A 125885-nucleotide genomic window follows, 5' to 3' on the forward strand; every position below is an offset into this window, starting at 1 on the left:
TCAGCTGATGATTAATGGTGTACCGTACCCACTTACTTGTCACTGCCAGTTCAGCTGGAAAACATATTGAGTCTGAGGTGGACTGTCCTCACCTTTTGTGTCAGAGCACCTTACCATTAGCACGCATTGTCAACAGTGCACTGAGGAAACTAAAAGCAGTCATGGTCAAATGCTAGGCACCGGCACACAAGCGACATTTCCTGAAGCATCTTTGTGTGCCGATAATAGCAAGTTCCGAGGAAGTTATGGGTGATCATCTTGCCACAATGCTTTTAGAAAACAGACCCTGTATATGTATTTTGTGCTCTATAATCAGTGTAAAAAGTTGGAAATAAAGAATGACATGCTGGTTTATTGCCTAGCTGGTAGCTTTAAGAATCAACCTTGTAAAAGAGAATCCATGCACCAATAACCAATAAATCTGCAGAGGATGTAACGATTAGTGATAGCTTTACAGTTATGCCAAGTTCAGCAGTCCAAGCAAATATTACATACAGATTAATAACTGAATACAAAAATTGTAATATCATGTGAGGGAGGTCTGGGCATCCCTGCTTAGAGTGCCGTCCCCATGACCCGATCACACTGAAGCGGCAGAAAAAGGATAGATGGATGGATGGATGGATGGATGGATGGATGGATGGATGGATGGATGGATGGATGGATGGCGGTATTTTACAAAATCATAATGTTCCAAATTCTGCTGACTTTTTTGTATCATATTGCTTTTGTGTCATATTCTTGATTTAATATATGCAATACTACAGTATATATATATATATATACACACTGTATAGTAAATTTATGTAATTATTTTTTTTCCTAGCATAATTTTATCTAAACAGCTGCGACAATGTGACCATTATTTCTGTTGGTGAGGTAGCCTGAAATACTAATGGTTAAACATTTTCCTTTTTCGTTTCTGTATTGTCTGGTTACCTCTGGGGATACAATTTAAACAGTCAGAGGGTAATTTAAAGTAGCCATTCCACCTGAACTGTATTTGGAATATAGGGGAAGCCAGATTACCCAGTGGCAGCCATGAAGGTGTAAAGCGACAGAGCTGAATGCTGCCGTGCCTCATTAGCTAATCATCAGCTGCAGCTCATGCGAGGCCGGGAGACTTGTGGAGAAAGGGCCACTGGCAGTGGTGACAGGGAACTGGAGCTGAGACAAGGTGCTTGAGATCATACATACACTATATGGACAAAAGTATCGGGACACGTCTCTTAATCATTGAATTGAGGTGTTTCATACAGACCCATTGCCACAGGTGTATAAAACCAGGCACCTAGGCATGCAGTCAGGCTTTTGACATTTGTGAAAGAATGAAGAGCTTGGAGAATTCAAACGTGGTACTGTCATACTGTAGGATGCCACCTTTGCAGTATGTCAGTTTGTGAAATTTCTTCTTCTCTAGACAGATACTTGATATAACACGGTCAACTGTAAGTGGTATTACTGCATAGTGGAAGCATTTACTGCTGAAACAACAGTCAGCCACAAAGTGGCAGAGCACGTAAAAAACAGGACAGGGTTGGCAAGTGTTAAGGCACATAGTCAGTAAAAGTCGCCAACATTTTGTTGACTCAAGAACTGCAGAGTTCCAAACTTCCTCTGGCATTAACCTCAGCACAAAATCTGTCTGCCTGGAACTGCATGGAATGGGCTTCCATGGCCGAGCAGCTGCACCAAGCCTCACCAAGCGTCATTGCAATGTGAAGCGTTGGATGAAGTGATGTAAAGCACACAGCCACTGGACTCTGGAACAGCGGAAACATGTTCTGTGGAGGGACAAATCACACTTCTCTGTCTGACAGTCTGATGGATGAACCTGGGTTCGGTTGATGCCAGGAGAACGGTACCTGCCTGGCTGCATTGTGCCGACTGTAAAGTTTGGTGGAGGAGGGATAATAGAATGGGGGTGTTTTTCAGGGGCTGGGCTTGGCCCCTTATTTCCAGTGAAGGAAACTCTTAATGCCAAGATATTTTGGACAATTCTATGATTCCAACTTTGTGGGAACAGTTTAGGGAAGTGCACAAAGCAAGGTCCATAAAGACAGGGTTGGGTGAGTTTGGCATGGAAGAATTTTACTGGCCTGCACAGAGTCCTGATGTCAACCCCATCAAACACCTTTAAGATGAATTGGAATGCAGATTGTGAACGTCCAACATCACTAGACAAATGGCTAAACATCTAAAGATATACTTAATCAAAATCTTTTAAATGAACCAAATAAACATCCATCCATCCACTTTCCAGCTACTTATCCGGGTCAGAGTTGCAGAGGCACCTGGGTCCTACCCCAGTGGGTACAGGGCAGGGATACTCCTTGTAAGGGATACCAATCGATAACGGGTTATATACCCCAGTGGGTACAGGGCAGGGATACTCCTTGTAAGGGATACCAATCGATAACGGGTTATATACCCCAGTGGGTACAGGGCAGGGGTACTCCTTGTAAGGGATACCAATCGATAACGGGTTATATACCCCTGTGGGTACAGGGCAGGGATAGTCCCTGTAAGGATACCAATCGATCACGGGTTATATTCATACACATGTTCACATTTTAGAGGTGATTTAGAGATGCCAGACACTATAGCATAAATGCAGATCTCTGGACTATGACAGGAAACCCATGCAACACATGAAGAACATGCAAACTATGCATATGTACACAGACACTCACACACACACACAGACACTCACACACACACACAGCAGAAGCACCATTCAATCCCCCATTACTAGTGGTGCGAGGCAACAGTAATTCCTACTCAGCCGCTATGCTACCGAATATAAATATATTCGTTTAAATACTTCCACCCCGCAAATGCAAATAAACTATTATCATTATGCAGTCATAAGTGATCGATAACAAGTCTACGGTATTGATTTTGCTACAAAGTTCAATCTAAATTCAAGCTACACTTCTTGAATTCAAACTGCAAATACGTGCTAAAAAGCTTATTAGTTTTCATTTCTTATGTCTCATAATCGATCGCTGTTATGGTAAGCCAGAAGAAATAGATGCTTTGTGGAACCTGATTTTTTGCCACCAAATGGAAATCATCTTGAGTCAGTAAAAGAGGCAGCAGCTGAAATGGAAAAAGAAAGGCATATATATATATATATATATATATATATATATATATATTTACATACACATATATATATATATACGATTTAGTTTGAGCTGAGATTCCTTGTGTTTAAATGTTTGCATTAATGGAATTTAAAGCTTTTAATACACAATAGATAAGAAGAGCAGCACTTAATTAAATTGAACTGATTAGGAAAGATTATCTTTAAATCTTCCACCAAAGAGGCTCCTCTTTGTTAGACTCTGACTTGAACATGCCAGGTTTGATACATTTATTTCAGGTAATTGTGTGTTATCTGTACTTTAACAGTGCTGCTTTGTCAAGTGAAACCCCCAGTGAGGTATTTATTTGAATGTAGCTTTTCAGTTTGGGTCATTTCTTATTTCACACCATTTAAAGCTTTATCCTTTAACACTATGGTGTTCCATTATATACAGTCAGTATTCCTGCTTTAATAGCTCATTTTTGGATAAACTTAGGACCTCTCGATATTCCTAATTTAGATATAGCCTTTGAGATTAGCAGAAGTTCACATATATGAAGAGCTTCTATGTAAGTACAGCTGGCCTGTCACTCTCAAGATAAACACAATTGATTCAGCAAGACAGACTTCTATAAGCTTAACTTTGCATAGCAGAATCCTCCCAGAAATAGATGTTCCGCATCATATTTATTTTTGCTTCCTATTTCCTGCTCATCCGTCTATATCCTTCCGAGCAGTGCTACTCAAACTGGTCCTTGGCCACCACAAGACAGTCCACGTTTTTGCTCCCTCCCCTGGGGGGGGAGGGGGGGCAATAACACTGTTTTAGTGAAATCCATGCCATTTGCTGAAGTTTCATTTGTGATGCATCATACAAGAATGTCTTGTTATACTATTGCAGTCCAAATGATCAGATCCTGCATCTGCAGATTACCGTTTTACGTTCTAACTTTGTAACTTAAGTACTCAATAAAAGAGGCGATATTTTGGATTTATCCTCTCTGGGCATTACACAGAAGGTATTTCGCCACAAATGGGTTTTATAATTCTGGTCCTGCTAAGTCAGTGGGCATATGAAAACAAGTCTACACAGTATCATAAATCTTGTTTATGACATGAATTGTTGCTGTCTTATCTCCAGTATGAAAATTGATTTTTTTTGGATGATATTGTAATGTTCCATTTTTACATTCGGTTCTTTCCACTGGCGGATTTAGCTATGAGCATCATGCTGGGGGTGGGGCACCCGCACAAAAAAATACCGTTTGACATTTTCACGATCAGTTTTCTATCGCTCATTTGCATGTCACATCAATGATATCATGTCACCCTGCCGGTCAGTTAACCTTGTCGGAGTGAGAGCCGCGATTCTCGTTTCTGACCCAGACAAGCTACTACTCCGGAGGTATGAGATGGGGAGGGGAGGGGAGGGGGTGGGGCTGAGGTGAGCTCAGGTTGCCCCACTGGTTGCCCGAGGTCGGGGAAAGCAGGGAAATCTGTGAAATAGTGCACGTCTAACTTAGTTCAGTGCTAGTGCAATTAGTCAGCGTTGTTATTTATATGTATTGTTATGTGCATTGTTTTAATAAAAATGATTTAGTGCCAAATGGTGCTATTTATTGATGGCAGGAGGGGTGTTAGATAGACACAAGTTGTGTTGGGGGTGCACTGAAGGGGAGGGGGTCATTCAGGATGCCATAAAAGCTGTGACCACCCATACAAAGGGTGTTTACCTGTACGCATGCTTGATCTCTGCTTTGACTCTGTGTGTTTTCTGAACATATCACATTTTGCACCTACTTTGTACATGAAAAAGGGGGTTGCTTTGAGGATAAAGTCTGGTAGGTATAGTCGCTTCACCTGTGTTTTATTGACAGTCCTATAAGCTGCGTTTCGTTTTCTATTTTGGACCCAGCAAACCCGCCCAGTACCAGACGCCCAAGCTGACACCTAATTACATTCTTCCATGAGCTTCCATTTTGTTTTCTTCGCTCGTTCTCCTTTACTGACACCAAAACGGCTGTCTGCTGGCTGTTTCCCCCCGACAATATCGTCAAATGGATGTCATTCAGTAAATACTATACGTATTCGATTTCTCCTCCTACACTTCTGATGGTGAACCTTGGAATACCCAGCTTACCCTGCAAACTTTTACAAAGGAGAAACTTGCCCGCATGTCTCTAGCAAGTTACACTGGCATCAGTCATTCCGCCTGCGATTGTCAAATTATCAGATAACCAGCATTTTCGAGGAGCCTGCAGGTGTTAGTCGTGTCAGAGGAGTCTGCAGAGAGGGATTCTTTTCAAATGTTTCTTCTCATCCAGGACTGCCTTCAGAAGTCGCGAAGGAAATCCAAGCAAAAGAAGCGGTGTCACTTTCTAAATGTTTTGCAGCAGATAGGCATGGAGCATATCAGCCAGAAAGCATAAACTGAATTAGAACAAAAACTGAATCGTAAAAATGCATTTCGTATTCAACTTCATGGAACTGGCATGTGGGGCGGCATGGTGGTGCAGTGGTTAGCACTGTTGCCTCATACTAGGACCCGGGTTCGAGTCTCCGCCTGGGTCACATGTGTGTGGAGTTTGCATGTTCTCCCCATGTCGTCGTGGGGTTTCCTCCGGGTACTCCGGTTTCCCCCCACAGTCCAAAGACATGCCGAGGTTGATTGGACTTGCTAAATTGCCCATGGGTGTGCGTGTGTGAGTGAATGGTGTGTCAGTGTGCCCTGCGATGGGCTGGCCCCCCATCCTGGGTTGTTCCCTGCCTCGTGCCCATTGCTTCCGGGATAGGCTCCGGACCCCCCGCGACCCAGTAGGATAAGCGGTTTGGAAGATGGATGGAACTGGCATGTAACTGCAGGCTCAACATACATATTCAAAATAACATAAACATCTAACAATTTATTAATATCCTGAAAGGAGTTTCAAAGACCCTTTACATTCTGGACAGCTTCATTCCATCCTGAAATGCTGTCCTGAATTGCGTGCAGTGGAATGTTTATGGTTAGTGACTAGGAAGGATAAGGAAGGCAGTTGACTAGTGCAGGTTATGAGTTATTAGTTGATGATTGTGCTAACACCGTTCATGAAAGCACTCAAATTTGTATGGAAATGTGTGTTGGGACAACATCATCATTGGGAATATGGGACCATCGAGGGGGAACATTGTTTGCACCACTGGGTTTGCCTGGTCCTGTTAAATAACCTCATATTTCTTGCCTGTTTTACAACCACACAGAGCAATCATTAGATAACATCTCTCATGAGATGACTGCCAGTACTAAGGGTATGAACTATATCTTTCTCCAAAGGTCTCAGATTTTGTATTCTTTACACCAAATTATGCATCTTTCAAGAAATTTCAAGATACAAGTTTGCCAACAGCAGCCTTGTCATAAATCGCAGGTTTGTCATACTCAGGATGTAGGACTGGATCACAGCTGCTGATTCAGTGAAGTGGCTGTTTTTGAAGCTGTACTTATGTGGTGTTTAGCAGTTATCCTTGTAGATGTCCATCAGTTCCTCTCAGTGAGCTTGCAGCCACTGCTCCTCTCTGCCATTCATGGCATATACCATAGCGATTTGTAGGACATTATTCCAAGACACATTAAATATTTCTGCTGTTTTGGTGACTGATGAACCAGCGATTCAGGCACGAAGCATTTAACCTCTTCAGAACTCGTTAGTTCTTAGTTGCCTCATGTTCATGCTAACTGATGTCTCTGTTGCCCATACAGTGTTTACATATATATCCCTCAATGGATTGGCATCCTATCTCTGGTGTACCCTGGCCTTGTGCTTTGTACCCTGGAATTGTGCCTTGTACCCTGGCTTTGTGCCTTGTATTGCCTGGCGTAGACCCCTGACTCTCCCGTGACCCTGTCCAGGACAGGAAATTGTAATGTGGATGGATGATGATTTTCCAGATGTTATTAGTAGTGGACAAACTGAACAACCACTTTTCAAAGTAAAATAATTTTGAAATGGTTGTCAGGCCAAATTTGTAACCTTGGAAACATTTATCGCAGAAGATTCAGATTTTATTTTAGAGAAATTTAAGAATATGGAATCCTCTGCTTAAGCTTTGGCAGGCACTATTATGTTATTCTGAAGGTTTAACAGCCACTTAGTGATTAACTTGATTATGGACGTTGAATGCTGTAAAAGTTTTAGTGCATTGTTTCTGGAATGAATAAAATAACACTTTATTTACCATTGGTCCAAATACAAGCTCAGGTACACTGCAATGCTTTCGTTTTCACATATCCCATCATGCTCTCCTTCTTTTTCCTTCTAGGTACGCTCACTCATATACAAGTGACAGCAAAGCTTGGGGTCAGAGCACAGAGTCAGTCCTTATTTCTTCAGGGGGTTTAGGGTATATGAACGGCAGCCATCGTCTGCGGTCACGCAAACACGATAACTAAAATTGGTTTTAACAGTTAACAAATGTGAATAAATAAGTAAATAAATAAGAAACAATGCAGATCACAAAAGAAAATGCAGTTATCAAAAGTCAACTAAAGTGTTTTAAATAAATGCCCATTTAGTTGTAGAACGTGATCCATACAGCAAAAACTGTATTTTAATTGCTAGTATGATTATCAATTATCATATATACAACTGATATGCACATTTTTAATTCTGGTCAAGGCTTCTTCCCTTCTGCTCTTTTTGTTCTAGCTACAAAGCTCTTAATTAAAGCAGAAAAGAGGCGAGAGCGAGCCTTTTGATGTCTCACGGAAGTCGTCACTTGATGTGTGCCTTTCATTTTTTTCCTTCCCTGACAGCTCTCTCTGATCTCTGCCATAGAAGCTGAATCATCATTCATCTTCACCTCCTCAGAGCATGCTCCCAGTGGTCCTCGGTGCAGATGAAACCGTACAGGGGAGCAAAAACTGACATGCTCGCTTCACGACAGCAGCGCTTCACTGCAGCATGCTTGGCTTGGTAGAACTGCGTACAAGATACGCGGGCTGCAGTGAGGGATAATAAAACGCGGTCGTTCTCAGCTTGCTTTTTAGGATTAACGAGAATCAGCAGAATCATCATCTTGTAATTCAAAACCAAAATGACATCCAGAAGTTTTCCGCGGCATATTTCCATGTAAATGAACGTCATTTTCTGTAGATGCTGCGCTAGATGGGCTATTACTACTTACAGTTATTAAGATCTTTTATGAATATTTTGCCGTCTAAATCAGAGGGCTCGTTATGCTTGCTGCGATAAATGGCATTTTAATGTTTGCACGACGATATATCTAAACTTTAATCAAAGAATTAAAAAGACAATCATTTTACTCTGTAGGGCAATCAGAGGCCACGCTAATCAGACAGGAAACAACACACACATTGCTTTCATATCACAGTGATACCAAAAATCGAACCCACCTAGCTTGTCAGCGCACTACTTGGAAATCAAGTAAGTTAATGTATTGTGATATAAGACTAAAGAATTCGGTGTTTGTTTATTTGATCCATGCGCACAGTTATCAGTGCAGACACGGTCCAAAGCATGTTCAGACAAAATACACAACAGTACGTTTAAAATAGCTCAGTTTGCACTGTTTATTTGGGCTCCCTCTCTATGCATAATTATTTAATGCATCATCCAGCAATTGAAGTGTATAACAACAGTAATGAATGAAATGCATTATTCTTTGAGAGGGTTTCTCCAAGGACATTGCCTAAAATCATCCAGTCATTAGAAAAACGAGCTAATTTCCATGTAAGAAATATCATTTTCAAACATCTAAATTCAAGCACGCAATCATATTGCCTTTTTTTTTTCTTCCTTTTGTCATCTTTCATTAGTGATAATCTTTTCTTTCACGGTCCTTTGTGGGGAAAGAACAACCCTAAAGATGCACGGCCTTTGTGCTCACCCGCGTCATTAAAATTCCTGCCATGAGTGATGAAACAGACAGTGTTGAGCGTGAGCGCTAAGCAGAATACTTCTGGGAGATTGCTGGAGGACCGGGGGCCAGAGCACCATCCATAAAGAATAAATGAATCATCTCTGGCTGTACCTCCTAAACTGCAGGCATAAACCGAATCAAGGCACATTATAAGATGAATATAAAAAGACACATCAAATATTTTACATGTCAGACTGTACACAATCGCTTTTAATGGGAATTTAATATGTTTAGATGTACCCATGGGGAAAAGGGGGTGTCTGGTTCATGGATTTTTTTTTATGTTTTCTGTAAGTACAAGGATACTTACTCTGACAAGTTACTCGGTGATTCAGATCAAAAGTAGCAGCATTAGAAGTACATTTAAAACTGACACGCTTATACCTTAAAAGCTAATGTAGACCTACCAGAGCAAAAAGTGACCAATCTTGAACAGCCTTTACTGCCAACATTCGTTGTGATTGGTTCCGACTATTGGCCCAATAACCCACTGTGTGATGGAGGCAGTCGACTCAAAGAATGTAGCAAAGCAGGTCCAGATGCAGGTTCCATAACTGCTTGGAAAACTTCATCAAACAAAGAAATCCAGGGGATGCAACCAAAAAAAGTAGCGACATAATCCGTTTACACAGGTGCTTCCTGACTACAATGCAATGAGGGGAAGTTTCATGTAAACAGAAAAAAATAGCAAAACTAAAAATTAGCACTAGAGAATGCATTAAAAAGTGAGAACAATAAATGTATCTACGCCCTTATTCAATGGGTAGCGGAATGGATTTGTGAAAAAATCTGAATAAACATGCAAATATATTCCAATTACGGCAATTAAAGGCTTTTACCTTATTTATCCCATTTAAAAGCTCGCAATTACATGCTAAAGATGGCACTCACAGGGGGCAGATGTGCTCTGCATGTTGCGTTTGCTGGTGCTGTTAAATAATACCCAATTTCGTTGGGAACCATTAGCAAAACAAACTGTAGGTGTTTGTGGCTAGACTCCAAAAATATATGTAATATACATTTATTTGGATTTTATAATAATTATTTGTGACTCAATTCTCGAATTACATCACTAGTTTATTCTCTAGGGGTTCTGGTACTACCCAAGTAGTTAGCTTGTTACTAGCTACTGTGCCATAATGTTAACATTTTCTGTCTGCAAATAAATATTGTTGACGTACTGTCACGCTGAGAAAGTATTTTTTTAAGAGCCACATTAGACGTAAGTTATCTTATGGTTTGAGACTTTTCAAGCACTGTACTGCACAAGATACTGACTGTAATTACACAATAACAGTAATGATTTTTTAAAAATGTTATTTATTGTACTGCCCATGTCAGTCTGGAAATGTTTGACATGATTGCTGTTTATTCATAAAATTTATGTTTATCTTTAAATGTAACTGGTTCCATAATATCAGTTTTACATTATGAGAAAGTTGAAATATGTGAAAGCTTATGAAGGCATCTAGGTTTACAGCAGCGGACTGCTAATCTGTATTGCATAGTTTTAATTTTAGGTTAAAGTAAATAACCCTACTATATACAAACATTAAGTTATGAAAAATACAAAGTACTTACTGTAATGTTAAAATGATTTAGCCTTGACTTTAAAACTTTTGACTTCCGTAAGAGTTGTATTTTAGATATTTCTGTGCTTGATGTTCAGCGGACTAAATGTGGGAGCTAAGAATTGGAAAGCTTTTTGGGAAGGACACTTCCTCCTCTGTACAAATAACATGATATATCAAGGATAGCAACACTGCCTCTTCATTCACCACTGCTCATCTTAAGCTTTAGAACTTTGGCATCCTAATGTGGTTGAAGGTAGAGTACAGCGAAAACGTCCTATCTGGGCTCCACCTAACTTGTTATATGCGTTTTTAAGACCTTACAGATGTTGCAGGAAGTATTGGAATACATTGCTCTGTGCCTCCCACAGATGTTTAACAGATTCATAGAAAAGGATTTGATACTTTTGGGTGACCAGTGCACAAAATAATGAAAATAACAAATGACAAAAGATTTTAATGTTAAAGTAAATAAATAATAATCGCAAAAAATTAAACACAGCTACAAAGGTTAGTGATACTAATGGAAAGACAATTGGCAGCATTTTTCAGTTATAAAAGAAGATTGACAATCAGCTTTTCGATCTCAAAGCAGAATGAGCCAACTAACAACCCCTACACTGCAGGTGCATCGGTTACAAAATACATTTTTAATGTGTCAAGGGGGACATTCTAAAAGATTTTGATGGCAAATGCCAAAGGCAGTCAAACACAAACTGCTCTGGCAAATAGAGACTGTCAAAGTCAAAGCTCATGGACAGTGATAGATGAAAAGCTTAATGACTTTCACCATCCTCGGATGTTTGTCAAAGTGCAACGCCGAGCGTTGGCAGGATTGCCGTGAAACTCACAGCCGTTACACTCAAGAGTAGTGCAAACACATTCGCTGTACAGTACTGGTGAATTGAGGTTATTCATCTTGGACAAGTTTGGCTTTACAAATGCCATGGGGAATGAGAGCAGTGGAGAACAAATAATCATCTGATGCTGTTTTTCATAGTTTGGGACAGGGTCCCTGGTTCCAGTGAAAGTGAACCTTAATGCCACAGCCTACGATGACATCCTTTCTAATTTATGGCATCGGTTTGGGGAAAACCCTTTCCTGTTTTACCAGGATGATACCCCAATGCACAAAGCAGGGTTTTTACAGGAATGTTTTTCTAAGATGACAGTGGAAGCCCTTTTCTGCACATTGCCCTGACCTCAACCCAAATGAACACCAGTGGGATGAATTGGCATGCTGACTGGAAGGCTAATCGGCCAAGTGCAGTGCATGATCTCTCTACTGCTCTCGTGGCTGAATGGCAGCAAATACTACTAACAATGTTCGAACAGTCTGAGAAACCCTTTCCCTAAACAGTAAAGGATGTTTTAACGGCAAATGAAGAAACCAAATCTCCAGATTTTTTACTCAGTTAAAGCCACATATTATTTTATAACTTATGTATTGTTACAGACAACCCATCCACCGTCTACCTTTTTTTATCTAGTACCTGGTTATGAAGGGGGGCAGAGGATGGTGATACAGGAGAGGGTACCAGGCAGGGGGACACCAGCAGTCCATGTGAGGGACAAGGCGAGAATAAGGTTTCGGCCCCCAACACTAGAAACATGATGCAATATTGACACCTAACTGAGCCTCAGTAACACTTTTATTGCAAGCCGTCTAAAACTATTGTGTCAGTTATGGGAAAGGGCGTAGACAGGAATGTTTAACAGGGTGGAAGAGCATCACTACCAAGGTCTTTTATATAGCTTCATCTGTCGGGTAAGAAAGACCAGACATCAATGCTTGGGTTAAAACAAAAAAAATCATATTACATGTGAATGCCTATCTCATGTCTCTGGGCTGCAGAGGTGAATCCGCAGTCATCGTTGTTGATGGATACCGGAAAAATACAAAGAGCTTTGCAGTTAATGAAGATTCTAGAATGGATCCCAGCACAGACAGCTGCAGAAGCTTCACAATACCCCCTGTTAACTAACCATAATGAAACCGTAATAGTTTTGCAAGGCAAACATAAGAGTGCTAAAGAGGGCAAAAGCCCTCCCACGGGGTATGGTTCCATTTGAACAAATTCACGCTGATCCAAAGGGCAGAAGATCCTTCCTCAGAAAATAAAGGGGGCAGTTCTGACTGCAGCTAAGCATGAGTTCTTGAGGCCCTGTTGTGAATACAAATGTGTCTCCTCTGATATTGTATCCACGCCAAAACATAAGTTGCATCTTTTGCAGTCGGGTTTTACAGCCTTGCTCGATGGAACACATTATTTCTGTCCAGTAGAAGCTGCAGTTACAATGGTTTGTCTCCACAGATGGCAAGGACTACTGACAATCTGGACCCTCTATAACAGATAGAGGCAAAACTGGCATATGCTGAAAATAAAGCCGTCACAGTTTATAACGGCAAAAGGTGTAACCGTTCCCAGCGAATCGCAACAGTGTTTCACTACATCAAACCCTTACAGAGAACAGTTTTTGACAATTGTCAGGGCCCTGCTGTTTATTTTTCCTGCTGACATTATTAAAAAGAGAATGTGCTTTGTTACTTTCTGTGAAAATAGATCTTACGATCATTAAATCATTATTCATCTAACACATTTTTTACAAATATTTAAATATGTACCTATGGATAAAGAGGTTCGCTGAATCAAATATGACAAGCAAACCTGGATACAGTCTTAAACAGATATTTCATTTATTTAAGTATGTGGCTTATATCTGATTCATTTTGACAGTACAGATCCAGGCACATTTTGATGATAAATTCAGCATCCAGAACAAGTTTTGAATTACAACAATTTACCAATTACCTGATTTCAGCATGATTTCCGTGCTGGTCAATGCTGGTGAGTGTTGGTTTGGTGCTGGTGTAGCCGATGCACCAAAACACCACATATGCTGGTATAACCAAGATGCATTATACTGCTTATGCTGGTAACCAGCTATGCTGCTCTACGCTGGTTTTTCCATCAGGGACAGACGGTAGAATATTCCGAGGGGCTCTTGTAGGGGGATCTACAAACATTTTAAAATGACGCGTAGCATTGCAGTCTCCACCACATCTGAGTCTATGCTGAAATTATAATGTACATTCATAGTCAGATCACGAACCCCAGTGTCTGACCACTGTCAATCTGTCCTTTGCTTGAAAAGGTCAAACAGTCAACCCACAAATCACTGTCCTATGTGGAAGTGGGTCCCACTGAAATCAATTCCATGGACTGATAAAACAGAATTACAAAGCAGGCATGAAAATTGTTTACAAAACATATATTTACTGAGCAATTTAATGTATTATTTAAGAAATGAAACATAGTACATATAGAAGCTCTGCAACAGCAGAGGTAGATAGTTCAGCTCCACAAAGTAAAAATCCAGACCAAGATTTTGTTTCAACCCAGTATATAGTATATAGAGTTGTGGTCACAGAGGACTCAACTGGTTGGTTGAAACAAAATCTTGGTCTGGCATTTTTACTTTCTGGACATGAACTTCCCACCTCTACACAACAGCGAAATGTCAGTGACTGGTGTAGTGGAAAGTCTAAGTCTGTAAACAAAGTGAGAGAAAACCTCATAGGGATGTCTATGCAATTAAAACAGTAATTAACATACTAATAAAAATCTGGCTCAAAATTTAATATTCAATTATAGTGCCTGTGCTCATTTGTGCAGTAGAATATGTAATCCTTTAACCACACTGGGAATTCCCAAATTAGAATTCTGTAAAAGACAATGTAAAACATGGTGTAACATTGGCTGTAGATAAATTCCTCTCCATAGCTTAACTGTAACATAATTAGAAGAGGGGATCAAGCCCCGGTGGAAGCTCAGGTGAGACCCTAGTGAAGCTTCACCGCCCGGACTGCACTGACTGGCAGTTCTCTAAGTGGGCGTCCCCTAAGAAGATGGTGCACTAGGCAGCTGCTTATGTCACCTATTAAGCTGATAAGCATCAGTATAGCACAATCCAGGCAAGTAAGACAATTATCAAAGATGTGAGACCAAACAGAATAAGAAAAGCCAAGAGCCTAGACCATCAATCAGGTGGGCAACCGTAGGAATGAGGAGCAGCACGATCCTGATAAAAGCAGAAGATCAGGTGAACGTCGTGGAAGAAGGAAAGTTACACGAAAATAACGCTCATTTAAAAACACAAATGTCATCGAATAAATGATTGAAAACAAGACCCTAAAATACCTCACAAGCAAACATGTTCCAGAGCGCCAGGTGCAGTAATGACCCTGAGGAGGAGCATCCTGGCCGCAATGGTTGTGACTGGATGCAGGTGTGACAGCCGCACAACCTTTGCTCCCCTTTGGCTGTCATCAGTCAAGTGGGCAAGTGCGGGAAGGAGGAGTAGAATGAGCTGGAGAAGAGTGGAGAAAGTCTCCAATGAGCAAAGGATCCACAATGTCATGGGAGGGCTGAACAGCTGTTATTCATCACTACAACCTCCCCAGTTATTATTATTATTGCAGTCGTCCCCCATGGCACCAGGAGTCCATCAGGGGAGAGACTGAGTACTGAAATTCACCACCAATATCCAGAGTAGGAGGTTTAACCAAGGTGGGAGTTGGGTTTATGGGTTGTAGTACACTGGCTTGAACAGGGTAACTTGGAAAGTAGAGGAGATCCAACACTGGACTGAGTTTCGTAGGGTGGAGACAGAGTTTGACGTCCAAAATGGAGAGCGAGACCTATCTGGGACAGAACAAACAAGTGGGGTCTGGGGTGGTGGGGGGTGGTGGGGGTTGTAGATTAGGATGCAGGTCTGATCTCACATACAGTCAGTTTGACTGAACCAGCTGTCAAATGCTGGGATATCACTGACCTCTGTCTCTCATGGAAACAATAACCTAGGAGGGTCTGAAAAGGAGTTACCTAATAATGTATGAATGAGTTTTGTGCATTCTCGGCCAAAGAGAGTTACCAGCCCCAGTTGGTCACTGGAGTAATACTGTCTGAAGCAGCATCCAAATTCCTGGTTCAGCCATTCAGTCCAACCTTCAGTTTGTGCCTGATATCCATAGGCACGTCTTCAAGAATCCATCCACAGCATCCATGATAGTCCAAGACACATTTGATGGGGGGGGAGATCAGTAATGAAATCCATTGTGTTACGTGACTGTGGTCTCTGAGGAATGAGTAGGGGTTTGAGTCTTCCTGCTGGTAACTATTGTGGAGTCCTAGACTGAGTAGAGATGGGACAGAAAAGTCCTCAGTAATGGATGACCACGTGAACCAAAAGTTCTAATGTGAAAACAAAATTGATGGGTTTAGGACCGAGGAGATGGAGGGGGTGTTATGGGATAAATGCCAATGTCTTAGGCCTTAGGCATGAAGAGGGTGTACTGTACAACTGTGTATGTGTGTGTGTGTGTGCTTCTGTTCCTCAGCACGCACTCTGGGGTTCAGCTGCAGGCCATTGGGTTTCATCGAGGTAGGTGGCCTAGCAAAATAGACAGTAAGAAACCTTGTGGTTGAGCCTGGAATCTGTTGAGTTGCTTGAGGTGGCAGAGAAGGCGCAGAACTTCTGAGAAGGTGGTCCAGAGTATGAAGAACTGCTCGTTATTTGCAAAGGCAGTATGATATGTTATTGCATTTTTAATATTATAAGCTGTGCAACTGCAAAAGACTTAGTATGCCTAAGGCATATATTTGCTTATGATGAGTTTGTAGTATTAAACAAGGGAGCTATGAGTTGAAAAGAAGAATGCTTTGCGATGCACTTGCTAGAGAATGTAAGGGACTAGCATGCACGAGCAACACAGACACGTGGTATGTGTCAGCAGAAGGTCGGGGTGATGATAGTTATAGGATGGAGTATCTAAGGGGTTAACCAAGGCAATTGTGTAATTGATGCAAACATGTACAGGAAGAATGTGCCTCTTGAGGTAGCGATTAAATATAATTAATGCACCCTTCGAAGTATTAACCAATCATTGTTAAGAAGCTTTTTGATAGGAGAAATGTGTTTCAGCGAAATAACCAATCATGCTACCAGCAGTCCTCTTGAGGAAGCTTAGAAAAGGTGTATAAACCTCTGTTTTAATTTGCTTGACGTGATGCCAGGTCTTCAATTGAGTCATCTTAGTGAACTTTGACTACATTTTCAGTTTATTAGTAATTGTGCAGTAATAGACAGACTTTGACTAGTTTTTTAACTTCCACGCTAAGTTTATAGCAGGTGGCCCAGCACTCAGTGAAGTCCACACCCACGTAAGCTGGGGATGAAGCTATGGGCCTGTGCTAGCAGCAATGTAGATGTTGTTGGAAAGAGTTCCTAAGAGATTAGGGACTGGGCCAGTGCAGGGAGATTCTTGGAGAGCATCCATCATCTGATTGGGGCCACAACATGACTAGGTAATACGGTGCCTGTAGCAGCACAACTATGAGGTGGTTCAAACTAACTTGGTGCTTTTTCACTTAGGCTATATATAATAGTAAGATTTAACCTATGAAGAAGGGGGGCCACCCTGTCAGCATAGGGTTCAGTTTCTTGACTTCACAGGCATATTACAGGTTCCAGTGATCCATCAGAAGAATGGATGGGTCACCCCTTCTGCTCTAATATGTCTACTCTTCCAGAACTAATTTTAAGTTCCCTGTTTCCTACAGAAATAATTTTGTTCGGCTGGGGAAGCTTGTAGGAATAAATTGCACAGGGAAATAGCTTTGAAGCTGTAACTTGACATTGATACAGCTCCCACACCTACCTCTGAAGCATCTACTGCAACATTACCTTTTTTTGCACTGGGCAATCTATTTTACTCTATCTGAGTCTAAAATATCTGAAAGTATTTGAAGCTTCCCAGAGCCTCTGTGCTGAAGATAAATAGCAGCACGGTATGATTTTGCCACCACCAAGCTTAACAGCACATTTAACATGGCACTGGGGAATTCTCGAATTTCAGTGGTCAAAACAGAATTGATTAATTTTCTATAACCACACATGTAGTGCCAGCCAGGTGAATCACAGTAGTGTTATAATATAATACAGTGAGCAATTTTGAACTAACAACTGGCTTACGGTCTCAGCAATGGACAATTATGGAATTAACAATGGTGGATGGTTTTATATATAAACAAAAAGTTTAATCATTGACCAGAGAAAGTAGCTTTACTAATAAATATGTTTTAATTGGCATTAAAGTCATTATTTAATTGGCATTAAAAATCAACAGATTAAAAAATTATGAAAATTATTATTGCAGGACTCGCAAAATCTCTGAATCTTTGAAAATTCCACACGCAAACATACCCTAAAGGCCATTCTCATGCTTCTAAGTTAGGCAAATCAGCCACTCTGTATGACAGGCAACATTAACTGGACACTAGTAGTGCACTTGCGACACAGAAGTCTGTCAGGTCTGCATCACACAAATCAAGAGTGGAAAGCAAAAAGAAACAACTGCGACAGTCCATCCAGTTAAATGAACACTGCACATCCCAGGATAAAATAAATCGATCAGCAAATTTCCTTTAGTCACTTTCATTTGCTTCAGTGATGTTTGAAAAACCGTATAATTAACGATATTCTCATGACAGACAGCAGGCGGCTCACAACTGTTTCGCGTTCAATGTATGTGGATCGCATCCAGTAATATCCATTCTCTTTTCATATCTTTATAATGTATTTTGCTTTTATATAAAGTTATTTCGCAGCACTGTGTGCCGTGTACTGAATATGACTGCACCAAGATGGCGGTCCAAGGCAACTGCGCAGTACTATTGCAGCCATCCTGGTGCGCTCCTAGTGGTGTTTGGGCGATGAATTTATTGCCCTTTAGGCATCTGATTCAAGGACAAGTCACTGTTCACTGATTGGCTACGCTGCTGCACGGAATGGGCGCTTTCTCTGGTACCTAAGAAGAGACGTTTGAATAAGGTTGAGTGAGAGGGAGACAAACCTGAAGCTTTTTTTACCCCAAACATAATAATTAAAATATATATATATATATTACATGTTATTATGCGGGGGCGGCATGGTGGTGCAGTGGTTAGCACTGTTGCCTCACACCTCTGGGACCTGGGTTCGAGTCTCCGCCTAGGTCACATGTGTGTGGAGTTTGCATGTTCTCCCCATGTCGTTAGCTGAGGCTATAGGACTTGCTAAATTGCCCTTAGGTGTGCATGTGTGAGTGTGCCCTGCGATGGGCTGGCCCCCCATCCTGGGTTGTTCCCTGCCTCATGCCCATTGCTTCCGGGATAGGCTCCGGACCCCCCCGTGACCCAGTAGGACAAGTGGTTTGGAAAATGGATGGATGTTATTATGCATTTACAATATACACACTTAAAATTGCATAATTGTTGTTTATTTAAAAATATATTTCTTAAAAATTAGGGAGGGTGGTGTTCTAGCGCCCTGTATTGACCAGCCTCCACTGCCTATAATGCATCCTTAATTCGTATACCAACCATTATAATGCATTATGAAGGTATTTATGGTGCATTATAAATGTGTATCTTCATTGGAGCTTATGAAGTATTGTAAATCAAGACTATAATGCCTTATGACCTTATCAATTCTAGTACTGACCATTATAATGCATTATGAAGGTATCTAAAATGCATAATTGGTGTCAGCTTCAAGTAAAGTATTACCGTCATTTTCCCTCAAATGCTTCAAGGAGGTTAAACTTGTCTCCTAGCATAAAACAAGAAGGGATATGCTTTAATGTTGTCACTCTGCCCTGCAGCTCAGAACCGTGGGGAATATTGAAATAGTTTTTTTTTTATACGAATGCAGTGGCCAATCATAAAGTCCTGCGTCGCTTCCTTGTGTGACCATCAATCTTAGAGGGACACCCTGATCTAGGCAAGGTCAGAATGGTGTCATATTTTCTCCCCTTCTTGATTACGGTTTTTGGTGTGTTCCATAGTGTTTTTCAGGCCGTTGAAAATTTCTATACTCTACAAGGTTTTTACCTTTGAAAAATGAGATTTTTTTGCTCGCTCGCGTTTTGCTCATGGCTACATATGTGAAAGTAACAAAGAAGCCTTTAAAGAAATCCTTAAAAAAAAACGCATTTTTATCTAAATATTTACATACATAATACTTATTTACAGGCCAATGAGCTTATTGCATTATTTGGCACATTATTGGTTAAATTTAGAAGACAATCACGCAATCTACCTATTGTAAAACCTATATAAACGATTCAGATTGTAGTTTTTATTATTATTATTGGTAGTAGTAGTAGCAGTTGTGTTTGTTGTTGCTATATTTTATTACTTAGTTTTAATGTTATGGAAAAACAGCCTTTGCTTTGTAAATTATGTTATAATTTCTTTGCTGTTATCTGCTTTGTGTGTGATGCTGCCAGGTTCCACCAGAGCCCAGCAGGATGCGTTCAGCATCACGCCAGCGGGCAGCGACTGCATCTCCCCAGCCGCAGAGCCGCCCCTGAGGAATGCAGACGAGACGCGGCTGGCGGCCGCTGATTACCGCCGACAGGGGGCGGGGCCTACTCCCCCAGAACTGCTCGAATATGTGTTGTGGGCAGGCAGAGTCGTGAGCAAACTGCTTGATGGCTCCGTGGGTGACAATGCAAACGGGACTGCCGCCGTCCGAGCCGAGCGCGCGGAACCACGGGAAGCGCGACGGGCTTCTGCACGGAGGAAACTCCTTGCCATCCCTTCGCTGCTCACACACCCTTCCTCTCGTGTCTCCTAGCTGGACAAGGGAGGAATCCCTATATCACTGAATAAATGCCCACAATCTCACGTTATCGCCTGCAGTCCTGCGCACCACACTGGCAAAAAAAAAAAAAAAAAAAAAAATCCTTAACAAGCACAGTATTCAAGCAGCACTAGGATTTCTGTAGTTAATTATATATGAAGCTAATGTTATTACTCCTGAGTGAAACCAAAAGTGATGAGTTTGCCGAGATGTATAAAACATTTAGGAGGACAGGTGTAAATCCATTAGTTTAGATAATGGTGTTTGAAGATACGGTGTCAGCTTGTTTAGCTGATCAAACACCTATAGCTTGCATTTAGCCTCTCGCTTACGCTCGTTTAAAGAAAGGTGGACTGAAAAGATCCTAAAGGCACGAAAACGTACTTGAACCTTTTTGTTATTCCGGAACGACAGAAGCAGCAGCATCCTCTACATCCTCTTCTTATTAGCTGCTCTCTTCAACTCAAAATGCTAAACGTATAAAAGTGCGCAGTATACAATCACTTTTCTTTACACAGGTGGGTTGCTTCATTTCAAAAATGATGGGGAACTTATTCATATTGTGTTCTATGAACATGGCAAGTTGTTTAAGTTGTTTAAGAAAAATAAAAAGGGAAAATGAAATGCTGCTACGTCGCAGGTTTAATACTCAAAATAACTGAAGTGAGATTTTACTTGCTTTTTTTTACCACAAGGCTTTACAGGATTTGTTGCGTTAAAGAGGAATGAAATGACAATGCCTGTTCAGTGATGCCAGGAATGGAAAACCAAAAGCACTACCAGATTATGTGTGTCTGCTCTGCTGGCATTGTTTATTAAGTGCTGAAATGGATAAGCACTGCTGCTTCTCCTCTAATGGCATCTTCTGTATTTGTGGCTGTGGGAACTATTTTTTTGTAAGCTACTCCAAAAGAGAGCACTGCACTTCAGTGCCGTTCAGTTTCGTTTGAATATGTTGAAATAAGGCCACACAATCAGGGTAAATTTAAGGAGTCGAAGTATGATTTTGTGAGCCCTGAGACAAAAAAAAATATTTCTTAAAAATATAGATGGATTCCTCATAAATTTAAATTAACAGACAAATGCATTTCCATTTTGAAATGGGAACAGGAATAATTTTTAAAATCACTTGTTCATGTATTTATTCATTTGTCTATTTCTGCACAGCTGCTTATCGAGTTCAGCGGCAGTGAGTCTGGCTCCCTTCCCAGGATGCACAGGGCAAGAGGCGGGGAACACCCGGGTATGCCAATGTATCAATACACCGCCAGAAAATCAAATCTTATAAAAGACGAAATTATTTGAAACATGACCTCTAATGAGAGAATGCTGATCCACAAATAAACTTGTTTATTGCTAGCTGCAATTACGCAGAACCAACCCTGGGTGCTACGGGATGGACAGAGTGCCCAAACACTGCCGGCACGCATGCGGTCAGAACGATCCGGTACTGGTTTCTAGAAGGAAGCTAGAATTACATAAAAATAAAATAAAATAAAAAACTTCCAAGCTCTGCTTTTCTTTGCTGATTTATCATTATGTGAACAAAATATTCTCTTTACACTCTAGTATTTGGAACAATAAATCATTGTTTGCTCAATGAAATCATGCATTTGATTATAGTAAACAAAAAGAGAGTGATATCTAAAAGAACATGAATCGTTATTTATTATTATAATAATTATTATTGTTGGTGCTGCTGCTAGTAACAGTAATGATGATGATGATGGTGATATACTCAGTGACAAAAAAGTTAAACACCCAGAAGCCATGGTCCGATTTGGATGTAATTTGCGATACAGTCACATGACCTTTCACCTCATGCAGATTCATTTCCACCTCTCCATCTGGGTGCTTTTTTGTCACTGAGTGTACATTTCTTTTTTAAAAACAAGGTTCTGTGTGGAAGGATGTAACAATTTCATGAATATATACTGAAATGAAAGTGCATTTTGAATTGCATGTATGTTGACTTGATGAAGCCTCCTCACTCTGCAGGGACACGCATCTGCAAATATAGTGTATTGGGCTGCGGTTCAGCTGCAGAATAGGGAGAAATGCTCGTCGGAAGGTACAATTTCCCCTTCAGATTCTGCTCCTCTTGCACTCTGACCTTAGTCTCATTAAGCATGTCCTCCTTCATTTCTGACCTTGTAGGAGGCCAGTTGGTGCCAGGATTGACTCCCTCATCAGCAGAATGTCACCCCTCTGCACATCCGCCCGCATTAGATTCCTCTCTTTTAGTCAACAGGATGTTTTCAGTCGAGATGCTCTTGATGATAAGCGAGAAGTGGTGTCATTAACATCATGCTATTTTTGACAGACCCTTTGAAAACATCCTGGCTAAAATGTAATATTGTGTACTGGGTATAGAGGCCCTAGGGGGCAGTAAAACAACCATTGAATCGGTAAACCAACAAACTTGTCAGCTACCTTTTTTTGATACATTGGATTGATGACTCGGCCCCTGCCTAAGCCCATTTCTGTACAGTGGGAGAAGCTATTGAAATGTCACTCAATGTCCGGAAGCCTCTACAGAAGGAAATCTTCACATGAGAGCGGCATCATTGGGACTTTGACCATCTGCTTTTTTACTACTCGGTAGTGAATTGAACACCGACTTCTGAAATATCTCAGATATTTGAGTGCCTTGAGAATGTGCCATCCAAGTAATTTTATAGGTCTACTTCATGTGTCATTAAGCTGCAATGTTTATTAGCTTGGTTGGCTTTGTAAGTAACCTTCATGAATGATTGACGTTGGGCGACTCAAATAAGCATCCAGCAAAGCCAGTGTTCCAGAATCATAAGCATTATATATAGCGCACAGAGTAAATAAAACGTTAAAGAATAACTAAATATTCATATGGAATATTATTTAAATGACACCTGTTGATGTCACCCTATACATAAATTGCATTTAAACTGAAGATCAGATTTTGACTATTAGTTGACGTTTGATGTTGATGCTTAATATTTCGGCATGACGGTTTTGTTGGCAGCTACTGTGGCAGCACAGGTGGTCCTGGGCCCACCCAAATAGACCTCAGGCCCATCTATTCAGCGTTCACAGATACGATAAAACGATTGTGCCTGAGAGGTACAGTATGTGTGTGCATAGTTAGATCTCTTTGCCCGGTTGGTCTTCATATTGCCACGGGTCACTTAAAAACTGATAAAAACATATCACTGAGTCTGTTGATTTTGTTGCCAAGTGAGACCTGCCTGGTTTTCTGCTGGCTCATCTACACGGTGATTTCTGGCTGCACTGTTGGTGGGTAGCCCTGCTACCTCACATCTCCTGGGTCAGGGGTTTGAATCCTACTTCTGCTGTGTCAGTTTTTCCTCCCTGTCGTGCAGGTTTCTTTACACAGTCCAAAGATACGCGAATTGGCGTGTCTAAGCTGCCTGTAGTGGGTATAATTATGTGCGTGTGTGTAGCCCTGCAGTCTAGTGTATAAAACTGCCTGGGAAATGTTCCATACTGACCAGGATAGTTGGAAGTTTCAAGGCAGAACGTACAAATAATCTGTCCGTACAGCAGTGAGAGTAAACTAACGGCATTCAATAATGGTTTTATTAGTATTACTGCATCATGGTATAACGTGTAGAAGTTACCTTAATATGCTATCAGATGTACATTTAACTTCATATTTAATAAAATTTTATTTATATGTGATATATAAGAAATTCCTGGGAATAAAAAAATGTTCCTTTTGTGTTTCCAAGAACGTGCACTGCCGGCTGCGGTGTCAGGTTTGATAAGAATGGTAATCTTGCCAAACTGTGCGCCGTTTCGGAGCATGACTTCAAGCGTGAACGGGATTTCTATTAAAATAAAGTAGGAATTAATAACTGTGAATTTGAATCTGATTTCAGGGTAATATCTATATTTGTGGTCATCTAGATTGTGGGTTTTATATGCAGATCTTCATAACGGGGAGGAAATTGTTACCAGACCGACATATTTTGCAAAGTAAAACCTGACCTAGTGCTATTACTCAGGATATTTTATTTCAGTTATGTCATTCATTCAGACAAATTAAAAATGTTGGTGAAGCTTAATTAATAAAAAATTAATCACAATATAAGACTCAATAATGGCTTCAATGATTTTAAATAATTATAGTGGTTCTAACTTTTTAGCCTTTGGCAAGAATATGTGGGAGTCTTTATTTTGCTGTTTGTCAGAAAGAATTTATTTTAAAGGAAATGTAAATACAGTAGGATGTGTACGTGCCTGCCATATTTACTGATTCAATGCATGTGTAAAAATAAATGTTGTTATGTGAACTTGATTCAAATTAAAAATACTTTCGAGTAACTAGCGTAGATGGTGTTCGATGAACTACAAATTTCCCATCAATCTGTTTTAACGAGATTCCACTAAAGTAAGTGAATAATTTTGGGGCTTAGAGATTGACCTCGTGTCACTTGTTTCAGTCGTTTGAAATTTCCCATCTCTGGTCTTTATTTCCCGGTATAACGCACTGTTCATTATTTATAATATGTATTATAGTTTCATTCAACAACTTTATTTTGTTTTCACTATTTTAATTAAGGTGGAATTGAACAAGTGACAAATAAAACTCTTGAATCCTTGAAGTGCACTGCTGGTCCAGGACAAGCCCCTATCTATCATCCATCCTACCATCTTCTAGCCTTCACCCTGGTTTCCCAAATCATAGGGTCGGCCGGATGGGCTCACTCAGAATCTCGGGATGAGCCATAGCCGAATTTCAGGAATTCTGTTATGCTATGGTAATACATACAGTAGACTAGTTGAAAACTATGTCAATATGAGAGTTAAGGAATTGCATACTGAAATACTTTGGTTTCTTAATTGATAGTGAAATGATAGCAAATATAGTCACTTTGTAGTCACTTTTTTTCACCAGTGGGAGGGGCAGCAATTGAAGCAGGGAGGCCCCCCCCCCCCCCCAAACGGATGACATCATTGCTCATTGGTACAAACATGCACGTATAATGATACACCCCAGGCAAAAACCAAATAGCCTGACTGCGTGTTGGACTGTGTGAGGACAGTGTACCTTGGGAGAAACTGTAGCTATGACACGCGGAGAACATACGCAACACACAGATCATGTAGAATGATTTTATTTTTTTAAATATGGACAAACAATGGAAAAGCATGGAATGTTTCTAATTCAACCATTCAATTATTTTATTTAATAAACATTCATATAGTAATTTCTATTATGTTACTATTCGTATTTGTTAATGTATGCATGTGAGTCGCAGATCAGTTTATATATTCTGAGGATCCCTGTAAGTGGAACAGGGTTTAACCGTTTTTCTCCGCTGTTGCTAACTTGCTAATGTGACTGTGATGCAATAAATCATAAATCGGCGTGAAAAGGCAGTGCTCAAACAGGGAAACGATTCAAGGACAGAAACACTCATTCACAGTCGCCGTGTAGCGGGAACAGCGCGTGATTCCTTATCTGCTTCTGTGCTGCGTGTATTTCAGCATGTAACATTTTTTATTTTGAGCGCGTGGTACTGCAACCCATGACAATCAGCAGTGCATATTTATTTTACATTTGACTAAGCACCATACTGACAGATGCCTGGAATATTTTCATTTGAGTGATTAATACGACATTTATTCTTAGCTGTGATTAAGGAATAGCATAAACAAAAATACTATTAAAATCTTTTTTTTTTAATCTTTTTTAAAACCTCCATTAGTGCCATGGATTCATAATCCCAAGGTTTTTAATTAGGTCTCAAGGTCTCTTCATATGAAATTTTCATGTTCTTCCTTTGTTTCCATGGATTTCATTCAGTACTCTGGCCCTGGTCCATTAATGTGCAGGTTTGACTCTCTTCAAATATAACAGGAACAATCAATGACAGAAATGTGAAATGTGAAATTTTCTATGTTTAATACTTTACTGTGAGCCTCACAGCCGAATTGTTTCCTAGGTCTTTAAGTAAAGCCCTTTCAAAGTGTTTTGTGATTTAATAGTATTTTATTGTAAATAAAGTCAGTTAATTCTAATGTTGCTGATAGCTGTTCATATTTCCCAAATATAAAAGTGCTTCATTTGCGCAGTTCATATTGTTGTAAATGACATTCAGAGCGGGGTGTCACTGCTACATATTTGCAGAGATTTCCTCTGTTTACTCTGCATAAGCAGCATTGGAATGAAATCACGCAAGAAATGAACGTTAGGGTTAATTTTTAATCTATCGATTTGTCTAGTTATTAATATATTATGTGAAATTCCCATGGTTCATATTCCAACTTAATGAATTCAGGAGAAATGCAAATACAAATTTATAATTTGGAGTATTTCTGACTACCTGTGTGTTCCACCCTCGGTTCAACATATTTGGCCGGAACAAACCCGTAAATTATCCAGAATGACCACAAGGAAAATATATCCTGGCAAATTATAAAACTCTTCAATATCGAACTTAACCTCTCTTTGGACTAACTCCTGTTATTGATTTATTTAAAACTCCACCCCCGAAATTTACTTACTCACATTCTGAAAGTCTGCATGGAATTTTGGTGACTGCAGCACCATCACTTCCCCAGTAAGTAGCATCGGTTTGTGAGAAGTAGGTGAGGAGGGCGGATTCTAAAAGTCTGAACACTTCATTATGTTTGGATAATTATTGCTTTTCGCTTATAAAGCCGTGCATGCCAGCCCCATTGTGTAATCAAGTTCCCCGCCTCCCAGCGGTGACAATGTGAGCAGAAGAACTTTTACAGTATAGCCTCTGACTCCGCCTGCATATGGCAGGCTTGTGTTTACATGGCAGTGGCTTTGGCTTCCTTAATTTTTTTCTCTGACAGATGAAGCACTAGGATGTTCACTAAGCTTTCAGCTGCATCTGCAGGCTTTGCGAAAGCTTATCTGCTTTTTATGACAACAATCACAATGCATTTTTCAAATATGATTGTTTAACTGCTCAATGCATTTACAGTGGAGGAATCTCTCAATTCCTACCCCATTAGTCAATGATTATGTTCTCACCTCCAGTCATTATCTGATTGTAAAGACGGGCAGATAATATACTGAACTCATTATAGTAAATTTTATTGCAAATTTAAATAGCAATGATTGTGGGTAATGGTTCGGTCAAGAGTCAGAGTTGCGCAAGATTCCTGAATAGACTGCAAATATACAAGTACACAAGACACAAAACTTACGAAATTCTCAATTTTATTTTATGCATTTCTCATTTGTAAATGCAAACAATACTCAATATGGAATGATAATCTTAAGGTTTAAAAAATCATTTAATTATTTTAGGGAGAAACTGTGACTGACATAGTATGTAAACATAAGAATTCCCCTGGGCGCTGATCTGGGTTAGCAGTTAGAAATCTGATGATTTTAATGAGAGCAATCATTACTTTTCAATATGTTCACGAATTCTAGTGGGCAAAAAGCTCTTTAACTGGCTGTAACCAAGATGAAAGGCATATATTCATTAAAGAAATGCCTGCAGGAAATAACATGCAATACATGACTGATTTGGCAAAATAAATAATAAATAAATCTTTGCATACCTGCATGTTTCATGTTGCTTTGTAGTTCAAGAATCCATTATCTCAAAACAATTCTCAGTGCAATCAAGGGATATTTATTTCTTTGATATGTAATGGGTGTCTGTTCATAGCAGGATGTACGTTTTCTGCAAATCAGCAGTATATTCCCAAAATCCACATCAACACCTGCCCTGTGAATTTCAGACTGTCTTCTGTCAACCAACTACTATTTTTTAATCAACCATCCTATTTATGTTCACCATTTCCTGGTCCTACATAAAGATCGGTCTTATGCCGAATTCTTACAAAAATCAAACAATCAGATTTGCAGATTCCAGTGAAACTGAACATGGGTTATGCCCTTTTACTTGGAATTATACTGGCAAACAATGTTCTTGCCAGTCTACGCGGCTGATTATTGTATTATTTATAGCTTCCTTGGTGAGAGGAGTTTGAATGCTATTTGCTATCTGTACCTCCTTTTCATTTATTCAGAAAATACAGTGGAAATACAGTGCGTATTTCAGCTAGCACAGGTGTTCCCTATTTTCTTTGGTTCCCAAAATACCTTTGTGCACTTTTGTTACCATTATAAACAGAACAACTATGGTTTCCATTTACAGTAAACAAAAACACACTCTAAAAAAATCACAGATAATGTTTAGCACCATTTAATTAGATTATGTTTCAACACATGAAAAGATATCTGTGATATTTGACTTTATATCTGAAATGTACTTTAGGGTTGACATTTAAGATGATTAACTATCTTGGTATTTGAAATACCAACCGATAGAAAGAGAGTTTATCAATCAATAATAAATATCAATCAATAAAATTATTGTAATTTGCTTAGCATGGGAAGCTACCCAAAGGCATACATCTGGCTTACTTTTGCATAGCTCACATTATATACATTCTTTGGATTTAGATTATTTGTAAATAAATAGCGTGTGAGGAATTCCAATGCACTTTAATCAACATGGAATGCGCATGGAATGTGGGGTGCAATGCTATGGATGATTTTCCACGGTAAGTGACTAAGCAAGGCAGCTGCTGTCCTTTATTGGCCCTCGACCTCCCTACAGAAAAAAAAAGAAAAGCAAGGGAGTTAGGAGAGGGAGTTAGGAGAGGGAGGGGAGGAGAGGGAGGGGAGGACAATGGGCTGCTGCCTCTGCTGTCTAAAACAAAGCATCCTGTCTTATTTCTGAGCACTACCTTCTGTTTTCTTCTCTTCTCCATGAAGCACTTCTCATCTAAGCATAAGCCCCCCCCCCCCCCCCCCCCACCAGGACCGATCTCTCATCCAGCCACATGGGGCTACTAGTACCCACAATAAAGACACATGCCACATACTGAGAATACAGGGAAGCTGTGAAAAACCTAGAACTGTTTTTGATGAAGAGGCCATATTTTTCTCGAACATTCTGTGGCATCGATTTCAAACAGGTACATAAAACTCTTCTTTTGAAGTCTAATAACACTGTCATGTCTCCAGCTATTTTGATGTCATTTAGATTATTCAGTTATATATAGTTATATTTATAGCTATTAACATAATGATTAACTCAAATAATACATATTTCCCTATCAAATTCTGTAAAACAGTTGTAAGATAGATATTCTCAAATGTAATTCATATAATTTCCCTGACTCCCAGCGTAAAATTAATTGGATTCGCATTCAAGAATCGCTCCATGAAAGGTTACAGCATTTGTAAACCATGCAAGTTCATGAAAATGGTTTGCTTATAACGAGACGGGCCGGCCAGCACGTTTCACCTATCCTGCGAGAGACATTCTACAGACACAATAGGTGTTTGTTAACAGTTTTTGAATGGACCCTGCCTAAAATACAACTAACAAGTTAAGAGTATCTACAAGGACAACTTCCTGATTCCAATAGTGAATTCTTTGGCTCATAATGGTCCACTGGACTTTCAGTCAGGCTGGGTTCTCGTGTGCCATTTTCTCGATGTAAGTATTCACCCCACAGAGTGTGTGTTCTCAATGGATGTTGTAAGGAGTGTTGGAACATAGTCAAACCATGTTCCACAGTCTTTTTCACCAGACCTATTTCCAGATCTTCATTACAACCTCATTCTTCTCTTAAAAAGTATAGTTCCTGTTCTGAATATCTCTTTATGTTAAAAGGCTAACGTAGAGCGTGAATTTGGAGCCAAACAGTCACTTTCTGATTGCCCTTTTTACTCTGACCGAGGTATCCGTGTACAGAGTGCAATTTCTGCACATGAGAAGGAAGTACAGTAGAGTCACTGAATGTAGATAATGGTGGACTTGACAACTCCACCCTCCTGACAGGTTTATGTGGGAAGATATAATGGTGAAACCAACAGGAAGCTAGAGAGCGAGAATCTTGTTTGTGATTGAGCTCTCTGTGTTATTTAGGACATACTACAGAGAAGACAAAGTCTATTCAATATATTTAAAACACAAAACACAGAAGGGGACTGGAGGAAACAAACAAGATAAAGCACAAAATTTGTGTGCATTAAAAGTTCATAATGTAAATTATCTTCACAGAAATAATAATGGTGAGCAGTAAAAATCTATCAGATGTGAATCTAAAAATCTGTTTGGATTATTTAATTAAAAAAATTGTATTTAATGCACAAATTCGTCTGAGAAGAACATTTTTATATATACAGACCTTCAAGACATATATGTAGCATTTGAATAAAGCCAGCAGATATTGCAGAGTATCTGTCTGCAGGTTTGCAGTGAGGCTACCCTGTTTACAGAAAATCACAAGTCATAAGAAGCTGGGAAACAAGACAATTAAAACTTTATGGTTGAGGGTTTTTACGCGGCTGAGATTAAGCAGAAATGTGAACATTCTGTGCGACATGAAATACACACTTATCTATGAAGCTCTGTGCAAAAATACAGACACCTTTGAACAAAAAAGCTAAATGAGACCTAAATAATTTATTTCATATAATTATATCATGAAATATAACTGCTTATAATAGGAAACAAAAGTACAGCAGTCAGCCGTAAAATTAAAACTACTTGCCTAATTTTGTGTAGCTCCACCTTGTGCTGCCAAAACAGCTCTGACCAGCTGAAGCATGGACTCCGGAAGACCTCTAAAGGTGTCCTATGGTGTCTGATAGCAACCCGTTAGCAGCAGATCCTTTAAGTCCTTTAAGTTGCGAGGTGGAGCCTCAATGGGTCTGGACTTGTTTGTCCAGCACATCCCACAGATGCTCAATCGGATAGAGATCTCGGGAATTTGGAGGCCAAATCAACACCTGAACTATTTTGCATGTTCCTCCAACCATTCTGAACAACTTTGGCACTGTGGCAGGATGCATTATCCTGCTGAAAGAGGTCACTGGCATCGGGGAATTCCCTTACCATGAAGGGGTGTACTTGCTCTGCAAAAATGTTTAAGTTGGTGGTACGTGTCAAAGTAACATTCACATGAATGCCAGGACCCCAGGTTTCCCTGGATAACATTGCTCATCCATATTATGTAACAGGAAACATGACTCATCAGACCAGGTCACCTTCTTCCAGTGCTCCATGGTCCAGTTCTGATGCTCACATGTCTATTGCAAGCACTTTCAGAGGTGGACAGGGCTCAGCATGGGCCCTCTGATTGGTCTGCTGCTACACAACCTCATACACTGCAAGCTGCGAGTTCTGACACCTTTACCAATTTTTCCTGCTTCCAACACGTCAACTTCAAGACATTACTGTTCACTTGCCTATTATATAATTATACCCTTAACACGTGCCATTGTAATGAGATAATCAATGTTATTCACTTCGCCTGTCAGTGGTTTTAATGTTATGGCTGATCGGTGTATATTAGGCTATATGCAGAAAACAATAAAGATAGTGAGAAAATGTATTATCTTAAAATTACAACTCAAAATATATTTAAATGATTTATTTAACTTGCGACTGCAAAAATTAATGGGCAGATAATTACTTTAAAGTAATATAATTTGCACCTGATATTACCAAAGTAATTATGGAAATTAAGTTTTCAATATTTCAGCAATTATTAAGAAACCGTTCCTTGTCACATTAGTTAATGTTTTTCGTAACAGAGCCTCCTTCACATCCTACTTTCAAAAGCATGATATAAAATCTTTGGCATGAATATTTATAGCTGAGCTGTGCTCTGTTTGCCATTAATGACTGTCGCTGTCGTCTGGCCTTTCTATGCTGCATTCTGGTTTCGCTAAATTTTCACAGTTAACATTTTCTTAATTTATTGCTGGAACTCTTTTTTCGATAACATATCCTAATAAAACACCGCACCAACCCCTACAGACAGAAATAGTGCAATAACTTGCCTTGGCACACCAGTGTAACATGTGAGAACTGACTAGATCTCTAATCCAGTTCTATTACAATCCGATATGGTGCAACTCCAGACAAGAGATACGATTAGCTCATTTCATAGAAGATAAGAATGCCCTGCACAGGGATACATTTAGACTTATCTTAAATCCAGAGGGTGACCATTGTCTGTAGTCAATTCACATGCTGACAATGAGCTATTGTATACCTGTAAAATTCCTCAATTCTTTTATATCTGGGGTAGATTTATGGCACAATTTACAACAACATTACAAGCACTGGAAAACCTACCAGTGACTGCACTGTATATTAATCTTAACACATGCTATATAACAGAAATCGGCCAGTAATAAACATGAATCTTCCAACGAAAAAAGCAATGACATAGTGGAAAGAATGATCATTGTGTTAAACATGTAATTTCTGTAATAAAAGGCTATTTAGTGCCAAATCCCTCATAATATTGAAATATTTTAGATTGTGAGAAAACAAAAGGAAACAAAATTGCAGCATTTTTCTGGAGGAATCCACTACTGGGTTTTGTAGTTTTTGCATGATTCAGAAACTATTGAATTATTGTATATGTGACTATAATAAGTAAGCTCACCATTGTGCATAATGCCTTGTAGTATTATTTCGTCTTCCGCGACTAAATGAAATAAGTGAAAATCTTTTGCACCTTTTTACCTTTGCGACCCTCCAACATTTTGTCCCTGAGTGAAACTAAAACATACAAGATTCTGTATGATTTGGGAAAATGACACTGTAGCAGTTGAGTGAAACTTCAAAAGAATCCCCTTACAATCAGTCTCGGAAAAATGCTACACTGTAGGTGGTGGAAATTATCTCCAGGTGGCGAAATATTCAGCTCTCGGACATTCCAGTGACAAGGCGTCTAGTGTGCTGCCTGATTTTTGGATGAGACGATTATTTTGAGGTTATATACAGATGATCCAACCATCCGTCATTTTTTTAATTTTATTTGTGGGGGACAATATATGCAGACTAATTATACAAAGCTGGAACAATCAGTGGAGAGAAACTAATAGCTCGGTTTCACATTTGTCGACCTCGCTGCATAATTATGTAAATTTAGATACATTGTGGAGAGTGAAGAGTCACTCGGTGCTTCAGAATCACTCAGCGACTGATAGTGAAATACAAATGTTGAGAGGTACACAAGTTACCACGGGCAAATAATACACTAGATATCAGTCTGTTTGTATTCCTGCTGTTGACTTTATCAAGTGCGTTCTAGGCATTGTGATTTCTTGAATTGCTTGTGTACTTCTATAATTCTTCAACATAATATTGTGAAAATGTACCAGGGCCCAAAATATAAAAGATATTTTTTGGGGGAAATTGTATAAATAAAAGCGTGTGAGATACATTGTAATGTGCAGCTTTATCTCACAATAAATAAGAAACATAATCAATAGCTGGAATATTTATAAAACAGCCCTGACTGAGCATCTTCCTGAATGGTAACAATCTGCAATTCAACCTCCTGAAGTCCGACCTTGTAACTTTTAACCTTGTAACAATGTTAATTTTATTATTGCTCCATTGTTCATCACAATAAAATACTGTACATTTATTCGGGAATTCCAAAGACCTTAATTAAAAAAAGGGCTTAATCCCATGTGTTCTTCAAGACTTATCAGAAACCAGCTATCCTGTACTGCCTAAAATGATTAAAAGCAAAAATGATGAGAAAAGTAATAACGTCAAAAGTATTAATGTTTGAATTTAGACCGAGCATCTCTTTACCATTTCGCACAATTTGAATTTGAATTAATTCAGAACAGAAACTCTATTTTGAGTGCCATCAGAATATCTCTCCTATCTGACCATACAGTAGTTAGCTGGCTAAGATCTTTGGTGTGTTGAGAAGTCTACCATTTCGCTCTTTAATAAAGATAAGTGGTAGTAAAAGTCAACAGTTAAGATAATTCCTCGCTATATATGAATGGTTCTAACAACCATTTTCATCTTCCTTATGCATTTACCGGATCAGTCATTGTTAGCTTTCTCTAAGGCATCTTTAAGTGCTGGGATTGTAATTTTTCACTTTTGGACAGGATTGAAACATTCTTTCATAGGGTGATTCATTGTAATTCATTTTTCTTATGAAGTATACATTGTATATGTACAGAACAAAAATAAGCCTTGATTCATGTATGTACAACATATAATTTTAAGATAATATGCTCTCCGTACGATATATGTGGACCCTGCAAAATATGTTTTATTTGCTCAGAAGATCAAATTAAAAGCTATTAAGTTGAAAAGCTAGTTGGGCAGTGAGGGCATCTTTACTAAATTAATTGTTTCAATGAGCATAACGTAATATTGATTATTTGAAGATTAAAGCTTTGTATTTTTCCTTACAGAAATGGCTACATATAAATTATTCAAATATTTTCAGCATCTAATTTAAGCCTACTTATACTCTTTTCCAGGCTAACAGTTGCCCACCTAAGCTTGACACAAATCTACCCTATGTCAGTTTCCTTGACAACAGGACTTGCAAGCGGGAAACAGAGCACCGGCCCCCAGGCAAATATCCCCCCCCCCCTGCGTCCAATCACGTCTTCACTTATTTTGGTCAAGTGATCATCAGCATGAAGATGACTGGAATTTGACCTTGCATTTCATCTCAATTTCTTGAAGTCTATCATTGACTTTGGCTTATTTCTAGAAGTTCAGAAGTCATTGAATCTGTACCAGAAGGAATTCCGGGCTTGACCGGATTTACTTTGTTTATGTATAGTTTGTTAGGGGTATGGCTACCCCAGGGTATTCATTTACATCATCTCTGCCTTACATGGATCCAGACCCTGATGCCCTAATCCACAGCCTGCTATGGTCCTTTCCACCAACTATTGCCCATTTAGTTGTGAGTGTTTCCCTTATGCTTTGGTCAAATCAGCTGCCTTCTTGATTCTCTTCTTCCCCAAATTTTTGTTAAGCGCTTCTCTATCGCCACACCTGAATTAGGTTCCTATTCTTGCCTCTTATTTCCATATCACACAGCTCCGAGTATTCTGCCCCGGCAGAAGCACAAACAGGCTTTTCTAAATGACCTGACAAGCTACCCGAGCTCAGCAGAATGACACATTTAGAGCAGGCGCCACGATCAGAGAAATTCTAAAAGTTTACAAAAGTCAAATGGAAATAAGAAAAAAAAAATACATCATGCTATATAAACTCCACTGCAAAAAAGAGGGAGAAAAGAGTTTCCAGTGCCAGTGAAGACCAGGTATTGGATTTGACTGAACCTGTGGTATGTTAGGAGACTCATTCCCCTGAACGGGCATAAAAGCCACTCATGAAAGAATTCCTAGAGTCATTTTGCTACGCATTGATGCACACTGAGGACAAGCTGCTCGTCTCCTGAGACAGACAATGTCATATCTGTTGTATCGACCTGGAGCCGCTTTTACAGCACCATGCTGCTGTGCCTTGGCAAGCATTTGAATATATGATTCATATATTTTAAATACATCTATTCTGTTATTTTTCCATAATCATTTCCGTATTCATCATCAGTCTATTTCTTTGTTTACCAATATTACTCTTTCTGTCACTGGTAAATAATTTTCAATCTCCCTGACATAACAACCAATATATCAATACATATTTGCCAGATATGCAGTGTTTTGTTTGGGTAATTCAATATAAAATCTCAGTATTATTTATTTACAAGAACCTACAAGCCAATGTACTGATCCCTTGATTATATATGCATTAAAATATCATTAGGGAATTGATGTCAAAACTACTGTTAGGGTGTCTTTTGTAAGGATCACAAACAAAATCACATGCTGATTTGGCAGCCAACCGAAGATTTATTCGGGAAAGTTGTCCTGTTTGGGGACAGACAGACCTAATACAACACAAAAGTAAACATGAAAAAATAAAAGGAGCTAGTTTGCCATGGGGAAAAGAGACCATGTGAGTCTGACACTTTATGGAAACGGGGAGGAATAATAAACAAATTGTGGAATATCAGACTGGCAGGCCTCTGTATTGGAGAGGAATCAAACAAAACAGAAGTTATTACCTGCACAGGCAATCATAATTAAAGCCAATAATCGCTGTCACCCGATACTCCCCTGCCAAACAGATCCACCACCCCACTCCATATGAGCACAGCATCCATTTCCTGGAAGCACTCGACGAAAGGGCACGTTGAAGGTGGCGCTCACATACACACACACACACACACCACAGAGAGAGAGAGAGAGAGAGAGGGCAGGAATCTGGGAGGGATGAGGCCTCCGTACTTCCCACTATACCAGCCAAAACCACAGTGGAAATACAAAAATTGCTATTTTTTTTTATTAGTCACGTACCGAAAGTCCATATATACAAAAAAAAAAAAAAAATCCATCCATGTTCTACACCTGCTGGTACAATGCAAGGTTAGGGGGGGTCTGGAACCTATACCAGAATCTATAGACACAAGGCAGAAAAGTACCCATGACAGGCACCATTCACATCTACAGTCAATTCTGTAACTGGAAAACCGAAGAACCCGGCAGAAACTGCACAATAACATGGGGAGAAAATGCAAACTCCACACACATGGGGCCATGACCAGCATAGAACTCTGGTCTCCCGAGCTTCAAGTAACCAACGATAACCACTGTGTCACCACCGTTTAAAAAAAAAAAAACTTTATATTTTTAATATATGTACAGAACCATTTCCTACACAAATCAGTAGAGATCTACTATCCAGTAGCTACAAGACGTATCACTGTCTACTGTCAAAGAAGATAAAATGATGTATTTTTAAATTGCTTTATAAGTATGGACTACAATATTAAATTGATGTTTTTTTCTACTTTCATATACTGTAGAATAAAGAGAGCAGTGAAAGAAGTCGGCCTTTAACTTCAAAGCAAGTAAAGTTTCACTCTTGTTTTTTTCAAAATAACATATCTACAGGTATAGACACATAGCAACAGAAATTTCCGGTGAAAAAGGCTATGTTTGGAATACTTGGCCTGGCTTTCGGAACATTTATTGAGTAAGACGAAGAAATGGCTTTCATTTTCACAACAGAAAAATAAGTATGAAGATTAGCAACGTTGCTATGTCCTGCCAAATGATTTTAAATTAAATAAATGGAAAAGTATGACATCTGTCCACTACTCGGCGTTGGAAGATGGATGGAGAAACACATTAATTACTATCTGCAAACCTTACACGCACATAAATGAGGTGGGATTGGAACCCCTACTACTGAACATGAGACAACAGCGTTACCCACTGGGCCACCAAGCAGCCAAACCACTAACATTATTTCATTTTTGTAGTTGTACTTGGGCTATGGGATCTGATCCATATTTTGTAAGCTTTTCATCTACTTTTTATCTCTTTCGTTGTTAGAACCAGAATTGTGGGAACTTACCAGTGCTCAGCCAATTTAAAGTCTTTTCAGCTGAAAAGTTTGACACAGGACCCTGTCTGCCTGTGAAAGGCTACGTGAAACTTTAAGTGCCTTCTGAATCCATTAGGGCTTCACTCTTCTCTGTCTAATGATCACTCTGCCATACACCTCTATGCCCCATAGACAGTCTCCAGCTTGGTCAATTTCATTCCCAGAATCATGGCGTATTGAAGGTCTTCTCTCTCCTCTGTGGAATGGTAACATGGTTCACATCTGAGCATGTCGTCCTTCTAAACAACTTCAGTCCATAGTGTATTAGATTGCTTGTCAAATTTGTTTTGAAATCACCTCACAACCAGTGCTGTGCCATGCCAGGACCCGGCGGTAGGTTCTGGGTTCTATTTGTCTGTCCCCATGTTTTGGACTCTCTACTGACTAGACCGACTCTTTTTTGCTGAGAACCTCAAAAGCCTTCAGTGATAGAATGATTTATGTTGTGCTGTAAAAGGCAGAGCATTGTCCAGAACGAGCCTGTGGCCTCCTATTACAAACCACTTCAGCTTGTTTGGACCGGGATCCCATAACTTGGCTTTTCTACTCATGACCCACGAGAGCTTTGATTTATGTAAGGATCGACCCACTTTCGTTATTCTCTTTTCTAGGTCTTACAATGTGGAGCATTGTTTTCTGGCCTTGTTGCACGTTCTGCTTTGTTAATGTAAGCTTTGTGACTAAAATGTGTAACCACAAAGGGAACTCAAAGGTTCGTATTCCTTTGTGCACCATGTAACATTCTTAAATGTCTATTTTCATTTTAATTATTTTATTAAAAGCATTTATTGTTGTTTTTGGCACTATATTTAAAAGTAAGCCTTAGAGCAGTAGACAGCAAGTTAATTGAGGCTGCAGATTCAGAGACCCACAGGGACGCTGCTGTAGTACGCATCAACACATGTGGCCACTTTTTTAGGTACGCCTGCTCATTTACACCCGCGAACAGAAAATCACGTAGCTGTGACTTAATTCATAAAGCAGGCAGACAGGGGGTGCGTGTTTATTTACTGTTTAACAAAGCTTTAGAATGATGCAACGCATATCATCCTGTTAGGATATATGGTGGCGAATGCGGTGGAACCAGCATCTCAGAAACAGCCAGAATTCTGGAATATTCACACAATATATACGGTCTAGAACTTACAGATGACGGTGTGATAAGCAAAAGAATGATCTGCCTTCCGTTCCTCGAGGAATTCAGGTTGTTCTGCAGGTAGAAGGACAAACCCAGTAATGGAATTTCAGCAAATAAATATAAACGTAAAAGAATTTTCGGTGGTGTGCAGCTCAGCGGTTAAGGGATCTGCATGCATGTTTTGTTTGCATCCTGTGGTTGGCAGAGTAACCACATCAAACTTAAGCCTGTGAATAAGGCCCTTAAACCAGCTGCTCTGGAGTCCTGTATGCTGGTTAACTTTGGCCTCTGACCCCAAAACATTCTCTTACCTGTGTGTGTGAAAACCAAGGAATTTGCTAGTTTGTTTTGCTGTTTGTTTCTTTCTTTTTTTCGTTCCACATAGACTTACCGCAGCACATGAACACTTTACAGATTACGGTAAATGTTTAGCAAATGGACTGAAACTTACTTGGGCTTCAAGAAGAGTACAGTCAAAAGAGAATGGAAAGCGGCTATTCAGACAATTTGGGCTGCTGAAGGCTCATTTCACCATTAAAAGGAGTAAAGCAAGAACCATAAATGGCCACCCTCTGCCCGGTCGGTACAGTAAGTGTGGAGCCATTAATGGTGACACAGTCTGCAGTCTCTTACTAATTAGGGGATTATCGGGGAGGGGAACCCAAATGGACTGATAAAGAACCTTAAAACAAACTGCAAAGTCATGTATTAAATAAGGCTGAGCCTTTGGACAGCACAAACCGAAGAGCTAGAAGGGAAACTCACTTCACCCGATGGAATAGGAATGACAAGGCCTAAGTTAAGAAAGTGTGCCAAGTCTGAAAGGGACAGGAACTATGGAAATAATCATCAACAACATAACTGTGCACAGGAGAAAAACTGGAAAGCAGTAATAGACACGACCTTTTGACCTCCCTGTTAATGATCTGCTGGGAACATCTTAAAAAAAGTGAAAAAATAGGACCTCTAGTGGCCATCTTAAAAAAAAAACAATATGCACTTCAAGGAGCCAGCACCGAACATACTACACAACACCTTAATACTGTGTTCTTTGCTGTCTAATTTTAGCAGCTTATACTTCTGCATATTTTACTGAGGATTCTGTAATATAACTTGAATGAGCATCAGATTATAAGCCTGTATCTTTAACCATCATGATTCTGCACACCTGCTGACTTCTCAGTGGTGGACATCCCCGACATTGATGGCAAAATCAACTGGCATCAGGCCATGCACGTTTGACTGGATTCAAAAGATATCTGTCATGATCACTTTCGCATGACTTGATGTCCAGCCATGCGTCCGTCCATACAACCATGCGTCCGTCCATCCGTCCATGCATCTTTTATCAGTCCTCATCAGGGTCATAAAGGGGCCTGGAGCCCATATCAGACAGGACTGGACACAAGCATGATGAACCCCCTGGACGGGACACCAGCTGAGCGCAAGCATTGCATGTCTTTGGGCTATAAGCTGATATGGGGATTTTCCTCTTTTATCAAAGGTCATTTATACAAGTACACAACAGAAATCAAAGACTAATAAAGGAGTTGAATACCTACCCAGTGAATAACTTATGAGAGAGTAAATTTATTTTTATTATAAGCAAGTTCAGTTACAGTTTGGTTAAAGGATTTTACTTGACTGACTGATTGCCAGAATCAAAGTTAGGAATGCATGTCTTCATAAAATAATTATGTGTTTAATTAATGAATTAATCCGTCAATTAATTGATTGATTGGATAATTAAGAAAGAGCTTCATACAGAGAAATGTAAGCAAATGAAATAAATGCCAGTAAACAATAATTAATACAATAAATATTCCAGAGGAATCACACTGTTCCCGCTTTACCATCTCATAACCAAATTTCTCAATTAAGAAATTTTATGTTTCACCCGGCTGACAACTGAAAATGTCCCACATACTGCTGCATGAGTGAGCTTTTCATATGATTTACATTAGAGATGGATAAAATGTCCATGTTATTATGTATAGCTATAAATATTCAATTCTGATATGAAATATACCCTGGACCTTAGGTTTCACAAATACCAGATAAGATACTAATGTTTTAACGTTGCTTTTATGAACCATTACAGATTTGAAATTCAAAAACCTTTTAATAGGTCAGTTGCGGTGCTCCAAAGGTCACTAAGCATTAAACCACATAAAGAGGCAAACTATGATGGGAGGCAGAGAATTAATTTTAACTTAAGCCACTAAATGTTATTGTATACACATTTACTAGAAGGCTTTGTGTCCTAACCACCGCATAAATGTAATATTATTCATAACTGTAGCTTTGCCAGATCTTTTAAAATGCCTTTAAATGCGTGTTTAAAAATTGTTACAGATATTATTGTCGATATTGTTCTATTTCTACTTGAATTCCAGACGCGTGAAACAACTCACGAAACAATTATCACTCTCATCCTTTCCCTAAATCGAAGGAAGGCTGATTTACATCGTCAGGGGGGGATTCTTTGAGGCCGCATTTAAGTCTTGCATTCCTCACCTGGAGCCAAAGCACATTCCCAGTCTGCGTATCACTGGGTTTATATGCGTTCCGCGTGCCAACATTTCCTGTGCTCCATATCTGGACTGAGCTACCCAATGGAGCAAAGTCATGCAAGATGGGAGTGGTTCCGTTATGAGGTCACGATGGGGGACTGAAGCGAGGTTGGAGCGAGTGAAGATCTCGGCACTAGAGAGCGATAAACATGAGACGGAGGCGCCTGAGCTGAGCGCTACCACGAAGCCTTTTTTTTTTAGTTGAAACATGTCGCGTTAAAAGGCTCCCGGCGGCAGCGGCGAGGTCTTCGGATTGCGTCTCTCCTTCTGCATGCGAAGGGAAAAGGCAGCGCGACCCGCAGTCCGGCGGCGCCGAACAGGAAGAAATTCCCGAGCTTGCAAAAAAAAAAAAAAAAACCACAGAGGGAAAAAAAAGACGCGTGAGCGCAGACAAGAAAGTTTTCCTTGTTGGAAACATTCTGCAGCGAAACTTTGCTGTTACTGTGAAGCATTTATAATGCACTTTCTTGGCGGGGTGAGATAGTTGCTGGTTTTGCGCCGCTTTCTTGCGTCTTTTGAAGATCAGTCCTCTGGTGGCTTACAAGAACAACATCAACAAAACTTTTAGGAACGGAAAATAAAAAGCTATACCAATTAACGCCTGACACTATTCTTGGACCGCATGCTTTTCTTATATCTATTTGGAAAACCGCGATTTTTTGTTGTTGTTTTTGATCGACTATTGAAACAGCTTGTGGTTGGAGCTTGGGTTCTGATTTTACAGTAGCGATTGGGGGTTTGGGGGGGCGGGTTGGATATACATTCCTTTTTGCTACATGGCCTCTTCCAGGATGTACCTTCTTGTGAAATATATACTGATCTCCCATCTTACTATCCTGATCGCGAAGAGCAGCCGGGCACTGCTGTGTCTCCCTTGCGACGAGTCGAAATGCGAGGAGCCGAAGCGCTGCTCCGGCGCCCTGGTGCTGGGGATCTGCGGCTGCTGCTCCGTCTGCGCCAAGCAGAAGAACGAGACGTGCGGCGGCGTGTACGGGCTGTACGGGACCTGCGACCGGGGGCTGCGCTGCGTGATACGACCCCCTCTGGACGGCGGCTCCATCACGCAGTACGAGGTCGGGGTTTGCGAAGGTTTGTATTGCAATCTGTCTTTAATCTCGCATTTGTTCGGAACAAAGTTGCGGAAACGACATGCGGGCAACTTGGTAACACCAGTACCAGTTAAAGTAACTGTTGGGAAGGGGTTAGGGATGATTAGGGGTGGTGAAATTTGCGAGGGTCCTGCGCAACTGACGTGTTGTTTTATGGACATTCGAGCGACCCGGACACGTGTCAATACATGTATATCATTCAAGTGTATGATCAAGTTGGTAATCGATGCCGATCGGTTTTTAATCGCATAAGTGACGTGTGTAAGTCTCAACATTGTATGTAATTAATGTATTTACTAACTTAAAATTCAGGTACTTTTCTGTATTCTTATTAATGATACAAATGTTGCAGTTGTTGGTGTTGTGCCAGAGCAACAACTAGTTACGGAATACTTAACATCCTTCAAGTTAACATCCTTCAGCTGTCAGTGTTGTTTAACCGCGGGGACGGGGAGACTGGGGGAGATTGGGAGAGACTGCTAGTTAATGTGTTTGCAGCCTGTGGGTTTTCCGTTGCTTTTGGGGATTGCTGACGGATTCCATGCTGTATTCGGACGCGGTGCCAGTCCCGTCTTTTTCCGCCGAGGCTTGTCGGTTTCTCGCCGGAATGTCTGCTATGCATCTCCGCTCGCCAGCCGGCGCGTTTCACACGTTTAACCGATGGGTGTCCGCGGCGCAGAGGGACCGCTTTCCGAACAGCTTGTTGCTTTTGACTGGTGAAATATAGTTGGTGACAGCATTGCAATACGTGTATATACGATTGACTGTATGTCTTAATTTTTATTAAGATTTAGAATATACAAAATGTACACGTAACTAAGCAGCCTGACAGAGTGCAGGGTTATAAGTAAAAATGTCTTCCCTTCTGACAGCGTGAAACTGTAGTTGTAAATTTCCACCCTTAGTATGTATGTCTTTAAACCTGTAGTAGACGTGGTAAAGCAATGTCGGAACTGGACGCTGGAAAATACACGTTTTTTTAATGATCTGTCAAGTAAATAAGAGCGCAAGAACACAATAATATTGCAGTTTGTCTCACTGGTGCCTTCTGCTGGAACAAGTTTAAGGCCCACTGTACTGTCAACGGGAGCGAAGCAGCAACTGGAAGTTTGAAAGAGCGACGTTATAAGCAGGATTATTACCTGGATGCTTTAAGGTCCCGCTGCTTCTTTCTGCTGCATCGCATGCTGATTAAACCACAGACTCGCCTGCGATTCCTCTGGCTACATTTCAAGCGGCAGTCAAGATAGATTTCAGTTAAATGTATTTTCTTCAAGTACTCAAGAGAGGAGCAACAGGAAGAATTACGCTCTGTTTAAGTACATCCCCGTAGATTGAAAGAGTGAATTTACATATGTTTGTATACAGATTTTGAAGTTTATTGTCTGGCAGTATAGCAATTAAATATTAGGACAACCATTTTAATATTTCCAGTTACTTAGCTGTCATACTAAAACACACACACAATCATCTTTATATAGGTATATGCAAATATAAAATCCATATTTTATTATTCAGCATTTGTTTAACCAAGTATAAAGGTAGCCATGGTTGTGGTGATTATATTCTAACTATGATTGAGAGATACCAGGTGACTTTGGATAGAAACCCACATGAGCCAGTGGGAACACAGCAAACTGGGGGCTGAATTCAGCCCCCCACCCCTGAAGATGTGAGATGATGTTTCTGCCCCCCTGAATCCCCATGTAGGCCACCTGTACAGTAGATGTATCACAGCTAATAACAGCTAATTGCGAGTAAATGAGGCTATAAATTAGGTTACCGTTATGCCCTTAAGTGGGTGATCTTGTTTGGCAGTGTCTTTGACAAAATAAGTAACTAAATCAACATTTAGATGTTGATTTATGGGGGTTTATGGGTGCAGAATCGGCTTACAGAAAATTAACTAATAGAAGCTGAGCTGTTAATTATGATTTTGTTGAATGTATAAATTGAATAGTTAAAAATGGGTGAAATATCCATCTCCCATGCCACCAGTCCAGTGAAGAGTCACAGTGAGTCTAGAGCAGGGCTATTCAAGTCACAGTCCTCCAGGGCCGAGCCCTGCTGATTTCCCAGCCTTCCTTTACCTGTGAGCCAGGTGTGAAGCCTCCAGCCAATCAGAATCAGTGATTATTAAATTAACTACCTGTTAGAACTGAAAATAAGGCCTGGATTTGAAATCGAGGGTCAGATTTGAAGAGCCCTGGTCTAGAGTCTTCCCAGGATGAGTTGGGCTACTCTCCACAAGGCACAAGCGAACACCTTGGATGGTAGGCCAGTATATTACAGGGTACAGTCGCACATTGCATTATGGGTAATTTTGGAGAGATCCCAGCTGACCTAACTGAACGTTTTTTTTTTTTTTTTGGATCGTGGAAGGAAAGCCTGTGAGTATATGCAACATTAACATTTCATGCTAACCTCGCACGAAACCCTGGAGATGTGAGATCTCAGTGGGAGCCACTGAGCCACAGTTCCATTTGATGTACGGTCATTACTTAGTTAAAATATAGGTATTTACATTCTAAAGGAGAAATCCTGTGTCTCACTTTGTGTGCTTTTACAAAGGAAGGCTAAAGACGGGCTCAGTGCGGTGATCAGCTGTCAGTCTCCTGCCACCATGCAAACAGACTGTGACTTTGCAGTATGTAAGGATTCCCTTTAAGTGTTTAAAGAAACCGCTTCTTTCATTTTGTAAGAATTGTAGAGCTCCGTAAATTTTCCTAGGGCTCCACAGCATGATGGTGTTGGTCATAATGGGAGGACTGGGCGAGGGATGAACACGGAACGCTGCTCGCGTCATTAAAACTTGAAATGCACTTTGCGCCTTCGTGCACTTCCAACACGCCGTGCAACGTAGCCTCTCAATCCAGAGTCAGTCTGGAAAAGAATGGAAAGATGACCCAGGCAAGGTTTGGGGGACCTACTTGGTGCTTCACAGGTTTACCTCCATAAATGTAAAACACGAAGCTGTAGTTATCCGCTGCTTGTTTCATTTGACAGGTTTATTGCGTCAACAGATATCCTGTTTGCCAGTTTACTTGACAATGCATCTGGCAAAAACCACTGTGTTTAATCTGCCTCTGTGTCAGGCAGAATATAAAATTTTTGCTTAATTTAAGAAGAACTTTTAAATGGTTTTATAAAATCATGTATGACTCAGTCAGTTTTTCGACCTGTTTCATGAACTGCCACAACTTGGGAGGCCTCCTGGTAGAGGGGCTGCCATTAACGCATTGAGTTAAAGACCACTGTTCACAGACCCCCTTCCTCTAGCCAGGTAAGGACAATATCCGAGGCACATGCTGATGGAATGAGTGTTTTACGGACCCCATACTTGTTCAGTAAGCTGTGTCACACTCACCCTGTTTAAATAATGAATGCAGGCTGTGCTGAGTGCTTGGCTTGGATTGAAAAAATCGGCAAATTTGTTTATATTCCAGCCTACTGAAAAAAATGCAATTAAGTAAGAATTTAATCTAGTGTTTGATGTTTATGGCTGTATTTGAATAGCTCCACTGATCTCTTAAAATATTTGAAATATGACAAACTGTATATTGCAGTGTTATTCTAATATTTATGTGTGATCTTAATTCTAATATTTATGAGAGAGTGGAAATGACCACCTAAGTCCAAATATATTTTGTGTGCCTTAAACTTCACATCAAAGCAGTTTCTCGGTATTCACATTTTATTGTCTTATAAGTGTTTATTAGCCTGCCTGTTTACGGGCAGGTTTGCAAACTAACATAGTATTACCTTTAGCTTGATATTTTAGCCCATCACTGTGTACTGTGGGAGAGAGAAACCTGATGATGTTTGCCACTTCCACTGCATCTTTTATCGGAGGATGTATCTTATCAATGGTGCCATCTTTCTCCAGTGCTGCTTATACTTGTACCTGGGTATCCATTGTAAGCTCAGCCTAGCTATACTTACTGCTGTAGCTAATCGACCCCTTGACAGCTGTATGTTGGTAATATGGCGGTTGCATCAGTCGTATGTAATTTTGCACATTTTGCACAAGACCATCTGGTAAATAACTGAATGGAAATATACTTGTAGAAATAAGTGTGACTGGTCCTCTCAAATTGTTGAATGTCATTCATGCCAGCATCAATAAAGCATTACTAATTAACAGCCATCGACCATGACTGCAGTGACAGGGAAGCTATCTGTAGCTCTCGGTGTAAGGCATGTCCCCAAAAGGTTAACTGCGGATTTGGGTTTGTCCATGTCCCCCTCCCCATTCTGCACTGTCTGTTAGCAAACCTCTGGGGAGAATTCCACTAGACTCAGGTGTTCATAGACAATACCTTGCTGGCTTATTCGACAGCATGTCCTGCCTTTGGGGCATTTGCTACCACTGTATTTTATTGTACAGTTTTACAGAGTACCAGTGTTTGACAATGTTTTGGTTGTGTCTTGTTTAGCGTTTTAGACAGGACAAGTTTACTTAAACATAAACCATTGCTACTATATATGATGTCTTTTTTTAAAATCAAAAGATTTAAAAATACATTAAATACATTGAAATACAACATCAAATGTCTTGACAAATCAGGAATGATAACTATCATGGATGGAGTGGTTTAAGACATGCGTGTTGGGTGGGATTTAAGCATTTTGTCACGTGCGAGGTATTCATCAGACTATAGCTTGCCGTGATAGGTGGTCAGCACTGCCATAATTGAGATGGTGAAAGCAATTAAGACATAAAAAATAAGTATATGATAAATATGTAATGGGCAAAGAACCGAGTTACAGAGAGTCGAAAGGTAAATGGTACATTGGCATATTGCATATACAAAAAAGGTGTGTGTGTGTGTGTGTGTGTGTGTGTGTGTGTGTGTGTGTGTGTGTGTGTGTGTGTGTGTGTGTGTGTGTGTGTGAGTGTCTGTTTCTGTGTGTGTGGTGTAATGTATGCATTACATTATGAGGACCAAATGTCCCCGCAATGTGATAAACACCTGTTATTGTGACATTGTGGGGACCATTTTTTTGGTCCTCACTAGGGGAAATTCTACTTTCTAAAAATCTGTGACTCAAATCAAAAAGCTAAAAATGCCAAAAGTCTCATATTTTGTTTGGCTACTTATGGTTAAGGTTAGGGCTGGGTGGGGGTTAAGGTCGTCATTGTTAGGATTAGGGTTTTAGTCACAGAAGTGAAGGGACGGTCCCCACAAAGATATGAGTACAGATATGAGTCTGTGTGTGTGTTTAGAGCTTGCATTCTTTTACTCTTCAGTTCCTGAACAATCAAAAAGGTTTATTGGCATAACGTAACTGAAACTGCATTTTGTCAAAAGTGGATTCGAGAAATTGACATAGACGCTGATCAGCCTGAAAACGTATCCAGCGTTTTGTACTTTTTAGAGAATGTGATCGTAATGCCCAAGTGGAAAAAGAATCCTAGAAACTCCTAGAAATTTTTTTTAACCCTTTACCTTGAGCTACTGTACTGTGCTAATCCATTTTTCAGTCTTTCAACTGTATATCCTCAACCGGGTCACTGGAATATTATGCTAATGTTCTCATTTAACGTAACACCGTTGTAATGGGCTGCCGTGTCACTGACGTACCAAAGTGATGTCAGATTTTCTGCTGCGTTTTGATAAGATCTCTCTGCATGGCTAAGTCACCTTAAAACTACCCCATCTGTTTCAATACCATGAAACAGTGGGTGAGAATAAGTGCATTTAATCCGAAAATATGGAAATAAGTCAGAGTCTGTGTTTGATTTCCATTCATGATGCACCTTTTAACTTCGCAGTGTTTTGGCCAGCAGATCAGCCTAATTTCCCTTTCTTTAAAAGTGTGGATATTTGTTTATGTCTGTGTGGTGAAATGTTTTATAATTGAAATCAAATAATAAGCCTAGAAAATTAATAAATGTATTGAAAGGGTTGGTTTCTGCAACCTATATCATCTTATGTTCTTAGAATAAGAGAAGTAAAGATAGCAAGAAGTAGCGTAGCATAGGCACAAAACCTTAGGAAAACATTGTATAAGAATTTTAAGAATCATGCTAGAGACAGAGCTTTGGTACATCCCATAATCTCCTGATGACGGGGGTTGGAGAATCGGCGTGCTCCAGAGCATTGCCCCCCCGGCTTGTTTTTCACTTCATTTTCTCGGAATGTGCCTTTGGCCCGACCGAACTGGCTTAGCGTCCACACTCAAACTCACAGGTCGATGCCAAAGCGCTCGCTGCTCAAAACGAAGGATAAATGGTAAGAGTGACGGAAGGAGAGAGACCAGGGAGATGCCAGCATGCTGATAATTTGCCCCTCCGTTGGGTCTGGGCCAGCATTCCTCAGCTGCTTTCTGAGCAAACGCCAGGCATGTCGGAGCATGACCAGGTAGACAGGGCGGCAGATGGAAATAATAGTCTGATAAAGATGATGCGTTGCATAAAGATGAATCTTATGCTCCCCAGACAATGATTCGGTAACAGTTTCTATGAAGTGTACATAAGATACGACACCTTTGCTAGCTGCAACGTGCATCTTTTGTAAATATTTTTGTCCAAGGGAGGCACAGTCACTTCAGATCCACAATTCAAAGATGCTCCTGCTTGCTTACAGTATCTCGTATGGTGGTGAAGCGTATGCGAGTGTCGCATGCATTAATTATTCCATTCAGTAATTAGCACAGCAAGTAAACATTCACAGTTTAATACTGATATTGCGTAAAGATTTTCTGTAAAAACATCTGTGTATTTAATGACGCAAATCTGCTGGTCAAAACATTTTTTCATTACTTGGGGATTTTTTTTAAATTCACTCAGGTTCTCACTTATCCTTAAAATAACTTTTGTCATGTTAAGATTTAATCACATTAAGGTTTCAGGTTCGTCGAAGAATGTCATTTCTTAATCCAAGGTATTTATTGCACTCACTGAATTGAATTTCTGTTACTTTAATAAATGACACGAAAGTGCAATTGTTGACCAGTGATGTATGTTTCATGTATGCATATGTAATTAATTGTGCAATTCTTGAAACACTTTGTTTCTGAACATTTGAATAAATTGTATTGTCGTTTGATTGTTGCTTGCCTTGAAAGTGACATTTACTCTATTTTGCAGTCATATATTTAACACGTGAAGGATAAACAATCACAGACCAAAAGCTGAGGGAGCCATTTAGGATAACGGGGATATTTTTTCGCAACACAGCCAAATATGATATCTGCATGTGTCTGTAAGCGAATAGTGATGCTGCTGTGGTGAAAATTTATGAGCAACGTGGATGTCTGTTTATTTGTTGTAAATCTGGAATACATATTGTGAAAAAAAATGTTTTGAGCATGCCCTTCTATCATTAGGATACGGAAACATAATATCGGGAGCTATAAACAACATCATTTGAAGAGCACAGGATCTTGAGATTGAATACAGCTGAGAAGCCATAAATTCTCTGCTAGACATGCTGAGGACCCTCCACCAGTGCGTGGTTACTAACCAAGTACAAAAACAAGACAAGTATAGAAATATGGAGCGTAGAAACAATATCGCTGTAATTGCAATATACAATCCAAGTGGATTGATTTGCTAAACCCTTGTAAGAGTTGATAAGCTAATGGAGAAGTGGCTGCAGTGTCTGCTGATCAATACATACATTTTCATTCAGAATTAAGATTATGTGTTGTGTATGAAGTTGTATCAACCAGTTGTAATAAACAGCATGCTGAACAGTATAGCTCAACAAGAGTGTTATCAGCTTGTTGCATGAATCTATGGCCAATGAAAACTAAAGATGAATATGGTGACACTTTCTATGAATTCCATATCTGTAAGTATTTATGAACACATTCATAACACATTATAATGCATTCATAAAGCATTATAAACATGCCTTTAAATATAAAATTGCATGGCACATTATAGCCATGTTTATTATGCATTATGATTGCCATATGAAACTCTCATGTATAATGAACAATAGACACCTTTATAATACAGTAGAAAGCACCCTTAATGCCTATGCCAACCATTATAGTGCATTATGAAGGTATCTGTAGTGCATTATAGATGACAGCTTCAAGTAAAGTATTACCATGAATACAAAAGTGCTGTACTTTTATCATCATGAACGACACCTGCTCTGTGTATCCTTGTTTGTTTTCCTACATTCAAGCAATCTTTTTCACCATTTTAGACGCTTCTGTATTGCAATAATTACATATTTAGCAGTTTCATTTTCTGAAAAGGGGGCAGCATGGTGGTGCAGTGGTTAGCACTGTCGCCTCACACCTCTGGGACCCAGGTTCGAGTCTCTGCCTGGGTCACATGTGTGTGGAGTTTGCATGTTCTCCCCATGTCGTCGTGGGGTTTCCTCCGGGTACTCCGGTTTCCCCCCACAGTCCACAAACATGCCGAGGCTAATTGGAGTTGCTAAATTGCCCATAGGTGTGTATGTGTGAGTGAATGGTGTGTGAGTGTGCCCTGCGATGGGCTGACCCCCATCCTGGGTTATTCCCTGCCTCGTGCCCATTGCTTCCGGGATAGGCTCCGGACCCCCCGCGACCCAGTAGGATAAGCGGTTTGGAAAATGGATGGATTTTCTAAAAAGTTCGAGTGATCTTAGAAATCATGTTAAATCACTTAAACATAAAGAATAATCCTTTTGATCTCATGAAATCTGTTTAGGTTTCAAATAATTGAAGTTCTCACTTCTGACCCCTCCCTCTCTTCTCTCTCCGATCAGATGAAAACTGGGATGACGATCAGCTTTTGGGATTTGAACCTTGCAATGAGAACCTGATTACGGGATGCAATATCATTGACGGGAAATGCGAATGTGACAGCCTGCGGACATGCAACAACCCCTTCGAGTTCCCCAGTCAAGGGGCCTGTCAGGCTGCCCTTAAAAAGATTGAAGGTAGGCCTTGCTGTTGTTCATGGCCATCTGCATATTTATGCATTTTTCCCTTGCACTCATTACACGACAGGCCTGTGGCTTCGCAGTTATGCTGTGCCCTGACATGATGGCGTAGCGTATCGCTGCCCTTCGATCAATAGTGTATTTTCATTAAAATTTTTCGAAGTCATTTTTAAATAAGCCTTTTGAAATAATGGTACGCTTCAGCTTATTTAGATGTGGAATAACACACATTTTCCTTCTGAATTCTGAGATTTCTTTTATTTCAATCATTCGTTTTTGTGAGGCTTAGCGATCTTAGATAATTACTCATTTCCTGTGGTCCTCCTCCTCGCAGCCCCCTGATGTTTAAAATTAGTTTTTTATATATATATATATATCACAAAGCTTGCTGCTCTCTCTGAGGCTATTACAAAACAGCACGTTCGCTCCAAAGCCAAATCACCTGCTTTTTCTCCTCCCCCAGCGGTGAATACATATTTTTAGGCAGGGTGCTGAGAGCAACTGCTGATAGATTAATTTATTCCTTTTGTGGACTTTTAAATAAAAAAATAACAAATAGCAGAGTATTTAACGCTTAGAAAGCTGGATGGTTCTTGATGCTGTTAGGGCTGGCTGTGTTTCTCTGCAATAAATGCAAAAAACCTCTTTCAGCTGAGTCTTGGAATATGTTTGGAATTTGTCACAAGTTCAGCCCCAGCCATCCAACTGTTGATTCTACTAATCAATGGAAAGTTCTGGAAAAAAAAGTGCTTTTAGTTGAACCCCATGATCATGCTGGCATTAGTGGCTTCCTCCCACTATTTCTGCTAATATCTCAGCAATAGCTTACTGTTTCTGCTCTGCTTAGAGCTAGCTTGACAAAGAAATTCTTTTGGTAGTTTAACTTCTAGGTTCAGCCAATTGTCAGAAAATGCTGTTTATATCAAGGCCATATCTTGCTTTTTTTTCAGAACCATTCAGCACAAGAAAATAACACAAAACAAATTACAGTTGTTACCGTATCAATTGTCTTTCCCTTCTGTTTGCAGTTTTCTGTAACAATGGTAATCTTGACTACTGTTTTAACCTATACAGTCTGTATCAATAATGCTTCATTGTCAATCAGTTTTTGTGTGTTCTTTTAGGTAAGCGTTTGATCAAGTATTTTTAGTTGATGGATTGTTTTAGGAATTTCTAAGGTGTTCGAGGCAGTGGACTGAGTGTGGCAGAGATTCACTGTTGTGGTCTAGCTGTCCAGGTTACAATAAGGTAGCTCAGGACCAGACGACCCCGAGTAAGACCAGAAATGAGAGCTGTAGTAAGTATTTTATCAATGTGGAATAGCCCTGATAATCAATGTAAGCATAGGAGATATATTTAGGCATGAAAGTGAATATCAGAGGAAGTCATGTGACAGTTACAGGTATAATTTTATGCAGTAAAACAGAGAACCTGTGGTCAGTGTTTATCCTTCACTCTATATATCTATTTTTAGCTCAAAGAGAGGCTAAAAAGATGTGTGTTTACCCAAGACAGTATGTTTGACTCCCATGAATGAGCACATTATCACATGAAACAGAAACTTCTGCTGCCTTTTGTTCTTTTAATTTTCAGTAGAATATAATGAGCATCTTGTGAGTGAAGTAATCAGGGTATAGTGTGTTGAAAGGGTAGATCCAGATGATTTGGGCAAGGTCTAGAAAAACACACAAAATGAAAAGCAGTATTTTTTATCTTTATTTCTAAAATCAGTATAGAGGTGAGTGCAGTACTAATGCTTATGCTTTAGTAGTATTAAGAATTTTGTTATATTCTGTATTTCAACAAACTGGTTTCTGCATGATTTTTGGACAGATTTTCCTACTTGGTATTCCGATGATGAAATAAAAGTGTATTTCTGATGTAAGAGTAAATTGTGAGGCCCATGTCCTGTGTTATGCTTGGATATTTAATTTAGGTTCCTGCATTGACCCTGAAGCCAAGTATTATACAGGTTTAAAGTCTCACAGCATATGCTGTTGATGTCATTTCTGCTTTCCATGTTCAGTCGGAGGGAGTTCTGTGGTGTACGGCCCCCAACATCCTTTGCAGAGCTTAGACAGTTGAAATATCTCATTCCATCAGACAGACACAAAAAATTATGTGTCTTCAGCTCAACAGTAGTAATTAACGCCATGGTCTCAAATAATATCGTGGAAGGGCAGCGCTTGTGTGGGGCAGAGAAATGGACCCAACACTGACCCGGTCTGGAAATCCATACACAGCTGCCGAGAATTTTGAGAATTCATTATGTGTTCAGGCATTAAAACTGGTCAGTGTCTGACAGTTCAAAGTTCTAAATCAAGCACCATTCCACAGAGAGTAACAAGAACGGATGTATTATTATCTCAGAAGCGCAAGAACGGAGACATGACAGGCAGAGGACAGAAACAAGTCAGTCATTGCTCTCACAAGTGTTCCTTCAGTGTTACGGTGCCCTCTGTACCCAGACTGATACACGTCATCAACAGCGCTGGACTGACACATTGAAACTTTACCCACAGAATAAAACTGTTCAATCCATCCATGCTCGGTCTATACCTGCTTGCCCTATGCAGGGTGACTGGTCCAGAAATCATCCCGGCATCTACGGGCACAAGGTAGAGAATTACCCAAGACGGGGTACCAAACATGTCGATCAATAAATAAATATTTTTAAAAAGTATGTAAAACCTGTGAAAGTGGGAAAAAGTGACTGAGACTTATGATTTGATCACAAAAGAAGGAAATGAGTGTGTGGCATGATACGAATGTGAGATTAAAATGGGAGTTTCCATCTACTCAATATCTGCGTTTATAACAGTTGCCTGGTTTCTGGTGAAAGGCGGTCAAGACAGAAAAAAGCCCACCTTCAGTAAAGTGAGCTCATTTTATTTCACTTCAAAGTAACAAAGTTGTTATTTAAAAATATTTAATTGCTACAATGCCCTGCGATGGGTTGGCCCCCCATCCTGGGTTGTTCCCTGCCTCGTGCCCATTGATTCCGGGATAGGCTCCGGACCCCCCGCGACCCAATAGGATGAGCGGTTTAGAAAATGGATGGATGGATGGATAATTGCTACAAATAAGCATAAATTGTTACGTTTTGGTTATATATCTTTGTCTGAGATGACTCAAATCGTCAGTTGTTTTACTTGTCGTTCTTTATGTCATTTTGGCTATAAGGATGAAAAAAGTGCACAAATTTTGAAAGAATTCACAGATGTTTTATATGGTGACAGGTGGACAAAGATGTTTTAGCGGGAATGTGTTAGTGGATTAGATTATGTCAAAAAAAACATAAGAATGCAAGCAGAGTTGTTGGGGGAAGAATTCTTCAGATGAATGCACTGCATTTTACTCACGTGTATGAAAAACATAATGTCCAGGTTACAGTGGAATGACGGCCTTTTGTTTTTGCATCATGACAAGTAAGCTTTCATCAGAATTGCTCTTTGTGTTATATATAGTTATGATCTTTTCTCTGCAAATTCCCATCTGATTGGCTGGACGGAGCTATAGCTTTGTTTGTTGTATTTGACAGCAGCATTGTGGATGCTGTGTGTTCATTTTGTTTCATCATTTAGATATTCTGTAAGTATAATTTTTTTTTCATTAGTATGTTCATTGTTAATAGCAGTTCTCGGGTGATTGAGATGAGACCTGATCTGACAGAACGTTCTATTAGTAGCAGAAAAAATTCTTGTCATCCAGGCTTTAGAAACGTACCACAATTTAAAATTCGTGCGTAACTTTGTCTGATTTTTTGCCTAACAAGTTACTAAGAAACTATCTTGAAATCCTGGCAAAATTTTTACTTTTTTTTAGCAGAGTATTAAGTGCATCTGTAAGTGTATTGGGACTTGCTTTCTGCTTCCGTTACAATCTGGACTTGCCATGTTTATTTAGATTGTGGTGGAGAACATTATGCTTGAGATTCATTGTTTGCTTGTCGCTTATGGTCTGCATGCAAAACAAGTTCATTCACACTTAAGGGTAACATCAGAGGTCTTTTTAGACAACTAGAATTCCTTGCACATATATCACAGGTCAGCACGCTCTCGATTTACATACGGCGTGAGATTGCGGGGGAGGGATGACTGACACACGCATGGGGTTCTCCTGCTTTTCTTAGGCAACGGCCGTAATCTGCCCCTATAAGAATTTGACTACTGGGTGAAAGCCAGCTGCTTTGAGTTTGAAGAACTGGTGAGCAGTGCATTTAACCAGCTGGGTTAAAAGGATATTGTGTGTGGAGTCTGAGGAACATCATGACTGGGCTTCGCCGTTTGTTGGACGGCTGTTAACCATGAACGACAGGCGATGGTATGTTTCTGGACTCATTTGATTTTATCGCTTCTCATTCTCATTCATGTGTTCTTACAAACGGCTAAATGGCTAAATAATAGCTGTATCTCCACTGCATGTAATGCCTTCTCAAAGAGCAGCCAAATGCTCCGCCATATTGCTCTTTTAAAAGAAAATACTAACAAAAGTTTTACAAAAGCCTCAGATGAATGAAGGCAAAGCATCTGCCTTGGTTGTTTCTTCACTCATCTTGCGTGGGCAGTCAGTCCCTTTTTTTTCTCCCTTAAGGAGAAGCTATCGATATTTATATAATTAATTTTGCATTGATTTTGCTAGCTTTACTAGCGTTATATTTTTAACGTTAACTTGCTATTTGGTGCATGTGGATCCATATTAGAAGCGATAGCAAATATCTGAGTGACATTAAGGAGTAATTCTATTTGCATGATCTACAGTATGCTTGTGTTTTTTCACGTATATGTGAAAATGTATGTATGTTTACTTTTTGGTTTAATGGGCATGATACCACTTTTTTTGAAGCTACAAACAAAAAATCATAATATGAAAATGGCCGTAGTTAAAACTGGGGATATGGAACAGGATGGTGAGAAATAAGAAAACGGCAGTGAAAATGTTAAGTGCGTTTGTGAAGGAAGCCTTGCTCTGGGAGTTGGGGCATGGGGAGCGTCAGCCGTCTGACCTCGCATAGGACATTAAAGGAAGTGCGCTGCATTCCTTCTGCGCGGTTGTGTCTCTGCGCTTTGGCAGAGCTCCTGTGCTGAATATTTGAACTCGGGAGCCCGTCGCACTAATTGCAGCCCGCCGTTGAGAGAGCTGAGGAAGCCTTCGCCAAAGGCTACGTGTTTCGGCTCCGTGCTCCTCCGACTTGCCTCGACTTTGGAGCCGGTCGTTTTTTCCAGGGGGCAAAGAAATACCTGTGGAGGGTTTTTTTTTTCCTCTTTTAAATAAATTGGACTGAAGTAAGCACGTAAGATTAATTACACGTGTGGCCACTCACCAAGTTAGGAAATCACAGTTGGTGTGTGTGTGCGTGACACGGGATGAGATGAGAATTAAGCACGGAAGACAATAGATCACGTTAGAACCAGTGTGTCTAGAATTCCACTTAGAGTTCACCAAGAGGCATTTTGCATAGTTATGTGAGCATCATGGGGGTGTGGGGTTAGGTTGTGGTCTAAAGAATCTGCCAAATTAGAGAACACAGCCAGTATTGTTTTTCGAAATTAAAGGTGCTTTGTCAAATAGATTTGGTTTAATTAGAACCTCTCCACTTCAGTCATTTCGTATCTGGCCAATCAAGTCTTTAGAGTAAATCTAGCTGGAATTCAAAATGGCGGCCTCCCTGGTGTGTCGTACTGCTGTCCTGCAACAGAAGAGAAGCCTGTATCTATAGGGGCTCAGTGTTCTACATAGAGCAGTGCCAGCAGATCAAAGAGGCATCACGTGTTTGGTGATTGGGAGAACAAAAACGAGCCTGAGTCTAAAATAACTGTGCATCACTGTTGCCAGTAAAATGCCTTTGCTCGGTATGCAATTAGCAGCGATGTAAGCAATGGTTGATAATTGCGCGTCGTTCCTGACATGCGTTGTGAATTGCAGCTAATAGAACTCAGGTCTGTCGCTCGTTTGCTGGAGCGATTGGAATGATGTGGAAGTCGATAGGCCACAATTCCAAGGTGCCACAGGATGCTGTTGCCCTCAGGATGGAATTCAGAATGTCCCCTTAGAAGGCTGTGTGTGTGTGTGTGTGTGTGTGTATAGTTAAAAGTAAGTAAAAAATGACTAATGAAATCAACATCCAGCTGTACTGTTGTCCACTTACTAGTGGGTTGTAGTTTCTGTGTGAGGCTAATCAATTTCAGTGACTGTTTTCAGTGACCCAGAAGATCCGGGTTGGTGACAAACGCTTTGATCAGCATTTAATTAAGCCTAATGCAATCAACTACACCAGAGGTTTCCCATTAAATTGCTAATTGGACAATACTAGCTGTACTAGTATTATTGACTAGCTTTAGAATGAGTATTGTACCAGAAGATCTGTTACATCAGTAATAGTTACAAATTTCCGCTGCCTGCTTGTCTCGCTTACTGCACGGACTTAACTAGGTCACGTGTGTATCTGACACACCTCTGAATATCGCACCGTTTGTTCTGGCATTGAGTGGGTTGATAATCTTTACTTGCTTTTTATTGTTCTGCAGAGAAGGTCTGATACAGAGTCAGACGAGATCTCTTCTGCTGAGAAAAAGGCCAAGTGTGGTTTACAATTATGTAGCATGAGCGAACTTTTTATATGGCAATAAAAAGTAACCCGTACACCAATTCCATTTTTGTGCATAGAAAAATTATTATTTTTTAATCTCTGAAAAATGGCTAAAAGAATGCATTTATAATAGACGAAAGGGTTCATCCAGTATAAACGTCTGCATACGTAGTTAGCGACTCACATAGTCGTGAGCCCTTGGGTATTACGGATTTTGTTATAACAAATCTCTAAATTCTTTCATTTAAGTAATTATTTGAATAGTAGGTCATCTTAACTAGGTGTAAAAATAACGTGTCGGATGTATATTGAAAATTTTGGTAATCTACAACAGCACCCCGAGGGGCTTGGGTGAGGGGGAGGATGCGGGATGCTTCTAGGGTGAGGGGAATTTCAGAGCTTTTTGTTTAAAATACATCAGTTCCATGTCCATCGCAGCTTTGAAACCATATTATATGTTGCATCTAAAATGAACAAAACATAACTAAAAGAGATGTGCGGGTTTGGAAGGAACATTTGGGGCTTGAGGCTCACTAGCCAGATCCTGGGGCCCTAAAATGTTTGCCACCTAATTGGATTGGACTAGGGTGGTGGCCTTGGTAATATACCTAGGAAGCTGTTTCCTGTCAATTTTGGGTAGCAGTTAGTATAACACAGGATTAAACAGCATGGTGAGATTCATTACTTCTGTCTGACCTATGGTTTACACAAGTTCCGTACAATCATAGTTCTGTGGGCGAGCTTTAGAAGATCAGGCCCGTACAGCTCCTCTCAAGCATGTCTGTCCTAGTCTCGCCATTTAAACAAAAATGTGTTTTCTTGGTGTCTGTTGTGCTAACTTGGTGTTTGATGTAGCTGGAACTTCACAACCATCTCAAAAAATGTAGACTGCGTGACCATACTTGAGTTATCTGCTAATATAATCACCAACTGTACATTCGTGGTTCATATTAACCAAGAGTAATGAGTCTTTTTTTAGTTGTGTTGACCTTCATTGTAATTGAGATTAAACTTAAGATCACATCTATTATCCTTGATGCATATAGGGCGAGTTATATTATAAGGTTACTCTTGATGTTAAGAGGTAATGCCGATATGGTAATGCCGATGTTTTGGTGGAAAGTTCAACATGTTTGACTAGATCCTTTTTTGTCTCAAATTTTTCATTTATTATTAGAAAGACATGTGGTTTAACATCATTTATGATTGTTTTATTTTCATGTCATTTGGATTTAGATATGTACAATATCACTGTCACATGAAATGCCATATCACTTTACACTGAACTCGCGAACCGTTGCTTTTAGTTTGATGCATATATTTTGTATCGTGGAACTGGGAACTTCCAGTAGCGAGAAAAGCATGGACGTGCGCGAGGTTTTTCCTTATTGCTTATACTTTTCCTATGTCTTCGATAGGATTTTTACTTTTTTTATATCTTAATTACTGTGTACAAGTGACTTATTTATTTTCTATGCGCCGTTTTAGTTCAGTAATGTGCAAAAAGATGCTAACAGTGATTCACTGGATTGCAGGGATGCTGATTTTGCGATTCATGCCTACATGGGTTAGCGTATCGTCTATTCGTAATTCCGTTGATCGTTAGCACTTATCGGCCGGCTTGCTGTGGCTTTGCTATGCTGGATGAGAGATCGTCTACGTCTTTCCTGTGTTTGGTTTATTACAGTCTCACTGATAGATTTTCACCTGCCTCATATAGAGAAAACACAGCAATTGTACACTGTTTATTACAGTACACAGTGCACTACTGTATAAACATTTATAAATTTACTGAAAATACCAGTACCGTATGCATGAAATATTAGCAAGGGGCAGCTTCTCACTTATCGACCAGTTCGCTTAACGACCTGGTTGTATGAACGAATGGGACCTGGTTGGTAAATGAGTCTGTAATGCAACCGTGGTAAAATACTGGACAATATGAACCCTTTCAACTCGGAGCAGCTATTGAGAGGCCGGTCGTCTTTATTTTCAGAGTAAATACTGCTAGGCTTGTATGTGTCTGCATCTGTGTGTGTGTGCATGCGTGTGAGCGTGTGTGTGTGTGTGTGTGTGATTATACACACATGCACTCTGGTGGAGCGATGTGGGAGTGAATAAAAAAAAAAAAAGCCCCGTGGGAAGTTTAGCGTGTGACTCGAAAGGAAGCGCTGAAGGACGAACAGAGGAAGTCAGACGTATGTGGAACAACAGCCTATTGTATTCACAGGCTGCGCAGAGGCTCACAGAAGGGTCATGTGCTGTTTTGACTGGCTGGCTGATTCGCAAAGGGCAAGAGGCTCAATTCTGTGCTTAAAAAAAGAGGCAGACATCATTGTATTTCATGTGCTCATGTGTTCAGTTTTAGAATAAAACTTAAAAATGTAAAAGAACAGCATGATTAAATCTTTAGTACAGGGTAGGTTTTAACTATTAACTAATGGCCACAATGATGTCAATCTACTGTCATAATGTACCTTTTGAAGACAATACACCCATGCATTGATTAAATTTAATATTTGACCTGGTCATCGGGGTCTTTTGCCAGAGTTAGTGTCCCCTGTATTCATTGTCTTTGTCTAGATATTGTGTGAAAATGTGTCATGTCAACATAACTGAGTTGCTCTGGCCCACATTATGTCTTGAAGTCAGTATTTATTAATGCAATTTGAGCATCAGGTCGGTCACTGTCCAATGATCTCCAGGGCCGTCATTTTACAGTGTCTGGGTCTGTCTTTCTGCTTTCCCCGCAAGAAATTCTCTCTCTCTCTCTCAATCTCTCTCTCTCTCTATCCTCTCTCCCACTCTTTGTCTCTCTCTCTCTGTTTTTCTCTCAGAATTAGCTGTTCTTCTTGTGGAATTGTGAAAGTACTCTTACGTGGAAGAAAATGCTTCTGAAGGGGTTAAGATCTGTCATATTTTCCACAGGAAAAATTGTCATAACAAATCCCCCCCTTATTCAATATGTAGCGTTCGCTGGAGCTCTGGACATCTTTAACTGGTGTGATGTGGTGCAATTTAGTTGGAGTCTTTCCAAATATTGGGTTTGCTGGTATTAAGTGTGTGTATGTACCAAGCGTCTCTCTTTGTGTGGGTGTGGAAGCGTGTGTGTTAGCACTGTAGGACGTTAACTGGAAAGGGCGTGAAGCGCTTTGCTATGTCTAAATATGCAAAGGAGCAGGGAATGTGTATGTGTTGTTATTTATTTGTTCATTTCTTGAAAAGTCCTGATGAACTGAGGTGTAACATGGACAAATCAGCTGATAGCCTTCTAGCACATCTAATGAAAATCGACTACCTGAAACACCCCACATTAAAAGCATTCTGTATAATGTTTTAGTTTTCTTATTAAAACTAAACCAGTATGCAGCCTGCGAATGTATTATAGAAAATGCAGTTTGTCACTTGAAATATTTGGGCAGTAAAAACAACACATGCATAATTTACACTTTGTAATCAGTGTTTATCAGAAATGCGTTAAAATCCAAGTGAACTGCAGTTTCACTATTAATGTGCATATTAAAATAGCCGCATGAAAATTCAGTTTGTCTTAAATGGAAATACTTGATGTACTGAATTTGTACTAATGCAAAATATCACAGCACACCCGTGTTAAGCATTTTGAGGCAACACGGTTGTGAAAGGCGCTATATAGAAATAAATTGAATTTAACCGAATTGAATACCCATTTTGTAATGTGTATAATGTACAATAAAAAAGTGCCTGATTTGAAGTTTGTTAATATGTACCTCTGTGTGTGGTGTATGTGTGGCCCCGTGATTGGTGACGCTCTCTCTAGCAGGTGTCGTACCTTGTACCATGTGCCGGATTGGTCACTGTCGTTCTAGATCGGAGTTTACAGAAGGTTACTTGTGGTCACAAGTTTGTACGGTGGAAGGTAACACAGTGGTTAGCCTAGTTTTTAAATTCCTGCCTTCCCCATATGGAGTTTTCAGGTGTCCCACGGTCCCGAGACAGGCAGTTAGCAAACTGGTGTCTCTAAAATTGCCCGCGGAGTATCATTGTAGGTGTGTGTGTCCTCTGATGGACTGGCATCCCGTCCTTGTGTCAGATGCTGCCTGCAATAGGCTCCAGGCCATTATCCCTCACAGATCTTAGACCAGGATCAGCGTTTAGAAGATGGATGGATGGGAGCAGTTTGAACACTAAGCTTAACAAACTCAGAATTAGGAGCAGAAGCTGGGAAAATTCGACTCACAAGGAGGCGTACAAGTTCAGCAGCAAAATAATGCATCTACAGTATGGATAGAGACATGATAGATAGGCCTGTCGGAGTCGGCTTATCAGTTTGTGCTCCTTGCAGTTTGTCACCTCTCATTGATTTATGTGCATCGGAAGGTCGGGACTGATGTTTCGCAGTGCGTTTGCCGTTTCTAGTTTCAATACATCTGCTGTATGTGCAGTCACTTTATCTGAAATAAACGACGACTTGCTCTACTCTTCTTATGACATCGTTCATTTGTGAGACGTCAGTCGGTGCACCAGTGTGGATTAATGCTTTATGTTGTGCTTTTCTGCTTGGAATGCCGCAGACCAAATGCACAGTGGCTCAAAGGAGTGGCAGTCGTAACGTCGCAATGGACTCTTGGGCCTTCAGATACTACATCGAATACATTTTCCACAGAGGTGAAATCACTTGGTCAGTCAACCCAGTAGTATTTACAAATTTATGAAAATTGTAGTTACATGGTTTCCAGTCTGCAGAGCAGTAATAACAAAATGGAAAAAAGAGACACAGTAAAGCAGTTCCCAGGCTCACAGACAATGCGTGTTGTAAGTCGTTTAAATGAACAATTCATGTTCTAGCAGTTTTTTTATGTTAGCAGTAATGAATTATTGTTCCTTCTGAGAACCATGTTACTAATCTTTGACTTTAGGACAGCAAACTCCCATTGAGCCGACTGTCAAACTCTGTGGTGTAAGCAGCCATTTATTTATTTATTGTACGTAATGTTTTTAAGCTCATGCCCGCAAAATGCCTTTAAGTAGCTAGTCGGAGCGTGAAAGCTCGGCGGATCTCCATGTGGCTGCATTCTTTCGTCATGTGTGACTGCTTTGCTCCTGACAGGAGCCTTCATGACAAGTGTGGGCGCCGTAGGTTTTAATGGTGTACAAAGCAGACACGATTATAGCACGAGACGGCCCCCCACCGCTTTATATCAGCATGGATTCGTCAGACCCATTCAGTCAAACCACAGCTCAGGTGGGGAGTGCCGGCCCACGCTGCTGTACCATTTGTTTTGCTTGTGTGTGATCCCCATCCCACACACACACACACACACGCACACACACACACACACACACACACACCTGTTACAATAACGATTTTCTCTAGTGAGACATAAAAAAAGAATATCCCATTAAAATCGATGCTGTGTAATTCCTGTAATTACAGCTATGTACTATTTACCAGTAGCTTTTGTAATGGCTCGAAATGTATAGTCTAATTGCTTTGAATGGGGAAAGATGGAGACAGCGTTAGAAAAAATGAAAAATTTCAGAGAATGACCCCTGACTGAATTGTGTGGTACTGAACATCTCATACTTCAATCTGTCTGCCTGCCTGTCTGTCTGTCTGTGTTTCTGCATCTGTGTGTCTGTCTGTCTGTGTGTGTCTGTCTGTCTGTCTGATTATAAATAGTTAATCTTAATGAAGCCACATACTGTACTTCGATTGTTGATGCCAATGTCTTTGAAAGCTTCTTCTGTCAGATAGTTATTATCATCATCATCACCGGCATTCTTGTATAATATTAAAAGGAGGCCTGCTTAGTTAGCTTAAACTTTGGGGTTTTCGTGCTTGTTTACATCCAAACTGTCTACTGATCAGCCTGACCACTCGTCAGTAACTGGGGCGATACCACTCTCACCTCCGCTGGGATGTTACAGTCTGATGTACCCATAGTAACGTACCTTGTTCCATGACTCAGCTGTTCTTCATGTCTTGGATATGAGATCCCCTGGATAGGAGATGATAACCAGGCAGTCTTTGGTGTGGAACAAGGTTCATGGCTAAGTAATGCTCAGATCATAAAGCAATAAAGCATCTCGTACGGCACGTTCATGTGTATGAGAACAGGCAGATATAAACACTTTCATTTTTACATATTCCTATCTGCTGCCGTGTGAGAAACACAAACATAAACCGCTGCAGGCAAAGCTTGGGGTCTGATATTTATATGGCAACTCTGGAGTACTTTTAAGGATAAGGGCCTCAACCCAACAACCTAAAGGACACTGGTAAAGATTCCAGCTGGACCTCACATTGTCCCTGTAAACTATACTACCAGCAGTAATGACGCATCTTCGTATGGAATCCAATGTTTGCTCTTCTCAAGAGATGACGGGGCAAATTTCTGTGTAGAACAATATTTCAGACCTCTGAGTAATATGGGTGTTTATTTATTTATGCATTTATTTTCATTTTACTTGCTACCAGTTCTGTATTCCATTTCTGGGACATATTGGCTACTGGAGCCATAAACACTGACCTCAATAACCTGTGGAAAAATAGCGTGTAAACGCCTTTAAGGTTATACGCTTCATTTTGTTTTTCCCCCTTTGACGTCATGTGGAATTCTATTTTATCGCGGCGTGTGACTGGAATCGCGATGAACGCCATGCTGACGATTGACCAACGCTGGTCGAATTTCTTGAGCAGGACCAAAATCAACCATGCTGTTTTTTGGTGTAGTATTTCGCGCGACTGGCCCTAATTATATTTTTATTAGTGCTCTTAGCTAGGATGATAGAGGAAGTGGTGAAATCGAGAAAATCATCCACCAAGCAAAGTAAAGAAGAAATGAACACATCTGACCAAATTCAGCATCAAACATATGCAAAACATTGAAAAGTATGCAATTCTTATTTATTTATGCTACATACCAATTTGAAAGTTTAGTCAGTATCTGCAGATGCATCAGTTTATTTTATAACTTTTCAGAAGCATGTCATTCTTATCTGATGCACCATATGTTCAGTATGATGTAGAGCATTTATTTTTCAAATAATCATCGGTGAAATGACAAAGACGGTAATCACACTCAATGGCACAGTGCATTGGAAACAGCATTACATTCATTATGTTATTATACCATTATCTCTTCATCACAATTGTAATGTCTGTATTTTTCTCTGTAAACTTGAGTTCTGAAGCTCTGCTAAAATTGTGTACAACATTCTAAAGTTTAACCACCTTTGTTAATTGCTGAGACAATAATGAGAGTTACAGAACTTTATCTTGAAATTTAGGTTTCTTTTCTCCTCTATGAATCATTGTTCAGCCGCGATTGGTTAAAAGCCAAATTACAACTAATTTGCTCTACATCATTTGCAGATCTGTTTTGGTTTGATTACAAATATGAAATATTTTAAAATTGTTTTGTCGCTGGAAATAATAAAATTAAACCAATTTTAAAACCCAAATAAATGAATGTAAGGATTCAGGATGGATGGATGGATGGATGGATGGATGGATGGATGGACAAATAGATATATGGGGGAATTTTTGGATGAATAGACAAACAGAATCAAACATAGCTAATATAACCAAAATAACAACCACACATTACCTGCCTTTGCATCTCCATTAGTGGCTTCAAATTTCAAATCGCTGTTGAAGTTTGAAAGTGCATAGATACCTTCAGGGTTATTATATTCAAAAGTGGGAGTGAGGGTGTGGCACTTAAACCTTAAAAACCAGCTTATCTTTCAATAGTGGTCGGGGCGGGTGGCTGTACTCCATGGCTAATCCCCCTCTTCTGTTGGCTGAGAGCTCACTGTTAAAGAATTGGCACTGCGATGCAGGTCAATTGTATGATGGTTCTGGAACCTTATGTCAACCGCTTTACTGTAAATGTGATTTAGGAAGTCAGGCAGACTTTTAAGCATGACATGGGCCGTCATAAAAAGCCAAAGCCGAGAACTTCCAGCCCCTAAATTGGCAATCAGCTGATCCGTCTCCGACGGCCCCCTAGCTGAGTTTTATTGACATGATAAATTCACAAGGCGATATTTTTATTTATTTATTTTTTTATGGCAAAGATCTGCAGAACACCGTGGCTTTCGTGTCCTTGCGCGACGGCATGCTGTTATATTGAGGAATTGTTTTCTGATGGGATTTGCACCGTGCTGTTCCGTTTACCTGAAAGGATACCAGGGACCGAAAATACAAAGAAACTAGTAAAATGAGAGATCGGACTGTAGCTTTCTGACTGGGTGTTATAGGGGTGAGACCCTGCAGAGTTGGGTCTTTACCCTGTGATATTTCCCTTTGAATGGTCACCTAAAATGTAATGATTTTGTTTTACTGGAGAGTATAGCCATGTTCTGTAAATGCTATGGTTGATGACTTTGTGGACAAAAAAAAACTAAAACACCTTTCACCTTGTTCGTACAGTTCGAAAAAGATACGTTTTTTTTTTTTTTTAAATCCGTCTGTTTGCTCTGTGAATTTGAAGCTTGCTTTTGACCCTGCCCTTTCTGAAGATTATCTACGCACGGCATCATTTTTAATTAGCATATTTACCTGGCAACGGCTAAGTGTACGTGGCAGATATTGCAGTGCGAGACCTCTCTGACAGGGCCATTAAGCTGATGGAAGCGCGGTACGTGGGCAAGTGAAGACAGGGGGCTTTTTGTTAACAAAGCACGGTGCAAGGCAAATCCGGATAGTTTAAATACGCATGCTTTTGCTCTCACCGGAAAAAACGAATTGACACGGATAGCATTTGGCCCCGGAGAAGAAGGCAGAAACTGCTTTTCTGCTCTTTTCAGGGTTTCATTTTAGCCTGGAAACTTGAGTGATGAAGCAGTTTCACAGCTCTTCGCCATATGTTAATTCAAACTTGAGTGGCACTGACCTTGCCCTGGGGGTTTCACTGCCTGCCAGAAGAATAATTTGGACCTAGAAAATCTCCTTACCAGGAGATAACGCCTAATATATGGGGGATTGGTAGCATCTAATAAACTGGATGAGCACTGCAGAATCCTTACTTACACCAGCTGTGGTACCGCAAGATCTCTTATCTTGTAATGCTGTTAGAATAATTCTTAATTAGGGATGGAATGAATACTGGAAGAACCCAATGCCATCTATTTATAATAAGAACAACCATTAACGAATAATAAACCCACCATAAGTATTCATGATTGTCACCTGTTCTTACTGTCCCGATCTAAAATTAAATTGTGTATTAGGGCCATAATAATATAACTACAGTGGCTTGTAAGAAGGATTCAACCACCTTAAAATCATCAGATTTGCATGAATTACAAATGGAACATACAGTTACATATGCATAGATGAATGTGTACAGTCAATACTGAAGAAGCCAGGTAGCCTGTACCTAGGTATACATACGAGGCCATACAGGATGAAAATGGTAGCTAGCACTGGATTGGAAAATCAGTGCAAAATCACAGACTGATTGAGCATTTGCAGTGTTAAGGATGCCTTTCACTTCTCCATTTCTTTTAGTTTCTTTCTCCAACCCTAAAAAACTAAAGCTCTTTGAACAGTTGTCCAGGAGTGAAGCTGTGTAACGTAATGTGACTTGTGTTTGCAAATGCTGACTCGTGAGGCTTGATTCATTGATGTGATTGTATAACTACTGCATACCTGAGGCTGAGGAAATGTGGGTTACAGAGATTTAAATAGTTCATGCTTGCTTTGAAACAGACTATGGGAAATAAGATTTCCAGAGAAGGTCATCAGAGTTCTGTGAAGTACCTGCTGCAAATAACCAACTATGTTCTGTGATGGTGAATAAAAATGTGGGAATTCACCACCACTGTGGTCTACTGGGTCCACAAAGGCGCGTTCTAGAACATGGCCAAGTCTTGAAAAATCTTGTTGACATGTTGGTCAAATGTTCACTTGTTCGGTGTGTAACGGTCCATCAGATTTGAGAATATCTACATTTTCATACATCTGTTTACACATATTTATGAAGGAGCTAAGGTTGCCATGATATGTAGCCATGAACGTGATAAGATCTTTGCGGAGGTGGTGTGCTCAGTTGTTTACTCTCACTCCAGCCTTGTGAAACCCCATTCTGTGGTATAACACTGAACAGAGTACTATTTCTTAGAGTAAGTGGCAGAGGTGGAGATTTCAGGTCCAGAGAGTACAAATCCAGACCAAGATTTTGTTTCAACCAACCAGTTAAGTACTCTGTGACTGTGACTCTTTATACTCAACTGGTTGGTTGAAACAAAATCTTGGTCTGGATTTGTACGCTCTGGACCTGAAATCTCCACCCCTGATAAGTGGTTAGGTTTTTTTTTTTTTTTGGGGGGGGGGGATTAAAAACATTTTCCTAAGCTTTTGGATATGATACTTTCTAGAAGAACAGTTGGAGTTACTAAGAATCTAATATATGGTCATTAAAAAGTTCTCAGCAAAACAGGATGTTCTGAATCAATGAAAAAAGTCCATAGCAAATGGTACTTGGGGCTGTGTTTATGGCGAAAAGCATCTTAGACTTCTGAGTTCATCGCTGCACTTTCTGAACCCTGTCTGCAGTTCCTCCTGTCATGTATTAATAACTCCATAGAACACATGTTGGGAAATAATTTGTGGACACTGGCTGTGAGAGTTCTGCATGACTGGCCGCTTGCTATGTGAGCAACGCAGGAAGTTTACCTCAGCAGCAGGTCGTGGAATATGCTGTCACTGGGGAGAACAAGGACGAGTATGAAAGTGATCAAGGACAGACGGTCCCCCCCCCTCCCTTTTTTGCAACAGACGCACAATGTTGGGTGTACTCTAAGCAATAGTCCCTCTCTGTGTCTTGTGTATCAGTGCTAATTAACAAGCGCAATACTGAATGTGTGTCAGACTGTTGGAAAATATGTATCATGTCTTGTTCGCCTTACAGCTGGGTGGTTCTCATGTGACTCTCCAATAGCTTTGCACTTTTCAGTCAGCCTTATCCAAGCTGGTTATTTCACAAGACAGTGCTAAAGTAGAACTGTGCTGCAGTGTTTTACCCCGTGTATTTTATCCGTTTAAATTATGTATGCTGTTGCCCAAGGTGTCTGTGTCAAATCGTAGAAGAGCCACCTGTGAGCAGCTTATTAAGCTACGCCGCCGCACGTGTGTTTGATCTCCGTAGATCATCTTTAGTTTTCACATCGTGTCAAAGTCTGTATTTAGTTTTTATGAAATGTCAGTCTTTATTAATTAATTGTGCTTTTTATATGTAAAGCAAGAACCTTTTCATGGTTGTAGCATTTCTCTTCTACGTAATGAATGGAACCCAAGGGTAACTACCTGTCTCAACTCAAATTAGGACAGGGACATTAACAGCGTTATACTTAATTGCCATTTCGGCGGCCCGTCCTCTTCAGAGAGTTTCAGATTGTTTTTCAATCTCTGCTTATTTTCAGGTTCTTAGGCCAGTGTGGAATTTCATCATTATCACTGTAATTCTGGAGTTCAAAAGATTTCACTCCTCTTGGCAATTCGGACACGTTATCAGCTTAGCTGACTGCTCTTTCTGTCAAATATGTCAGTTTCCTTTGTAATCCCACTCAGAGTTAAATCAAATGGCATTTTTAAATGATCCTTTAACCTGTTATCTCCCTCCTACATTTGGGCAGTATCTGAAAATTCATGTTTTTGTAAGTTATAAGTAAATGTTTTGAATTCTCAAGCCTACCGAATGACAGGATGCTAATAAAAAAAAATCACCGGACAGGAATCGTGGCTGGCTTAGAATAGGATGAGTGTCCATTTAAAGAGTACAGCTTGTCTGTTTCCTGAAATATTGGACTTATTGAAGATGATTCTCTTCAAGTTTCAGTTGTTTCCCTAGCCTCTCAGTTGAAATATAAGTCATTCAAGCTATTTTATTCCATGTGTATAAATTACCCATGAGTCCTCCTGTCTCTGATGTAAGGAATTCAGGCTTGCCAAGTCAGCCTGTGGATTCCAGGCCAGCGGGCCCCCAAACCCCATCCCAAGATATCAAGACTTGCGTCAAGGCTGCCATGTCGTATTCATATGAATGAGTCTTTCTTTTTTTATTGTCCCGTAAAATTATTATTGTTAGGCTGGTATTAAGTTGGCCATGTTTAAATAAATTCTGCAGTGACCTCAAGACTGCATTGTGTGGAATTATAAGTATATTTCTAAACTGCTCAGTGCTAGGTCTGAGCATTTTATTTAGAAAAGTCAGTTATGTTTTGCACATATTACTATCGAATGTATCAAATGAATGTATATAATGGATTTCTGACTTTTGTCAATGTACTGCGGGACCGGATATTACATGACTGTTGAGGGGCATTAAAAATATATTGAGCTGAACTGAACTGAATTTTGTAAATGTAGTTTTCAGCTGCAATTCAGGGATTGCTATGCTGAAGAAAATCAGTAATCCTTCCTTCCTTCCATCCATCCATCCTTCCTTCCTTCCATCCATCCATCCATCCATCCATCCATCCATCTTCTAACTGCTTATACTACACATCATCACAGGGCCCAGGAGCCAGTCCCATGTAGTATAGGGCACAAAGCAGGCCTTCATCGTGGATGTGCTGCTGGTGGCAGTGTTTACGTCTAAAGCTACACTTTATTTCTCCCTAATTCCTGTGACAACCATGGGATTTCAAACCTTACAGGAACGTTTTTTTTTGTTTTTTTTTTCCACTTTACTGAACATCATATTCTTTTATAGACTTTTGCATTATATTCTGTAAATCTTGCTCTATATCTCAGCGGAATGACAGCAAAGAAATTTCATTTTTTTCCCCCATCTGGAAAGAATGAGAAATAGAAAGTGGGTTTAACAGATGATTTTAAGATTTAATCAATAGTGTTGTGGTAAGTGCACACATACAGTAAGAAGCACACCTGTCATAGTAAAGATTTACTACAAAGTGGTTTATACCTTTCCACTACAAAGACTTGTTGAGACATGAAATCACGTTCCAGTTCTTATATCCAGATTGATATATATAAACTTTAAATTAAATTTTTTTGTTTCCATCTCCCTGCTTCTGAAACTTGTCATTGCAGTAATATACCATACAGCACGCTGTGCCAGTTTCAGAATAGCTACCTGCCTCTTCAGCTTTGTTGTTTGCACGTGCATGTGTTCCTTCTACTTGATGTTGCTGATTTGCAGCCTTAGTCCATGTGGTGGAAATCTGTAGAAAGATGACGGTTCTCGCAGTGACAGTGATGAATGACGGGCGAAGGCGGCTGCCAAGGGCCCGTTGAGCACTATTCTGCAGCACCTGGTCTGTTGCTGGCGGTTCCTTGCTGCTTGCGGCTGGTCAGAACATGGCTGCTCACGCATGCTGTACGGCTTTACTATGTGCAACTGAAATACTCAAGATCAATTATGCGTCCCGGTTTTGCAGGCTATTGAGTGCTGTGCTATGTTGATTGCTCGTGACCCTATATTGAATGAGTAGTTGGGAGATGGATGAATGGATGTTTGTGGATTAAAGGAATGTACCTTTTCCTTGATGCAGAATGCTTAAAGAATTGATGTGTACGTGTTAGTATCTCCAAACGCCCAATACCGTTTTGTAGGATAAAGCAGATGAACATTCTTATTCTAAGGGAGATTTTACATTGGATTGAATGCTGAAAGCAATGTTAAGGGCTAAGAGCCCAGCCTTGGCCAGATTTAGGCCATATAAAGCTAAACTGATGCTTAAAGCCTTGAGCAGTAGCTTTAAAGGCAGACACAGCCTTTCTCATGATTTATCCATTTCAATTGAAACCAGCCCCCAAGTGAATTTATTTCCCTTTTTAGTTTTTTTTTTGACTGGGGAATTCTTTGGCAAAGCTTAATCTAAGTCCCAGGTTGTTTCAAGTCCAGTAATTCAGTTGCAAGCCAGCAATGGCACAGGATGGGTTTTCATGATCCTTGGTGTTTCCATAGTGATTTATCACCAGCCCCAATACCTAGAGGTAACCCAGGAGATGAACATCAAATGGTCCTGATTAGTCTAATTGTCTTGTTTGGGTTTGTATAGTTTCTGCTGGGCGGGTTTGTGAAAGGAGCGTTAGATGGGCCCTTGGGGAAACCAGGTTCAGTATGGAACTACCGCAGGTGTTGAAAGTTACTTACACTTATACAAATATGTAGTGTTCTGTGTTTTAGTCAGATTTGACTCTTTCTGCCCAAGGGCTCCTGTCGGTGATTGGTTGCTAATAGGTGCTGTGGGGGGCCTGTGAAGGGTTAGGAACCCACCTGTCTCACGCCGCTTTCCCTGGCATACATGGACTGAGCTGTACCCAGGCCATACCTCTATGAGAGACTAGTTACAGCACAGTTCCAGCGCACTTCGCTTTTCCACTGCAGAAGGGTCGGCTCGGTGATGGCGTTGCCGGCTTTGGAGAACGACAGCGATTTCAAAACGAGGAGAAGCTTATTTACTGTTCGCACTGGGTGCATTGTGATTTACTATGTGCTAATTTCCGCCAGCAAGTCTGTGAGAATTGCCGCCTTATTTTAGCATCAAACGCTAGCGGAATTGGAATTTGCTTGCATAAATTTGCATTAGGAACTCATTTCGTGTTATCGGGGATGCATCAATACATCGCAATGTGCAATACTACTAATTATAATATGTAGAATTATGCCCTTTCTTCCTTCCAATAATCCAGGGCTTTTCAAATCTGGATCTTTTCCAAATCCAGTTCTCACATGTACGTAGTTTAATAATTATTGATTTTGATTGGCCAGAGGCTTTACACCTGGTTCCCATGGAAAGGAAGGCTAGAAAATCAACAGGGCTCGGACCTTGAAGACCTTGATTTGAATAGCCCTGCGATAATCCATGCATATTGATGCAAAACATTGGAATCTCCATGCATTTCGGCCAATCAGATGGTGGTGAGACTCTCTGTTTGGTCCCGCTTTCAGCCCTGCCATGTAGCAGTGCCCTCACTGCACCGGTACGGCTTGGGTGCAACTCGGTTCTTTGTGGCAGTGGAAAAGCGGCACAAGCCTGTGGTGGCTTTTTACCAAGGATGGTTGTGCAAAGGCTGAAGTTGGCCATTTTGCCATTGAGGAGGCCATGTGAGCACTCATGTTATTGTGTAGCATTGTTAAATCTAGAGATAAAACCTGAGGATCCAAACCACCACGGACTGTGCATTCTTATGAGCACCATTGTGTTCAAATGTATTGGAAAGAACGAATATTATATGTTCACATCTTGCACAGATGTCTGATGACATTTCCCTGTTCAGCTTTAGATCTTTATGGCTGTTCTTTCCAGTCATGCCCTTCTAGGTACCTCAATCACACGTAGACCAAAGTAGGACCACAGTTTGTAGGGGATACCTTTTTAAGCATCTACTCAGCACCTAGGAGAAGTCCTACCTGAACAGCTGTTAGCTTGAGCGATGTGAATATTTCTACACCTGAGGTCTTCCACCATCGGGAACTCCGAAGTAGGAGAGGCTCTACCCCCAAAATCAAAGATTTGGCTCCAGTGTCCACAAGATGGCTGGGGGAAAGGGAGGGGTTGTGCAGCAGAAACTCCCCCCCCCCCCCCCAGGCCTGCCCAATGGCAACCCTATTCCTAGCAGGATACGTGCTCTACTTTTTTGGTATGTTGCATAAGGGTCTTTGTTGGATCTTTTGTCTGGCTTCTGTCCTCAGCCTGGTTTGGTCCCTACCAGGAGATATAGCATGCAGACTCCTGCACCGCGTTAAGGTGATGATCCTCGGAGGGGACCTTCGCTTGGTACGAAAGTATGTGTAGAAGTCCGATGCTGCCATGGTGAGTAGTTAGTTTGATAAACAAGGTAACTTAAACTAAGGCAGTGTTTTTCAGAGATTAGTGATGGCTGTTTATAGAAACAAGGCCACAGCCCAAGCTGAGGAAGGCTCACAGTATATCAAACATACTACTAACTAAGGAAATAACATGAGTTGGTCATTTTTCTTTTGGGGAAAAAAAGAACACAGTTAACCTGTTGGAGCTAAGCTGTGCTTGTTACAGGAAAACAGATTAGAGAAGAGATCAAAAGCACAGGATCACTCTTATCAGTGTTAATCCCAGAAAAGGAATTTCTCTATGTAGTAACTTAAGTATGTAAATCTGCCAGGAAATACCCCATTCGAGGAATTAGACCTACAGCATTTTCTTTTTGAGGAGGGCAAGCTATGAGATTCACAGAACAGATTTCCGACTGATACATTTTACAATATTAATTATGTAATATTGTACAATAATATCATGAAACAAAAAAACAATTTTAAGGAATGTTATTTCGGTTATATGAGAATCGCCTTTAAACCACTGAATGTTGGAATGTGGAAAAATAAGCTTCAGTACAGCGTTTTGACAATAAAAGTTAAATTATTATTATTATTATTATTATTATTATTAATAAAATTTAAACTCCAGTTTGATGCCTATACTTACTTACTCTTCTCACACTAACCTGATTATTTATATATATCAGACATATGTAGGTTGCTTTTTAATTTTTCTTTCTGTGAACTTGAGTTAATATTTGTGGTTGTGTTGCATTCTTTCGAACCCGACACCCAACTAACTCCATCTCCATCCAAGTCAATCCTGAGTCCTAGTTCCATGTGGTGCTGCTTGCTGTTCCACCGGAAAAATGCCACCTTCCTCTCCTCAATAATCATATTCCATATAAAGCATATTCCATTTTAATTTCTAATATATGTTGGTGTTGCGGCAGCTAATGGCTGTGAAAATAGCAACAGTAATGGCGACAAGGGGCAGTCTTTTCTCATATAATTCTTATTAATACAGGTACTTACATAGCTTTATATAACACCTGTACCCATTTAACGAAAGGCATTTTAAAGATTTTGTCGGTGCGGAGAGATTTATTGTGGCCCGGAGAAAAGAATGTTCTTAAAGCCCTCTGATAATTTTAAATGTATCATTAATTTCCTTTCTCACGCAGAATGTTACCTTCAAGCCCTTTGATGTGTTTTATGAATGATTTAAGCTATATTTCATTAAATTAATTCAATCACAGTTTTCCTCCATATTCAGTTTCATGTCGACTTTCATATACACGTATTGTTTTTGTACATACCCTTTCTTTTTTGTTCAAAACATCAGTGATTTAGAAGATACAGACAGGCTAGCATGCTTTTACCTACATATGTTACAGTTTGCTAACCATATAGTAGCATAAAACACTATAGGTCAATATGTTCATAAGACATCAACCATGTAATCACTTTGGGGTACAGATGACCAGGTACCCTCAGGGAACTGTTCGCTCATAAATTACACCTTCTGATATGCAAACTTTGCTCTTCATCTTTTTACGTTTGATGTACTCAATTTTTGTAACTGGGCTGAAATGGGGCAATGGGGGGAGGCAGGGCTGATGTTTTCTACCCATTTGATGTGCCTTGTAATCTTGCCTCAGTGTTGATTTTATGTTTTTGTTGCTCCTGCACTTTTACACTTTTCGCATAATAACGATACGTTTAAAGTAACAGCTAAGCAAGTATCCAATAAAAACTCCTGTAATTCGTTTTCACACCCAGCACAACATTTTAGGGATCAAAGATCTACTGGCTCCACAAAAAAAAAAGTGTGGACATTTATACTTAAGAGAACCTATTAGACGACCTCTACGAAAGTTTAGAAATTTGCATTAGCGCGAAATGCTCTTTTGTAAAACGTTTAAATGCTTTGAAGTCGGTGACTTACGGTTGTGTGGTTATTACCCATTTACTTTAAAATTGTAGCATTTCACTTTTATTATGCTTTACCAGTTATCTCTCCTTGCATGAGTTTTTTTTTTTTAAATATACATTAATAAACCAGTGTGAAAAACACAGTAAGATGGCTAAAATTATTTACCTAGGAAAAAAAGCTGTGTGTTGTGTAACCTTTAGTGTTTGTAATATGTAAACACAAAACGAACTGGAAGGCGATGAAACTGCATTATTCATGTGAGTGCTGGTCTTCACTGCAGACTGGGACAGATTGGGCCTCCTTTCTGCTGGCAATAAGCCAGACATGCGGTTCCTGTTTTTTTAAATATTTCTCCCCCGTGTCTAACTGACAGCAGTCCAGCTGTAGCTGGGAAGACTTGCTACAGGGTATTTGTTGCCTGGGGGGAAAAATCCTGCCTTCACATGTGGATTAAAGCAGATACATTTGCCTACCTGTAAGAAAGCAATTTAAATACCATAAATATGTTTGCCTCCTTAGGGTTCATTCTTTCTGAATGTACAAACTGATTTTTTTCAATATATTAAAGGAGCTTCTTGTCTCTTCTTTGATTTTCTTGCTCGTTGATTTAAGGGATCCTTGCTTCTGCACATTCTGTCCAGAAAATAAAATGTTACTAAACATTGCAGTTCGAAAAAGAGACATTTCTGGTAAACCCTTTTATAATTACACGTTAAAACCATCAACCATTAAAAACAATAGTTTAATTATTCTTGTAATTGTGGTTCTTTTGTTTCTTTCATTGCCACCTGCTGCTTGTTTATTGATGAAAGAAGTAGTTTTCTTTTTACACTGTCATCATCTCTAATATGAGAAAAGGGTCATTCTTTTGGAAAAGAAATATGAATGTGCATAGATCATCAGTGGCAATTCAGTTGAACTAATTATTGTTCTGATGAACAAATTTAAGCTGTGTATATTGGGCCATTGTGCACTTAAATCAATTTAACTGGAAACCAGTTGAAAATGAGTGACCAACAGTACAGTAGAAAGGTTACGTTTCCGATGCTTATTTGTGAAATGTCACTGGCAGTGGGATATGCATTCTTTACGTAGAAGTCAGGTTGAAATGTATTCGTCCCGGATTGGTTCTGTTATTCATATTAGTTAATCTTCACGGTCTAATATTCTGCATGGTCTTTTTTGTGTGTGTTTTATAGTACAAACCTCCTTCGGGTCATGTATAGATCTGCGATCAAACTGTGCAAAGCATAATTAAACTGCACTATAAAAACTCACAGGAACATTGATGTTTCATTATTTTATGCAGCCGCTATACAAATAGCCAGTTTCCAAGTGAGCCGTGACATTTGGTTTTAGTCATCTTTTGTGATGTGAATTTCAGAAAGCCGGATTCCTGTAGTGATCCATAGCAGCGATGTCCAGGGGTTCCCAGTAGTGCTCTGTGGTACTACTGCTGTCAATTTTGACAGTTAAAAAGTTTCAGTGAAGTAATTTAATAATGGTACCTTTAATAAACCATTCGTTTTAAAACTTAAAAGACACCAATGTACTTTTATGTTGAGCCTTGGCGTCTATCTAAATATGACTTCAAGATGTATAATGTTAAGATAATGTACTACTTCACAAAGAATCACAAGTAGAAAAATGTTGATTTCTTTCCTCACCTAGCAGGTTCGGAATGATGTTTAACATTTGCCAAATAACTGTTCCCTTTCCTTCTATTGATTTATTTTTATATCATTATTTTATAATAATTTAAAATTACTTATATTTAATATTTTTATACAGTATTAAATTTGAATTAGTATTTATCTACTTTTTGCCCTTCTTCACCCTCTGGGATGTGGCAACTACCAGCTGAATCAGCTGCCGGAGAAACCCGCTACCTGGTTTCCTTAGTTACTAGAAGTCAGAAATTATATTGTAGCAATTAGAATATTTACAATATCTTGAACGTGCTGAGGGTATGTCAGACGATCTTTATATTTGGTTCTGTGTACTCATTCTAAGCATGCATGCTATGCATGGCTGCTGAATTTTTGTAAAGGTCTGTGAAAAGAAAGCTACGCTGTGGGTATATGTTGTTATGATGAGTTTATTAGTTTGTGGCTGTATTTGATCATTTTCATTTCTTTGGCTATTCTTTCTGCTTCCAGCTCAAGTAAAAATGTGTAATTTATGAGTGGTTAGGAAACTAAAATAACCTTTGGGGTTATTCTATACCAGACTTAGCCTTCTTAAAAATTGATAAGTCAAATGTTTCAAATAGCCATTTCAAGGTTACATGTTGGATACATATCCATGTCTGGGTTGCACCTTTTACTGTGTAACAGTATTACACTGCTTAGCTTTTGCGAAAATGGAATGTTGTTTTCGGTATTTGCTGTTATCGCTCACAGATACTGGGCTCTGCCTCACAAACCCTTTGTTCTGTGTTGACGTCTGTTTCCTGTTTTTCTTTTGATTGTATTGGTTTTCTACCTGGAGTTCTTCTACTGACTAATACAGGAAAAAGGAAATGGATGAATTTATGTATTTGAAATAATGACGTACAATGAATTGCCATTGCTCTTTGCATTGTGTGCATGCGGAGAGTCAATTTAGTAGTCGATGACAGAAGCACACAGTAAAAGTTATATTACCATTGTTTGTTAATCTTTGTGTATATTTTCTATCACAGGCATTCAGACATCTCATTGTATGAAGGCTTCTAACAGAATAAATGAACACATTAAATTCGGTTTCTATTAAATACCTCATTTAATCAATTATAGTAGATAGCACTCTTACTTTAAGTTAAATATGCTGTTAAAATGCCAAAATGACAATAAACACATTCATTTAATATTTCTATCAGTTTGCAGTGGAATTATACTTGAATATACTGGAATTAGATTTGAAAGGTAGATGTATCCCTCTAAGCATCTGCTGTTCAAATTACCGTCATATTTAGGTATTTCACAAGACAAATTAGTTGCCTTTCACTCCATATACTGTGATCTAACTATTTGGCTGGCAGTTGCTAATCTTCTGTTGTCCATCTGATGCTGCTGGGCAGGTAAATACTATTTGAAAGCAAATGTATTAGTTGTGTTTATCTCAATTTCTGAAGAATAAAAGATTGATTGTTTCATTTTTTTTCTGTTCACGACACAGGGCTCATAATAGAAGCCCAGTCTTGAAATTTTCTCATTCATTGTTGTATCGCAGCCTACACAGAATTTCCCACTTGAGATCAATAAAGTTTGTCTATCTGTCTACAATGTAACAACAATTAAGAGTTGAGTTATTCCATCCAGGTCCCCAGCCACCACTACAATCTTCACCAGGATAATTGGGTAGAAGATGGAGCGATGAATCATTCACACATATTTTAGATTTCTCAACTTCATTGGTTAAGCATAAACAGACAATATCTGTTTCTCTGAGCGTGACCTTTCCTCTTTGGGTAAGCGGCAGGGTCTGCAGATTTTAGCTTCAGATATTTACTCGCTCCTCATGTTGGACTCGTCTGCCTTCGTGAAACAAAAAATGAACTAGAGGACCGAAACGCCTTACTGAAAGTGTAAATCATGTAATGTTTCTCCGTCTCAGGAAATGACAAGGAGGTTAATTGCATCTGAATGCAGTGAGCATGCGTGGACAACAAGAGTTTATTTTCTTTTTCTTTGGTATGTATCTTCTTTGGAAAACAATTTATTCTTGTAATAGATGGAGTCTGGAATTGGAATCCAGACTGAATTAACACCAGTGCATCACCTTTTTGTATATAAAAGGAGCCAGTAGGCCCTGTGTCTGTATAATTTTTTCCAGGACCATATAGTTTTATTGCTTTTCTGATTCACTGGCATGCAACATAGTTTTTCCGTGATTTACTGTTTGAAAGCTGAAGGGGTTTTAACCTGCTGGCAGATACGCAAGTGAGCATTGCTTATCGTGACCTGTGAAGAAAATGTGAAGCATCTTTAGCTGAAGCCTCTGTTTGCAGGTGGCACCACTGGCAGCGACATGTACAGTGGTATCTTCAGCAGTCCAGTTAAGAACATCCGACTTATGCACAACTTATATTTACGAAAGGGCTTCCCATGCAGCTTATTATATAAAAAATTTGGGTTAAATATAATCGTTTGTAATAACTCCCGTGAAAACGTTTAGTGGCTCGAGGTACAATACAGCACTGAATTTAGTTAAATTATTATTATATAATTTTTATCATTATTACGTGCTGTATTATTTTTCGGACTTATTAGCGAATTTGACTTAAAGATAGGCAGTTGTTTTTTTTCCTGAATTGCTGTTGTTGTTTTTTTTTATTTCTTTTCTTTTCTGTGGGTGTTTGTGTCTCTTAAGGGGACCACAGTGGCTCAGTGGTTGGCACTGCTGTTTCTCCGACACCCTGTGTGAAGTTCGTAAGTTCTTTCCGCATTGTGCAGCTTACCTCTAGGTATTCCGCTCTCCCCGGATTCGGCGCTTTCCTCCCACACTCCAACGAAATTCCGTTAGGCTGACTGGCGCCTATGAACTGGCTTGCAGTGTGAGCATGTGTGTGCCCTTGATGGACTGCTTTCCCATCTGGGCTGTACCCTGTCTTAAACAACCCCCCCGACACACACACACACACACACACACACACACACACACACACACACACACACACACACACACACACACAAACGCGCAACCCTGATCAGTATAGATGGTTAGAAGATGGATATACATCACGTATATATTTCAACATATGATATATTGGGATGAAATTGCAATTTTTTATTTTTTTTTGAAAATATGTAGTTTACATGATAAGCTTTAGATTCAGCCTGTACTTTTCCGGTTTCCAGATATTGTTGGGTTTTAATTGCACGAAGAATGAAATTTGTTGTTATGATTTTGATGTAATTATAAAAGAAACCGACCAGATGGATTTATTGATTGATTGATGTGCTCTCCAGAACATTTCCTATACATGGAGATTCTATAGCTTAGAAAATAACATTTTTGATGTGTAGTAGCACATAGTAATATGAACTTTGGCTTAATTCGAAGACGCCTTCATAGTCTGTTTAATGGCAGTAACTGCTTCTTTCGAAAACTAAGACCCTGATACCACACACAGTATCGCGTAATAAAATAAGCCCCAGTGCTAATTTATAAATCCGTCTGGCTGGGAGGTGGATTCATTAAGATAGCACTTTCACAAGAAAATCCTGCAGTGTTATTAAGTCCAGGTTTGTATTTTAGCTCAGCTCATCCACGTGTGAACAGGCAAATGTTATCTCCTTCATAACTTGTTTTAGTTTTATTTGCATCTTCCTCAACATGCCTGAAGGCCTTCGGTCAGAGTGAAGACAGAGCTTGGCCCATAAGGCATGAGCCTGTGACTGGCCTCCCTCATGCATTACAGCATCAGTGAAGTTCCTAACTTCAGGTCCAAGTTCTTCACCTTTTTCTAACAATGCAAGTTTGCTGAAGGTTGTCAGGTAGCTGGTTGACCATGGAGCTCTGGAGATTTTATTTATTCTTTTGACCAGAACAGTGCATGCTTTTTCCCCCCTATTCACTGTTGTCTCTATTTTCAGAATCGTAAATCTTTTAATTGCTCTTATTTCCTTTTGTCATGGTATTGTTGCGAAAATGTTCTTAAGCTCTTTGGCGCAACTGTGTTGAACTGAATTGAACTGAAGATAGCTTGAATTGAAATGCATTGAATTTATTTAAACAAACAACCAATTTACTATGTATTAATATAACGAAGAAAATCTTGTCCGAAGGTTTTTTAATGTTTGATATTGGTTTCCCTCGACATGAGCCAGCAAGCTTTTGACCATACAGTGAGTTTCTTCATTAAGCATTGGCCCCACTCTGTAACATTACCTCATTATTGCTTTTGGCTCCTGCAGAGGAGAAGCCGGACTGCTCCAAAGCTCGCTGTGAGGTGCAGTTCTCACCTCGGTGTCTGGAGGACTCTGTGCTGATAGAAGGCTACGCGCCTCCGGGGGAATGCTGCCCCCTGCCCAGCCGCTGCGTCTGCAACCCCGCTGGGTGCCTGCGCAAGGTGTGCCAGCCAGGCTATCTCAACATCCTGGTGTCAAAGGGTTCTGGCAAGCCTGGAGAATGCTGTGACCTCTACGAATGCAAGCCGGGTATGTACGGCATGCGCTATGCCGCTCCATCCACCGTGTACCTGATGTGACCGTCGCAGGATGTTTTGGGCAGTGAAAAAGAATGTGTAGTGATCTTTTTTTATATTTCGCAGGTATATACAGATGCTTCTTGCTTTACGATGGCTCAACTTATGACATTTAGACTTTATGACGGCGCAATAGTGATGCTCACTCAGTAGTCAGCTTTGAATCCTGATCTGTACGTGAGCTAGCGATATGCTGTACAACATGTTATAGGGATGTCGGGAGATGGCTGCATCCACCCAACCCATGCTCCTGGTGTAGCGATTGTAAACACCTCATACAGTGTTTAATTCTGTATCATACTCGCAGTAATTCTTTATTTACTTATTCAGTGAGTAATTATTGACTTGTACCATATTCAAATTCGACATGTGACATTTTCGCTTAAGACGGGTTCGTCGGAGCATAACCCCGTCGTAAGTTGAGGAGCATCTGTATTCTCTCTTCATAGCATAAATATTTCACCAAACCCTTCCTTTAAGGTAAATCTGAGTTGGGAATCACTGTATTTGGGATCCTGTTGATTCTTCTGCGTATTCAGTGGCTTGGGATACCTTTATTTTTTATGCAATGTTAAGTCTTCATATGAAATAGTGAAACGACACAATTAGCTTTCACGTATGTGCCCTATATATATATATATATATATATATATGTTTTTTTTTTCTTCCATTCACGTGTCTCCCTCTGCAGTTTTCAGTGTGGATTGTAGTACAGTGGAGTGTCCTCCAGTGCAGCAAGTGCAGTGCCCCCCTGATAGCTATGAGACACAGGTACGCCTGACCGCTGATGGCTGCTGCACTCTACCCACCAGGTAAGACCATCCCTAAGACGATTTTCGGGGCCCTTTGCTCCTCCCCCACTGCACCCCCAGTGCTGACTGAATATTTATGCTCATGCTAAACATAAAAAATCTATTTGCGGCACCAACATGAGCAGACTTCAGGTTTACAAGCATTTGGATTCTAAAAAGTTCATGAAGCTATATCCATGTCTTATTTGGTTGTTTTTTTTTTTTTTTTTTTATAATTATTATTACATTTCCTCAACATTTGTCAGTGTTGTGCCATTAGGTAGGTTATCAAACTTCATAGTAAGTGGTTTAGATCTGATACAGCTCACCACTGGAGAGGGTGTGAAGTTCTGTCCTCAGGGGCTACAAGAGGATGCAGCTACCAAATAGAAAAAAAACACACAGTGTGTTGCTGTCAGTGGCAAATTGCTAATGGTGCTATCCATGGAATTTTAAGTTTGATTATTAACAACCTTCACGTGACTCTGGGGGAAAAAAATATGACTCAGGCATCCAGGCACCCACAAGTTTACAAAATGGATTCATTACAACTTGGTATAGATTTCCTGGGTGTATGAAAATATACTGAAGAGGCATTTTATTATTCCACTAGAAATTCACTCATTTGATGTTTTGTTGACAGTAGAGGAGTTTTAACCACCACTCCACAATCTCCTATTAGTGTTTAAGTGGGTTGATAGCTGGAAACTGGTGAAGCTATTGTATATGTTTTACATCGTTTTTATGTTCATAAATCTTTTAGTGACCACTCATGATCTGGAGATTAGAAGATCACACTCTCATCAGCATTGAAATGCCTCACCATAGGATGCATGTAATCACACAGAATATATTTATGGGTCTTCTCTTGGTTTGGATGCGCCTACAGTATTCCAGGAAAATATACTCAAGCCATATGAAAACCGTCAGAAGATTCCCATTTGGGGAAAAAGCACTTGATCCTGCAGGTTTCTTTAGGCATGTGGCACATATATTCTTTTTGAGAGTAGGATGACTCATCTGAGTATGAGTTTTTTGTACTGTTCAGTAGCCCATAGCTTGTTCTTTGCACCATTTACCTGGAAAACGTGGGTGTGGCTTATGCATTGCAGCCCAACCCGGTCCAATCTCTCTCTTGAAGTTCTTGACAGCTGCAACTCAAAAAAAATAAATAATAATAACAATAACCTTGTATCTTGAACAAATGTATGGACATCTCAGCTGAGAAGTACGTGATTTTTACTATAGATGCCCTTAAACTTAAGGCTAACCACTGTTTCCTGTGATTGGTCAGATTAATTGCCTGTTTTTGTACCACTGAACCCCCCCCCCCCCCCAGCCGAAAGTGTGCCAAGGATCATTCTTCTGTTAAAGTCACTGAGATCTCCTTTTCCAACCAGCGTTTACTATACAGCAGCAGTTTTTATACCTGATAAGCTGATCCAAATCAAAAAAGGGAGTTAAATGTTTGTTGCAGGAGCTATGCTTATTTGGAAGTATGGGTAGTTCTGATATTAATGTTTTTTCAGCGTCAATAACAATCTACGTCATTTACTTGATGTTATATCTGTCACATATGAACAGCAGAGCAATTGATACCTTTACTGCTGTTTTATATAGTTATTTCTCCATAAAGAATGGTAGCATATTTTTAAATTCTCTCTGAATAAATGACAAGTGATATACAGTAAATCTGTAGAATATAAATCTGTTTTGGCTTGTGCTGAGTACAGAATGATTAAACATATATTACAGTTAACCTGTACCTGGAAATTACAATAACTATCAACTTGGAACAATGTTTTGTTTCAGTATGACTTCCCAAAATCCCATCGGGATTGGTGTTGGAAATGCGGTGCACATCGACTAAATGTTTAATCTGCATTTCATTGTGATTTTCTGGCTCTTCTTTCAATAAAAAATAAATTACCTTTCAGTTAGTAAAAGGGCTGATGAGGTGATTCCTTTGTGCTTTTACAAAGCTATGTCAATACCAACACTAATTACTATAAATTCTGAATGAAAAATTGAGAACTTGTTGCACTCCCCAAATGGTTTAGTGTAAACTTATAGTAAACTGCATAAAATACTTTTAATCTTAGACATTATTGAAGAACGTAAATCAGAAAAGTGGTAAGTGGACAATACAAATATGTGGGCATCAGCATTGAGACTGCACCCCTGTGGGTTTATCTGGAAGTTCTGCAATCACCTGATCTATATAGCCTAGGAGAGGGGTGGCCAATCTTGACCGCAAAAGGCCGATGTATATGCAGGTTTTTGGGATAGCCTGTGGGTCAGCTGTTCGAACCCAGGTGTGAGGACTCTTCAGCCAATTAGTCCTCGAATTAGTTATCTAATTAGGGAGTTGCAGTGAAAACCCACACACGCACCGGCCCTTTGCGGATAGGATTGGCCACCCCTGGCCTAGGACGTATTTCAGCATGCATATGCTATAGAGTGCATGGTTGAACGTACTTGTTCTTCCTTGCTTCCTCCAGATGTGAGTGTTTACCTGGCCTCTGTGGCTTCCCCCAGTGCTCGGCAGGAAGCTCTCCCCGTGTCATCGCCCGCAGTAACGGCTCTCCGGGGACGTGTTGCGACGTGTTCGAGTGTGTCAATGGTAAGTTCCGCTTTTTGTTTTTGTTTTGTTCCTTTTGAATGTCCAGCTTTGTAAGCAATGCCTCCGTTTTTCATTGAAAATTAGTATTTCGAGTTATAATATAACCCATATATAATCCATATCATGTCAGTTCGGAGACTACTTTTATTTTCCTAAATAAAATCATTCTGAAACAATTATTATTGCATGTGTTAGGGTTAGGAATTATGGAACGCTTTAATTAAAACAGATGATGGTTTTATTAAGTAACTGTAATTGTCTTGGCTTTCACTCCAGTTGTGTTCACGCCTTCTTATTTAGTGTTTTCAAGCTTGATTGTTTATAATTGGTGTAGAACCCATCTTCGTATGCTATATATAATTCTCATTTATTTAGTCAATTCATATGTTACATTTCACTGTAGTTCGTCAAATTAACACAGTCTGTTTTGAACATTTACATCAGTTTCGTTGTTTAAAATTTTCTTCTTAATCGAGCACTTCGCTAGAAGATCCTCGGGTGATGGGTAATATTCTTCCTGTACAGTCACTGCCTGTACAGCTTCCTGTACAAGCTGACTGCTTTATTTGCACGCTACAAGCTAGATGACACTGTGCAGGAGATTTAGCACAGGGGGGTACCGGCCAACTTCCCCTCCAGCGGTGAACTATGGAATTTATTTTTTGCTGCTGCTGAACTTCAGGTCGAAGTTGGCAGATGACATACCCTTAACTTTAGTTCATTGACATTCCACACGAGCTCTTTTAGGGTTGTATTTATCTTATCAGAGAAATTAAATGTCACTGCAAGGTATGAGTTATAGGATCCACATGTGGTCAGGACTGGTTTTACTGGGTGAGTTGCTCTTTTAGAAGTGTGAGATGGGTGAACTGCAGCATTGCAATGTTTGTGTCTATTTGTGGCACAGAATTTAAAAGAAATGTGAAAATTGTACGTTGAAAATGCCACAATTGTATTTTTATCAGTTTCTATTGTTAACTATCGCCAATAAACATCTTGTATTTTCTTCATTGTCCAGACTCTGGGATAAACCAGTAAGCTTGACAGAAGTCTGTCCACTTTTAGCTTGGATGTACATCAGTCAATGGGTCTTTAAATCTACTCCGGGAATTATTCATATGAGTAAAAAAGTGTGATGACTTTAGTGGCGTTTTAGAAATAAATGTATTTTTGAAGAAAAACAAGCAGTAGAAAATGTAAAACTCAATGTTAAAGAGACTGATGTAGTTATGGTAAGTATTTTACGGAGAGCAGGAGAGGAGATGAAGATTAAAACTTAGGGTTCTGGGAAAAAGGGAATTGGGAGAGATGCAGAGAAGAGCACAGATGAATAGAAAGATGGGAATATGAACTATACTTTGCACAAAGGAAGGACGTCTGAATCTTTTGGGCTGTGCATTCAAAGATATGTTCTGAATAACAGAAATGTAATTAAAAATGAGTTCGTATTAAACAGCACTGTCTTTCATTCTCCATCTTCCTTTTAGATTTAATATAATAATTAAATTGTAGTTGTAGTTGGCATTTTGGTGAATTAAGAAGTATTTATTACAGGGTATTTTGCATATTTTCAAAAGATAAACATCTCTGGGCTGTGGGGAGCACTGTCTGAACCGTCTTTTCTGATAAGAAATGCCTTAAACATTAGTTGTAATAGCAATAATTCTTTAAGGCACTTCGGTTGATGTTTGAAGATAATTTCCTAATGAGATGGAAAGTTTGGGGGGTTGTAGAATCACAGAATTATGGTCTGAAAGGAAAGCAGGAGGAAAGGTTTTAATAAAGCTCGTCTCCGTGGAAATTGGCATGCAGCGCGCAACCGTATTTCCATCCTCTTCACAATGCAGTGGGTGCGGAAGGAAAAGGTATGGGTTTGAGCTTCAGAGTAACATCAAAGGACAACATGGAAATTTAAACTGGCTGAACATCTGGGCTCTGCGGCTTCCTTGCTCAGCTGGAGTGAGAAGAACGGCATTAATATGCAGAACTGAATGGGAGGAGGTTGGAATTTGGGAGGATTCTCTGTATCGTAGGTCCACAGATGTTCAAAAGATGGGGGGTGCACGCAGAAGAAGATTCACACACGATGTTTCATATGAATCAGGCACTTAACTCTAATTTTACAGTCTTAACTACTTGACTGGACTCAAGAAGTTGTTTTTCTTTTTTAAGAATAACATTTTTTTGGTTCATCTCTTTGAAAATTACTTTAAAATTTGATCACATAACACATCTTGCTTTTTAATTTAATACATGGTATATTGAATTTTTGCAAAGATGAGGACAATTAATTCTTGACATTTTTTCCAGTCGAAATAGCCACACATCTTAAAATTTTTATTTTTACTCTTTCACAAAGCCGACTTTGCTGATTGACGTTATAATTATGTATTGATGTAATGTACAATTAGGTCTTAGAACCAGACTGACATTAATTACATCATTGAGTTATGCACAAATGCTTATGGCCAGTGTAACAAAATATTATATGAACAAACAAGCGATTGTGAGAATTTTATAGTACATGTAGTTCTCAGTAAAGGAACAAAAGTATAATTGCCATATAAACATATTGTCAGTATCAAAAATCATAATTGCTGTGTGAGTCATTAGTTCTTTTTTGGAAAAATACATTTAATATGCAGTTAAGAGCAGGGTGAGGTTCTGCTTGTCTTAAGAAAAAACTGACAAGGTCGCATAGATTTTTTTAAAAATCATCTAATTAAATATTTTTTTATTGACGACATATGAGTGGTTCTGACACAGCGTGCTTTGAAGGATGTACTACCTTTATATTATAATCCCCACCCAACCCCCCCCTGTCCTCTACACCTCCTGAAGTGTCGTTCTTCATGGTCTCCAAGCTATTTAATGCTGTGCTTCGAATGTACGCTAAATAAGACTTATTTAACTTTCATAAATAATAAAAATTTCCTTCCCTTTTTTTCCGGTGAGGGCAACATAACAATCAGCTCTCACGCAGCATATTTGTGATCATCCGCTGTCCTTTTTATAGTACCACCCATAAAGGCTTGTAATGCAGTTATAAGGTTTACACTGACATTTTGACAGTGCTGTACCTCTATATATTTTAAACCTTTATGGTCTGTTCCACTTCCAAACTGAATAAACTTAGCCTGGTTCGGGTCAGTATGTTTTCTCAGTGGGCACCATGAGTCCTGCCTCTACTCTGTATGTGTGGAGTTTGTTCTCCCTGTAGTCATGCAGATTTCCTCCTGCAGCCAAAAGTTACAATTTCAATATTGCCTATAGATTATAGATGTATTGAATGATTGCATGTGCGCTGCAAATTGGCCGATAGCCCTTTGAGGACGTACCCTTGCCTTGTGCCTTATACTGGCTAGAACAGGATTCAGCCCCCCTTCCAACAATGGTCAGCGTAGGTAGTTAGATGATGGGGAATTTGAATGCTGACGTGCTTGGTGGAATACTTGCTTTACAGGGCATAGTGGGAAGAATTCTATTTTTGGATTATTTATACAAATTGAAAGACTGTGGTGCATCTAAACAGAATGTGAACTGAAAAGTGCATATAATGTTCCTTTAAAAAAAATGTGTTTCTCATTTTGTTGTGGAATTCGATTAATAATTCACAAGGCGTGCTAAGAAAGACGTGCAACTGAGAGTTTCCATTTTTTTATAGCAAAAGCAAAATCATCGCAAATAATAATAAAAACATTCTCTTGGATTTTATATTAATGATTGAATATTTATTAAAATTTCAGATTTCGAGTTACAACAATAGCATTCCATCGATCCGTCCATTTTCCAAACCGCTTATCCTTCCAAGTCGCAGGGTGTTCCGGAGCCTATTCCGGAAGCTATGGGCAGGAGGTAGGGAACAACCCAGTATGGGGGGAGGGGGGGGAGGGGAGGCAGCCCATCCAATAGCGTTCCAATCTGCAGTATATGTCATCTCATATATGCCTGTTTCCTTGCTTCATGTTGCAAGTGGTTGTTTCCATAAATGCTTTGTTTAAATGAACAAGACAACATTTTCTTCTCAGATATCCGAAATGGAATAGGCTTATATGGATGGATGAATGGATGGATGGATGGATGGATGTGATTATCCACCTATGTTTTCCCAGTGTTGTTTCAGGTATTTGGAAAGTTTAAACTTAATAGAGAATAGCAACAAAGCTTTAACATGCTGGGCTTGGTTGCACAAGTAGAGTGAAAGAAAATGATTGCATGTATACCTAACTTTGGTATTTTGTAACTTGCAATGCCAAAGAAACCAGTCTTCAGTCTTCTACCTGTTATCCTAAATCATTTTCTAATAACGATGTTTAGTCTTTCACCCTCCTTGAGAGCATTTCTTGCCTTAGCATGACACAGGACTCTGCTCCAAGGCCACCGTGGTAATTTATTTGTACCGCGTTGCACTTCGGTTTGTTTAGTCTACAATGGCTTTTGTTTTCCTTTGTGATTCATTGTTCAAGGGTGTTAATTTCTCTTATGTTGATCAGCAGTGCCAGGTCAAGCATTCAGTGTGGACAATGCCACCGTCGGCCACATATCTGATTTATGACTTGTTATTGAAGTCTTGGAATTGTTGGGAGACCCAGGCCTAGATAATGCCGCTATTGTTCAATGCTGTTGCAGGGCAAAAGTTAAAAATGTGCGCTTGTCATGCAATACATATAAACCTTCCTGGTTTGTTTTGTTTATTTTATGGAAGTATGGGTTTTAAGGACCCAGCGGCCTCACTATAGAATATGTTCATGTAAGTTCAGACAAATACAGCAAAACTGCACAGACCGTGGTGACTCAACAGAGACTGTTGCCTCTTTCTTTGCTACTGTAATCGATTGTGCTTTGACAGAAACTACAATAATAAGTACGATTATTTTATTCATTGAAATATTACTTTCTGACCTCAGCATGTAACGTACATTAATATTACTTTTTGTGCCTCAGTTAAGCATACACACATCTCGGATATATTCAAATTCTCGGACATAACAATTACCTTTATGCTATGAAGTACTGTGTTGCCAGTTGTTTACTTTGTTTGTTGCGGGGCATTTCTGAAACTGCGCCGGGGGTGTGGCCTCTGCTGAACCCAGGCATGGATTTTGATTGTGGTTTTCTTTTAGAATATGTACGCTTGAGTATAATTTGCAAATCAAGGCAGAAAATTCACCCCTTGCACAGTGAGTCTTACTCATTACAGACATTGGCTTTTCATGAGTATTTCACTAGTTTTACTTATTTCCAGGAAAATATGTCAGTAGATACCTGAAATGGGATACATTTAGCAGTTTTTTTTGTAATCTGAATAATTGTTTTTTTTTTTTTGTGATGCTTTGATTTGCCTATAGTTTATGCTTTATTATGTACCACAGTCATTTGTTATTTGTTTTTGTATGTTGTTATGATTTGACCTCATTAGCATTGTCGGCAAAAACACAGTAGTCAAGGTGAACTTCCAGCAACTTCCAGTAAAACATGTAATAACTTTTGAACAGTTTGCTGGATTTCAGGTCTTATTTTAATATGGAAATCATTGTCTTGGGACCTTGTTTTCATGTCTTCAGTCCCTTTTGTTCAGTTCCTTCTTCCTGATATACTAAATGAAGTTAATGGAAAACAGATAAGGAACAAAATAACCACCCTAAATGCCCCATGTTATGAGAGCACAACCTGACTTGACATCAGCCTTCTTCTTGATGTTATTATTATTATTATTATTATTATTATTATTATTGCTGTTGTTAGTGTGTGACACATTACAGGTAGATTATAAAATGTTAACTAAAAAGTGTACATATTTGCACCAGTGACTGAGATGTTGAATATTGTTTTGGTTGTTCCTGTACTCATTGGTTGGCTGCCTAAAATGTGCCGTATGTATAAATGCAGATTGTGTACAGTACTCATTGTGCCAAGGTGCCTTAAATAGTCTTTCATTCCAGTTCTATGAGGGCATGACATGAAAAAAATAGCAAGCTTAAATCCGGGAGGCAAAAGCATGACTTGTCCCTCGAATGGGAGTTTGTTCCTCTGGGGCTGGCCACACCTTCCTGCTCTTAGGGCTTAACATGCATTTTTCTCAAGGGAATGAGCTCTGCTGTGGTCTTAGTTTCCCATTTAATTTCCACATTGATTTCCGTTCTAACTTAGCATGCATTCTGTGGGCTCAATGAGTCACTTTCTTACGCAGAAAATGTTGTGTGAACTAAACGGATTGATGGTTGACCTTCGGAATTTGCCTTAGCGTAGATGACTATCAGCAGGGTACTTTAATAAATATTTCCATGACCTGTTTTCCCATGAAAAAGAACAGGAGAGAAAAGAAACATCTTGCCGATGTATTAGATAATGATGCTAAATCCTCTAATGCACAATGCAAAAAGTTTGTGTTAAAATGAGAATGCAGAAAATCTCTTTGAAAAACAAATTGAACTATGGGTTATGATATATTCTGCAAATGAGCCTTTTCTACTGTTTCTGGAGAATTCTATGGAATTCCGCTTTTGATTTTCATGTAATTGCTATGTAATACTAGAGCAGTAAAATGGCTTATATGTTAGAGAACAATGTGGTGTAAGTGCGTGGTTAGATTTTTTATTTAAAGGCCACCATAGGATTAAAACAATACATTAAATTAGTCTGGATTTTCCCATATCAATATGAAACTCTTCTTTTAGCAGCCTGACAGAATTATGGTGATGAACTCCATATTAGGAAGTTAGCAATGGGCTTATCCGACTAAATGTGGGCCTATTGTTTTAGAGACCAGAGAACAATAGGAAATTATTCTAATGCAGATGAGCTACATAATGAATGGTACAGTATGGAAGCAAATGGATGCCTTGCAGGCCCTGATAGAGCATCAAATCCTGGCTCCAGTGCACATGCCACAGCTACGTTAATCACTTAATAAGTGGACATGAAACTATGAAAGATACAGCCCCATTTCCAAAAAAGCCGGAATGCTGTGTAAAATGTAAATTAAACACAGAATGCCATGATTTGCTTCCATATTTAAGTGAAAATAGAACAAAGACGATATATCAAATGTTCAAATGGAGAAACGTTATTCCAGCAACATGCTTCAAAAAAGTTGGACAGGGGCAACAAAAGAGGGGAAAAGTTGTGTACTGCTAAAACAAAACACCTGGTATCTAACAACTAATTAGGTTAATTGTCAACAGGTCAGTAAGATGATTGGGTATAAAAAGAGCCTCCCCAGAGAGGCAGAGCCTCTGTGCAGTGAAGATGGGGAGAGGTTCACCAGTCTGTGCAGTGAAGATGGAGGGAGGTTCACCAGTCTGTGCAGTGAAGATGGAGGGAGGTTCACCAGTCTATGTGGTGATGATGGGGAGAGGTTCACTGCTCTGTGCAGTGAAGATGGAGGGAGGTTCACCGCTCTGTGCGGTGAAGATGGAGGGAGGTTCACCGCTCTGTGAAAGACTGTGTGGGCATAATAGTGCAACAATTTAAGAATAGTATTCCTCATTGCAAAGAATTTGGGGATTTTGTCATCCGTGATACATAGTATCATTAAAGGATTCAGAGAATCCGGACAGATCTCTGTATGCAAGGGACAAGCCTGAAAACCTATTATATTAGACAGTCGTGATCTTTGGGTCCTCTGGTGGCACTGCGTTAAAAACAGACACGATTCTATACTGGAAATCACTGCATGGGCTCAGGAACACTTCCGAAAACCATTGTCTGTGAACACAGTTAGTTGCTGCATCCGTAAATGCAGACTGAAACGTTACCATGCAAAGGAGACACCGTATCTAAACAAGATCCAGAAATGCCTCCGACTTCTCTGCATCCGAACTCATTTAAGATGGACTGAGGCAAAATGGAAAACTGTCCTGTGGTCTGACAAATCCAAATTCTTTCTGGAAATCATGGACGCCATGGTCTCCAGGCTAAAGAGGAGAGGGACCATCCAGCTTGTTATAGGTGGACAGTTCAAAAGCCAGAATTTGTCATGGTATGGGGGTGCATTAGTGCCCATGGCTTGGGAAGGCTGTACAGCTGGGAAAGTGCCATTAATGCTGAATAATATATACAGGTTTTGGAGCAACACATGCTGCCACCCAGACAACGTCTTTGTCAGAGAAGGCCTTGTATGTTTCAGTAAGACAATGTCAAACTGCATTCTGCGCGTTTACAACAGTATGGCACTATAGTGAATCTGGGTGCCAGATTGGCCTGCCTGCAGACATTTGCCGCATCATGAAATAAAAAATACGACAACTGGAGACCCTGAACTGTTGAGCAGTTGAAATCCTATATCAGGCAAGAATTGGACAACATTTCACTTTCAGAACTCCATCCACTGGTCTGGTCAGTTCCCAAATGTTTACAGAGTGTTGTTAAAAGAAGAGGTGAAGAAACACAGTGATAAGCACACAACGCAGTGTTAAGCATGTAACACAGTGGTGAACACACCACGCAGTGGTGAACACGCAACACAGTGGTGAACATGCCCCTGTCCCAACATTTTTGAAACATGTTGCTGGCTTCAAATTCAAATTGAAAATGTATTTGTCTTAATACTATTTCTCAGTTTCAACATTTGATTTGTTGTCTTTGTTCTGTTTTAAATGAGTGGTTTTATACGATTTGTAACTCACTGCATTCTGCCTTTACTTGCATTTTACCCAGTGTCTCAACTTTTTTGGAAAGGGGGTTGTTCAAATGGGGATTTGACTGATTTAAAATGAGTCCGTCACCAGTTTTATAATTTATTTTCACTGACATTTTGAATATTTTTTGTTTGTTATTTTGTGGATATACATACACACACATACGCAGATGTATATACACACACACATACATATATACACATATACATACATAAATATACACAATCATGATGGCAATTTTAACAGAAGGATTAATGAAAAATTATTCATGTACATAACTGTCTATAATGTATATTTTAATTTAAATACAGCACAGCGTTATTTTTTTACAAAGGCGAATGTTTATTTAATTTCCTCTGTCGTCCCTTATGCGCGTGGAAGCGTGTGTTTACAAGTCATCGCGAAAACTATTCGCTCCCTCCGAAAACTATTCAATGCCAGCGGCTCCAGGCAGCACTGGGCTTGTCTGATAGGGAGCACCTGGTGCATCGCGTGTTATCGCGGTATTTAGTCTGCCTTTCGCAAAGAGTCAAAACAGAACGCTGCTGCGTGGGGGGAGAGGAGAGTGGTAGCCTTGGGTGGGGTGAAACATTTTTGTTATGCTCATGGATTCCTGGGCCAAAAATAAGGATGATGTCATCGGTTAGGTATGTGGTGCAGAACAGCAGCCCCCCCCCCCCCCCGCCCCGTGCTGGTTTTCACGGGACAAACTTCTTGTGCCTCCTGTACAGCCATGCGGTTCCTTCACACGTTACTGAATAAGGTAATCTTTGAGAAAACTGATTTTTTTTTTTAAAGCTGACATTAAAGCAAAATAACCAGCTTAACAAAATAATAGATTAGAAGATTCATAAAAGTTTAATTAAATTGAAATGTTAAGATATGCTGGGAAAAAAAATCTTAAAACATGGAGTTCATTGATTATTGCGTTAACAATGTGCACACTGTGATACGCTGCCACATCATCGCAATTTTTATCTTGTAATGAAAGAGCTTAGAGATACTTGTGACCAAAACTGTAAACAATTTTGCACAATGGTCTTAATCATAAAATAGTCCATTAACATCAACATTATAATACATCAGCAGTAATCTGGCTAGACAGCATCAAAGCACATTCAAAGTAATACTACCTACCTTGTAGGTAGTTGAGTAACTAACACATATAAAGTAGTTTACTATATAGGTAAAATGTAAGTTTAGAATCCTCTTGTTGCTTTATTGATATGATTTGATAGCCAAAAATCTCTGGGATAGCTCAATAGCAGGGCAGAATGAACTATCATAACGAATATATGCAAATAGGCCTCAAAGCATACTCAGCCGATATAATGGTCAGAGATTGGGTTCCATATGACAGCAGTAAGCAAGAAAAAAAAACTGTCTGAAACCATGGTAACCAAGGTTGATGGAACTGGACTGTAACCAGGAATATTGTTTATGCTTAACCTGAACTGTACCTGTAAATGTTGAACTGTCTGCTTGGGACATTTGAGACTGTGTAAGTGAGCACAGTATTTAATATACGTAATTTAAGTTCTTTTTTTTTTTTGTACCAATGAACTCTGCGTGGAAAGATTACTTTATATTTTAGGGGAAATAGCTATTTGCATTTATAAGTAAAGAGTTGTTGGAGGAAAGGCTGTTGTCAGGTGTACTGCTGCAAGGTCGTCCAGCTAATTTTAAAACAGAACTGTCTCGTGTCATACAAATCTAGGAATTTTCACATATATTTAAGTTTTTCTTCTTTTACATTCACGCCTAGTCAGTTTACTTAGTTGTGATTAAGTAAGTATTCACTTGTATAAATAGGGCAGTGTTCTAAATATGACCACTATAATACCCATTGTAAATGCCAGAATGAAAAATAATCAGCCGGCAAAAACAGGAGCAGCAGTCGCATGGACAGAAACGAAATCCTAAACTGCCACTCGGGATTTTTCCCAAGCTCTGGATTTACTGGCCATCCGGAAATGACGGAAGCAAATGCCTCTGAAACATTTCAGTCATTTTTTCCGTAGCTCTGTCGGATTTCCCCTGACCAAATACCAATTTATCCAGGATCCAGAGACATAATTCTTGTCAACAGGGCCTTTGGAAATGGAGCCACTCGTCAGTATCCCCAAAGATTAACATGGTTCAAGTGGCAAACAATAAAGGCCATTGATTGGAGGACACTCAGTATGACATGTGTCCCTTCATTCACTCTCTTTTTCTGCTCTTTGTCAATCTCTCACATTGTTAGCAGCCTTAATCACCAAGGTGTGGAGGAAGGACACAGCGAAAGTTACCAGCAGAGTTTAAAACACTGATAATTAAACTCCCAAGTTATGGATGAAATGAATGACGTTCTTTAAAGAGATTCACTTTCAGAAACTACATCTGTGGATCTTCTATCGATTTTTTTTTTGTTGTCCCAAGCAGAAGATCCCATTCATTTTGAGAGATATATCTTTGTGTTAAAGGAATAAGCTAAGAACAAAGCTGAGGGAGCCTCCCGGAAATTCCAAGAAATCTACTTGAAAGTTGAATAATCTGAGTCACAGGACTATTCAGGCAAAGCTGTGTCATGTTTTATTTTCCTTTTTTTCTTTTCTTTTTCCCTTTTTTTATTGCCCCCCACCCCCCCCCCCCTTCAGAGGACAATTTAATAAATTTATTTATTTTTTTCCTTTTTAACCTCAGTTCCCAGATCAAATATGCATATTTTACCTGATATGACGTATTTTATTTTCCCCAATATTTACATTGACTGTTACGTAAATGTGAACCTTCAGATGAGAAATGATGTGCGGGTACGCCATGCGTATTTCCACTGGAAATTGCGTCATAGCTGCATTATTTGCGAATTGATGTTGGAATATCCCTGCTAATTCACCAGTGTGGCGCAACTGTGCGCAACGTAGGTGGTGTTTTTGCTCCGGATTTGCTTGACACACATCAGTTCTATGTGGGACAATGGCTTTTAATTACGGTCTAAAAATGTCAGATAGGAAGATCTCAAAGCCGCAACACTGCCAGCCATGATGCCCCCACCAGTAGCTGCTTTGTCATGTATTTTTAATGACAGCACCGAGCCAGAGCTCAGCTTCACATCTATTCCAAACTAGATCACCTTACTGAAAAGTGCTTCCAATTGTCCACTGGAATATTGGCTCTGAACCAGCTTCAGAGGACGTGTGTCGCTAACTTTGGGCCACAGCTGCCAATTTCTATTAACAACATCAGGTATGACTAAGTTTCTGCAACATTTTTTCGCAGCTTTCCGGAATAATGGTGCAGCACGACTCTGCCCTGTCACATTAATACTTCGTGCGTGTTGGAATCTGCTCTGTCGTCCCCGTACGTGGTTTTGTGTGTTGACGCTTTGTTTGCTTGGGTGTATTTTCTTTCTTTATGCAGTCGCAGGGCATGCAGTCTAGGTGAAGTGATCTACGTCGCCTCTTTGTACATGTCCGCGTGTGAAGCCTGTAGCAGCTCATGTTGAGCTGTTGCTTTTTGGGGCCGTGTTACATTTCATGCTGAGGTCTGTTGAATCAGTCGTGTCATTGGCAGTCATGATGCACCTCCAGCCACCAAGATAGTCACGGTCGCTACCTTGCGCCGAGTTTGAGAATTTCGGGGGCTGCAGTGTGTGGGATGGTGGAGAGGAGCAACAACATCTGCCTTCGCAGGATCACAAGTCTCGCTCTGTCTCACCTTTTGCATGTGTTTATCCAGAGGTGGAAAGTTCAGGTCCAGAAAGTACGAATCCAGACCAAAGTTTTGTTTCAACCAATTCGTTGAGTATAGAGTCACAGCCATAGAGTAACTCAACTGATTGGTTGAAACAAATGCTTGTTCTGGATTTGTACTTTCTGGACCTGAACTTTCCACCTCTGTGTTTATCATTATTGTTATCACCATTGCTGTCTCTTGCTGTTTGTTTATTTTTTTGGTATACTTGCTGTGTCCTTGTTGTACTTCCTGCTGGCGTGGTATTCGAGATTTGGCTTGTGTTTGGCTGGTGTTTGGGCATACCAGGGACTTGCAAATCCCCTCCCCCCGCCCCCCACGTGTCACACAAAGATCTAGAATGTGTCCTCTGTGAGGTCACTGTGACTCCTGTCACGTATGGTGGCCTCGTGAGAAGCGCATGCCGTGAATAAATCGCAAGTTTTCCGGGGCTACATTGCATGGCACCAGCTCACTTATCCAAACATCTTAAGCTCGGAAAGATATTTGTTACTTGCTGGTGCCAACGTTTCGAGCCTTGCGGAACAATTCCGATTGCATTGCTGGCATTTCTCAATTGGCCGTCGGTGGCCTACAGGTCAAACTCAGCCTCATCTGGGGGTGGAGGAGGGGAGGGACACACCGGTTAATTTGTTTTTACCTCCCTCCTGACGTCTAGCGGAAGGCAAGAACAGTAATCCTCTGCATATTTTTTAGTGTCCTGTCGTCCTTCATGCTATCAACAGTACACATCTCCTGTTGTTGTGTCATCAGAGTATAGCATGCCAGCATTTCCATAATTAGACTGTTTTTCTCTCCATTAGTTATCCTGGTCACTCGATGACCTGGCCAGGTCTATACCCATAGTTCTTGAGTACAAGGTTGTTGACGCGTTGATGGGGGAATTCACCATTTATGCAGCTGTAATGGCGTTCTTTTGTGCTAAAGGCTCATTTAAACAGTGCTTAAGCACAATTTCTAGATTATATAAAAGGGAAGTCATGCCTTATCTTATTTCGCATTTTACTACAAATTTCTCGATATTCATAATATTACAGTGTTGTTCAGATTACTTATATATATATATATATATATATATATATATATATATAATAATTATTTTTTTAATGTGTTAATCATAATCACTGAACTTCTGAAAGACCCGAAATAATGCAGGTAATGAGATACATGAATTTACGAAGCAGTGAAAAGCTGGATTGCAGAAATTCCACATTCTTATATCAGACTCCTTGTTTAACAATTATAGAGTCAAACAAGGCATATAATTCTGCTGATTGAATAAATTAGTCACTGGAATTAGTCCTACACTCCAAATTGACAGGCCTGTAATTGGATATGTGGGAAGTCAGTTTAATTGAAGCATAAAAATTCACATCTGAACATATCTTTTGAGTTTGTTTTGCTTTTTCAGCCTCAGCATTGGCCTGGAAGGACAGAGCACTGAATCATAACTGGAAACTGTAATACAGTTAAAAAAAATAAATAAACCTCCTTTATCTGCCTTATAATTTATATCAAAGTGCCTATGTGTGACAAAGGACTTTTCATTGCTTCCTTTTTTCGCTTCTGTGTTGGTGAAATTTTATTTTGCCCTGCTTGTTTTCCAATATTTTGGCTCCGTACCAGCTAGGTGTGAAAGGACCGGGACATATATTACTTCACGAAGGTCACGGGTGCTTCTTTTTTCTTCCTGTTTATATTCTCGGAAGTTGACATAAACTACTGTAGGCAGTACAATAATTACTGGCAGAGACACATAAATCGGCACCCGGTGTTGCCATGGAGACCAGGAAAGCCCTATCCTCTTCAATGGGAAACATTGTGTTTCAAGGCTCCTCAAATCTAAAAAAAAAAATCACTGTGATGTTTCATGTCTTATGTCTGTAGGTTACATGGGTTATGCCATTTCATAAACTGCAGGGTCGGTACTTCCATCCATAGCACCTTTTTCTACACGCAGACTGAAACATGCACACAAAACACAAAAGGTCTTGCCGATAGTGGAATAAGTTATTCAGAGACACGCGCACGTCGCAGGTAAACAGAGGAAGCAGAAAACAAGCAGCTCTGCTCAGTCGCCATTATCTGATCCTTTATGCAAAAGCGTTCTTTGTCTTTTCTCTGTCTGCCAGAGACTAAGTCAGCCTGCTTGTTCAATGGAGTGGAGTACTACGACGGAGACATGTTCCGGGTGGATACCTGTCGCTTCTGCCGCTGTCAGGGGGGAGTGTCAGTCTGTTTCTCGGCACAGTGTGGCGTCCTTCACTGCGAGCGCTACTACGTGCCAGAGGGAGAGTGCTGTCCCGTCTGCGAAGGTAGGCCGTAGCAGTGCGGATCACAGAGCCTTGATATTTCCCCACAAATGTCTTGACCTGTTCTCTGTTTTCTTTTGATCACCAGTTTGCTCACTCGTGCAGCAATTCACGATTCAGGTGTTTGTGGTTGTGGGTTCGAGTATCCTATAAGCGTGCCAATCCCCTCTGTCCTGCAATCACTTACAGACATCAGCCAGCCCGTCCTGAACTATGCCGGCTGTTACGCCAGTGGGCAGATTCTGGCCCACGGCGACCACTGGCGGGAGGACGACTGCACGTTCTGCCAGTGCGTGAGCGGGGAGGCGCGTTGCGTGGCTGCAGCCTGCGGCCACAGTTGCCTGAACCCCGTGACCGTACCCGGAGAGTGTTGCCCAGTCTGTGAAGGTAAGGACCACAGAATATCTCCCCCACCCTGCAGATGTCTCTCTGCTTCTGGGCTGCAGATTTGCACACGTCTATTATCTTCGAACCACTTGCAGGTTTATAAGCAGGTAGAAACGCAAGTTCTCAGGTTAACGTTTAATATTTAAACAGATTCTGGGCTGATGCAATGAAAAGACGCAAAGCAGAGTTATAATACAGAGGGGCGGGCGGCTTGAGGTGTTTTGAAAGGTACCTCTCCTCTTGTAATGTTAGGGGCGCCCCCACCCCCGTGCCATTTTTGGCTTCCCAGTTCCCCAGTGGTGTTTAATTTCAAAGCACCGACTCTCACAGTGCCCCAGTCATCAAACGTGTCAAGCCTTGATCACCTCTGCAGTGGCTCGGCCTTCTGTTGTTATTTTGTCATACTTTCTTCAGTTTGATTTCTTTCTTTCTTTTTTTAATAAGTCCTTGTACAGTTAGACGGACAGGGGACACATTAATTCTGGTTCGGTTTCCATTGAGAAAAGGCGGCAGTCACTTTTCAGGCATTCTCTGAAGTCACAAATGCACAGCGGTGCATTCAAAGGGGAGTCCAAGGCTCCAGCAGCCCAGTGTAATTTCACTTTAGTTACAGTTGCAGTTACTTTGTTGCCAGTTCCGGTTATGCGCTGCAGCTCCAAGGTAATACATTTCGGATTGTGAATCATTCATTAGACTTGCTATTGTATGCATGATTGGAACCCAGCTGGCAATGCTGTTCATAACCGTGGCCGTCCTCCATTATAACAGTCTCTGCTTTGGATTGCATTGTAATAAGGAGACGCTGACAGCAGCTGTGGCAAGTGATTTTTTTTTTCCCTACTTGTCTGCACCATTTTTTACAGCTACTGGTGAGATGGTTTTATATCTGTGGCCACTGGTAACGTGCAGCTATTCCCTTGAGGGTATCGAAAACTATAACCCTACATGAAATACTCCTTTCATCTGCATTCCTCTGCTTTGTAATTAGTCTAGAATGGAGGGTTTTTTTCTTCTTCTTCCCAGACTGGTACAAAAAAAAAAATTATCACAGTTCACTGAAGTTGTTTGAGTTTCCGTTTCAGAGAAAATTAGCTACCTAACAAAAATAGTGTCCATTATGACTATAAACAGAAAGACATGCACATAGCTTTTGTGAAGCTTCTTTGAAATGGCCTCACGTTTCTGGAATCATTGCAGTAGGATCACTGCAGTATCACCCTGCCCTATGGATATGTACACTCTCTTTGAATTTCAGAAGGTATTTAATTGAGTAAACATGTCATAGTTCCTATGCAAATGCTGGGTCTTTATTTCATCGCCCGGTTCTAAGCGATTGGCGGACCAGGGAGTGGCTGTAATCCCTCCTCCTCCCGCGTTGCAGGGCATAGTGCTGCTGTGGTGATATTATAAAAAAATTAAATAAAATAACACACATGCATGTCCCAGCAGGGGTGCTGATTACTGGCAGGACCAGGTGTTTGATGGGGGGGGGGAGGTCTTCCTCCACGATGGCGGAATAATTAGCCGAGCTCTCGTGTGTCTGCGCCACCATCCCGAGATTTAAGGGGAGGTTTCCATGCAACAAGGAATATTGTAAATCAATTTAATTCAATTAATTTTTGTATAGCACCTTTCACAGCAGAGCTGCCCCGAGGCGCTACATGGGCGTGTTGTGATACATTCCTGCATCATTTAGAATTATTCAAATGGGAAGACAAAGAAATGGAAGAAAGAAGGTCAGGTGACAACAGAGGAGAGGAGCCAAAAACTCTTAATTAGGGAGGGAAAAATATCCTGTAGGGGTCCAAGGTCAACTGGCTGCCCAACCTACCCAGGCCTCACAGCCCTCACTGCTAAATTGTCTTGAATTATGTATTTTTGGTTCAATAGAAGTCAGATTCAGTGATAAGCATCTACTGTGAAAAACAGTACTTCCCTGTGTTGTATTGTCTGTGTAGTGATGCCTATCACCTGCATGCATATGCTGTAAATCAATATGAACTCCACATAGATCCAAAGATTCAGTGTCTAAAAGTAGTAGAATAATTCAGTAAGAGACAAAAGAAAGGAATCACATGCATGAAATGCAATACATCCTTTACCTTTATTTCAAATATTTTGAAGATCAGGGTTATCCAGCAATAATATTAAACACGCTATAAGGTACACATCTGCTCTAGAGCCAGTAGTGAAGCATCATTGTTGTTATATTTTTGTGCCCCCCCCCCCCCCAGCAGCACGTATTCTGATGAACACACCTCGATATCAATAGCCGATGATTAGGTTGGGCCATTCAAGTGTCCACGCTGTCGATTCAGGCGACAGATGAAATGAATCCCGGGGAACACTGACCCCAGTGTTCGCACGCTCCATTGGCTGGATTCGCATGACATCCTTACCAATTAAACCCATTTCAGGGGGCTTAATTATAAAGTAATCGATACAGACAAGTTCTGGAAAATGAGAACGTATGTGACAACTCCTGGGCATTGTTTCGTGTCCACTTTTCTTTATTAGAATGCAAAGAGCCCAATTAACGGGGGCCAAAGGTTTGTCAGGAGCTACTGAAACAGGCATAATAACCGCCTCTGGTGGCCATACCCCCCCCCCCCCCCCCCGAACATCCATGCCTGTCGGCTGCTGTCTGCACTCTGGAGAGGCTCCAGCTTCCCATCTCCTTGCATAATCTCACTTTGTTTACTATGGTGTTTTATTGACCGCAAGAAAATATCTGAGATCAAATAGGAATTAACACTGTGCAAGCATGAAATAAAAATGAAATGGTGAAATTTCCATTGGCAAAAGTGCAAGTTCAGGTACACTGGAAGGCTTTCCATATCCCATCATGCTCTCCTTTGGGACACACACACACACACACACACACACACACAGAGTCACTGTGGACTTCTTATACAGTGTATCTTATACAGTGGTTCTTTTGTTTTTCTCTTGACCTGCCAGTGGTTTTTCAAAATTTTGCAAAGTGCTGACCAACTATTAGTATACATTAATATATGATTAGTATTATGTATTAGTATACATATGATATCATTCATGTTTAAGGGAAGAGGATGTTTTGTGTTTCTGTGTGTAAAATGATCCAAAGCTTTATATCGTTTTATCAAAATAAATAGAAATTCCTAATGAAGAAAAATGTATGTAGGACAATCATTTTTTAAATGTTTATTTCTCTGGAGCATTGCAATGAAATACTAGAGTGCTGTCCCCAAATTAATTGTCCTGTCATGAAACTTGCCTTTGTTTGATGACTAGGTGTCATATTTCTCTGTTGGGTTCCAAAGACATTGAAGTCAGATGTCATGTGAAAGCAACTGCATCCCAATTGAAGAAATATGTAAATATACCTCATCAAGGAGATGCTCAGCGTCTGGATGAGAAGATAATATTAGAAACAATATTTTTGTAATTAGAGTTCAGTTCCTTCATGTCCAGTTTTGTGCCGTTTTGGGGAAGGTCAGGAGCACAGATGTTGGCCAGACTGTTAAGAAAACTGAAACTTTGGATACCAGTCAAGCCCTATCATACCTGTCCTCGTCCTTGTACTTCAAAGTGTGAGTGTTTCTGCTCGGAACTATAGCAAACTAATTAAGCGATTTCATAAGCCTTACTTTGAATGATTCATTTTTATTTTCCTAATCATGATTTGTTACCAGACCTCATTTCTTCAAGGTGACACCCTCCGTGTTTCAGTTTGTTATGCTGATCGGCACAATGTATGTAATTAAGCAAATGAAGGCTGTTAGCTTGGAATGACGCCCCTGGAGGTTTGTAATGGTTATTACAACATGCTTGACAGACACGAAAGGTACGATGCATGTGATTCAAGCTGCCTGTTCCCGCTGCTCCCTCTGTGTTCGTGTGAGTCTGCGTGGGCATGTTCTTAGCACCGCGGCTCCGCCGGTAGCACTGCAGTGTCACTCCTCATTTCGGGGTTGAGGGTTTCAGTCTTGCTTCTGTGTGTTTTTGATGTTTTATTTGATGTATTACTCCAGATTTCTCCTGCAGTCCCAAAACAGGGCATTAAGTAAATTGGGGTAGCTAAATTGTGCAGAGAATGTGCTTGTACCCCGTGATGGACCGGTGTTTTGTCAAGGGACACCTGGGTTAGGTTGTAGGATCACTACAGCCCTATACTATATTGGTAGCTGGGGGTGGATGGATGGATGGACGGGTGGATGGATGAACGGGTGGATGGATGAACGGGTGGATGGATGGATGGATGGATGGATGGATGAATGGACGGACGGACGGATGGATGGATGGACGGATGGATGGATGGACGGATGAATGGACGGATGGACGGATGGATGGATGGATGGATGGATGGACGGATGGATGGATGGATGGATGGACAGGTGGATGGATGGATGGATAGACAGGTGGATGATGAATGGTCGGATGGATGGACGGATGGATGGACGGACTGACTGACAGACTTCACTGATTGATTGATTGATTGATTGATTGATTGATTTTTTTTTTTGGAGCAACATGTCAGTTTTCTTCAGTTTAAACAAGTTCCAGGGTTTTAAGATTAATGTTTTGGTTTTCAGTTGGATGCTTTTTCTAGCTCACGATTCCCCTTATTGACCGTTAGCAAAATTAATTCTAGCAGGGGAATCTCAGCAGGCAGACAGAATCCAGCTGGAAAGTGTTCCCTAGATGAAAAGATCAGAAATATAAAAAATGAAAGATTTTATGCAGAAGATATTTTAAATCCAGGGTCTCTTCTGCCAGTCTCTGCATTTAGTGGCCACATATCTGAAATGTTCGGTTTCTTTGGAATTGTGGGATTCCTACAGTACACCTGTCCCATATCTGTCGTATTGTTACATTGTTATTATTTTTACAGTAGCCCCCGCATCTACTGTATCTCCTACTATTGTGTGGATACCCCTGGCTTCCCTTTGTGTTAGTCTATGTATATCCTCTGTTTTTATTTATTAGGTATTATTCTCCGTATTCTCCCTCCCCCTCATGTGTTCCACTTCTCTTGTATACAGTATTGTATACTGCACCTTGGTCCTGGGGAATGTCATTTCATACCACTGTATGCTGTGGATTGCATATAGATGGTATGATGAAAAAGACCCATTTGACTTGGCTTGACTTGACTTGAAATGGACTGCACAGAAATATAGTTGAGAACCACCGTTCTGCTGGTGTCTTGCTTACAAATACCAGTTATAGTGAGATAATACCGTGCCCAAAGTAGGAAGCAATTAAAAGTAATATCACAGATGCAGATGACAGCAAACATTGGAGGAAAAAATGTAAAATATGTATAGGGACAATACAACACAGAAAACCATACCTACGTTAATGTCTGAGTTACAGGTGTTAGGCAGTAACATGACTCAGCTATCATAAAATTCTTAGTTTGAAGGCAGAACTTCAAAAAGTTATATTTCAAGGCATTAAGTGTTTTTTAGTCTTTTAATATATTGAAGCAGTTGTCTTTTATCATTTAATATACCACAATAACCTCTGTTAGGCAATATTTTGTGGCTGGACTTGAAAATATTCCGCTGGATGCCTCAGAAATATATTTACATATATTACTGTGGTTTAGCTAAAATTGCTTTTGACTTGCTAGACTTGCAATCACAATCATAATCACTGAACTCCATTCAGATGCATGAAGGAGTTCTTCTGTGACTCTTCCCTGTTCCCCTGTGCTGTTTTTCCAGAGCCAACCTACATCACTATGGCGCCCCCTGCTTGTCGTTCCCTGAGAAACTGCAGCCTTACGGAGCAGGACTGTATCTATGGATACAAACGCGACCAAAACAACTGCCGCATGTGTCAGTGCAGGACACGTGAGTCACAGTCACAAGTTCTGTGATAGTAGTAATGTTTCTTGTAAACCTGAAATAAAATTTAAAGCAACTTTGAAAGCATGGATGGATGGAACTACTTAATTTAATATGGCAATAACCCCATTTGGCCCCTTGGACTTTCCAAAAACCTAAAACTCTTTGAGAAAGTCAGTTTAGGTTTAAAGTACCGTATCTGGATCGGTACACAGCAAAAGGTGTTAAGTATGAGCTGTTCTTTATTCTTTATTTATTAATTCTCTTCACTGACACACTAATATAATGAACGCAGACATGTGCTTGAATGTAACATGCATGCTGTATAACAGAATGTTTATTTATTTATTTATTTGATCCATGAAGATTATGAAAACTGGTGTAATCAAGTAATAGGTAATGCTTTATGAGAACAGTTATTTGGTATATGTGGTTTGTCCAAAGTAATGCGAGTGTCTTTATATTGGCAGCCTGTCTGGCTAATAACACTGATCTTCATTTGATTGTGTGTTTCCCCCCCTAATTTTAGGAGAGGAGCTGTGTAGAGGCGTGATCTCAGGCTGCTCCTTGGATTGCCCTTTCGGTTTCCAGACGGACATCCACGGCTGCGCGATATGTCAATGTCGCCCAAGACCCAAGAAGTGCAAATCTGTGGCATGTGACAAGGACTGTCCATTGGGCTTCATGTGAGACATTCTCCATTTCTTTGTTCAGCCAAGCCCAGTTAGCAAAGCCCCGAGGAGGAGGAGTGTGTTGCCTGGTTTGCATCGTTAGCCATGCCCAGATTGGTCATTCGCTGATCATGCTAGCTTTTTCAGCTGGGCTTCCTCCACTGCCCTTTACGCATGGAGTCTTGGCCGAGGCCCGTGAATCCGCAGCCATCAGTCGAGGTTCTGTTTGTTGCCCAGCTCCCCTGGACAGCTGAAGGTGATTCACAGCACGGTGCAGATGATGCACGGACATGAATTTGGGGAAACTGCCTGCCTCTTATGAGGACTAAGGCTTTCGGATGGAATGTCCCTGTCACATCTGCCTAAACGTTCCCAGATTTTATGTATCAAAATGTTATAAAGAAATGACATTTCCTTCGATTAAAATTCGCTACGGGTGCCTATATAAGCAAAAAAATGTTATTTTGAAGGTGCTTCTAGAGCTTTTTGGCCGGTGCCTTTGCAGAGGTGACCGCTTATCATTAGAGTAGGGGTCAGCATGAGTATGCTCTTCTGGGCTGTCTGGTAGTACAGCTGTTCTGACAGGCAGAGTGCACTGCACTGCCTTCATATTTGTTGCTGCCTTAATAAAGTAACTCTTAAGGTGTCATTGAACGTTCGTGTGTTGTATATCTGACCATCTATATTTGTTATCACTTCTCTCCCTTTTCCATTTTTTTGAAATGAGGTACTGCCTTGAATGCTTGCATCTAAGATTCTAATTTTAGATTATCTATTTATTCTCTCAAAGTTATAGCTTAGGTTCAGTCTTGGCGTGTTCATCTGAATTATTCATTTGTCTGAGGGCACTGCTTGCTCTCCACCTCGTCTATTGATATTCTCCACGACTGAAATCACTCCTGATAGCTCCTTATCACGTCACAGAATGCGAATGGCATGTGGTTGCTTTTCACCCCCATTATTCTTCAGATAAGCAGACGGAAAAGACTGCCGGGGGAGGGGGGGGGGGCGCTCATTCATGGGAGGCGTTTTAGGAATTCTAAGTAAGTTAGCATGCACCTAATCAAAAGCCACTTGACTTCGAGGCGAAAAATCTTTTGGTTCATTGCCTCAGGTGGCTTGGATGAAACAAACCTGAGCAGCGGTCTTGATTTCAGACAGCTACGTATTTTTCTTACTTTGCCATCTTCTAAAACAGTCTCACATCACAGGTATCTAACAAAATATATAGATAACGTAGCTCTGGCTGCAGCAGCTAAGAGGCTATGCAACATAATAATTGTTGACTTGGAAAGCAAAGTTTTCAAAGGCATTGCCGCATAAGATCGAACTGTTTTCAGTGGTTGTCTTTTTATTCGTTGGAGTGTCCTGATTTTTTTTTTTTTTACTCTCTTTCAAAACAACTACCTTTAGAAAAAACAAGCATGGCTGCGATATCTGCCGCTGTAAGAAGTGTCCTGAGGTACCGTGTGAGAAGGCCTGTCCATTTGGCTTCCAGTTGGACCCGCTGGGCTGTCTCGCGTGCCAGTGTCGAGGTGAGTGGCTTGCAAAGATGCGGATTCCATTAGCTGATGTTATTTTAGATTAGCCGTTAGCTTTGCCTTTTGTTATGAATAATGCCAAGTAACAGGAAATCACATTGATAGTGACTGAAGCTTTGTTTGTGACACCTAGCTTCAGTATCAGTGAAAATTATATGTATGATGCTGATTAGCATCTTCTGTCTGTGTAATCATCTGCACTGACACTATAAGGTAGTTTAACACGTAAAACATGTATTGCCTAAGAATAGCTAAGAAGCACCACAGGTCCTTATGGGTGAAATCAGGATTCATTGTAGCTAAAAACGTTGCATGTATAAGGACCACATTGTTCTGATTTAGCAGCCAGTCACTTTTTGTACAAAAGGTTGAAAATCCCGTCAGAAGTTGTACTCTACAGATACCTGTATTTGGTTATTTTATTTAGTGGATGTACTTTGTGCTTTGATACATGGATATTTTCAATTCATTGGTGTTTTCTTGTGTCAACAGAAGAAAAGTGCAAATATATCACTAATACTGAAATACAAGAAACATGTTCACTCAATATTTATCCATAATGTATTGTCTACATACTTATTAATGTATCTTCTTGGGTGTGTTTTTTGTCTAATGTATATCCTAGACAAATGTAGAATATAGCCAGCATGTCATAGTGTCCCTCATCTGTATTTCCTGGTGCACATACACTACATAGATAGGAAAAGCAAAAATAATAATCAAAATATATAGTTGTTTCCCTGTCTTAATGTTATATCTATATGATGATTTTACGTCTTCGTTTTTATATTCAGTTCATTACTTTATTGCAAGTTGCAAATGCTTAACTATGAAATATTACATACTAAGAGCAATATTTTTTATTTTATTTCATTGTACACATTGTAACAGTATCTATATCCAACATCAGCACAAATTTAACATGGGGCGTCTTTCACGCGTCTGTCTAATGATTTTGGACAGAGGGAGGTTAGCCTCCGTCACAATGAATGTGTTTGAAGACACCGATTGTTCATTTGGAGCAGACTTGGAGTCTTCAGTTATTTCTGATATTAATATTACTCATCTGTTATGGGCACTTCATTCTGAATAATGAATCTGACGTGAAATATTTATGAAAAGGGAGCATGGCTGTATTAATAAGCACTTTTAATTTGCCGTGTTTCAATCTGTGCATCCTTCTTATCTCTAGGAGGGGATTTAATTATGCTCCCCCCCCACCCCCCACCACCTTTTTTGTCTTATTTTGCCGAGATATATTGATTATACCCTTTGCAGGAGGTGCTTTCTAATCTGGAAGCTGTAGGAGATGAGCTTGTTGCTGGACAGCATTTAATTAGGGGACCAGAAAGCTTGAGGGTTGAGCACAGGAGCCAGTTTTGTCCGTGCAGTTCATTTCACATCACATTGCGGATATTCTGATAACTAGAGAAGTGGTTCTGGTAAATGGCACTTTCATCTTACATTGATGAAACGGGCTAATAGGCAGATTATTCAGTCGAGCCGCAAAATCATCAAAAAATAAATTGCGTAGGAAGGCCGATCTCGTCTTTTTCAGATCATGCATTTGACATATATGTGTGTCTCCCCCTGCCTGCCACCAGACTCAAGTGTGTCATCCATGGCTCCTTCGGTGAAGCTGGGCTCCTGCCTGTCCATGGACGGCCGCCGGCACGAGAGCGGCGAGAACTGGCACGACGGCTGCCGCGACTGCTACTGCCACAACGGACGGGAGATGTGTGCCCTGATCTCCTGTCCTGTGCCGGCCTGTGCCAATCCCACTATCTGGTCCGGTCAGTGTTGCCCATCTTGCCCAGGTATGTTCCCTCCAGACCTGCAGGGGGCGTAAGCATGAATCTAAACACACTGTTAAAACTCTACATGGGGCCTTTCTGAGTGCTGGCTGAGATGCATAGCAAAGACACTGCTGGTTATATTATTCAGAATGTGTCGTCCTGCCCATCGGTTTTGACCCTAGTGGAGATACAAGGGAAGGATGGGCCGGTTGGCATTGGGGTTTGACTCAAATACATGACTGTTAATAAAAGGGAAAAAATCAGAGAATTAGGTGCTGTGGACAATGTCTTGCTGAAGAGAGGACGAAGTAACCATATAAATGGAGTGTGTTACTTTCAGACAGGGGCGATTCTAAGATGGGGACATAACTCATACAGCGAGGCCAACCTTATTATTAGCCAATGATATAATTTAAAGCCGTGTGTGACGGGGAAGGGGGCACGCCGTGAGCCAATCAGGTTTCAGCTGGGGCCAGTGCTCCTGTGGCCCCACCCCTGCATACACCCCTGCCCTCAGCAGAGGTGGAAAGTTCAGGTCCAGAAAGTACAAATTCAGATAATGGCTTGAGTTCAGCTGAGTTCCCCGTGACTTTGACTCAGCCTTCTTATGGCCGTGGCGGTTAGCAGTGTACTATTCCTCTGTGGAGTGAAGGAAAGAAAGGGAACTGGAGGAAAAATTATAGAGAGTGGAAGGAAGGAAGCAAGCAAGCAAGCTGAGTAATTATCCCAGGCCTTGCTATCAACATTCAGTAGGAACCTGTATTAGATCAGGGAGCAAATATAGACACTGGAGCACTGGAAAACCATACGCACCATGAAATGTTTCCATCTGAAGCATCCCATTCTATCTAACAGTTTCTTTATTTATATTTTTTTTACCTTCTGCCCTCAGGTGACCCCGGCTCCCACAAACCCGAGCTGGGCGACTTGTCTGTGTGCCTCGCCCCAGGTGGCGAGTTCTTTGTCGAGGGCGAGACTTGGAACATTGACTCCTGCAGCCAGTGCACATGTCATAGCGGCAGGGTGCTGTGTGAGGCGGAGGTCTGCCCGCCGTTACTGTGCCAGAACCCCATCAGGACTCAGGACTCCTGCTGCCCGCACTGCCCAGGTACTGCCCATTTCCCCTGCCAGTCACAGTCAGATCCTTCTCACGTTTCCTAGATACGACAGGCATCATAGCCCAGCTACCCATAAGCATGACTGTCTGCATTATGAATCTGAAACCAATATATAAGGAGAATGACTTGGGGCGAGACTCTTAATAAAACTCTGAAAATGAAAGTTTTTGTTTGGAATCTGAGCTTTTCCGTGTGTTTTCACGCTCTACACTAGATGAACCCTTCACTCCGCAATCCCCCAGCAATGACAGCGTGCCCAGCTACTGCCGAAATGAGGAGGGTGACATCTTCCTCGCAGCAGAGTCTTGGAAGCCTAACATGTGCTCAAGCTGCATATGCCTGGATGGTGTCATCAGCTGCTTCTCCGAATCCTGCCCGGTGGTCGGCTGTGCCAGACCCGTGCTGCGGAAAGGACAGTGCTGTCCCTACTGCCTGGGTGAGCAACAAGGCGGCAGTGACACTGGGCCTGTTTTTATGTTTTTACCAACTGGAAGTAGTCAGGCTCGGGTTGGGAATCTGCATATTGCGAATATCCAAAGCAGCTGCACAACTCGTCCGAGTCTCGAACCACCATGCTTCCTGCTAGCAGTCTTCTCTTTGTGTCCGTCCATTCATCCTCTACAATCACCTATGCAGCATAACGTCATGGTACGGCCAGAGACTTTCCCAAGAAGCATGGAGCAGGGAACACACTGGATGGCATGCCTGTCCATAACAGGGCACTCATTAAGAGGTGTTAGGACGTCTGAGATTCCAAAAGGACGTTCTTGCTCCATCTCAAATATCAAGGATGCATCACATGCATCTCACCCAGTAAGAACAATCCCATGATTCATTGCATCCTGAGTTTTTCATTCTGGGGAGGCAAATTAACAAGACCACTCTTGCCAAACACACAACTACAGTCTTTGCACTCTTGGTATTGAGAAAGACACGTGTTCCTTAGGTGCATTTGTCAATGTGAGGTACTTATAGTGCCATTTTGTTTGTGCAAGTGCTTCGCCCTGAATATCTTCATCATGGGCTATACCTTCCTTGAATAGAAACCCTCATTGGATAAGGGGACACTAAAAATTGATGGATGGATGAACAGTTTAGACGCCTTCGATAAAAGGACATTTTCATGGTTTGCTGCTAAGAGCTGAAACAGGCCAGCGAGCTCTGCCTTCTCCCTCGCTGGCCTACAAAATCAGAATCGAGAAACTGTCCAAGTGGAAAACATTTCAAGAGCACCCTTACCTAATGGTGTACACTTGTATGTATTTATACAGGTGGATATTTTTCAAAGAAAACGGATTAAGTGCCTCACTCAAGGGACCAGCAGGAAGTCCCTTTGTGGGAAACCTCATCTGCACCTTCAAAAGCCCGGTTCCTTAGTCGAGGCACGACCAGTTGACCTGTTCCACTGCTCCGAATATTAGGATGGCACATCTGCTTTTATGTCTCACCTGTTCCTCTGAGTCACTTTCTCTCTAAGGATGTGTTTGGTCTTGTCGCATTTCAGAGGACACAGCGCCAAGGGCAGTATGCCACTTCAACGGGAAAACCTACGTGGACGAGGAGCGCTGGGACATCGACAGCTGCACACACTGCTACTGCCTGCAGGGTCAGACCCTGTGCTCCACCGTCAGCTGCCCCGCCCTGCCCTGTCACAACCCCGTGTACCTGGAGGGAAGCTGCTGTCCTCTGTGTTCAGGTACTGCCTGGAGGAGGAAGGGCGCCCATCCCGCATCTGAAAGTCAAATCGGTGTTGCTACTCTGTTACTTCTTTGTTGTCTTTTTAAAGTATGACTTCATTTAAATCTATCTTATTCAGCCCAGTGCATAGGGACCCCTAGACGGCCTACATTTTTGTTCCCCCTGAGCTCCAAACACGACTAAACCAAGCAATCAAGAACACCGGATACCTGGTACAGCTGAGAGGGAGCAAAAATTGACTCTCTGCGGGTCCCCGAGGACTGGAATGAGAAGCGCTGATTTAATTTTTCACTGATTCATTTTGACCAGTCAGAATTGGTGGTGGTGCAACTAGCTTAGTTTACTAACTGAGCTTTGGGGCCTGATATTAAGCAGAGCCTTGTCAACACAGATGCGGGTTGGGTACAGCTCACATAATGGTTCTCTTTGCAGTTCGGCTCAGGTACAGCTCGGTTCCTGGTGGCAGTGGAGAAGTGCCATTAATTTATGAATTGTTTTTTAAAGCAGCCAATTTTGTAAGACTAACTTTGTCAGAACTGCATACAGATCCACGTGACACAGGGATGGGATGATTGACTGGGGACTTCATTAGGGTTTCAAAACTTTATCAAACGAGGTTGTGAAGAACGAAAGGTAGACATTTTAACACTTTGGGGAAAAAAACCACAGGCTCAAAATGGGCAGAGTGTTGTGGTGTGAAAAGGAAGGAACTAGGGAATTGTTTTGAATCAAATTAACAGTGAGCCAACGGAGTATGAAAGGCTCGTCACGTGACGTTTCCCCACCTCCAAAGGTCCATGTCCTCTCCTCAACAAACTTTTATTGTGTATGACTTCAGTCTCGATGTACGTGAAATGATATTACATCGGTGTAGCAAAGTGAAGGTACTCCTTCTATTGTTCAAACTAAAGCTATTTCTTTGATAGATACCAGGATTCAGAAGTCACTGATAAACACTGTCTGGATTCCAGGAAAGCTGCACTGCATCGCTCTGTTGCTGTCATTATGTGCAGTGTTTACCAATGAGAAGAGTGCGATCTGCCCAGCTCTATGTATTTTGTCAACCAAGTTAGAAATGGGGTGGGGGGGGATTCCCTGAAGGAGAGAGGCAAAAACCCAGTAGAATAACGACAGCAGAACAAAGAATTTCGTGGGCAGAGGAGTTTCAGAGTAAAGCCTTTTCTTTCTTCAGAGTTTGATGTTTAAAATCAAAGAGCAGGGAGGATAATGTAAGGTCAGGGGGGGGGTATATCAGACACTTTTTCAGCATGCATAAGCAATACAGCTGTTTCAGTTTCCCTGACTGCAACAGAAAATACAAGCGCAGATTTGCTTAAAAAACACTGTACACTGTATCTACGAAAGCTGATGTGTATTTATCTGGCTGTTTGTTTGTTTATTATTTTTGCTTTTTTCAATGGCTTTCACCCACCATCCTACAAAGCCCAGGCTTAAGAAAAGCCTAGACCGTCATTATACCTTAGACAGCTTCGCTCATCTCAGCCTAGGAAGACTAACAAGCCTCCCTGATAAGTTATTCTGCCGTGAAGAGGCTCCCAATCTGAGTTTTACCATGTTCTCTGCATTTTCTAATGATTAGCTTAACAGTGCTCCCAGGAATATGAAACATTTTCAGACTTCTCTAGTATTATTTCCTTTTCTTATTTACATTTTGCTTGAGCTCCGTGGGGCAGCTTTAGTTGAGGAATGCAGCTATAGGGTCTGAGATGCAGCTGTTTGTAATGAGATCATTCTAAAAACAAAAGATTCACATTATTTTGCATCATTATCAGGGGAGTTAATAACAATGTAATTAGGTATTTCTTTTTGTGCATTTTAAGCTGTTGTTTCTACAGACATCTCTGTTGCAGAAGTGAGATTGTGTGCCTTGCAAATGACTGGTATCCTTTCCAATGCATACTCTGTCTTGTTCCAAATAGGTAGGTAGGTAGGTAGGTAGGTGAGGAGATAAGGAGATAAACCTCATTTATTTTAATAATAATTAATTATTATTATTAAAAATAATATTTTTTTAGGAAGATGCATTTCTTGGGATATGCTTCCTGCTCACTTGAACCCTGTACCAGACCAGCAGTTATAGAGGATGAATTTGTTGATGGAAATATTATAGGTACTAGACTATGTGTTAACTGAAGTGATGAAATCTATGAACTACATTCACTTGTTTAAATTTTATTTTATTATTTATCTTATTCTAAGGTTGTTGTATTAATAAATTTCCAGGTTTAGATTTAGTGAAGTCACATGATACAGGGTGATGCCAAACAGGTTTGCAAAAGAATGAAAAGCACAGCATAATTAACTGATAGCACATTGCTCCCGCAGTGCATTACTTGGTACGCTTCATTGTGTTTTCCTCATAAATGGTGGATGTATTGGTTTACAATACATCCACCATTGGTTACCAGATGTCTCCACAATATGATGAAAACCTGTCTTTTGACATTGTGGGGACCACCTTTTCGGTCTTCATGAAAATCTGTGACTGCAATCAAAACACTAAAAATGTCAAAAGTCTTGACTTGCTACTGTGCTTTTTTTTATTCAGTTTTCTATTCAATGCCATTTCATTGTCAGAAAGAGGAATTTGAAGACTTGTCCTTAAAGAATATTTTAGCATGTAGAACATTACAAATACCTGTGTCACTGGTGTTACTGTCGCTTGCACGGACAGTGATAATTGTGCTTTGACAGAATGTCTTCCCGTTTCTTCTCTTAGGCATGTACCCACCCACAAACATTCCCATCGAAAAGACAGACCAGAGGGGTGATTCGCCGATGCACCAGCCAGCTTGGCCCACAAGAAGTGAAAACGATATAATGCCCCAGTTCAGAGGTCTGGAAGACAACCTTTCCTCAGTCTTTTCTTGGAATGAAATAGTGCAAGTTCTCTCAGTCTATTCTTGCAGTGAAAAGCTGCTCATTGTATATATTCAGTAGGACAGTTGAGTGCAGAGTAACCAGTCAACTCAACCTGTCCTTGGAGTTCATTCAGTATGTTCAATAAAATTGCTTCCAGTTATACAGAACAATTTATTTAGCATATTGCTGGTACTGAAAACAATGCTAATCGATATTTCTTTTGCTAAACCTCTATAGCATATAGGTAGTAATCAGCAGGTTGCCGAAAATTTTGGAAGTATGCAGATAGATATTTACGTTGCTGTCCCTCCTTCGCTTGTAGGTAGTATTCAGCACGACTGTTTCATGTTGTTGCAGGAAACTTTGGAAGCCTGCAGATGCCGTACTTGGACGGGAAGACACCGGTGCCCAGTGAAGATGATACCTTACACTCAGTGGCCTGGGTTGCACTGCCTGTTCTGATGATGCTTGTAACCATTTCAGTCGTGTTGCTCATCAATCAGAAGAAGCACTGGATCCCTGTTCCTTGTTATAGGACCCCCACAAAGGTAGAAAAAAAACAAGAATATATATTCATGTTTATTATAAGGGTTGTGGGTGTACTCTGTGCGGTTCCCATTTAGTTCTTTTCGGGGAGCTCTTTATATTGCATAGAAACCATGGTGATGCAAGTGTATGGAATGTAACACTTCAAACAGACATCAACTGAAGGTTATTTGCAAGTAGCAGTCAGTTAATGAAAGCAGAAGTGTCATTATAGATAGTAATCGGGAAAGAGATGTCCAGCGTCTGATTATGCATCTTCATGGAACTTAACTGAAAGCATGATTGAAGCACCTTGTGGATTCCCAAGGTTATTGCCGTATGCATATACTGCACGTCTTACTTAAGACGAAAACAGCACCTTGAAGATTATATATGTGGGTGTGTATGCGTGTGTGTGCGTGTGTGTGTGTGTGTGTGTCTGTGGTCCAGGTATACCTTATTTTGTTGGGTCATACTTAGCATTAGCATTTTTCCCATAGAAATGAATGGATGATCCCCAAAAACATATCATTACGCGGCTGTGTATGTGTGTCTGTGTGTGTTAAATGTTATACATGACATTTAAGACATAGCATCCAAGCTGCTTATAATGCAAATAGTTTAACAGCAGTAAAGGTTGTTACAATAATAGACAAAACCATTATTGTAGAGGATGGTATGCATTGAAAAGTAAGACAGCACAAGTTCTGAATGTAATTAAAAAATGAAAGAACTTGAAATAAAATTCAAAAGTTAATGTGTTGAATGTGAATTATTAATGGGAACCGAATTAGGCCACTGTCAGAAAATCAGCTTTTATCATCATTTAAGTGGAAAATGTTGAAAGTCCCTGGTAATATTTTAATTCGCAATAACTAACTAACCCCTACAATGAGCAATAATTAATCACTTAAAACTTACAATTGAAAACAAAGTACTTAAATAATTAAAGCCAACTCTTATTAATTGTAATATATGTAAAATTTATTTATAGATGTTTTTCGTGTACCTGCATAATATGGTTATTATGTCAGCAGTTCATTTTGCAAATGCCATTGTAACAACAGTATGGGTATGTTATGCATATTCACATACACATTAGTCACAATTGATACAAAGTATTACACCAGAGGGGTTTTAAGTTCAGCCCTTGATGAACACCGTCACCTTCATTTAGTGCTAAACATCATAATCATGCATTCATCCTGTATCTCTTCTGTCATGTTTGATGTTCCTCAGCCTACTTGTCTGAACAACCAGTTGGTGTACGTGGACTGTCAGAAGGGCACCAAGGTCCAGGTGGACAGATCTCAGCGCATGCTCCGCATTGCCGACCCCGACTCAAGGTACAGCGGTTACTACAGCATGCAGAGGCAGAACAACCTGCAGGCTGACAGTTTCCACCAGACTGTGTGAGTGAGCTCCTGGCAAGAGGCCAACACTGTGTAGCTTATCGCCGCTGTAGATACCTGAAGGACATCACCACCAAACCACAGAATATCTCCAAAAATTGTCACCTGCCTGAAACTCCAAGCAAAAACGAAGACAAACTTATCACAAAAAAAAATGCAACATAATAAACCAAACTCAATTTAATTATCATGATTTACACAAACAAAAGTGAAAAGAAAGCAAACTGATTTTCTGGCCTTTTTCTGGAATGCAGTGTGTGTGTGTGTGTGTGTGTGTGTGTGTGTGTGTGTGTGTGTGTGTGTGTGTGTGTGTGTGTGTGTGTGTGTGTGTGTGTGTCTCTGAAGTCTAATGTACAGTTTTGGGATTAGGACAAACTGGCTTTTGCAACAGTGCTGTTTTACCACATTCCTGCTTCCTTGAACTGACCTTGAAATGACAACATGAAAATCCCGAGCGAGTGTTTCCGAGAACACTGTAGCGCCAAAGCCCTCCTATATGAAAACGAAAAGCAGAAAACATGCTGCTTTCTACCCTGCATGGTGGTAGGTGGGACTGCTGGACTCATGTTAATTGATACGAGGAGGAGAGCAGACTGAACACCCTGATCAGAGACTGAATTGAGTGTTTCTTTGCCCGTCTTGGACCCGTTGTCTTTGCAAACCAATGTTCAGAAAGGACAATAGGAAGAAACAATGCTAAGCTGTCACCAGAGTTGTTTTATTTTATTTTGTTTTATTTTGCCAGATTTAGCAGCTTTCTTCCAGCTGTCGCGCATCTGTTTATTTTATTTTTCCTGTAGCTCCTCCAGGCCATAGGCTTCTGTATTTTACAGCCGGGGCAGATTTACGTTACACTTTCGTACACACCTAACAATGTTTAAACTTAAAGGTTGGAAAAATGGTATAAGAGATAAAAGTTAATATAAAAGTTTAGTGATACTTATTGATTGAATTTGAAATGTATCCTTTATAAGTGCTGCTTTTCCTTTGTTTCGAGGCCTTTCCGTTTTCCAGGTTGTAAACATATAAAAAAGACTCCACTGGGGTTCCCTGTGTCTGACCTGAACGATCTGTTGTCCCCTGGGGTCTAACAGAATAACAAACCGATGGCTATAGATGCTTTTTTTCCTTGTTTTTTTTTTTGTTTGTTTTTTGCTTTTTTTTTTATTTGGGTGGGAATTTGCGTTACTGGTTATGTAACGGCTTCCCTTTCCTTAAGCTACTTAATTATGTTACCCAAGCACCTTCTGAGTTCTTTCTCCTTTGCAGCAAACATTTTGTCTACTCCAGACATTATAGGAACACTTATGTACATATTTTATTCTACAAAAAAAAAATTACATGAAATATTGTGTGAATATATGTCTGTGTGTATGTATATGTCTATGCATGTATGTTGGTATGTGTGTATATACACACACACACATGCATGCATACATGGTTTTCTTCACGTGTAAATTTTTCAACAAAAATTGAATGTATTTATGGTTCAGAAGAGAAGTTTTACTGAATGATGGGGGAATATCGAAACAGGCATTCCAGAGCCTTGTTTGAGATTTAGTCTGAGGCAGAAGACAAACATCTCATTTTATTTTGTTTTGCTTTGTTTTTTATGGCTGCACAAGAGTGTGTGCCGCCCTCCCAAACCCTGCACGGCTTCGGATGAAAAACGATTAAACAAATAATGTGCCCACCATTCAAGTAGAAGATTTTCTCATAAAATTGGTTTAGACTTTTGTTTAAAGGTTGTTTCTGATGTCAGAACTACTGGAAAGGTGAGAAATAGGCTGGGGGTTTGGGTGGGGGTACAAAGGAAGAATTGAAGAGTAATGGACATGTAGTAGTTTGTCTTGGGTATATCTTAATCTATCTAAAAAAAAATGTAATTTGAATCATTCGTCTGGCACTTTTACGTAGAAAGAAACCTTTTGAGTTGTTTTTTTGTTTCCTTTTTTCCGTAATGCTTTTCATGGAAGAGTGGCCCTTTTTTGGAACCCTATGAGATCCAGTGTTATGTCCGACGTTAAATAAAATGCTTTGCCATAAAATGTCAGAGACCTGCAAGAAGTGAGGAACTGCACGGAAGGGACCTATAATGTTTTCTATATTTGCTTCTATGTGTATGTATGTACACAGCAAATTCAGTGCGGCTTTGAGTCTTCGTGGATCCCATAGTCAGAGCTTCCGACGACTGTGCCTCAGCACTCAATTGATGGACGTAGCGAAAGTAAAGTGTTCAGTGTTGACCACCTGCCATGTGCACATGCATTTGATGGCGAAGTGTCATACAGTGAAATTTCAGACACGACTACTTATAATAACACGCTGTCGATACATAAAAATGTAGACTTCATAAAAAAAAAAAAAGCTAAGTTGTTTCCTACTTAACTGACCACTGGTTTGGTTGTTGTTACAGGATAATTTCATTTTACAGATATAGTAAAATCACCAGTAAGAAGCAACATCACAAACTCCCATATAAAGTGTGCTTGTTTTATTCTCTGTAATATAGAACAACAGAAATGATGAAACATCCTGCTTTGGGTCACATCTCTCAGGTTTCTCATGTGAAAAGTCAATTCTGAAAATCACACAGAAGGCTCAGTTGAAGCTCTCAGCAGGATCATAAAGATATCACACTTTATTTCCGCTTGAAGCATGTTAGGACATCCTGAAATAAGATAACAGTACAATATCTACTGCCTCTTTTGCTGACATATATTGATCATATACCTTCATCTAAAGTCTATTATTTCTCTTGTGTCTGGCTGATACCAGTTCTTAGGCTGCTGGTTGCTTTTACAGGAGTTTTGGGAGAAGTATTTCAAAGAAATATACCATTCGGTGTCTTGAGAATTAAATGAATATTCTTGACCAATTTCCCTTGATCAGCTAAAAGTGACAGTGACACATTACATGTATTCTGAAAATCAAATGAAGTTTTATTTCATGAAAAGAGTCAATAATATGTTAATGAATAGAAGCATACCTTTCTTCAAATATTGAATCAAAATTTTTCATTCCAAAATCACAGGAGATGGGAGGCTGTTTAGCTGACTTGACTCCAGAATCACAGGAGATGGGAGGCTGATTCGTTGACTTGACTCCAGAATCACAGGAGATGGGAGGCTGTTTAGCTGACTTGACTCCAGAATCACAGGAGATGGGAGGCTGTTTAGCTGACTTGACTCCAGAATCACTGGAGATGGGAGGCTGTTTCGCTGACTTGACTCCAGAATCACAGGAGATGGGAGACTGATTCGCTGACTTGACTTCAGAATCACAGGAGATGGGAGGCTGATTCGCTGACTTGACTCCAGGATCACAGGAGATGGGAGGCTGTTTAGCTGACTTGACTTCAGAATCACAGGAGATGGGAGACTGAATCGCTGACTTGACTTCAGAATCACAGGAGATGGGAGACTGATTCGCTGACTTAACTTCAGAATCACAGGAGATGGGAGACTGATTCGCTGACTTGACTTCAGAATCACAGGAGATGGGAGGCTGATTCGCTGACTTGACTCCAGAATCACAGGAGATGGGAGGCTGATTCGCTGTCTTGACTCCAAAATCACAGGAGATGGGAGGCTGTTTAGCTGACTTGACTCCAGAATCACAAGAGATGGGAGGCTGATTCGCTGACTTGACTCCAGAATCACAGGAGATGGGAGGCTGATTCGCTGTCTTGACTCCAAAATCACAGGAGATGGGAGGCTGTTTAGCTGACTTGACTCCAGAATCACTGGAGATAGGAGGCTGTTTCGCTGACTTGACTCCAGAATCACAGGAGATGGGAGGCTGTTTAGCTGACTTGCACGGTTTGGGTATAATACTGAAAACCACAGAGTTCTTTCATTTTGATCTCCTGCAGCTTTTTTTTTTTCTACAAACTGCAGGCCAACAAATGACTGATACTGTAAACTGAATAGCTTGCAATGGATCTCACAGGTGAAGCATGAAATATTCTCAACACATCCTCCAAGTATTGTTGTAGATACTTGAGTGTTGCTTGCCAAAACAAAGAATAGGTTGGAAAAGAAATAAAAAAAAATAATGTATCGTTTTATGACCTTTTATAATTTATTGATTAAAAAGTTAAAGTTAACATATGGGAGGTTAATAATACAACTTGAAATTGTAAATCTGTTGGTCTCTCAAAGAGCATTTTAAAGGGTTTTGCTGTAGTTGTCCATTGTGATTTGTCAGGTTTTTGTGGGTCTGCTGTGGCTGGTGGAAAAGTGTGAAATTTGTGGAGATCCCGCTCAACTGGCTCGTAATGTTCAGATTTAAACAAACGTTGCATCTTCTGGAGTTATGAGATGGCACTATTCTGTATCTTGTTCCATTTCTTCTCTTATCGTTTAATTCAGAGCATTCATATCATAAATATGAATCATTTTTCAGTCTGTATCCTCCTGGTGTTCTTTGCTAATGTAAAAAATAAATAAATAAAATGTGGATATTAATAATGATATTGCAAAAAAAAAAAAAAATTAAAAAGATTTCTGAATAAGGTAGATGAAGATATGATTTCGGAACTTCCCGTAGCACAGCATTTTTTTGCGATTTCTTGTATTTTTGTTTCTTTGCAGCACAATAAATAATTTGAAAATGGTACCTGCCTCCTATCATTCGTTACTGTGTGTTTTTCTTGTATTTCCTTTAATGTTCACAAATGCTTTATTTTTTTAATATTTTTTAAGGTAAACATTGCATGCAGATTTTTTTTTTATATAATCTGATGCATCATTTCCTGAGGTTTTCTCTATTTTTAGCTCTAAGGAGCAGGTCAAATTCACCCAACATCAGAGAAATGCTTTATTTTCCTTAACAGCTCCATTACATTACTGGCTCGCTTTTACCACTTCAAAATGCTAGTAACTCACTGTTACCACTTCTCACTGGTAACTCTGCACCCCCCCCCCCTTGCCTAACTGGCACCCCTCACTTCTAACTCTGCGCCCCCCCTTGCCTAGTTGGCACTCTTCACTGCTAACTTGGCACCCCCCATTGCTAACTTGGTGCCCCCCTTGCCTAGTTGCCGCCCACCATTGCTGATTTGGTGCCCTACCTAGTTAGCAGCCCGCACTGTTAAAGTGGAAGCCACATATCTACAGTAAGTGTCCCCCCCCCCCCCCATTTCTAAGTCACCCCTGTTGATACAGGGCTGGAAGATACCAGTTATCCTGCTATTGGGGTATAACGATATCATCCACTTACAATTCAGTTCCATAGACTATTCAGGGCTCTTGGTTCAATACAGTCGCAGTATATTCAACAAAATAAGACTGAAAACTCACTTCTCACACATTTTATTTATTGCTTTAAAAAGGCTGTTTTCAGGCCTTTTTTTTCTTGTAGTTTTTTCATCATTCTGCAAAAAAAATCTCAAAACATAAAAAGGATTATGCCTGCAGCACTACAGCTTTTTGTGTTAACATTAATGACACCCCTAACATGCATATCATCATATTTTTGAACTGTGAAATCCTGTGCTGCAGTCTGTTCTTACCCCCCCCCCCCCCCCCCATCAAGCTATACCACTTCCGATTCACGCGACCTCCTGTTTTTATTAAGTCGACATTAGGACTCTTCAGCAAAACTTACTTGTCAATCCTACGGGTCTTTATAAAGGATCTCTACTCATACTGTTCTCCCATTGTACCCTGCCTGTGCTTTGACCTTTGACCCTGCCTACCCAAATTGTGGAAAACCGTTTTCAATGATCATTAAATGAGAGCAACAAATTTAAATATTCCTAAACAGTCCAAGTGATGTGCATTACATCTACACATAAGAAACAACTGTATTTCATCAAACCATTTTTCTGAAAAATTCTCAAGTTCGTGAGAACGACTCGGCTTAATGGTTCACTGTCAGCATAGGAAGGACTGTCGCCTCTAACCAGTGAACCTTGCTAGGTTTTACTGCCAATTAGAGTGACATCCGCATTCCACCTGGACAGTCCGGCATTCCAGCCCACTGTCCAGACTGCTGATGGCTGTCCTCTTTTTACCCCATTTTACCCCCCTTGTCCTCATTCTTCCCTCCCCCTTACCTGCATCCTTGTTAACAACTAGCTCTACTCTCTTCAATCCCCGATCACACAAAGAACGTGAAACACACACACATTATCATACTGTACCAAGGTAGCCAGGAACAGCAGAATAACAGGACACAGGTGTGACTAAGATCAAATGAATTAACCCAACGAGGCAATAAAAGAAATTAATAAATAGCACTGAAATGCATCGTTACACTTACATCTGAAGTAGGACTTTCCCAGAACCATCGTAGTTTGTTAGTATACCAGTAGTTTGAACTACAGTAGTCCCAGGTGTGTTCAGTCTGACTTTCAGAGTGGGAAGTGTGTAAAAACTCATTGTAATACTATTCCTAAATGTGACAGTTTGGACGATAATGCATTATTCATTTATTATTTAGGCTATTCATATAGTACTTCCCATAACAATAATATTAACTATTCCATTATAGTGAATGTGTCAAAGTAATAATATGATGCAGTTCTTGTACACTGTCAGAAAAAAATGGTACAGCCCTGATTTTGTAGCCCAAGGTACAAACAACATTAATGCACCCCCAATGGTACAAAAAAGCCCATTTCTGTATCTTAAAAGGTGCCCTAGCTGCAGGTAATTGGCAGACATCACAGCCCCAATGACAAGTAATTATACTCTCAAAGGAACAAACTGGTACTTTTTCTCTGACGGTGTGGTGGAAAAAATAAAACTATCAGCTATTACGACACATTTAGTGAAATAGGTTCTATCAGTGGATGTTTATTTTGTTTTGTTTTAATTTACTCACATTATAAACACTTATAAATTTCTTGTCTGACAATATTTCAATGCAGTGTGTTAGTGGTTCAGTGGGCTAATGGAGGACACTGGAGACCTTGCCTCGTTATCCCTTATGTTATTTGTTTTCCCCATTTAATTTTATCTTTTCATTTAATACTGTGTATGCAGCCATATGTATGTGTGTATCCATGAAGGGCTGGCTCACAAGCATCGTTCTTGTTCATCCCAAAAGTATTAAACGGGGTTTAAGTCAGTGCCCTGTGCAAACCCGACAAGTTCTTCCACACCAAACTCTACCCTACCATGTCTTTGTGGACCTTGCTTTGCGCACTGGGGCACAGTCATGCTGGAACAGAAAAGGGCCTTACTTCCTCAAACTGTACCCACAAACTTCTAAGTATAGAATTGTCAAAAATGTCTTGGTATGCTGAAGCATTAAGAGTTCTGTTCACTGGAACAAAGGGGCCAAGCCCAACCCCTGAAAAACAACCCCATAGCATTATCCCTCCTACACCAAACTTTACAGTTGGCCCAGTGCTCTCAGGCAGGTGATGTTCTCCTGGAATCCGCTAAACCCAGACTCATCCATCAGACTGCCAGACAGAGAAGTGTGATTTGTCCCTCCACGGAACACATTTCCATTGCTCCAGAGTCCAGTGGCGATATGCCTTACACCACTCCATCCAACGCTTGGCATTGTGCTTGGTGATGGTTGGTTTGCCGGCAGCTGCTTGGCCATGGAAGCCCATTCCATGAAGCTCCCAGCGTTTTTATACTGGGGTTAGTGCCAGAGGAAGTTGGGAACTCTGCAGTTAATGAGTCAACAGAGCTTTAGTGACTTTTACACACGATGTACCTCGGGAACTTGGCAACTCTACTCTGTTATTTTACATGCTCTGCTACTTCGCGGCTGAGCTTCTGCTGTTCCTAAACACTTACACTTTTGCAATAATATCACTTACAGTTGACCATGGAATATCTATCAGGGAAGAAATTTCAAGAACTTATTTATTACATCCTATCATGGCACCATGCTTGATTGAATTCACTGGGCTCTTCAGAATTGACCCATTATTTCACAAATGTTTGTAAACCTGACTGCATGGCTAGGTGCTTGATTTTATACAGCTTTGGCAATGGATCTGAATGAAACACCTGAATTCAATGTTGTGTCCCAATACTCTCATCCATATAGTGTATATTTATATATGTAATGAATTATGCCATACAGCACAAACAAAAGTGATGAAACAACATCCTTTCCAATCATACTATACTCATAATCCAAGAAATGCACAAAAAACAAGATTATTGCACATTTTCAGCTCACTC

At 40.2% G+C, this 125885-nt stretch overlaps 1 protein-coding gene across 1 annotated transcript; it reads left to right on the top strand.

Annotated features, from left to right (window-relative positions):
* The first annotated feature begins 41367 nt into the window (after positions 1–41367).
* On the top strand, positions 41368–120126 carry crim1 (cysteine rich transmembrane BMP regulator 1 (chordin-like)). The gene is made up of 17 exons (XM_048974851.1): positions 41368–42383; positions 51118–51291; positions 81475–81717; positions 82456–82576; positions 85057–85178; positions 99685–99867; positions 100054–100251; positions 105963–106091; positions 106615–106771; positions 108170–108291; positions 109902–110114; positions 110986–111201; positions 111426–111647; positions 112716–112907; positions 115650–115766; positions 116150–116340; positions 117557–120126. Exons 1-17 carry the CDS (start codon positions 42071–42073, stop codon positions 117731–117733), a joined length of 3090 nt encoding a protein of 1029 aa, XP_048830808.1. The 5' UTR covers positions 41368–42070; the 3' UTR covers positions 117734–120126.
* Positions 120127–125885: the final 5759 nt, after the last annotated feature.

Source organism: Brienomyrus brachyistius, chromosome 14 (assembly GCF_023856365.1).
Source record: "Brienomyrus brachyistius isolate T26 chromosome 14, BBRACH_0.4, whole genome shotgun sequence".
Lineage (NCBI taxonomy): Eukaryota > Metazoa > Chordata > Actinopteri > Osteoglossiformes > Mormyridae > Brienomyrus > Brienomyrus brachyistius.

Excerpts from the sequence above, each read along its gene's own strand:
- crim1 (XM_048974851.1), top strand. The coding sequence starts at position 42,071 with ATGGCCTCTTCCAGGATGTACCTTCTTGTGAAATATATACTGATCTCC. Across the intron at positions 82,577-85,056 it reads TGCTGCACTCTACCCACCAG|ATGTGAGTGTTTACCTGGCC; the intron begins GTAAGACCATCC and ends TGCTTCCTCCAG. Across the intron at positions 106,092-106,614 it reads CATGTGTCAGTGCAGGACAC|GAGAGGAGCTGTGTAGAGGC; the intron begins GTGAGTCACAGT and ends CCCTAATTTTAG.